The sequence below is a fragment of the Gobio gobio genome (genome assembly GCF_949357685.1).
Source record: "Gobio gobio genome assembly, chromosome: 24".
In the NCBI taxonomy this organism is placed as follows: domain Eukaryota; kingdom Metazoa; phylum Chordata; class Actinopteri; order Cypriniformes; family Gobionidae; genus Gobio; species Gobio gobio.
In genome coordinates this window covers 30425444-30538629 of record NC_137120.1, presented here as the reverse complement: position 1 = coordinate 30538629, position 113186 = coordinate 30425444, and the positions used below count along the sequence as shown (strand labels likewise).

General features: G+C 38.0%; 3 protein-coding genes across 6 annotated transcripts; 1 reads left to right on the top strand and 2 right to left on the bottom strand.

Moving 5' to 3' along the window:
- Positions 1 to 3359: 3359 nt before the first annotated feature.
- tle5 (TLE family member 5, transcriptional modulator) lies at positions 3360 to 50268 on the bottom strand (the record flags this gene model as incomplete). 2 transcript variants are annotated; one of them, XM_079808567.1, is made up of 7 exons in its annotated part: positions 49911 to 50268; positions 19500 to 19588; positions 12610 to 12673; positions 11130 to 11174; positions 5602 to 5664; positions 5375 to 5449; positions 3360 to 3590 (listed from the first exon to the last, which is right to left on the bottom strand). In XM_079808567.1, the coding sequence occupies exons 1-7, from the start codon at positions 49935 to 49937 to the stop codon at positions 3360 to 3362; spliced, it is 594 nt and encodes a 197-aa protein (XP_079664693.1). In that variant the 5' UTR covers positions 49938 to 50268. The 2 variants fall into 2 exon arrangements, with proteins under 2 accessions (XP_079664693.1, XP_079664694.1); XM_079808568.1 differs by having other exon boundaries at positions 3360 to 3587.
- A 1496-nt stretch (positions 50269 to 51764) lies between these two features.
- Positions 51765 to 88687, bottom strand: gna11a (guanine nucleotide binding protein (G protein), alpha 11a (Gq class)). 3 transcript variants are annotated; one of them, XM_079806996.1, is made up of 8 exons: positions 87707 to 88681; positions 72034 to 72218; positions 71515 to 71669; positions 66221 to 66349; positions 65713 to 65841; positions 59209 to 59338; positions 55806 to 55959; positions 51766 to 55658 (listed from the first exon to the last, which is right to left on the bottom strand). In XM_079806996.1, the coding sequence occupies exons 1-8, from the start codon at positions 87840 to 87842 to the stop codon at positions 55468 to 55470; spliced, it is 1209 nt and encodes a 402-aa protein (XP_079663122.1). In that variant the 5' UTR covers positions 87843 to 88681; the 3' UTR covers positions 51766 to 55467. The 3 variants fall into 3 exon arrangements, with proteins under 3 accessions (XP_079663123.1, XP_079663122.1, XP_079663124.1); XM_079806997.1 differs by lacking the exon at positions 66221 to 66349 and having other exon boundaries at positions 51765 to 55658; XM_079806998.1 differs by lacking the exon at positions 65713 to 65841 and having other exon boundaries at positions 51769 to 55658; positions 87707 to 88687.
- Positions 88688 to 92552: 3865 nt separating this feature from the next.
- On the top strand, positions 92553 to 109347 carry LOC307121164 (guanine nucleotide-binding protein G(q) subunit alpha-like). The gene is made up of 8 exons (XM_079808651.1): positions 92553 to 92693; positions 93166 to 93332; positions 98748 to 98932; positions 101338 to 101492; positions 101686 to 101814; positions 107443 to 107569; positions 108051 to 108204; positions 108326 to 109347. The coding sequence occupies exons 2-8, from the start codon at positions 93188 to 93190 to the stop codon at positions 108520 to 108522; spliced, it is 1092 nt and encodes a 363-aa protein (XP_079664777.1). The 5' UTR covers positions 92553 to 92693; positions 93166 to 93187; the 3' UTR covers positions 108523 to 109347.
- The last annotated feature ends 3839 nt before the right edge of the window (positions 109348 to 113186 follow it).

Sequence of the window (113186 nt, the reverse complement as noted above, 5' to 3'; positions counted from 1 at the left end):
GGGTTCAAGAAAGAAAGAAAGAAAGAAAGAAAGAAAGAAAGATAGGAAGGAAGGATGATGGGGCGACAACCTGCTCTCAAGTGCCTCACAGGACTTAAGAGTCCTCTAAAACACAGACGTATCATTCAAGACTGACACAAAAGCATCCGTTTGCACAAAAAGCTTTAGGTCTATGTATAACGTACACATACAGTACAACTGCGGCCCACCTTTATAGCAAAACACTTTGCATTTGGCTAGATCTGATTTTCAACTCTTAACGTTTACGCAGCGACCACTACTTTTCGTCCTTACTTTAAAAAGAAAATTCTCAACAGAATCGATTTGAGCATATGTAGCAAGCCACAAGGATAAATCCTGGCACTTCTATCATAAATACACTGGCAGAATCAAACAGAAAACATTGTACCAATAAACAATGTGAGCAGGTTTGTTTTGAAAGCACTACGATATGATTAGATGGCCTTTCATTGGTTCTCTTATGTTGGCACTGCCATAATTCTGACATTTAATTGAAAAACGGTGCACAAATATAGGAAGCAACTTCACTCCTTAATCCCATATGGTCTAAATTGATTAATCACGATTAATCACACCTAGATGCGATTAATCGACTTGAAATCACTAGTTTAAATGAGTTTATGGTTTTGGACAACCCAAATCTAAAGCAGCCACACAATTACAGTCAAAAACCATAGGTCTTTAAGGAAAAATAAGGCGAGATAAATTTTCAATGAGAAATGAGAAAACCGGAGAAGAAAATGTGATTGTCTTAAAAATGTGACAATCTATTTCTAGAATACTGCTATAGCTGCAAGTTACAGTTTCAATACGACACAAAAAAACTTTTTCTTGATGCAAACTGACTGAATAAATGTTAGACCGTTTATTTATTTTATGGGTGCATCAAAAGAAGCATATTTTATATCATATGTTTGCAGAAACATACTTAGGGCACTTAAAATAGCACAACTGCAAATTAAAGTGACCCTGAGGGTGTTAGTGTGGACTTGCTATGGACTTACTGCCCCCTCTTGGTAGAATCTCATACTACAAAAATCACACTGGGAGACTATGAAAAAATGTTTGCATCCTAGCTTTTACCTTAAGACCACTTAAGGAGGCAATGTGCTATGAATTTCTTATCTCTTTGTTGGGAGGGCGTGTTAAAAACCATACATATGATTTCACATACTTCCTGTTTGCGTAGTGCGATCAAAACAACGAAAAATAAATGTTTAAAGAAGGTGCTTCTCATTTTTCAAATACCTAACTAACCTTAAAAAGAAAACATGACTTTCACCATGTAGACAATCGACATTACTATAAAAGAAGAAAAATATCTTTTAAACAGCATCCCTTTTCACTTGGTGAGCAGGTTAGCTAGCATCTCAGAGGATTCATCTAATATTCTCTGTCTAAGACAGCACAACACAGCTTCCAAACACATTAGAAATCAGGCAAACAGGTAGATAGATATACAGTACGCTGAAGGGCCTTGTAGAAATGTTCTTTCTTCATTTCAACATTATTCATCACGTTTCATCAACCAGTTCGAAAGGACAGTTCACCCAAAAATCATTTACTCACCCTCATGTTGTTCCAAACCTGCATGACATTCCTTCTTATGCGAAACACAAGAGATTGAGCAATATTCAAGCTGCTCTTGTACATACAATCAAAGTGGATGGTGACCAAACTTTCAGTAAATTACTTAAATGATTAATGTTTTTTCAGATAAATTGCTTCAGAACACTTGGAATATAATATAGGAGTCATATGGACTAGTTTTATAATGCTTTTATGGTGCTTTTTGAAGATTGACAGCTTTGGTCCCCATTCACTTTCATTGTATGGAAAGGAGCAGTGTGGACATTCCTCAAAACATCAGTTTTTGTCTTTCACAGAAGAAAAGTCAGTCAAACAGGTTTGAAACAATAGGAAGATTTGATAATCATTTACTCACCCTCATGTCGTTCCAAAAACATTCTTTAGTGGAACACAAAAGGAGATGTTTAGAGCAATGTCCAAGCTGCTCTTTCCCATACAATGAAAGTGAATGGTGACCACAGCTATCAAGCTTAATTTCCAGTGAATGACACCTCAAATTTCTTACGTTTCTCAAACAAATGGCTTGCAAATTAAGGAGTCATGTAGACTACTTTTGCGATGCTTAAATAGTTTTTTTCTTTCATTGTATGGAAAGGAGCAGTATGAACATTCTTCAAAAAGTCTTACATTTGTAGTCACACAGAAGAAAAATCAAACAGATTTTAAACAACATGAAGATTTGATCTTTTTTTTTTACTCACTCTCATGTCAATCTGTATGACTTTCTTTTATGAAGTACAAAAAAATTGTTTTTTGAGGAATGTCACAGTTGCTCTTTTCCATAGGAAAAAAAAGAATGGTGTAACGAAATTCACTTGAATAACAACTTAAATTTCTGTTTCCCACACAAATGGCTTCAGAACACTTAAAATATAGTACACAAGTCTCATGGACAAGGATTTTTTTTTTGTCCTTTGTGAAGCTTGACCGAGTCTGTTCCCATTCATTGTATGGAAAGGAGCAGCATGAACATTCTTCAAAACGTCTCCTTTTGTATTCCACGGAAGAGTGTAGGTCAAATAATTTTGGAACAACACAAAAAAAAAAAAACGAAACCTCATTTTTACTTGAACTATTCCTTTAAGGGAGGATAGACGCAACAGCCGTGCTTTCGAACAATAACACCGATCCTTTAAACTCTAAATGGATTATGCTGTGGCTTTTTTAGTTTTTAGATGCAAAGTTGCTTTTAGTCTCAGAGTTACTGCCTAGGGCCAAAGTGCTTTTGACTCAGTTATTGTAGATTGTAGCTTTAAAAGGTGAAAGATTTTAAGAGGAAGAGAGTGAGCGGGCGGGAAAAAAAAACAAAGAGGAATTATTACTGAAGGGTCGATGGTCCATTAACGGTCGCACCATTTTGTAGACCATTTCCACAACGAGCATAAGAAATATACAATTATATATAAATATATATCTATATATCTATTTCTCTTTCTCTCTCTCTCTCTCTCTCTCTCTATAGATATATAGATATATAGTTATATATATACACACGCAGGCAAGAAATAGTGTAAATAAAAATCAAATCAAGCATCCATAACACAATAAAAAGGTGGGTTGGTATAAATACATATAGAAAGCTGCGGGAATGAACCAGAACGAATGATGTTAGGCATGTGAACACGGTAGCAATTTAGAAGGATGATAGAAAGATGGAAAAAGAAGGAAAAGAAAAAGGGGAACAAGTGCCTCTGCTCTACGTTGAGCTCTGGATGATGACTGGACGAAGGAACGGGTTTGGCGGGCGACTAGTCGGACTTGTCTCCGTCTTCCTCGCGGTGGCTGTCAGAGGTCTCACGTGTGCTCTTGTCCTCTTTGGCCAGCTGGGCCTGAGATGCCAGGATGCTGGAGAGGGAGAAGAGGCCGGAGCTGGAGGTGACAGCGGGGAGGCCGGCCGGTTGGCTGAGACCGAGAGGGAGAGGGGTCATGGGCAGCGCCAGCCCCTGCAACTGAGAGAGCTGGTGAGCCTGGAGCTGCTGCTACAAAACACACACATACAGTGTTGTTACTTCCGTAATATCATACTTTTTATTACACTTACTTAGTTTACCTTGCACTTGCTTATACAACATAACTGTAAAATATAGTTTGATTGGATGAACTAGCAAATTCTAAATTAAATGAATCAAATCTATACACACTTCCATTCAAGTTTGTGGTCAGTAAGCTTAAAAGTTTTATTCAGCAAGGATGCATTAAATTGATCAAAAACAAAAGCACAGATATGTATAATGTCACAAAAGGTTTCCATTTCAAATAAATTCTGTTCTTTTGGACAATCATAGAAATTTTAAAATATATTAAAAAAGGATTCTAAAAACAGTTATTCTAAATTATAATATTCAACTTTATAAAACGGTTACTTCCAGTCCTTGATTCTGATTGGTCAATAGCGGTTTTATTCACGATAAAACACGGCTATGACCGCTTCACCCAACAGTTCTAGTCACAATACCCTTAGCAACCACTCCTAGCAACGTAAACATATGTTCGCAATTGATATTGTTCATTGAAGCAGATATTATAGAGGATTGTGAGAAAGAGAGAGATCGAGAGAGCGTGTGTATTACCTGCATATAGATATAGCATTTTCCTTGAGGTCAGTCCTATGTTCATAAAAAAAAAAAAATCAGTTTGAATGTCTGCTGCAATATCTTGTCCTTTTAACAGCCAAGGGGTTTTCCCGTGCCCGACACTGACAGCGCTAGTCAAAGCATTTGTCAGTTGCGTCTTGCTCCGTGTTCACAAGTTTCAGCCCTTTCAATAAAAAAATCTTCGCTACTGAGTGACTCACTCATAAAGACGGTCTTTGACGCCATCTAATGGTGTAATACCAGTTCCGTTCACGGTCAGGGACAATTTTTTTTAGCGGAAGGAAGGCTTTTAGTGATTTTACTTCATGAAAGCTGCTTTGAAATGTATTTTTTGGTTTCATATTTGTATTGTGTGGTAACCGTTTTATAAAAGCAATAAGGTACTCGAGGCTAGTGCTGTATTGTGAATAAGTCACGACTCCGCTTTTCTTAAATAAATGCAAACTTGGTGAGAATAAGACACTCTTTTAAAAACAAAAAAACATTTTTACCAACCACAAACTTTTGAATAATAGCATCCATTTATCTATTTGACCCATGTTACTATAACCGTTTACTGTGATTAAGTATTAATATTAATAAAAGCAATGAATTATTGAACACTGGTACATTTAGATCATTGCTGTTATATGATAAAATAGGGTCTTTTATGTTTTATTTAATACTCTCTTAATTGTGGCAACAGCATGGGCTTTCACAGCTTTCATGTTATTTATAATATTGTTTACTCCATTTACACTGTGGTTATTTAACTTCATTTTTGCAATAGTTTGGATTATCACTGTACAAATCAAAAGCTGCAAACATTTTTGCAATATGAATGTAATTTGTCATGCACTGTAAAAATATATTTTTTAAAGTTGTAAATAAAACAAAGATGACTGGTGTACTGTATATTTTACAAGAAAATGCGTTTTAAAAAGTGTTTAATTCAATGTTACTTGCCATTTCTTTGTAATTATTTGTGAAAATTGTTTCTACATGTTAACATATTCAGAGAGCCATATAAATGCATAGCAACAATGCACAAAAATAATTAAAAGCCTTTCTTTATACATAATTAGACTGCCATAAACCCATTCAGATCCATTTCCATAAACATAGCCTTCTGTTTAAACATGTATGTCGCCCACATGAGCCCCGCACATGCACACACACACACACTTTACCCGTATGATGGAGTTCATCTCTGGTGGGGTGACCTGTTTGGCTCTCTCTATCGCCCCCAGAACCTGCTGCTGGTGCTGAAAAAAAAACCCAAACAGAATCACAATCACATCTCGTACTATATGCTCCTTAAGATCCCACATTCACATTAAAATCATTAAAATCCAATCAGACTAACTGTAAATGCGAAGTGTAATGCTATAAACTAAACGCTGCTATCTCTCTGTACCTCTTGAGACAGGTAAGGCAAGACTTGAGCACAGATCCCATTTAATCTCTTCACGATCTCTGCCTGCAGGGAGAAACACACACACACACACACACACACACACACACACACACACAGCTCAGCAAATTCTTCCCTTTTAAAGTGGTCACAAATCCCTGTTATTTAGCTCCAAAAATTTAAAAAACAAAAAACACATATAATAAAATATAAAAATGATTATAACATATATAACCTATATATTTATACACTGAGTTTAATAAATTATATATAAGCTTGCCTTACTAACACTTTTGATGGCTCACAAGAAAATATAAACAAAATGTAATAAGAAAAATGACAATTTTATTTGATAAATTCTTATATATTCATATATATTTAGTTAATAAAACTGCCAAAAAAGAAATTGATATACAGATAGAGAAAGCTCATGTCAGGAAACGTGATTTTTCGGAGTACTGAAAAGCCTGCGAGAGCTTGAGAAAAAAAAAAAAAAAAAAAAAAAAGGGAAAAAGAAAAAAACATGCAGTGGGACAAAGAGAGAGGCAACAATAACCCTGTTTCAATAGCCTGCCATGCTGACACTTCATACAGCATGCAGGAGAGAGAGAGAAAAAGTGAAATGACTGCATACCAAACCCTGGCATGCCTTATTCTTTGCATTCATGCCCTGTATTTCTCTCTCGCACACACTCTTCGGTGGCTGGCTGACTTTTTAAAAACATATTTCACCTGTGTCACATAAAGGGGCAGGGACTGATGAATTGTGTTTGTGAGACTGGCTGCGGCAGAGGCAATGGCACGTGCTTAGATTTCGCTGTCTAACTAACCACTAACTCTTTGGCACACAGATGACACTATAGACATTATAAGCTTCTAAAAAGATCAACACTTATTGGAGTATTTCTGGAATTTTTTTTCACTCACTGCATGATTCAAATATACAAATTTATGTATTTTATATATATATATATACTATATTGCCAAAAGTATTGGGACAACCCTCCAAATCATTGAATTCAGGTGTTCCAATCACTTCCATGGCCATGTATAAAATCAAGCACCTAGGCATGCAGATGCTTCTACACACATTTGTGAAAGAATGGGTCGCTCTCAGGACCTCAGTGAATTCAAGTACCGTGATAGGTTGCCACCTGTGCAATAAGTCCATTTGTGAAATTTCCTCACTACTAAATATTCCATGGTCAACGATTAGTGGTATTATAACAAAATGGTGGAAGCAATTGACCGTTCGCAATGACCCGCCCCCTTAGTTACTGTTGTTATGTCCGACAAGCCATGGCACTCTCACACCACACATGTTCTCACGTAGAGCAAATACATCACGGAGCAAAGAGAACACTGACAACTCGCATACAAGACAGGAGAGAGCAAGTTACTTATGATATGAAAAAAATGTACTCAATATTTAAGAAATTTCAACAACAAAAAACATTTTGTGGCTCTTTAATGTGTCGTGATCGCAGTAGCGCCTCAGTTAAAGCTGCTCGTTAACTGATAATCTCTTCTAGTTCATTGATAAGCATCAAATTAACATGAATGAACAATAAAGGAAATGTTTCAACCACGGAAAGATGTCTGTACACACCGTTTTTCAAGTTCAAGTCCACCGATGTTAATCTACTAACTCTCCTAACTGCTTTGTCTGACAAAACAGCAGATTTGCTGATGTGATTGGTCAGATCGCCTGTCAATCAAACTTGCGGCGAAGGGTGGTAAGGCAACGTAAAAATCACAGAGTGGGGTCAGCGCATGCTGAGGCGCACAGTGCACAGAAGTCGGCAACTTTTTGGTTTATGGTGTGGGGTTGTTTTTCAGGGGTTGGGCTTGGCCCCTTAGTTCCAGTGAAAGGAACTCTTAAAGGTCCCATGGCATGGCATTTTTCTATTATTTTATAGTGTTTCCTGAGGTGTACTTATATTGTTAGTATGATTTTTACATCATAAAATGTCATAATTTAGAAATAAAAGGCATTTTGTCTATACTGCTGTTTGCCCTGTGGCTGACTGCCCTGTTTCAAGAGGCATGTCTGCTGTGAGACTTCATTAAAAACGCCCACTGTTGTGATTGGCTGACATCTTTGCATTTGAAATGAGCGGAGGGGCCGAGGTTTAACGAGGTCTACGACGCACGAGCTGCTGCCAGAGAGACGGATGGACCTGAGTTCACTTCTCATCAGTTCTCTCAGCATGTCTCAGTTCAGGGTGAACTGTTGTAGTTACAGCATTTACTTCAGGTTATTAGTTTATTTCTAGTCGGAGGGGCTGTCACTCATGTCAGAAAGTTAGTAACTTTAGTAAATTATGGATCAGCGCTGACTCGAGACGCGAACCGTTTAGAACGATTCAGTCCGATTTGGTGAACTGGTTCGGTTCACTAAAAAGAACCGATTCAAAAGAATGATTCGTTCGCGAACCGGACATCACGGAGAGATTGCTAACAAAGTTATTTATAGTAACTACTGAGTTGTGAGAGCGCTGTCTGTCAGCGCGAGTTTATTGTGTTTGTATCTGAGAGTTCTGAATAAACACGAGTCCCAGTCACGCCGAGTCCGTCTTCATCATTATTCTACCAACTTTGTAACACATGCAATGTACCATTACAGCGAGATGAACGAGTTAGTAAGTTTGATTAAAGCATTATTTCTAGATGTGTTCCAATCATATGAAAAGCGTCAGTGACGCACATTGAGTAACTTACACAGCGCAAACAAAGACACAACAGCAGTAATCGAATGTAATCCAGTTTATTGTGGGGAAAGCTGGCTAGCCTAGCCGGATACCCTCACGCTTACCCCCCTTCTGCTTAATCTCACGCCGCGTTTGGTGCCTCCGCTGTGGGTCAGATGCAGTACTGGGGGTCGGGGATGTTGAAGGCCGAGCTTCGGCGTGCGTGAGGTTTATCTCTAAAGATGTGGTTCTGCCGATGTTAAGCAGAAACTCCTGACTGTATGCACATTTAAGAACAGATAGACGCGACGAGGACGTACAAAAACACTGACTCACAAGATAGAAAACACGAAAACACTGTTCTGTCGGGAGAGAGAGAAGCCGCAGTGTGTGCACGAATAATAAATAATTAGCTACACATAAGAAATCACTGATCACAGATCAGAAGGAACTGAAAAAAGACTTCTGTTTTCATTTGTACATCCAAACACTGAGAAACTGCCAGCATTCACTCGTTCACAATCCATGATCTCTCGAGCGTTTGCATGGGCGTGCCAGATTCTCTGGGCGGAGGAAAGGGAGGTAACCGTTCCTGCTTGGACGTCAAACCAGGAGACTTCAGGATTGGCTCGTCTGGCCTGTCATTTTCTCAAAGGCAGAGAAAGACAGCCAGAACTTGGTTTTACACCGATCAACATTTCTATCCACTTGGGGACAATATTCAGGCTAGGGGAACTCATATTAATGTTGAAATACCTCATAAAATGAAAATTTCATGCCATGGGACCTTTAATGCTTCAGCATACCAAGACATTTTGGACGATTTCAAGCTCCCAACTTTGTGGGAACAGCTTGGAGATGGTCCCTTCCTGTTCCAACATGACTGCGCACCAGTGCACAAAGCAAGGTCCATAAAGACATGAATGAGCGAGTTTGGTGTGGAGGAACTTGACTGGACTGCAACAGAGTCCTGACCTCAACCCGATAGAACAGCTTTGGGATGAATTAGAGCGGAGACTGTGAGCCAGGCCTTCTCGTCCAACATCAGTGCCTGACCTCACAAATGTGCTTCTAGAAGAATGGTCAAATTCATGAACACACTCCTAAACCTTGTGGAAAGCCTTCCCAGAAGAGTTAAAGATGTTATAGCTACAAAGGGTGGGCCAACTCCATATTAAACCCAACGGATTAAGAATGGGATGTCATTAAAGTTGATGTGCATGTAAAGGCAGACGTCCCAAAAATTCTGGCAATATAGTGTATCTGTGATGCAAAGCTGAATTTTCAGCATCATTATTCCTGTCTTCAGAGTCACATGATCCTTCAGAAATAATTTTAATATGCTGATTTGCTGCTCAAGAAACATTTCTTATTATCAATGTTGAAAAGAGTGCTGCTAAATATTGTGGAAAAGGTGGTAAATTTTTTGACAAATAGAAAGTTCAAAATAGAAAGTTTATGTAACAATGCAAAAGTCTTTTTCGATCGATTCAATGCATCCCTCCTGAATTAAAGAATTAATTTCTTCAACAACAAAAAATTTACATTGAACTGCAGTGTGTACAAATAATAATTTACCAAAAATAAAAATAATAGTAATTTATTACTTTTATTGAAATAGAGCAATCAAAAATGTTAGAAAGGCAAGCCAAAAAACTATTTCAGTGTTTTTTTTTCCATGTTCATTCAAAAGCTCCCAGCTATCACAGCATATAAAGTATAGTCAAATATGCCAAGAATAAACCAATTGGCATAAATTGTTAAAGGGTTAGTTCAGCCGAAAAATAATTTAGTGATTTATTTACCCACATGTTGTATTTAACCTGCAAGACTTTCGTTCATCTTCAAAAATATTAAAATATTTTTATGTCAATGGAGGGACAGTAGTAGGGTTGGGTACCGAAACCCGGTGCCAATATGCTGTCAGCGCTATTGCGGCTGCTGTATGTCATGTGAGAAACATGACGCGTCGCCATGGAATCATTAAGGCGATGCGTTCTAAAATATTTAGCCAGAGAATATGATCAGATTTCAAAATAAAGCTGAAGCTCGAAGCTGGTTTGTATTGTAGCATACCAAGAACACAGACTACTGCTGATATTATTGTAACTGTTATTTAGAGTTATATTAGGCTTGTTGTAGTTGGGTTAGGTGGCTTAGGTTTTACTGTGAATTTGTAAATAAGTCAATAATAATTTGTAAATAAGTAAATTGTGTTTTGTATTTATTTATATTCATACATTTAAGTATACATTAAACTTTTAATAAATGGTTCAATTTAAATAAAAAATAAATAAATAAAAAGCCATTTAATGTCATCCACCTCGTTTTGTGGCCTTTTTTTTTTTAAAGTATCGGTTCAGACACCGTTTAGGCACCGGTACCGTTTTAAAAGTATCGGTTTGGCACCGGAATCGAAAAAAACCCAAACGATACCCAACCCTAGACAGTAGTCGCTCAAATTTCAGTCCATTGAATAAAAGCCTAAACTGTTCATCATATAAAGCATTTATGAACTTTTTGAAGCGTTAGAGTGGTAGTTAAGTTGCTGTCTCTCAGATTTCATTTAAAAATGTGTTTTGAAGATGAAAGAAAGTCTTATGGGTTTGGAATGACTGAGTTGTAGTTGATTACTTTTTTTTTCCTCATTTTTGGGTGAACTAACCCTTTAAAGCATAATTTGGCATCCCACTGCCACTTCTGTGTTTAGACGGTCTCAAACTAAAAGCATCAGCATTCAATAACGTGCAAAAGTAATGAAGATGAACATCTGAGCGTGTAAACTGCCTCTGAGGGATGGCCGTAATTTCATCAGATTAGACGCAGAAGCGACAAACTCACCTGCTTGTGCATTTCGATATTCAGCCCATAGGACATCTCATAGTACTGCAAAGAAAAAAAAACTATGTCAGAGATGAACACACCATATTACAGCATTGAACATCTAGGACCTCAACGTAACATGTGCGGGCGTACTAGTGCGTACTACGTGCTAAAGTGTTGGCCTCGCTCATCATCCACACTTCAACGAGCAGCGTAACACAACCTCTGCAGCTAAACAAGACCGGGGAGCATCAGTGATGGAGCCAGAGTTGGATCAGGGTCGGCTTTTCCAAGCAGCAGTAGGTCCCTAAAGCAATTACCACCCACGCAAAGCGGACGCCCACCCTCCCCATCTTCCAGCGGGTGCGGACAGAGCGGGGGAACCCGATAGGCTATTAGAGGGAGGGAGGGCGCTCTGGCTGATGTGTGTGAGAGCAACGCCGCACAGATTAAATGAGATTAAGCCGCTCGACGGATCAATTAGAGGCGGAATATCAGACGGCAACACGAGGCCCAGGCCGGAGACAACGAGGTTAGAGCAGAGGGGAGGGAAGGAGGGAATATCATCGGGGGGGATGGAGGAGAAAAGAGAGAGCAGAGTATGGACAAAAGAAGGAATGGCAGACAAGGTAAATAGGAGAAGATGGGGGGTGGAAGACTAGAGAGGAGAGGAAGACAAAGCATACATGATGGAGCCTGAAGCATCATGGCCAAACTCAACCTGAAAGATTTTTGAGCCAAGTGCAAATTGTATCTTAGAAAATTTAATTATTGAAAGTAAAATATTCATTGAAACATAAATTGAAGAATTATTGAATACTTAAATAATAAATTAACAAATAGAATATAAATAATATAATATAATTGCCACACACTTAAGAACCGCTAAGTACAACAAAATATATATTTTATAGTTTTTAATAAATAAATAATATAATACAATATATAATAACTGCTAAGTTTGTAAATAAATAAACAATTTAAATATACATAATATAATATAATATATAAACAAAAACATAATATATAACAAGTTAATATAATATATAAGAATAAGAAAAGCCATATGTAAGAATCCTGGAATTTGTTTTATAAAATTATATATAAATATAAAATATGACAACCGCTAAGTTGTTGTAAATAACTACATAAAATGAAAAACTAAACATATAACCGTTAGGATATATATATATATATATATATAAATAATAGTTAGTCAAGTTAGTCATCAGTCTAATCTCATCTATGAAACCAAGTAGGTCAGGTATGCCACTGGCGCCCCCTCAAAAGATAGGTGCATGACGCCTCTGGGTGGACAGGAGGTACAGAATGTTAATAGAGCAGCTAGAAAAGACAGTGTTGAGGCAGACAGGGAATACGACACAATGAAATCAGACAGGTGAGGGCTAGGTGAGTTTCTTGCAGATGTGAATATGTTCCGGCACATCTAGCCTAAGGCACGTCCCTCTGGAGGAGAGTGCGTTCTGTGCAGACTTACCATGATATAATGACGTTGCATTTCTGACTTCTCGCTGGCCAGCTTGTCACATTCGAGCTTCAGACTGAAAAGAGGAATAAAAGACTGGTCAATAAAAAAAAAACCAGACACTAGACATATATTATGCAACAGTTCAGTTGAAGAGTTCAGACTGCTTCAGAGACTTTTTTTTAAGACTTGGGCCTTTTCACATTCTTTTGGCAGAGTCAGTAGATGGAGAGAGGAAAAACGCTGTAAGGCAGCAATTTACCACACATGCAATGTCAGATATCCTGAGATATCACATCTATTATGTGTTAACCAATCAGGAAACTAGCCAATCAGAAAAGCTCTGTCAGTCATTTTTGAATGTTCGAGTTTTTGGACAGCAGTAGAGCTGCACGATTTGGGAAAAAATGTCTAATTGCAATTTGTTTGATACAAATTGCAAATGCGATTTAAAATGTGACTAATAAAAAAAAAAAACGTCCCGTTTGCTGTGCTTGTCTATAGGGTTGCAAAATTTGGCCAAAAAAAGGTGATTGTTATTTTACCATAAAGCAGATCATTATTTAATTTTTTTAAATAATCACACAAAAAGTATCACACTTCACTGTAAAACATTGCAGTTAAATTTTCATTAAATTGCAGTATTTGCAATTTGATAATTGCACATGGCCATATCCCAATTTTGTTTTTATTTAAATTGCTCATGCAGGCCTAGAACTCAGTCGATAAATCAAATAATTTTATTTACAGCATGTGCAAATTATTTCCAAAAACATGCAAATAGAAGGTTTTAAAAAAAAAGTAAAATGCTATAATATAATTAATAATATAATATAATACATAATATAATATAGAAAAACATTTGAGAGCAGTGGCACCAGTGCCACTAAGTTCTACAGATGTTCTACAGAAGTTCTTAATTTTTTATTAACAGTAATGTGAAAAGCAACTATGTTTTCAGTGGTGTACATGATGAACCGTTATGTTTTTATTACCGTAGAATGAGCCATTTCTATACACATACACAGCAGGTCCCCTTACAGCTAAAATTTACACAGTGCACCTTTAAATATTCTACTCTTATTAAATGTACCATTGTTCTTCTATAGAATCACACTGAACTGACCGACACCTTCAGTGATATGAAAAACAAATTTGTGACTGAATTACACAAAACACAAGTAAAGAGTGCTCCTTTTACTGAAACTTTGCGACTTGCTACTTTTTTTCCATAGATTAGGAAAGGGGAGTGGAAATGGCTAATAATAAGTCAAATAAGTGCTCCTCTGCTGCCAACCACTGGTTATAGTGGTCTTTTATAAATAAAAGTGCTAGTTTGCTAGCCTGACAAGTAGGGCTGTCAATGAATATTCTAAATTCGAATATATATTCGAATAGTTTTAAAAAAAACGAATTTCGAAGGTGAAAATTAATATTCGAATAAAATAAAAAAATGTGGGGGAAAAAACGCCCGCGGTAGTAGAGGCGTGGCTGTCTGCTTTGCGAGTGGGCGCTAGCGCGCCTGAAGCCTTGTGTACTTTGGCCCGTCTCCAGAGCGCGAGCCCCCGCTGACTGCGCGCGCTCCTCCCCAAACGGACGAGGTGTTTATACTTGACGCGCTCGCCGTTGTGCTTTTCTTTGAAACGACAGATGGCGACTCGGAGTAATTGTTCTATAAACTATCAGGAAAAGCGTTGAGAAGAAGTGGGCTAATGTACACAAGTGACGATATTCATTTTAGCACACTTCACCGAAAACCACACCACAAAAGAATCATGTAAAACAGATCAAAATAAACCCTGATATTACTTGTGACATGAGAACAAAATGTAGAAATATAACGTTAACTTATACAACTCAATTTATGATATCTAAATGTTTCCTAATTTCACTAAACACTTTAGTGAGTTTTCACTTAGTTTCGTGAACTTTTCTTTATTAAACGGGCTTTTTTATGCTTTTGTAGGCTCGTTTTGTAAATATAAGCAACTAATTTGTATGTGCAAACTGGACCACCCTTACTTTGCATCGCCCGCCACAAGCTCTCTGTCTGCAACACGCGAGGCCATAACGGAGAAATTAATTTTGTTCATTTGTAAGGACATGAGCGCGATCCGTGTCGTGGATGGGGCGGCTTCAGGGAGTTCTGTCAAGCAGTGGAACCGAGGTACTGACTGAATAGATATTGCATGAATGAAGGATAAATGCACGGCTTCCACTGGTTTGATTATTTTCCGTTTCATGTCAAGGAAAAGTTCCATGTTTACCACAGCACAGCTCGCTCGGAGCGTTCAATGATATGCTGTAAAACTTAAATTAATATTTGTTTCAATCACTGAATGAAGCCTGCTATATTTGGGACGAGTCGCGACCTTAAATTGCTTGCACAAAACTCTTGATCAGCCTCAAAATGTGTTTGTTCATTTAAACCGTTATACGCAGAGAGCGTGAGGGCGAGAGAGAGTGAGGTCTGCGGTCTTTAGCCATTAGTTGATTTACTTGTTTTTGTGTAGGTAATACGTTGTCAAATATGTTTAAACTTAAATAGACTACCTATATAAGTAGTTATGTCTCTTTGTATTCATTTGTCCTGTTATTGACGTAATGCGCGTCATTGATAAAATGCGCAACCAGATGTTCGAATAGTTCGAATATTCGTGCTTTTTTTAGAGGGAATATTCGAACGTCATTTTTGAGCAATTTTGACAGCCCTACTGACAAGGCAGACCCACATCAAGATGTTGGGTCTGGGAACACACCATTGGCAGGGCTCAATCCGAGGGGCGGGATAAACGGTTGTCTTTCAAATTCCCTTTGCACGCAATAGGATAGCGCTACAACCAACCAGAGCAACGAAGAAGGTGAAGCGGAGCTAGTTGATATATTAAACTTTTGCCGTATCCGGTCGGCAAAACTCAGAACACATCTTACTTTTTTATGAATGACTTCAGTGCCATTCTGTTCTTTTCTCAAAGAAAAGCTTCGTCTTCCAGAGTGGCAGCCAAAGCCGATTCGAAAGATCGTTGTTTGTCAGCTGCTTTGTTTACAAGTAGCATGCGGAACTGCCGAAAATCTGCCGTCATTCTGTAAGCTCGCTCACCGACTATATACATGATGTGATTGGCCTGACTAGAATTAGTTTTTTCCAGCTCGCAAGCCAACGGAGTGTTGCTAGATTTCTAGGCTACTTGTTTGCCAAAGTGTTAGTTTTCCTAAACCTTTAAACTTTTAGTTTTACAAATCACCACATTAAAAATAAATACCATTACAATTGGACATTATTTAGAGCTTTGAAGGGCTGGAAAAAGTGTGAAGCGCTTAAAAGCCCTTGAAAAGTGCTTGAATTTCACTCTCAAAAGGTTGTACGAACCCTGAGATGAATAAATGTAAAAAAAAATAAAACAAAAAAACCTTTGACTGTTTCTTCCACAATACCATGGGGTGTTTCTTCATTAAACCCATGGTGAATGTTGATGATTTGTGGACTGAAACCCACTAGATCTCACAGTAGCGATGTTATTCATTCTGTGGTAAACGCAAACGCTTTCTCACTGGATCTCCCAGCGCTGTGTAGTAACGGTGTTGCGTGATCGAGATTGGCCAGTTTATGAGCGCAGCTCAAACGAGTAGTGCGGGTCTGTTCTGCTTTTGTTTAGTTTGCCGTTTGATGTTTCTCATATGTAACAAATGGCAGCTCTTATCGGTTGGGCAACATGGTTGGGCTATAATATAATATAATATAATATAATATATTTCTTTGGTTATGTCTTGTGCCCAGGGTTGGGGCCTTGAAAATTAACGACTGAACATTTTATTTGTTCCCAAAGAAAAAGTGAATAATCAATTAGTAATTCCATTTGGAAAAAAGCAGGAATGGGAAAGCATCTGGCAAAAGCAAGCCAAGAGAAAGCATCAGATCTATAAACAAACAAAATGACACGACATACTAGAGGTTTTTGTTTCATTGGCGTATGACAAGAATTCTGTCTCTTCATACCTCTCCAGTCTGCTGCTTCCACTTATCCCAAAAAAGGGGGGAAAAAAACTGGGCTGTTATGACTGTGTAACATATATTGGGGGTTGTCATGGTGACCATCCTCCCTGCTGCCAGGCTACCTGTGATTGGCCATGCCAGCCACTGATTGGCCGAGACCTCCTGAAGGTTCCAAAGATGCTCTCGGAGAAAAAAAAAAGACGCCAAAAAACGACACATTGATGGAGTTTTATTGCCGTTTCTTTCCGCCTCCAAATCGCTCCTGCTGTCATCCTTATTTTGATTTATGTATTCCCTGATCTATTTATGCATTTGTAGAAGGGAGCGACAGCTCGGCGAGGCTCTGGGGACCGCCTGCAGTACATTTCCTTTAAAAGGATGAACGCAGCACCAAAAAAGCCCTTGTCTTTTGAATCTCAATTGAAGTCAATGGCGGCGAATCCATGCTCTGAATACACATACAAAAACGTAGGGCCTATTCTTCTGTAGAGCCAGGGTTAAATGAGGGTTTGCTCGTTGTCATGGGAATAGGGAGGGAAAGACATGTTGCCTTAAAGACGGGACAGTAGCAGCGTCTTTGTGTCTTTAAAGAGTCTTCCGTCTCCATTTACAGGAGTCAAGGCATCAGACAGATCAGATCACAGTAGCCGCTCCGTGTTAATCGGCATGGGAATGAGGCACTAGGGGAAGCTTGTTAGAAGTGATAAAAAAAAATGTCTGCTAATAATTTAGTCACACTGCTTGGTAGAGGACCGCCTTACAGAAACGGTTAAAAAAAAATGTTGTTTCGAACCCGTATGGCTCTCTTTCTTCTGTGGAACACAAAATGAGAACTTTTGAGAATGTGCTGGTTTCTTTTCTAGTCTGATTCAAGAACAAATGACTCTTATGAACTGGTTCTTTTAAGGAACTGGTGATTCTTTCACAGAATGACCTCACTGAATCAATCAGAAAAGCAACTGAATTAACACACACATGCACATACACACAAGTCATTACATTTTGACTCGCAAATGTTTTGGTTGCTCTTTTCTGCTATAGTCGGATTCAAGAACAAATGACTCCTATGAACGGTTACAGAAAAGGCCTTTATTAGCCTTCCGCATTTGAAAAGCGGAAGCTTCAAATAGAAGGTATACAGGTGTAAACAGGGTCTGAAAAATTTTGACCACTTCCAGAGGTAGTTGAAAACGCATTTGACCAGATTGCTTTCGTAGTGTAAACACTCACGTGGTCAAATGCGTTCAAACAGTCACAAAAGACCACCTACTAAACATTTTGGGAAGCGCGCCAGCCAGACGGAATTTAAACTTTGTCGGCTGAAGACCAAAGTTTGGTTTGAAGATGAAAAAATCAGAAATCAGGACAGAAGTGGTTGAAAGTGGACAGGAGAGACGGATTAAAAAACCAGGTGTAAACGGGTATTTGTCTCCCTCGTCTACTTGCGATCCGATCAACCAAAAAGCATCCTAATATCAGGTGTGAACAGGGCCTAAATACACCAACCTCAGTTTACAATCATTAATCTGGTATGATGAAAGGTGTCATGTTATTACGACGCATATTTCATGATTTTAAGGGAAGCGTGCAAGCCATATTTTATGTGTATGTACAATACTTCAGTGTCTGAATACCTTATTTTATTACAAAACTGCAAGAACAGAATACAAACAACAAATCACACTAAAGAGCATTAGAATTAGGTATGGTTATACATTACTAGTAAATACTGTACAAATTAAACAATAATAATGTTCACATTGCTTTCATGTACTTACTTTACTTTCTGCCAAATCATCAAGTATTAGATCAAATTGAAGTTATTTAAAATAAAGAATATTTCCAGTCCAGAGTCGATTATTAAAAAATAGCTGGTTTATCATGAATGAGTCATATCCTCTGGGCAGTGCTGGGTAGTAAACTGACAACATGTAATCTAGATTATGTAATCAGATACAAAAAGTACTTGTAATTAGATTATATTACATTTTAAAATACTCATAATCAGACTACAGTCACCGGTACTTTTTATTGATTACATGTTATTCTCACAATGGCAGTAAATTAATCCTTACTCATTGCTCCTCCCAACTATTTTCATTTTACTATGTATTTGGAAGACTTTTGTTATTCAAAACTGGCTGTCGTCCATTGACAGTAATAAAGGTGGAAATCTGATTACGCTACTAATCAGAGCAGGATATGTGATAAAGGTCTATTGACATCTGACTCACTGAATCACAAGTCATTCCTTTTCAACTCTCCATCCATGTGCTGGTTGCTCTTTTCCATTCATAGGAGTTATGGGTCTGAATCAATTTGGCGATTCCCCTCACAGAATGAATGAATCAGAGCAGTTGACTGCATCTGACTACTTTGCTGGTTGTTCTTTTCTACTGTAGTCTGATTCAACAACAACTGACTCCAATACTTTAAATGAATTGCACAAGACGACTTATAAGTTCTAGGTCTGAATCAATCTGCTGATTCCTTCAGAATTAACTCACAGAATCAGTCAGAAGAGTTACTGAATTAACTGAATCACGAGTTATTGTATTTGGATTGAAAGCTTCAAAAAGGATGCAAAAGCAATCATAAAACAGGTCCGTTCAGCTCGAATGTTAAAGTCGTAAATAAATTCAATAGCCTGATAATTTTCTGAATTAAAATGACTAAAAATAAAACTGAAATAAAGCTAAAAAGAAATTGCAAAAGCACATAATAAAATTACCAAAACTTGAAAACATAAAAATATTCAAATTCATATAATTAATATATTAATACTATAATTAATATATAATACTATAATAGTAAATCCAATAACACTGCCACAGAAGAAAGAACATCACACAAGTTTGAAAATGACAGCCATTTACATTTAATTGATGTTGCAAGTGTGTGTGAATACCTGTGGTATTGTGCTTGAAGGAACTGGAACTCGTCCTTGATGCGGTCGCACGAGTCTGACGTGGTGAACTTCAGCTGCTGCGATGAAGCCTGGAACGAAAGCAATTTACGGCGGTCAATTGCATTATTCAGTAAGCGTGAGTCGCAGCATCAGCTGGGCATCCAGGGGACGCAGCCGTTTCAATGCCAAGAACAGAAAATTCCGGCCAAAACAGATGCAGCTTTCTACACAGGAAATTTTGTAATCAAGAGTGAATTCAAGTGTACTGTATAAAAAGCAGCAAATAAAATCTCACAGGGCTTACTGCGACATTCAAAACTCATAATTTAGAAGGCGTCAGTCATGTCTGGAGCTCGACATCACCCGAGGTTTTTGAATTACATGTATTCGGCTTGCAGGTGAGCTTATTTCCCTAGTGTGGGGGCCACACCTGCAGGGAAAATGCAGATGTTATTGGAACTGTTTTGCGCTTTTCAGGGTAGATTTTTTCCTAGACATGGTGATATGTTGGCAGTTTTCCAAATAAGCAACTGCCATACTTGAATTTTGATGAATGCAGGCCTTCCAGCTTTCAGTGTAATTCTAGTAATGCTGAAAAAAACAAAAAAACAAAAAACAAAGATCTCTCGTATTACCAATGTTTCAGATTCTGGCTACTGAAAACAAACTCCAACTCTAAAAAAAACTCTGTTACTTTACAGTAAAATTAATTGGTTACTATTTTTTTTTTTTTACCAGTCCATGTAGACTGGAGTCAAATGAATTTGAGTCTTTGGTGAATTAACATATGACTCGCATACTGAACCGACGCAAAACTTGAATTATAAAAATGTCCTGTGGTCTAGGTGTATTAAGTTTCCTAATAAGATTTAATTTAATTTAGAAGGCCTTTTAATTTACCAATTGCTTTGCAATGCTTCAAAGAATCAAAATTATTTTGATAACTTTTTCCAACACCATCCATAGCTGCTGTGTGCCTATTTGGTAAAGATCTGGCCAACGGCTTAGGAGTTAGAAAAAGTAGGTTTTGCAGAAAATTCAAAATGGCTGCAAACGTCTAGCAACTCTCCGTTGGCTTGCGAGCGTGAAAAAGCAAGCTCTAGTCAGGCCAATCACATTGTGTATAGAGTCGGTGGTTGGGCTTAACATAATGACGTCAGAATTCCCTGCTACTTCCCCACTAACAAAGAATGGCACTGAAGTCATTCTTAAAAAAGGAAGATGTGTTCGAAGTTTAATCTATCAACTAGCTCTGCTGGTGGGAAAACGCATGGGACGCATGAGCCACAACTCGCTTGTGATTGTTGTCTCACCAATGATAGCGCTCTGGTTGGTTGTAGTGCTATCCTATTGCATGCAGAGGGAATTTGAAAGACAACCATTTATCCCGCCCCTCACCAATGGTGTGTTCCCAGACCCAACATCTTGATGTGGGTCTAGCTTGTCAGGCTAGATTCTCCCACGATTCTGAAGGAAAAAAAACCTAAACAAAACAACATGCAAACTAGAGGTTCTGACAAAATGGTCATTGCTTAGTCTGTTTAAAAGATACATTTAATTTGAACAAAATAAAAAATTATTTGAATGGAGTGTGTCTCATTCTTCAAGACATGTTTTGTTATTGGATGAATCAGTGTTTGTGAATAAATCTTTTAAATAAATGATTCAATGACAAACTTTTTAAACCCTCACTTGTCACCACCTCCTGGCGTAACAAGAATCAATACAAAACATTAAACAACAGTGTCAATATATAATATGTGGCTCCAGTATCGCTAGCAAAGCATCAAACTGAGCCACTGATATCCCGAGGTAAACTTTGAATCGCTCGGGATAATCCCTCAGGCAGCTCCTTGATAAGGAGGTGGAACTCCTCACTACGCAATCTCAGGATTGGATGGACCTATTATTTCCTCTTTCTTTTTGTCTTTTATAAGAAGAGAGAGGACAAAAATCCTACTCACTGCTTGAAGACTCATACGAAAATTTCAGACACAAAGACCTATACAACATGTCAAAATACTTTTTTAAAAGATGATTTACTCTTATGCTATACCCAAACTACAATCTTTTATCCCAGCACACTTTTAACCCATTATTTAAATGTTTGTAACGCATAAAGAATGATAATGTGTGGTTGAAAAGACAATTTATCTGTAAAGCTGCTTCATATTGTACATTTACATGGCACCTGCTCTCTCTGGAGCAGCGGCAGCACAAACGCAGATTTCAATGTTGCAGTGTGATGATCGTACTTTCAAAGGTTAACCAAAGTCTGTTTCAAACGGTTTCACATCGCAAGCGTCAGCCGAGCGTGAGCAGCACGTGTTTTGCCACTGCCCATCCCAATGAATGAGAGCGTTCACTTCGGAAGTGTGACGGCCAACCCTCTCAAAGTGCGTGTCCACTGGCGCGGAGCAGAGCGAGCATGAACTTAACTTCCATAGGAATTAATTGAAAACACTTGCTCTGCTTCGTGCCAGTGGACGCCCATCATTCATTAACATGGGCAGTGGCAAAATATGCGCTGTTCACGCTCCAATCGAGATTGCGATCTATTAACGATTAATCATGCAGCTCTATCTTGACTCAAGGGTTCAGGGAGAAAAAAAAGGGGAAAAAATTGCTTCTAGGGTTCCAAAGTTATGACCCGAACACAAATCACCTTATTATAGCGTCAACTAGTGTCGGATGGGTGTGTCTGTGCACCGGAGTAGCGGTGCAATATTAGAACCATTCTGCCAATTTTGGTCCCAACTATGACGCCCATACACATTTAGGGCAGAAAAATGAAGAAAATCAGTACAGAAACAATGGGGTTCCAGACCCGTCGGTGCTTTGACCCCTAATAATAATAATTATTATTATGTTTTCATGTTTGATCTTGTGGTCCTACAAGTAAAAAGATGCAAAGATAACAAAAAAGAACCAAATTTAGACACTAGTCATCCATCAGCATGCTGGACTTGGGTTTTATTCGGCGCTTTGATCTCTTCTGAACAATCCAGCAGCTAATTCATCATGTTATTTTCCAAATTGCCAACCCGTTCTTGACTCTTTTCGAGTGTCTGTGTTTTTCCGTTTCAAAAAATCTCATGCCACTCTGCAGTTGAGAGCTCGGCGGATGAAATTCTTGAAACCCACGGTACAAGCGGACCAACCTTTAACACAAACTGTGTACTTAGCCCGAGCGCTCTGTGCTCCACTGCATATGAAAGAGAGGCTTGTGTCAACAGCGAGCACTTAGTGCCCAAACAGTCAATCTTTTTCAGATGCCGCTAACAGTAGTCCTCACATTTCTGCGTGACCACGGGAGATACGGTTTCCTTAGGGAATGCTGAGGGAATGGGGCTGATTTTGAGTCGATAGCCCCTGGTGGAGTGTCCGGCGACGGGGAGATCACGGGTGTTACGTACGCACAATACTCGCTTTCAACAGAGGCCATGCTGACCTGCTTGCTACACCATAACGTCATCTAGATGGTTTTAGCAGACGCTGAACAGTGCTAGCTGTGTGCTAAGCAGAGAGAGGACTTTAAAACAGTCATTAATACATTGATACAAGTGTGTTGAAACAGATTTACACATGCTGTATGAATGAAAAAGTGCTTTAGAGTCCTAAAGAAATTAATACTGAGCAGAATTATGGTTCTTTTTTATAATGACTCTGAACTTTTAAAGGGATAGTTCACCCAAAATGAAATTTGTGTCATAATTTACTCACCCTCAAGTTGTTCCGAACCTGTATGAGTTTCTTTCTTCTGTTTTCTTTTCCATAGTAGGAAAAAAAAATACCATAGTCAATGGCTCCCATCAACTGTCTAGTTACCAGCATTCTTTAAAATATCTTCTTTCGTGTTCAACAGAAGAACAAAAACGCATACAGGTTTGGAACATGAGGGTGAGTAAATGTCAAAATTGTAATTTTAGGGTGAACTAACCCTTTGAGGTAATGTTTTATTCAAAGCAACTTGAAATAGACTTACAAAGTCAATCCTTTTGTTGAGTATCCTGGGGTTAAATGTCTGGCTTAAGTGTCAAATGGTGATTTACATTTACAGATACTTAGTCACTTAAATTGTAATATTTAAAAACATTCCATTTAATAAAACTCTTAAATGTAAGCTTTAGGAATTAAATCTCAAAATCAATATCAGGTTAATAGTGATGCCTAAATTCAGCATTTAAAACAAAAGATTTGTAGTGCTTTATTTATTTTATTTTACAAAAGTATAAATTCCAGTATCATCTATTCTAATTATTTATCGGCCTATTCATTATCAATATACAATACCATAATACCTTTTTACCTTTAGTGTCTTAACTCTTTCCACACCAGTGGTTTTTTTAAAAGTTGAGCATTTTTGATCATTTCCACAAAATTTTCATGGCCTCCAGAATATTTTTGTTTTATGAATATCTGAACATGCAATATAAATCAAAAGAATCAAGTCCATCAACACCCCTAAAGCCTCACGGTCCTATAGCTCGTTCCTGGGTCAACATTTCATTCAGTAACATTAGGCAGTTTTGATTTAATTGCGTTAATTTTGATGAGGGTGTTATTTTACATATGCCATCAATGGTTTCTGCTTCTTCTTCACCTGTGTTATGATGAGGAGATTTAGTAAACTTTCAGAAGACATGTAATATAGCACCCACTGATATACCCACTATATAATACCCACTGAATGAAGAAGGGTTGGCTCTCCACAGAACATAATATTTATTTTACTTTACATCTTCGCATTAATGTGAAGAAAACAGTGTTATGGGCATGACCGGTCTGAAAGCGACACTAAAAGACACTTTAAAACTGTCACAGAGACCTTGAGTGGGCATTTAAACCATCAAATATTGAAATCTGCCACACAAGCTGGGTAAGATTGCACAATTAACCAAATTTATTATACTAAATCGCTGTATTTCAAATGGTTATGGATTATGACTATTTGGCATGTTGAAAAGCGCGTGCGTTGTGCAAGACTCAATTTGGAGACCATGATTTTCCTTCTAACACAACTGCTTGCTAAAATTCATAAACAAATATTTTAATGTTTATCATATAGGAGTTCACATCGCAGGTTTCTACCACAGTCAGGTGAACCGATTAACACTATTGTCCACAGGTGTGAGACGCACTCGCAATTATGTCAGTTTATGTTTTGTGTCTGAAGGCCATTACTACGGTGGCCCAGTAGTGCACAACACAACGAAATTTAAAAAGCATACATAAGTTCACAACTAGGGGTGCACCGATCCGACTTTTTCAGTCCCGATACCGATACCGATGCCTGGGCTTTGTGTATCTGTCGATACCCGATACCGATCCGATACTATTGTTAAATTAATAATAAACTGTATATCTTCCACCTTATCCCTTCCTTGAAGAGACTAAAGGCACCAGACTTTACTAACTAAACATAACTAAGACAAAATAACAGATGTATGTAAAGTGTTGAATTCTTATTTATTTAAAAAACAATTGTGCATTCAAATCTAAAATAGAATGTAATCAAACTTCTTTAAATAAATAAAATGTAGCAGTGGAAACAAAAAACAGTCAAACATACAATAGTAATCGGACAGTTACCAAACATTTTTTACACTACAGATAATTGTTTTGATATATAATCATATCAATATTAAAAAGTAGCATTACAAATTAACAAATAGTCTAATTTTCTGCCATATGCAATTTAATAAAAAATTATCAGCTAGCTAATAACAACTTTGTTCTGGCTTTACCTCACTCCTGTCTAAATGATTGTAGGCTAGGCCTATTTATTTTACTACACATTGTCAACATAAATAAGCTGAAATACTGTTGATAATTAAAAATAATTCTTACTACCCCCTCTTGCTAAATTGGGTAAGCACACTTGTGTTCTCATTTCAGATGCGTTCAGAGTAAATGATTAAACTGATTCATGAGTTCAGTGTTGGACAGATCAGTTGTTCTGGCCAGTCGTTAAAATGATTCGGTTCAAAGGAGTCATTAGGTCACGAATCGGACATTAGCAGACGCGTTGTGTGTGAATCCTGTCTGTTAGAACATCGAGAAAGATGTCAACACACAGAAAACACTTCATAACTGGATATAATTTGTCTCCCGCTTATTGAAAGTATGCTTTATGTCAGCTGGTCAGAGAAGAGTCAATGTTTTTTGAGCGCAATTCACACCCAGTGATAATTCAAGGACAAAATTGTCCGAATGTGTCACGTGCAACATGGTTTCGGTCTTCCGAGCTTTTGATTTGGATTAATATGTGAAATATGAGAGCGAACACTGATTATTTTGAAGACCCAGAGAGCGCGCGCGGGGGAGGAGCTCTCAGATCGGTCTCTCTGTCACTCAGTCACAAGCGCAGCATCTATTCTACATCACTCGTAAATCACAATAACTCATCAAATTAGGCTTTGGTGGCCGTCAAAAAATGTTCAATGCAGGAAAAACCCTGACTTTGCAGTAATACCACCTCCCCTCGAAACATTTAAGTTACTTTGCAGACATTGCAAACAGCCGACGAACTAGTTGGCATGGCAAGCGTGAAATATCTCCTCCACACAGCCGACTCTCTGGCTCGCTCCATGTTGCTTCTAGCATGCGACTCACGTGAAGCTGACGAATGACGTAGGTTCTGCTGTGACGAAAAAAAAAATCACCTGGATCGGCTTGTGGATCTGTTCATTTTTCCGATCCCCGATCCAGCTATTTTGTCAGTATCGCGGCCGATATCCGATCCTAATATCGGATCGGTGCACCCCTATTCACAACACAACGAAATAAATCCACAACACAACGGAATGAAACCACAACACAGCGAAATCAAGACACAACACAACGAAGTCAAGCCGCAACACAAAGAAAAATCCACAACACAACGAAATCAAGCCACAACACAACGAAAAATCCACAACACAACGAAAAGTCCACAACACGACAAAATAGCCACAACACAACGAAAAATCCACAACACAACGAAAAATCCACAACACAACGAAAAGTCCACAACACAACGAAATGGCCACAACACAACGGAAATGCTCCCAACCACTAGGGGACTCTTGGAGTGCGCTAAAGTTAGTTTTCCTTGCATTGTTCTATATAGATTCGCCAATCTTACAAATATTTAAACACTACGATCAGTTTTAAGTGTGCAGTTGTATATCGACATGAAATATCAATTAAAAATCACTTACGTGCATAATAGCTGCATATTTATACTCGAGAACGCTTTGACCCGCTGCCTCGGCGCTAAGGGAGCGTCTGCCAATTCCACCAAGTTGAAATAATTTGTATGAATTAAATTAACTTTTTTTTTTTTTTCAAATTCCAATGTTGTGTTGTGCATTATTAAGTCAATTTTACCAATACAATCAAGCTGTGGAATTTTAACATGTCTGTTTTTAAATGTTAAAAAGTAATTTTAATTCATACAAATTATACATTTCAACCAATTGGTGGAATTGGCAGACGTTCCCTTAGCGCCGTGGTATCGGGTCAAAGCATTCTCGAGCATAAAAATGCAGCTATAATGCATGTAGGTGATGTGATTTAAAATTAATATTTCATATAGATAAACAATGGTTAGCCTACATACTGTTGAAACTAATTGTGGTATTGATTTCTTTGTAAGATTGCCAACTCTATAGAACAGTGGCAACTTTACAGCGCTCCGAGTGCCCCCGCGTGGTTGGGAGCATTTCCGTTGTGTTGTGGCTATTTCGTTGTGTTGTGGATTTTTCGTTGTGTTGTGGCTTGATTTCGTTGTGTTGTGGATTTTTCTTTGTGTTGTGGCTTGATTTCGTTGTGTTGTGGTTTCATTCCGTTGTGTTGTGGATTTATTTTGTTGTGTTGTGAACTTATGTATGCTTTTTAAATTTCGTTGTGTTGTGCACTACTGGGCCACCGTACATTACATAGTCCGCAAGAACAGAGAAAAAAAAGTTCTTGCTCCCAGGGCTGCGAGAACAAAATTACGTCATTTTGTTCTCGCAGCTTGTTCTCGACACATCATCTGCGCAGAACTTTTTTTCTTGTGGGTGTCTGAGAACTATTGTGTGATTGGTCAGAAATTTAAAGTGGGCGGGGTCAATGCGGAGAAACGGAAATGTCCGGCACCAGCTTTTCTCGTGAAGTATGGAATGTCCTGCCCAGAACGAACTTTGTTCTTGTTCTTGCCACCTCGAGTAAACAAACACATTTCTTTGTTCTTGCGGAGTATGTATCAAGCTTAAATGATAGCACAGTTTTCAGCCAATTTATGCAGTTCAAAGCACAGTCGAGAGTCAAAAATTATCACATTTTATTTTAAAACATTTAAAAATGATTGCAATATCATTGTTATTATTTTGTCAGCTTGAACGCAGGATTATGATGAATACTCATGTTTTAACCAAGAGGTAAAAACTTAATATTCCGAGTGTCCTATGAGACACAATGCTCTTCTACTGTAGTGCTGGGCGGTATGAGCAAAAATGTATATCACGGTATTTTTCAAAATTATATCGGTTTTACGGTATATGACGGTAGAAAGAATAAAGCATTTGTCCTTTGCACACATTTAATTTAAAGACGTGAGGGAAAATGTGCGCATATACGCTGCTGGTTCATGTTTACAGCACTAGAGTATATGAAACCGGGCTCTACGCTAACATTTTTCTTGAGGAGCACTTGTGCTCCTAATTAAAAAAAATTAGGGGCACAGTCAAAAATTTAGGAGCACTTTCTGATCAATAACACGCATTCCAATTATAACTTTCCCATTACAGGATGATCTTTGTCCCTTTAAATTAATGTCCAGGGGCATTTTTTACCATTATAAGAGCAATGTTTTCTAATCTTATTAAATGTATGCATCATCTTTTGTCAATTTCATAAATTAAAATAGAAAAGTTGTTTTTAAAATGTTAATTTAAACAATAAATTCAGTTAGAGCAATAAGACACAATCAGATTGTAACCAATCTAATTAAATCAGCATCAAAAGATCAATCTTTACACTGTAGAAGTGGCACAGCAGCTCTATCTGAAGTGCTGTTTAGACACATTTACATAGATTTAATGCAGCTCATGGGTAAATAATGTTGTATGAATGTTTTAAATATAAGTTTTTGAATTTATAAATAGGCTATGTACAAGTTAAACTTAAACTTAGTTAAAAGATTATATTTTAAATAAAACGTCCATGCAAAGTATAAATATGAAAATAAAACAGCCAGTAGGTGGCGTCAAGTCTATGTGCGAGTCGTTCATTAAATCGTTCAAACGCAGATTCATTCGATCGAAACGCTTGGAGATGCGCAACAGTTCTGATGTAGTTTTGATTTTCACGAAATAAACAGTATTGTGGCTAAAACGTTGTTACTTAATATCAACTTGTCTATTGGACTTTTTTTACAAGATCAGTATCACATTTGCAATCATTTCAATACTCTGTCCGTGACTTTAAGCGCTCTCGCGGAAGAACACTGCAGCCGGAGCTACTTCTCTCGGTTTATGTCTATGGCGAGTCACACAGGGACTGTGCTCCTCCGCAGCGCTGCGAACCAAACTGGAATTGAATAGTCAGAATATAAACACTTATTGTATGTGTACCGTAGTGATTCAGGGTAAGATAAAAACACGGTTTGGAAAATTGATTCATGATGTACTCACTCATATGCATCTAGTCATTTTTAAACACAATAAATGTTATGGACTGCAGCTGATAAAGATTAAATCAAGAACTCATACAGGAGCGTTTTTAAATAATTTTCTCCTAATTAATTTTGGGTGGCATTTTTGCCCCAAACCCCTGTTCATTTCCGACCTTGTTTATGATAATCCAAATGTGGTATTTCTAGTTAATTTTGGCTGCAAAGAAACATCAGCGCGAGCCGCGAGGCGTCTGGTAAGTGCATGGCCGCGTCACACCCGTTTCACCCATAGACCGTGGTTTCAATCGGTGAAGTGTTATTCCTTCGCACACGTTTTTTGCACATGCTCTGCTGACAGAAGGCATGAAAAGCAGTTGATTGCAGCACGAAACATAACAGTTGCTCAATCAGTCAGTGTTTAGTTTTTATTCCGATTGTATTATACATCTATTCATGAGAATCGGGTCACTCGCACCAGTGCGCCTAAATATATTTTCGCAGTCGCACGCATTAATTTTCAGGCGCAAATGCGCCCAAAATGGTCGCTATGTAGAGCCCTGTGAAATAGGTCCATAAAAAACTTAAACACGCTCGCTCAAGTCTATATATGTTATATAATATGATCCATGTGGAGAACGTTGTTAATCTCATCACAGCAGAAACCGCTCTCTCTCGCGTGCCGCATGTAGTTTGAATTCTCCGCTGTAATCAAGGGCTGAATCCGAAATAGCCCCCTATAACCTCAAATAGGTCATTATTTGAGGAGACAACCATTAGTAGTGTTGTCCGAAACCATAGTGGACATTATTGAGTGCACCGCAATAACGAGTGTATCGCCGATGCACACACAACGGCTGTCCGAATTCACTCACTCGTTTTTATTCACTCTTTAAAGTGAGCAATATAAGTGGATAACGTAGGGAATAGTGAATGAGGCTTTTGGGGGGGCGATCTCAGCTGTGCCCCTCACTACAGTGCAACAGTGAAACGGGACCCCTCTCAAACAGTGACGCGCTGCACCGCATTCCAAACGTTGTTTAAGCAACATATACTGGTACTGCGGTATCATCAAAATTCATATCATAAAATTAAATACCGGTATTCGGTATAAACCGGTATACCGCCCAGCATTAGGCTACTGTATCATATAGCCTACCTTCTGATGTTCATATTTCGTTCTGTAACTGGAAAAGAAGGAAAGATCGGTTCATGTGCACGTGATTCGCTCGATCTGCCGGTTACACTAAAGGTGCTACAGTCACGCTAATACAGTCTATGGGAGTCATGGCAAAAATGAACATCTTTCTCTCTTTTGACTGCCGTTATCAATCTCCCTATTTTTTCCCTATTTTCAAAAGTTGTGAAATCACTATTTTTCTTTCGCTATTTGAGAAAATGGGCACAGAAAAAAATATATTTAATGTATACTCTCATTCACCGCTATAAGATTTAACACAACTATGACGACTTCCGCTCGGAGAAACCCGGAATTGTGAAAAGGGTCTATTGCTCGATTATATAATATTAACCGTTAAAATGTTATGGACGTGACAGAGCACTGAAGTGCCGTGACCTCTTATAGCCCTTATACATTTAACAGGAAGTGCTGTTAGGATGAAATGAGTGTATTTAATTCTCAGACATGCCTCCATCTTTCTGCAAAATGCAGAGCTGCCAACTCTCACGCTTTCGCCGTGTGACACACGGTTTTGCCTGTTTTCACATGCACTCACGCCACACATCCAATTTCTCACGCAAAAAAAAAAGTCCGATCTTAGGCCGAGACTCGTTCGTCCTTTTCAAACTCCCTGACGGTATGGCGCTGATGAGCGCCACTGAACCCTATGCGCTGCTGTCCATATATAAGTAGATGCCTAGCGAGTGTTTCTATGGGCCGCTTTCGAACTGTCGAAGCCATTCGTGAACGCGCTTTGTGAACATTCAAATGTTGCCTGCGCGTCTGCAACCGTAGTTATACGCATGCTGCATGTATGAATATCTATATCTGCAATAGACTGAAGCAGAGGATTTTATAGAATTTAGTTTATCATTAATGGTAGATAATTCTGCATATGCTAAAATCGTAACATTATTTTAACATCGTTAATATTATATAATCAGAGAAGTTAATTGGAAATAAATCAAACCATAAACCAATCAGCCATCAAAATAAATTATTTATAAAATTAGTAATAAATTAGCTTATATGTTTAATAAACATCAATATAGACTATTTATTCAAACCAAGTTTTAAGTAGGCCCTATGCCTAATCATTTTAGGTATTATTTGAAAGCTTAAATTCTCAAAAATCATCCTGTTTTGTAAAAAACATCACATAACTGAATTTAAACAATTCTTAAGAACGGGGAAAATTATACACTAGGAGTCAAAATGATAAATTATACATTTATTTAAAATATGATTTTATATAGGCCTAATATTCTAGATACATTATTATTCTACATTATTTGAATGCACGTAGCTTATCAATCCAACAGTTAACAAACATTTACAACACTGTGTGTAGCCTATGTGTAAACTGTGTAAAAATAGGCTTTTTTCTTTTGCATTCGTCTGAATTCGGCAGCAGACTCCCTGAATGAAAAAGCAGAAATATGTCGGTTTCTCTTCTTTAACTACTCTTAAACTTTGTTTAATTTAAGCACTTTCTAAGACCAATGTTTGTTTTCACATAGTTGCCAGTCCTTGAATACTGTGTCTGAAATTCAAGAACCGTGAACCATGTGTTTTTGTGTAGATCCAAACATTATAATTGCTAAACTAGCACAATACATGAAGAACGCGTTAGCTAATACCATTCTAATCAAAATATCAATCAACCTAATCAACCTTAAAGACTGGTCTATTAATAAGTCATTAGGCACAACAATAGTTTTCTGGTTGAATGTTTAGCTCAAGTCTAGAAGGCTCTACAATGATGCCGAACATGAATCAGAATAAGTTCAGGTATTGCACATCTTTAGCAGACCACCCCAAAATCCACTAGAATGCAGGAAATCACATCTACTTAATCCAAAATTTCCTGGGGGTGGACCTCCAGCTATGTCTGCTTCACAGAATGTAACCAATATTGTCCATCTCCTGTAGGCTGCCCATATCAACGGCTTTGGGCCTCCCCACAAACCACCAGAATGCAGGGTATACATGGGTACAACATCAAATTAATTCCAATTCTCTGATATCTGAGCCACCAACTTGTGTGGCTGCGTGTGCGGCATAATTTTGATCTCCCCTGACAAAATCTCACTCCAAGGTTTTTTGAAAAGTTGGCAGGTATGCTAATGCTTACTGTTAAAATAAAGCTTTAAAAGGGGAGTCTTTGATCCCTCTTTTGAAAGCATGAAATATAGTTGGTTGAAATGTTATTTTACCATTGTTGTACCATATGTACCACATATGTGGTGGATGAGGCAATTTCCTTAATTTCTGTTACAGCACATTAATACAGTATATTACAGACCTAAATGGCCATGGTTCTTTGGGTAAAAAACTTATTTTTTTCATGGTAAGGATGACCTTTGCATGGAATTGCTTATAGCTGGAAATAGCTTCTCGAAACCTTGTGACTCACGGCTCTTCACTACTAGTTGAGCTACAGTTTCGGTTCGTGAATCGCACCTTATGGGATTCAAAACTGCAACCTTTTGGTTACCAGGCCGAATCTTTAACCACCAAGCTACACCAGCCTTAATGAAGTGATGGAAACCTTCAATGTTGCGAAGCTTAGTCTAATGATTTTAAGCTTTAGAGCAAATCCCATATTCACTTAAAAAAAGAAAACTACACACAGACGCACTCATGCAGCACAAGAGCCAAAATATGGGACAATCCCTAATTTGACTCTGCCTCTGTGCGCTTCTCCTTTGAGATGCAATTAAACCATTAAAAGGCTTTATACGCTGGTGGGCAAATTGTGAGCCTTCTGTGGCTAAATGGGATTCATCATTCCCGTAATTTACAGTTGTGCCTCCCATCCCAGCGTTTAACAGAAAAAGAAATGTTCTAGAAAAATCGTTCAACTCTAATGTTGGCATTTTTTTTTTTCCAATCCCAAGGGATTACATACAAAGGCCCAGATGTAGTTATCTGAAGAGGAGAAGAGAGTCTTTTTATACTTGAATTACAGTGACTGTGGTTCGGCGAAATGCCAGCAAACCAAGAGGCACTAGGATGACTACAGCCAAATCCTCACCCATAGTCTTCCTGTATCTGATGCTATGTTTGGAATGGCATACTATTAATAGTACTATATCTGCAGTATATTGCATGTATACATAAGAACACCCAGTAGACTATGACATTAGTCAAAATGTGAGATATACAACAATGCATGCTGTGTGGAATACTGTATCCCACAATGCAATGTATTCAACTTCCATTTCTTGATATTACTTATGTGACCAAACAGGGTCAAAGACTCCAGACGAGTCAGTCCAAATCTGATTATTTGTGTATCCGATTAGAATCTGATCTAAAATTATGCCCTTTCGTTTTCCGGAATATCTGCATTGGTTTCTATGACAACCGCAACATGGAGGGGTTTGCAATACAAATGTTGTCTTATTTACAACACGTTAATGTGTAGCCGCGTTGGACTGCTGCATCTTCTGTGGTAAAACATGCCTCCTATATTGTCATTTTCTGCTTGTTCGGCACTTTGTAACAACACTATAACAACGTCTAATGTTTACATTTTACATGATGCGAGAAGTTTTATTTCGTCAGATTTTTTTTCAATTCACACGTTCTAAATCTGATCGGATTTCAATCGGATGTGCACAAAAATTTGATTTGGACTGACAGTCTAAACGTCGCCTAGAAGGTGTACCAGGGTTTTTCCTACATTGAAATTTTATTGGCGGCCGCCAAAACAAATTTTTGTCCCGCCAAAGCCTTATTTGATGAGTTATTGTGATTTATGAATGATGTAGTAGATGACTGCTGCGCTTGTTAACCGAGTGTCAGAGAGAACGATCAGAGAGCTCCTCCCCCGCTCGCACGCTCTCTGTCTTCAAAATAAGCATTCTTAGCTTTCTAATATTTCACATATCACGTTAATCAAAGTCAAAAGGTCGGAAGACCGAATCCATGTTGCACGTGGCGCTATCAGTCGATGTTTTCCTTTTCCGCTGGGTGTGAATTGCGCTCAAAAAATGTTGACTCTTCTCTGACCAGCGGACATAAACCATACTTTCAATAAACGGGAAACAAATCCTATCCGGTTATGAAGTGTTTTCTGTGTGTTGACAAATCTTTTGCGATGTTCTAACAGACGGGATTCGCACACAACGCGTCTGCTAATGTCCGATTCGCGAACCAATGATTCCTTTGAACCGAATCATTTTAACGACTGGTTAGAACAACTGAACTGTCCAACACTGAACTCACGAATCAGTTGAATCATTTACTCAGAACACATCTGAAAGGAGAACACAAGTGTGCTTAACCATTTTAGCAAGAGTGGGTGTAAGAGTTAGTTTTAATTATCCACAGTCTTTCAGCTTATTTATGTTCACAATGTGTAGTAAAATAAATAGCCTATAAATCATTTAGTTTAGACTGGAGTGAGGTGAACCCAGAACAAAGTTGTTATTAGCTAGCTGATAATTTTATGAAATTGTATATGGCAGAAAATTAGGCTATTTGTTCATTTATTTTAATACTACTTTTTAATATTGACATGATTATATACCAAAACAATTATCTGTAAATAGTGTAAAAATTAGGACCAAAAACAAACATCAAGGTATCAAAATAAGATAAGCAAAAATTACAAACTTTCTTTGAATTTATTTAAAATGTATTGTCAGTATTGCGCTTGCAGATCACATGGGTAGGGTACTTTTTACTATGTGTGTGTGTGTGTGTGTGTGTATGGATGGATGACCATGTCTGTCAGCCACCACCGAAGACCATTTCTGACCCAGGAAAAACCCTGTGTACAGATGGAGGAAGGCCTTTAAATGAATGATTATAGTGATAGTGTATTTATTGCACCAAAAAGTCAATTTACCAATAATAAAGCATGATTTGACCCATAAACACATTGCAAATTATTCATAATTTTAAAAACTTAATGGGACCATGGTAACCACCATGAAGGAATGAGTTTGTGCATGTTTAGGCCCTCAAAAATACGATTAATTTCAGAGGAGAAGAATAATAGGCCGAGCAATTACAACAGGATCCTCACACCATCGGTGCTCAGGCCCTAACAAGACACCACACCGCCCTAACAAGACACAGCACCACCAAAACAAAGCACAGCACCACCAAAACAAGACAACAACAACACCAAAACAAGACACCGCACCACCAAAACAAAAGCACAGCACCACCAAAACAAGACACCGCACCACCAAAACAAAGCACCACCAAAACACGACAACACAACACCACCAAAACAAAGCACAGCACCACCAAAACACGACAACACCACCAAAACACGACAACACCACCAAAACACGACAACACAACACCACCAAAACAAAGCACAGCACCACCAAAACAAGACAACACCACCAAAACACGACAACACCACCAAAACACGACAACACAACACCACCAAAACAAAGCACAGCACCACCAAAACAAGACAACACAACACCACCAAAACACGACGACAACACACCACCAAAACACGACAACACCACACCACCAAAACACAACATCACACCACCAAAACACAACATCACACCACCAAAACACGACACGTCAACACAACACCACCAAAACACGACACGTCAACACAACACCACCAAAACACGACACGTCAACACAACACCACCAAAACACGACACAACACCACCAAAACACAACACAAAAACATGACACAACACTAAAACAAAACATTACAACAGTAAAAACAAAACCAAAACAAAACACAAAAACAGTTTAAAATGTTAGGGCTCTTTATATCAAGTTTATATAAAGTTTGACTTCCTTAAGCATTGAGTCATTTGAGGTTCTGACAGGGGTTTGTAATGGAGATTTCTGTGCCACATTTCAGAGAGAAAATGGCAGCACATGACCAAAAAAACAAAACCAAATCGGGCAAAAAAAACATTTTGTGGCACCAACAGGAAACATAGTTGTAAAGCGCAACTGAGCAATCTAAAAACTTGATTATTTAACAAGAACAGACCTCTTATTTGGTAATTAAAACCTGTATCCACATTAGACTTAAGGTACAGTGTTGCGTCAAAGAAGCAAAAGCATCATGGGGGCTGGTGAACCGGAAGCCACACTGCCAAATGATGGCGGTGGATAATCACATTTGGGACAGGAAGTTGAAATTGATGATTATCTCTTCGCCCATCCTCGGTCACTGCAAACCCTCACCCCCTTTCACTTTGGGCGAAATGGTGTTATACCACTTCCCGCTCCAATCCGTCCTCATTGACTCGTTTGAAAGGGAATTATTCAACTTTTAATCACTTCAGGCACAGCACGCTCCCAAACACAAGCTTCCTCATGCTGGAAAGGCTGATGGTGGCAGTCAAATTACAGACAAATAGCTGTCTCACAGCATAAAGGATACACAACACAGCGGGTAGGGGGTAGTGAAAGAGAAGGGGATCAAGAGAGCGAGCGATGGGAACGCCAGTCAAGAAGAGAACGCAAACAGCACAGCGGCTCACGACTGAAAATTAAAAGCAGGCGGGTCAAGGTGATTGCGAGATTATAGACGGAACAGTAGCGATCATGATTGATGGCGTGTTGGTAAAGAGCTCGGCATGGGTCAGAGACTCCAGAAGACAGCAGATTACTCCCGACTATGTAACAAATGGCACAGCCATGAGAGGCGAGCAACTGCCCACAAATAATGACCCTTGGAAAGAACCCTGTGACTTATGGACTTCACGTTTCACAGTTAAACCAAAATAAGGCCAGATTGGTTTATTAACATTCTACTGCAAGTCTATTTATTTTAGCATTATATGTGTACAATTTTATTTTTTATTTAAAATGGTTTTAATTTATCCATTTTATTTTAGCTTTATTTCAAATAATGAAACAGTTGTTATATTGACTCAAATAACTTGTTAGATAAGCTGTTTCCATCCAAAGTTGCGAATATAATTTATGCGCAAAAATGCAATATCGCATGAAACATTTGCGAATAAAGCAACGTTTCCCATCCAGTGAGTCGAAGAGAACATTATCGTCACTTCCTGATAAACTACCGCTAAAAAAAAAAATCACTAAGAAACATAGGAGAAGCCACCATATATAATAATTTTCGTATATAATAAATTATTTGCGTCTCAGAGAAACTTGTGCGTCTCAATAAACTTGTTGTCATGCTTTCAGAGGCAGATGTGCTGTTTGCATTTCAGATGCTGTGCAAACAAGATTTTTCCACTGGTTAGTACAGTTATGCTGTTACATTGCGAAAGTCACATGATTTTCTTCATGCGCATCAAGGAATTTATTCGGTAAATGCGTTAGTTTATGCACATGTATTCGTATTGGATAGAAAAATTATCCTATTCAAACGAGCGCATGTTTTTAATGCGCATTTTTAGAATTTATGCGCATCTTGGCGTTTCCATTCAGTATTTTTTGATGCGATATCCCAAAATGCGCATAAAAATAGGTGGATGGAAACATAGCTATTGAGACATTAAAATTTTAATAAAAGAACCTTGTTGTTCATTGTTGCATGCAACGAAATTATGGTGCGGAAAACACTAAAAAAATTATTACTAGGGCTGGGTAAAAAATATCGATTTCTTGATTTTAATTGATTCTCATTTTTCTGAATCGATATTGATTCTTAAATCCTAAGAATCGATTAGTCATCCTGTTTTCAGTTGATGAATGAACGGAACATTGTAGCGCTCCTCCCATCTGATAAATCGCAATAATCTTTGTGCTTTGTTACAAAACAAACGCTCAGATTTCAAGTTACGTCCATTTTCCATGTCCAAAAAAATCAGCTCAGCTCAAGAGATGCTGCCGCACGGAGCTCACATGAACTAATCATCTCATCACCTCCGCTTTAATACCAATTACAGCGCGAAATAAACATCACGAGCATGTGAAAGTGTGTTAAAATATAGAGTTCAACTAACCGAAATCCGCATCGCCACATGGAATTGCTCAAATAGTGTTTCAACTGCAGAAAGGCGTCAGTAAAACAGCTTGTAAACAATGTCACGTAACGTCACATTTACCTCAGAAAAACCATATTCAGTGGCCATAAACTCATTAGTCAGCAAGAAAAATTAACTCTAGAGGGGAGCATTTTGCTAAATATATGCACCATATTACATATTCACTGTCATTTTTAAATTACATTCAATATTTAATGCATGTATGAATAAAACTGGCATGTTTTTGACAGCCACCATTTAAAGGGGTGGTAAACCACGATTTCACTATTCTAACTTTAGCTAACGTGTAATGTTGCTGCTTGAGCATAAACAACATCTGCAAAGTTACAACGTTCAAAGTTTAAAGCAAAGGGAGATATTTGCTTTTAAAGAAATCAGTTTCTAAGGACTACAGCAAACGGCCGCTAGGGACTACTACACATTCACCCAGGTTTTGCTGACATCACCAGGCCCAATATTTACATAAACCCCTCCTCCGGGGAATATGAAATAAGGGGGGCGAGGCAATTTTGTATCGCCGCGGGGAAGCGTTAGTAGGCTGTGTTTTTGCCGCAATGCCGAAGAAACGCTGTTATTTTCATCCGGATTGCAGGTCTGGGGTACTTGCTCTGTTCAGCCTTCATAGGGACGGGGGTGCGTTGCAGAGCGTTTAACATACAGCATGTTATATGCACGTGTGTTTGAGTCAGCGGGGAATCAGGCGTGCGCAGGGCTCCCTGCATCCACCGTCTTCGCGATTTCAATGCCAGATTTGCACAACGTCAGCTGCGTGAAAAAAACACTGCCGGTGCGTGGATGCATGACGCGCGCGCTGCACATTTCACGGAGGACAACACAATCTTCCACAAACTTCGCGAGTTCAATACAGGATATGCACAACGGCTTGTCCTGAAAGCTGGATTTACAAACAGAAGCTGTTCACGGGCCACAACCTGTAAGTCTGATTTATTTTTCATCGATGTGTTTTCCTGTAATAGGTTGTACATTGTAGCAAGGAAGTAAACAGATGACAACGCTGTTCTGCAAACCAGTCTGTTAAATGCTCATTCATACTTAAAGTTATCCGACGAACACCTATCGTTACAAACACTAACGTTAAAATCTCAACAGCGAACCTGGCATTAGTGTAAATGATTCTTTGATTAGAGCTTTTATGTATTGTTTATCTACAGGCTTGCTAAACATGCTTCTGTGTGTGATTTGGCTAACTTACTAGTTAAAGCCAGTGCTTAGGTGTTTGTTTTGGGTTAGTTCTTGCGACAGATATTTGGCTATAATCGTTCTAAAAATACAAAAGTTAAAGTGCCATTCAGTAGCGATCACTATAGATCCGCAGTCTTTACTCTTGAGGACTGAACAGGTTCTGCTCGATCATCTTCACTCAAATGTTCTGGGTCTGATTCGGGCGGTAAGGGGCGTGACGTTTCCGACGTGCACTGCGGTTAGCGAATCAGAACACACTGGGCCAGCTAACCAATCTGAGCCCACTGCGTATTTTTGAGGGACTGGCTTCATACAACCCGGAAAGCATCAGACCGTTTTACAAGGAGGGACAGAGCAGTGTAGAATAAAAGGTCAAATATATGAAAAATAAGGCAATTTTTTTTAAAACGAAGCATGAACACATGTTACAGTGCACCCCACAAACACAATCAAGCCTTCAAAAGAATGTGTTTTACCACCCCTTTAAATGCTTATATTTCAAAAAACTAATTGGAGTAGAAATATTATGTAGTTGTAAAGTTAATATTATAAATTAATTATTCTAAAAAAACATCACTGAGTGTAATTTAAGTGTTTGTATACATAATTTTCCTTGTGTTTGGGAAGTTTCACGTACAGACATCGATCCCGGTTCACACAGATCTGCGAAAACAACTAAAAACGCTGTACTATTCATGCCAGACCAGTAGGTGGCGATGTTACTTTATAAAGCAACACTACGCACCTATAGGTTGAACACGTAATACGCATACGAATGCTATCACTGTTTTCACAAATTCACATTTTTGTAGTTTACAAGGAGACAATAAAAATATAGTTTAAAAAAAATTTGCACTTTGGAACAACGCCATTGTTGTGTAAATGAATGGCCAAAATGCATACATAGTTTTCCCATTTTTAGTTGAAAACGGCATCGTGTAAACAGCCCCTGAGGGAAGGTTTACATGCCAATGGTGTACTAAAAATTGAAAAGTTTTTACCGTGTTTGTGAAAAGTACAGACGACAAGTCAAAATGATCCCGGTTCACAAACGCTACAGTATTCATGCAAGGCCAGTAGTGATGTCCCTTTGTAAAGAAACACAACGTGCCAACAGACTGCACACGTAATACCCATGTCACTGTTTTCACAAATTCACATTTTCAAAGTGTACACTTTGCGTGCACTTTGAAACCTGTTTTCTGGCCCCCAAAACGCATTGTGTAAATGAACGGCCAAAACGCATCAAATGTTTTCCATTTAAATGTTTTGCGCATAAAATGTTTGCCAAGGAAACATCTCATTTTCAATTCTCGATGTACTAAAATAACTAACTAAAAAGAAAAACAGAAAAGAAACTAATAAAAAAAAATTTAACTTTCAAAGAAAATCTAAAAATAAAAAACCAACTCAATAAAGGACACCGTGAACCTATGATAATGTTGCACAGCAAGAACAACAAGAAGTGTAAGAAGAGAGCTGCTCGTGGTCTTTGGTTGTGGAGGCGGAAGCGCTTCAGGAAAGGTTCTTTAGCCCGGTGTGTCTGTCGACAGGCAGGTCTGAGCGAGGTGCTGCCACATTAAACAGTCCCCCACCAGGCTGCTTTGTTCCAGACCGCTGCTTTACTCTGGGGCGCAGCTTTCCCACAGCGCAAGTCCATCACTGCCAGAGAATACTGATGCAGCCCGTCTGTCTCAGTGCGCACACACCAACACACACACACACACACACACACACACACATCCAGAAACATGTGTGCAACATACAAAGCCTCTAAGCCACGAGCAACTGGCAAAAAACCTGCGCTAGTAAAAATAATCCTGCGATGCAATTATCCCAGCACGCGTCCTTCACACCAAAGGCCAGGAGGAACACAAACAGTCAGACAAGCTAATTAAGCCATCCGTGCCTCGTCCTTTCACCACAGTACAGGCTGAGCCTATTCACAGCGGATGCTGTATTATCAGCGGCTCTTTTGAAACGGCCTGAATTTTTCATTTAATGCTAAAAATCAGGGAAATAAAGGAACCAGTAATACCTATGTGGACTCTTTTTCTTTGTCCTCTCCACATACACCTTTTCAGTCCAGGAAGGTGTTCGAAGACCTATTTGCGATGCTAATGAGCAGATTTGCCATCAACGACCAAGACATCTGCTCAGGAGTGTGTGCATTACAATTTCAACCTGCAGAAATGAACACTGAATTTCTTGCTGCCAATTTACCAGCTATTTGACACTACTTAATTGATCAAAGATTATTAGTCATGCTTGCAAAGGCAAGAATTATAATTGCTACCTGTTTATTCATATTTTCTTGATATATATTACACACATACATTTTTTTATTAACTTTTTTTTATTTTATATTATAATAATTAAATTAATAATTTATATGACTACTTATTTGATCAAAGCTTATGTTGCAATATTATTATTTTCTTTATTAAAGTGTATATATGTGTGTTCGTGTGTGTGTGTGTGTGTGTGTGTGTGTGTGTGTGTGTGTGTGTGTGTGTGTGTGTGTGTGTGTGTGTGTGTGTGTGTGTGTGTGTGTGTGTGTGTGTGTGTGTGTGTGTGTGTGTGTGTGTGTGTGTGTGTGTGTATGTATATACACACATTCCCTCCCCAGATCCCTCAACGCGGCGGATAATCCCTGTTGTCCCACATCTTGCTCATTAAATAAACTCTACATATCTCTCTCACTCTCACACACACATATTTTAAATACACATATATATATATACATATATATATAATTAATATATATATATAATTAATATATGCGCATATATAGACTTTTTTAATTAATCTTTGTATTTTTAAGTATATTTTTTATAAAACACACATACATACACAATGCACACACACACAAATTCATTTTATAATATAAAATATAAAACAAATATACGAAACATGAATATAGTATCGCCAATTACCTCACAATATATATTATACAGATCGCAATACATATGATACATTTATTTACAATATGATTGAATTATTATATTTATATTATTGAATGTTAATTTCAGAGTTTATTCATTTAGATTTTAGACAAACTGCTTTTCCATTAACTGAACTGAGAAATTATTTAAATAAACACAAAATACAAATAATACAAAATTAAAATAATAAAAATGATTCAATATTATGAGAGAAAAGCCACAATGTTTGACATTAATAGACTATTTTTGTCGGAATTCTGCATTTTTTATAATTCATACTTGAATATTATTTTTTGTTTTATGATAGGACAGTAGAAAAAGGGACAGGAAATGAAAAAAAAAACTGACTAAAACAGCAAGCGACGTGAGCAAGATTTAAACTTTCACCACTAGGCAAGCAAATAAAGTCACTTTTAAATCTTAACGTGGCAAAAAAAGTAGTTGCAGTACGCAATAAATTTTTCGTCATGCATGCATAAGCATGCAGGGAATAAATGGCGAGTCTGTGTGTGCGTGTGTAAGAAGTAGAGTTTATTTAATGAGCAAGATGTGGGACAACAGGGATTACCCGCCGCGTTGAGGGATCTGGGGAGGGAAAGACGGAGATCTGTCCTGCTCACTCGAGCAGACTTAATAAATCTGCCCCGAACGCCCCACCCAAAGCACCAGGTCGGGTCAACACACACACACACACACACACACACACACTGGTGCATGTACGTTTCTGTGCCAACTCTTCTCTTTCAAGCCATTACTGCAACAATGGCTTTCAGAAATGACTCCTTGAAAAGCCACAATCAATGGCGCACTCCAATTCACAAATCCCCACCATTATGACATCACTCGTCTGGATCTCGATTCAACAAACAAAATGGAGGACAAAACGCTATTATGTGTCATCAGGCAAACAAAATTTGAGATATATTTGCAGGTACTTACTAGAGTAACGTTCATACAATGTCAACTAAACATTTCCGGTATTTTGAAGCACACACAGCGGGATGCATTTCCAATATGTAGGGTTTAAATCCATAATCCCTGCTTTTAACTTGGTGTATTGGGTCTTAATACTCCAATTAAGGAGCGAAAATTGTGTCACGAGGATACAAACATCATTAGATGACCTCGGAAAAAAAAACGGTCGCAGTGGGCTTGCTCGATTAAAAAGGCTGTGTGTACGACTACACCGGGGTGAATGATTGAAGTCATGAACTGTTCAGGCTGGTCAGAGTAAACACCTTCTGTGTCAAGTCTGGTGAGAAGTCGTTGCTATGGAGTCACAGTGCCGTGGCAACAAAGTAGTGCCGACTACAACTGGGCCCACATTTTCACATGCTCCCCGTCGGCCTTTCATTATCAGGCTGTAAAGGAGCAGTTCAGTTCACCATCTAAGCTCAAATTGTATGACATAGCTAAGTTATACAACGGTTCTTCCTGGTTCTCGAATCTGATTGGCTGAGAGCCTTTTCCAGCGTTGAGATATTCTCCCAGTATCAGCACTGGTAGCGTTTCACCGCTATTCATCCAACAATTAGGAATTAGCCCAATGCAAAGAGGTCCGGATGTTAACGTAACATCAAAATTGACCCCACTTACTATCTCAATGGGTCAAATGACATAAAAGAGTATCCAAGATTAAAAAAAAATTCAATTTAAATCAAGTGCAAAGGTCTTGTAATGTTCATATTCATGTCAGTTCCGTATGATTTTGAAAAACTTTCATTTACGAGTTATTATTATAGGACAAACACATCTTTTACAAATTTAAAATTCATAAAAATCCTTGTTTTTTGGGGAGTTGCGCCACATGGTATTTTATAAACTAAACTAACCTTGCCAATAAAAAGTAAAAATATGCAAGTTGTGATATTGTGTTAGATAAAAGTCTTAAACGACGCAAAAAAATATGTAAAAAAAAAAAGAAGTAATTTTTGAAAAGGAAATCGAGTTAATGAGGCTTTTTCTATTTTATGAAATCATCCTTTTTTGACTTCATGCCAAAATAAATATGAAAAAATTAAACATGCTTATCACAAAAGAGATGTATTCAAGTCACTGTATGTACACTGTAAAAAAAAAATTGCTTCCTTACATTTAAGTTAGAGATGCACCGAATGTTCGGCAACCGGAATTATTCGACCGAAAATACCAAAAAATTGCACTTTCGGTGTTCGGACGAATAAGTGAAAAGACTGAATAAATTTAACCAAACAATGACATTTTTGATGACGCGATCAAATATAGCAACCAGCGCGTGTGAGAGAGAGGCGCGCACGCTTCTAAATGCAGCAAACATGTCGGAAGTGTGGAAGCATTAAAGTGTCCGAGATAGACGCAAAAATTGCCATATGCAGACACTGTCTAAACACCCTCAAATGTAAGCAAGAGCACCCTCAGTTGATACTGTAATAATATATTGGCAAATGCTCCAGTGCATATTTGTGTCTGTGGAACGTTAAATGTATCCATTTACAACGTGTTTCTGCAGCCGTGACAGGCTCGCAAAACCTCTCATGAACAAACAAAGTGTAGACACAAATCGACACAAGTAAGATATCTATTGTGCATCGTTAGCAGCTTCATTGAACTTTGTGAGATCGCGATGAACTGACATAGCGACAGCGTTTAGTGATCGTAAATGGAGCGGTCTCGGCTCGCTTTCGAGTCTGCAGTCTATATAATCCATTAAATTATAAAACTATTGTTTTTCATGTTGCAAAAAGGATTAATGGCCAACTGAATGCTGCAAAGTTTCGGAAGTGACATAGTGAAATAGTAACGTATTAAAGCAATGTAAAGCCAGACTAATAGAAAAATATTTGTTGCAAAATATTTTTGAAATTCCACATAATCTTAAATGTCTCACTGTACTGCGGTAGAGCCGTTGCTTAGCTTACATCTGCACTTTAATAGAGCACCCTCTATGAAATCACCCAAAGTGATTTCATTATGAGACCTGTAGGCATAATAGGCCAAAGATAAGACATAAGCTATATATACAGTGAGGAAAATAAGTATTTGAACACCCTGCTATTTTGCAAGTTCTCCCACTTAGAAATCATGGAGGGGTCTGAAATTGTCATCGTAGGTACATGTCCACTGTGAGAGACATAATCTAAAAAAAAAATATCCAGAAATCACAATGCATGATTTTTTTTACTATTTATTTGTATGATACAGCTGCAAATAAGTATTTGAACACCTGTCTATCAGCTAGAAATCTGACCCTCAAAGACCTGTTAGTCTGACTTTAAAATGTCCACCACTCCATTTATTATCCTAAATTAGATGCACCTGTTTGAGGTTAGCTGCATAAAGACACCTGTCCACCCCATACAATCGGTAAGAACCCAACTACTAACATGGCCAAGACCAAAGAGCTGTCCAAAGACACTAGAGACAAAATTGTACACCTCCACAAGGCTGGAAAGGGCTACGGGGAAATTGTCAAGCAGCTTGGTGAAAAAAGGTCCACCGTTGGAGCAATCATTAGAAAATTGAAGAAGCTAAACATGACTGTCAATCTCCCTCGGACTGGGGCTCCATGCAAGATCTCACCTCGTGGGGTCTCAATGATCCTAAGAAAGGTGAGAAATCAGCCCAGAACTACATGGGAGGAGCTGGTCAATGACCTGAAAAGAGCTGGGACCACCGTTTCCAAGGTTACTGTTGGTAATACACTAAGACGTCATGGTTTGAAATCATGCATGGCATGGATGGTTCCCCTTCTTAAACCAGCACATGTCCAGGCCCGTCGTAAGTTTGCCAATGACCATTTGGATGATCCAGAGGAGTCATAGGAGAAAGTCATGTGGTCAGATGAGACCAAAATAGAACTTTTTGGTCATAATTCCACAAAGTGTTTGGAGGAAGAAGAATGATGAGTACCATCCCAAGAACACCATCCCTACTGTGAAGCATGGGGGTTGTAGCATCATGCTTTGGGGGTGTTTTTCTGCACATGGGACAGGGCGACTGCACTGTATTAAGGAGAGGATGACCGGGGCCATGTATTGTGAGATTTTGGGGAACAACCTCCTTCCCTCAGTTAGAGCATTGAAGATGGGTGGAGGCTGGGTCTTCCAACATGACAATGACCCGAAGCACACAGCCAGGATAACCAAGGAGTGGCTCTGTAAGAAGCATATCAAGGTTCTGGCGTGGCCTAGCCAGTCTCCAGACCTAAACCCAATAGAGAATCTTTGGAGAGAGCTCAAACTCCGTGTTTCTCAGCGACAGGCCGGAAACCTGACTGATCTAGAGAAGATCTGTGTGGAGGAGTGGGCCAAAATCCCTCCTGCAGTGTGTCTAAACCTTTTTTGCAAACAAAGGCTACTGTACCAAATATTAACTGTGATTTTCTCAGGTGTTCAAATACTTATTTGCAGCTGTATCATACAAATAAATAGTTTAAAAAAATCATACATTGTGATTTCTGGATTTTTTTTTTTAGATTATGTCTCTCACAGTGGACATGCACCTACGATGACAATTTCAGACCCCTCCATGATTTCTAAGTGGGAGAACTTGCAATATATATATATTATATATTCAGGGCTCGACATTAACGCTTGTCAGGGACAAATGGATTTTTTGAAGGAGTAAGTGAAAAAAGAATTGTACTTGCCCGACGGACAAGTATCCTGGTTAAAACGTCAAAAAAATAACCAGGGAATCACCAAAGTGCAATAATGATTCTGCATTCAGTTAGTCTAAGTGGAGATCGATAGTGGATAATATAAAACGAACTGACGTTAACAAGGTTGTGCTGTTGAGGCTCGCGCAGCCTCTCGAGGAGAAAATCAAAAACAAATGAGTGCCGCTCATACAAAGAAACTCAGTTAACATACATGGTTAAAATTGTGTAGTTTTTATGTTTATTATAACATATGATACAGTTAAGCAACATCACACAAACAAGAGTGTTGTTTTCCTGAATACCATCACGACTGAAAATGACGCTGATTTCATATGACAGTTCCATAAACAATTAATTTACATGAAGTCCCTTACATTTTAGATGCAATATGGACTGTTTTTGTTCTATTTCAGCTGCGAAAATAGTTCCAAACAAATATCACAGCAGAACCGTAACGCATCTCAAAGCAACAGCGTGTTACTGAATGATTCAGCGTTTTGAATGAATCGGTTTAATCAAAGATTCAATGACCTATTCGTAAACGACCGCCTAATTCTTGAATGAATCAGCCGTTTGAACGAATCGACTCAATGACTCACTCATTAAGAGGGTCACATGCTGCCACCTACTGGTGGTTTAGTTTCATCTTTCCAACATTTCTTATTTGTATATTCAAAAATATTTAAAATAATCTCATAACATTATTTAGTGCAGTTGTAATTTTTCAGTGTAAATAATTTAATTTGATTGGTAACAGCCAATAGTGTCTTATTCTAATTTAATTTATAAATCAAATTTAAAAATATAAAATGAAAGCTGAAGCATAACCTATATTTAATAAGATTATGGAAAAATGCCCCTTATAAAAAGGTAAAAATATCACAAATATGACTATTTAAATATGTCAAAGCTGATTGAACACTGGTGAGAATATTGCTTCAGAATAGATTATATCTACAAAAAAAAAAAAAAAATCCGGACAAGCTAATTTTTTACTCTGACAAGTGAATGACAGATTTACTTGTCCAAAGGACAAGCATGTGAAAAGGCTTAATGTCGAGCCCTGCATATTATTTATCTATCTATCTATCTATCTATCTATCTATCTATCTATCTATCTATCTATCTATCTATCTATCTATCTATTTTTTTTTTTTTTTTTTTTTATTATTATTATTATTATTATATTGTGCTTTGTTTGTAAAATGTCTGCTGGAATGCTAAAAAATGTTCAGTGTTAAATAAATATTAAACTTTTTAGTTTTGTCATTTATTTTTCTTAAAAAAAGCAAGACAAAATAGCAAAAAGCTAAATTTAAACTTAAATTAAACTTAATTTATGCAATGGTGAAAAAAGTGGCAAAATAAATGGAGAATTTTTTTTTTTTTAAACCGTGTTCAGTATTCGGCTACAGCCAAGAATTTTCATTTCGGTGCATCCCTAATTTAAGTACAATCAACTTTGTATGTTTAAGTCATTTCAACTTAAATTAGGCAACATTAAACTGGATTTTTTTGTGTACAAGTTGAATCTTGTAAAACTTTGTATAAATTGCTTTGTAGAAGCTTATTTTTATAGGTTAAAGCAACGTAAAACCATACGTTGTCATAACCTATTATTATAACTTATCGATAATTTACAGTATATAATAAATGAATAGGACAAAATAAAAAATGAGCGTCACATCATTGACCCATATGTAGTGCTTTAATCAAAATGCAACAAACTGCTCCGCCACTGAAACAACTCCTTTGCGCATGACATCACCAAGTCCACTTTACACTAGCCAATCAAGTGTCACACTACATTTTTGCTCAGTTTCACTCGAAAATACAGCATTATGGACGTAAAACAGGTTATTTTAAGCGCTGATCAAATGTGACAAGATAATATTTGTAAAGCAAACCAAATCATGCTGCTCATTGCCATCTAGCACCTTACTATTTCCAGTCGTACGGCTTTAATCAAGAGTGCCTAATCAAAATATCTGTCATATTAGCTCATTAATCAGTAACAGCCTGCAGGAAACTTAGCATGTGATGAGGGATCACAGTCTAAGCATATTGCAAATAGTCTAAAATCCACTTTTAAATCACTTACCTGTGTTAGTCAGGCTGATTAGGAAGCAACTCGTTATGTGTAAGTGTAACTCAATCCATAAATGAGTTCATAAGCAGTGATAGAGACTCTACTTTGGCTAAAAGATCAAGAGGTGCTGCGCAACAGACACCTCTGGTTTGCTGCAGGGAAAAACATCTTGCACAATGCAAATGCATGTCATTACAGATTTACACCTTCGGTTCTTGGCAAAACTCTTGCAAAGAAAAAAAATGTGTTAGTTAACAGATGGATTTTGGCACTACTCCATTTCAGCCACTGGCAAAATGATGAGAGTTCATCAGAAAAGACTAATACAACCTGAAAGATGTCAACATAAACATGTGAAATCTCATAATTTCATGCATTGTTGCAAAGTAAACGGATATAAAGGGTTATGCACCGCGTTTATGAGGTTTGAGACTAAAGTTGAATACATTAATACACAATTCACCAACTGTTAAATGTCACAGGCACTCCAAGCACACAACATCTACATTGTTCCCATTTGCAAACATAGTTATGCACTGCCAAATCACGCATTAGTGGATTTTAAGGCAGAAATGTGTGGGTTGGAAATATAAAAGGTTATAAGACGATATTATAAAACATATGTTAAATATTTAATCTTTGCGATAAGTTTCAGCAAACACACACTTGCACGGATGCCTCTCCTGCCGATGCTAAGCTCAAGCCAGCTAACAACATCAACACAGCGCCAGCAAACAGCTCGATTTACACTCACCGAGTGCCTGGATTGTGGAAACATCATGTCAGTTTTGGTCTTCGGGGTCTTGCCTTCTCCTCCTTAAAGAACAGGGAAGCAGTTTGCTCAGTAGACGTATATATTTGAGTGTGTTTTCTTTGTTTCGTCGCTAGCTCCTGTGCCAGCTACAGGCAGCTCGCGCTGCTGCTATGGCAATAAAGCAGCCTGATGTGTGCCGCACTGAGCGCGCTCTTTAACACGCATTCGGCATGGAAAAATGATCCGTAGATGATTTGCTGGAATCTGCTGGATTGGTATGGTGTCTTTCCTGTCCTTTTCCACGTTTGGAATGAGCTCAGACAAGGGCTGGTGTGTCTCTCTCCTCCCTGGTTGGAGGAAATCGAGTGGCTGTGCAAGAGATGAAGTGGAGTTTGGGAGCTGATGGCTGCTGCTGCTGCTGTTTTTTTGTTGTTGTGTGAAATGTCTAACAATATCAAAACGGAACCACCAAATAGCTCGAATATATCTGATTAAAAAATGTATGAAACAAACGTATTATTTATATAATTTGTATTATATATACAGTATATGTTCACAGTGTATATATACACGGTATATATGTATTATATAATTAATTTATAACAATATCAAAGCAGCAAACAGCTCGTATAAATATATAAAATAATTGTAATATATTTTTACATTTAATTTGATATACTTTTTTTACACAATTAGTAATTTACATAAAACATTTTTAATGTTATATTTGAAATGTATTTTATTTTCTACAGTTTATATGTATATATATATATATATAACACACACTTATTATATAATTAATATGTAACAATATTAAAGCAGCAGCAGCAAACTTATTTACACAAATAGTCATTTATATAAAACATTTTTAAAATGTAGTTTTAAAATGTTCTATTTTAATTTATTATCTACAATTATATATATATATATATATATATATATATATATATATATATATATATATATATATATATATATATATATGTGTGTGTGTGTGTGTGTGTGTGTGTGTTATGTAATAGTTATTATAATATATAACTATCAAAACAGCTCACATAAAAATATAAAATAATTTTATCTTAAAATTGTTTTTTATATACTTTTTATTTACATAAGTTATGTAAATATCCATCTATCTACACACACATATATGTATATATATAATTTTATATACTTTTTTACATAATTCATTCATGTAAATAAAAAGTATATGTTGTAAGTATTTTAAAAAAAGTATAAAATGTGTATGTGTATATATATGTCCAGTATGTATATAATTATATATAACACTATCAACATCTATCCATCCACATTTCATTTTAAATACTTTTTATTTACATAAAATGTATTTATGTAAATAAAACATATACTGAAAGTATATTTTTCAAAAAATTATTTTGTATATATACTGTGTGTATGTATACATATATACATACACGTTATTTTAAAATCAGCATCAATGCAACCATGAAGTTTGAATCATTCTACGGTAATGACAAAAATGTGATTTTTAAAAAATATTTCCTTCAGTTTTCCAATGTTCAAATAAAAACTCAATTCAACAACCACATGTAACAGTCATCCAATAAATAAGCATAATGAGACTTAAAATACATCTCTGCAGCTGAAGTTATATTATGAGATCTCAGTTGAACAGTGTATGAATCATTTTGGCATTCATTTAATTCTTCATGAGAAGGAAGGGTAATCCCAAACTCAAATATAGTGAAATCGAAGATTATCATCATATCTACAAAGAAAGACTCTTAATGCAGTTCATATTTCACCAGGAAGACCATCTACCTTGTTCATCTTTCATGTAATAAATGAAAAACAAAACCTCAACACAGACCCGAATGTATAGGAACAAATTTTATTCCAATTTAAAATGGATATTTTTTTCTTTAAAGGAGAAGGCTATGAAAGTCATTTTCATGTATGAATGAGGTTCAGGCAACAGTGGTTGAAATGAAACATACAAAAAGAGAAATGTCTAAAATACTGTAAATGAACAATAATTAAGCCCCTTGTCAGCAGGGTTTTGCGTTAATACGGTTTCTCCTTTACCCGACCCTCTCCACCAAAAACAAACACATGCAATTAAAACGTCATTTCTTTTTAAAAACAGCAGTTTGTCATCTTTAATCTTTAAATACAGAATAAAATTGTCCTTTTCCTGTTGCGCATTTACCATAATCACATACTTAATGTTTATTTGTTTTTAAAAACCGGACCATAAAATACACAAGTCCTTTTTAAATGATTTCCACAACATTGGCACTTGTAAAGAGTCTGGCTCTACAAATCAAAGGGATTGGCACACTCAATATAGTACATCATTTACATTTGGTATGCTTTAAAAAAAAAAAAAAAAATGAACTGAACTGAAAAGAAAAAAAGAGCAACCAACTGAACAAGAAATACATTACAAAGTAATACAATACTTTGATTTTATACACCACTACACAAGTTTATTTTTACCGGTTTTATCAAAAAGAAATGTATTATATTAAAGTGTCCTACATACAAGTGTTCAGGTAATGCATCGACGTCAGAAAAAAGTAAAATAAAGTAAAGATAGCTTCATATTGTACGCATCCATCACATCAGTGTGGACCTCAAGCGAAAGCGTCATTTCTATTCATTAGTGTCTGCATCTCTCAGAGTACCAGGAACAAGTTTGGAGGAACAGATACATCACATGAGTGGAGTTAGTTTCATTACTGCAGAGTAGGTTCAGTGCATTAACCCAGGGAGGAAAAAAAAACGTATCAAACTTCCTCGAAAATTGTTGAGAACGACCAAAAAAAAAAAACCTTAAACACCAGTTGAGTAGCATATCAAAGCTATTTTTAACCATCTGCACAACATATGATGTTTTGGTACTTTTGTACTTAATGGGTATGAAATGAATGGCTGTAGTGTTTTAGTTGGATAAAGAAAGGTGTTTCTCAGATTAGGCCTAGCCCTTTAAAACGAAAGCTGTATGTACAAGCTTCAAACGTTCACATGTTCAAAAATGCCGTCGTAATTTGCAGGTCCACTATTTGTACAACAACGAAACCGTTTGAAATTGGCATATGACGACTGACAGTACCATCCCACCCAAGTAAACATACCAGGTTAAAATGAACGAAGCCCCGCCCAGAAGGATGACGGTATGCAAATTCTGGATGTTTGGAAAAAAACAAACGAAAACAAAAAACAAAACACAAAACCAAACAAACAAAACAACGAAATTAAACAAAAACAACTTAACTAAACAAGACAACCAAACAAAACAAAAAGCTTAACTGGCCTGGCACGGGAAGATTGTTTAGTTAAACAAAATTGTTTTTCGCAATTTGGCAAACAATTCGTAAAACGCACCAAAAGGTCCAAATGTGTATGTAAAGAAGGCTTGTAGGATTAAACGCAAACAAAACAGCAAATATACAGCTGCGGTTGGGGGGGGGGGGTGCGTATAAATAACACCTTCAAAAGCCTTGTGCACTGACCGACACTTTTCAAAACTATAGAATCCAAATAGAGAAACCTCCTAAAATACATTCAATTACAGATTTAAAACGAAAAAAAAAACTGCGCCAATGTGATTGTTGCGATTCAAATATTTCACTAATCATAACGTGAGATTTCGCCATTTTCGCAAATTCCGACGAATCGAGTTCTCTCAAGCTATTTTGTTTTAATAATACAAAGCCAATAAGACTGTACGAGTGCTAATGTGCGATAAATTCAAGGTGTGCGATAAACGAGTAAACGGGACTCAAAAGCGATACCGTCGTGGCCCCCGAAACCAAACATGGCAAATAGAAATGTGCGACACCACCGCCACCGAGAAAAACGGTTAATACTTCATCCGTCAACTTACAGAATCAAAACAGCCCGTCCAAAGTCGCTTAACTCGCGGCAAGAAATAGCGTACTTTTTCCGAGGATCGCAAGGGCCCCACAAAAGGTGCTCCCCGGATGCACTGCAAGTTGAACCTACGGAAAATGGCGTCACCCGCGCGGTCCCTGATTCAGATACCCACTTCGGCGTACCTATTGCTCTATAGTCTTCATAGAGTCGGTTCATTCTCCGCCCACAATTAGCCCTTGTAATGAAAAGTATGAAAACTCACCTGAATTACATCATAAAGATCCCAAAAAAGCCAGCTAGCTATGGAATCCAAAAAAGCTAATCAAGTGAGAACTAAGATATGATACTACGAAACCAAGAGCGAACTCTCTCAAGAAAGAAACAACGCAAGCAGAGACCAGTTAAGAATTCAACCACTGATAAAATTCCTATTTGCATAAAGCGACGTTGATGAAACGGAAATTCAACTTCCCATTTTCAAGCATTTCAAATATTCGGGAAAAAAACAAAAACAAACAAAAAGAACAGAACAGAACGGTGACAATCAAGTTCACGAAATACCAAAAAGAAAAGCTCACTTGCCAATGGATTTTTTTTTTTTTTACAGCAGTAGAGACTCAATCCCCGCTTTCGTTTGTAGTGCGCTCATGCGGAAAAGTGAGTCCAATTACATATCTGGTCCATAAATTACATAAATAAAAAAACGTATCGATTTCACCCTATATAGCACTTTTGTGTTGTACTGCGTTGAGTGTCTACGAACATTTCAAATCACTGGATATCCATATTTTCAATGTTATACTGAGTAAAAACGTATATGAATCAGCTGGGAAAGGCGTTTATTTGATTCCTTCAGTCAAACCATAGTTTCAAAACTGATTTGTGTCGAAGCATGTAAACAAATCACAATCTTTGAATACTAGCTGGATCCATTTCATTATACTGATTAAACACCCAATACTGCCAACTATTGGACTGGAGGAAACAGTTTGGCGTCTAAATGATCAATTTAGTGGATACAGATGCAAACTGGGTACTTGTTGGAAAATTTCAGGACAATTCGTTCGAAATCACACTTAAAATCTGCGGTGGGTGGCTCTCATTTTATCTTCCTCGTATTTCGGAAAAAGTCTTTCTCCGAGTACTCAAGTAGTGATGGGAAATCTCTAAACATCACTCCTAAAATAGTATTAAATCAAATCATCCAATCACCTTCACCTCTAGTGTTATAGCATGTGATTGCACGACTAACACCTGGTTAAATTCAGTGATGCGAGGTGAAGTCTTTCAAGAATGTCGCCCACTCTTCATTACGGGACGTGCGCCTCCACCGAGTGTTTCCGTTAAGTTCGTACCTCAGTTTCATTCAGGTAGAGCCCACCTACAGCCCATCTACAGAGCAAACGAATGCTCTTTGTCATTAGGCACCGGTTTAGCGGCCCAGCCCTCGTGTTTGAGGAAGAGTGGATGATAAAGCTATCAACTGGAGGGGGTCGACACTCAGGAAGAGAGGAAAAAACAGGCAAAGAAAAGGACTACATGAAGATCCAGTGCCTAATGGGAGTGAAGGTGTGTCCGCACGGTTCCCGTGCGTGTGTGTTTCTGCGTGTGAGGTGTGTAGTGCTTTCGGCCGTATGTGGGCTGCAGGTGTCTCGCTCTCTTTCGGTCTCTCTCTCTCTCGCTCTCTCTCTCTCTCTCACACTAGGTTGTACTCTTTGAGGTTGTGCTGCAGGATGGTGTCCTTGACCGCCGCGAAGACGAAGCGGATGTTTTCGGTGTCTGTGGCGCAGGTGAAGTGCGAGTAGATGATCTTGTCGCTGTCCGGGTTCAGGTCCACAAACATCTTCAGGATGAATTCGCGGCCCGCCTGGGCGTCCCTCTGTGGACCTACGAGTCAGTAGATGAGATAAGTAAACAAATTACTGATTGTGGAGATAAAACAGGCTATGGAAGTTAAAAAATATTTATATCTGGAAGTGGTTGCAGTTCACAAGTCTACCACATGGTGTCAGTGTAGGCTTCATCTGAATTTACCATCAAATTCAGGGAAGTAGTCCACCAGGTGAGAGTACATGATCTTCTCCTCCAGAAGGTCCTTCTTGTTCAAGAACAGAATGACTGAAGAGTTCTGGAACCAGGGGTAGGTGATGATTGTGCGAAACAGAGCTTTGCTTTCCTCCATGCGATTCTGCAGATTTCAGAAACCAAAATACCACAATGAAAGGGCGGCCCAGCTTCCACTGCACTGAGGACTAATGCATTACTGTCAAGCATCGCTAAATGTGGTTAAATGCACTTCTAACTGTTCCATGAACACCAATTAAATTAAATTGATGCATTTCCGAATGTGTTATATTGTACTGTTATATTACTCATTAATTAAAAAAAAATACTAGACTACTTCAAGGATTTAATATTGTTCTCAAGACAATCCAGGGTCAAAAGTGGGCTGAAATTTAACAACAGATTGAAGAAATGTTTATGTTGACGAACAAGGGCCTTCCCATCATGCAGTGCATTTAAAAGGGGATTAAATAACAAAATACTAATAAAATACTAATTTATAAATCTATATTATATTGATGTACATTTAATATATTATACATTATAACATATAATATTTAATAATATATTAATACATACATTAAAAATCTAAACAAACAACAACAAAAATATAAAAAAATATTTACTTACTTTAAACATTTATATTATATTCATTTATTTTCATACATTATAAAACAAAATAACCAATAATAACAAAAAATACTTTTATTAACTTCTATTAATATATAAATTAACATAAAAAAAATAATAATACAATTAATAATAATACATGTATACACATATTAATATTAGTATTAATAGTAGTTGTATACATTAAAAAAACTATAAAAATAATAATAATAAAAAATAATAATATACATGTATATTATACTCCTTTATACAATATACACAATATATATAAAATAACAACAAATAATAGTGGTGTAACGGTACACAAAACTGATGCTTCGGTATGTACCTCGGTTTTGAATTCACGGTTCGGTAAAGCAGTTTTACAAAATTGCTTTTTATTTATTTTTATTAAACAGTGGTTTACTGAAGAAGAAAAAAAGTGTCCGTCCTTAAATGAATTAAATTATAACTAAAAGTTTATTGAAGATATTGCTGTAAACTATATAGGGAGCCCTTACTTGTACATTAATATTAAACAGAGCCCAAACTATATAATTTTATTTATTTATTTATTTATTTATATACACACTATATTGTTATACTCATATATAGCCTAAATTCAGTTGCTATTTATTTTTAGGTATAATAATCAACACTCAAATAACACATTATGTGCAAACATGTAAACTTCACATAAGGCAGTTTTTGCATTAACTTCTAAATCTAATTATAAAAAAGTTTTCTCTAATTCGTTGTTGAAATATAATCCTTTATACACAGTGTCTGTCATTTTCATGACAGGTTTATTTAAACATACATGAAATAATCAAGACATCACTAACAGGTTAAGTAGAATATAGTGAATATATAGGCTAATATAGTGCATATACACTCGCCTAAAGAATTATTAGGAACACCATACCAATACTGTGTTTGACCCTCTTTCGCCTTCAGAACTGCCTTAATTCTACGTGGCATTGATTCAACAAGGTGCTGAAAGCATTCTTTAGAAATGTTGGCCAATATTGATAGGATAGCATCTTGCAGTTGATGGAGATTTGTGGGATGCACATCCAGGGCACGAAGCTCCCGTTCCACCACATCCCAAAGATGCTCTATTGGGTTGAGATCTAGTGACTGTGGGGGCCATTTTAGTACAGTGAACTCATTGTCATGTTCAAGAAACCAATTTGAAATGATTCGAGCTTTGTGACATGGTGCATTATCCTGCTGGAAGTAGCCATCAGAGGACGGGTACATGGTGGTCATAAAGGGATGGACATGGTCAGAAACAATGCTCAAGTAGGCCGTGGCATTTAAACGATGCCCAATTGGCACTAGGGCGCCTAAAGTGTGCCAAGAAAACATCCCCCACACCATTACACCACCACCACCAGCCTGCACAGTGGTAACAAGGCATGATGGATCCATGTTCTCATTCGGTTTACACCAAATTCTGACTCTACCATCTGAATGTCTCAACAGAAATCGAGACTCATCAGACCAGGCAACATTTTTCCAGTCTTCAACTGTCCAATTTTGGTGAGCTTGTGCAAATTGTGGCCTCTTTTTCCTATTTGTAGTGGAGATGAGTGGTACCTGGTGGGGTCTTCTGTCTGCTGTTGTAGCCCATCCGCCTCAAGGTTGTGCGTGTTGTGGCTTCACAAATGCTTTGCTGCATACCTCGGTTGTAACGAGTGGTTATTTCAGTCAAAGTTGCTCTTCTATCAGTTTGAATCAGTCGGCCCATTCTCCTCTGACCTCTAGCATCAACAAGGCATTTTCGCCCACAGGACTGCCGCATACTGGATGTTTTTCCCTTTTCACACCATTCTTTGTAAACCCTAGAAATGGTTGTGCGTGAAAATCCCAGTAACAGAGCAGATTGTGAAATACTCAGACCGGCCCGTCTGGCACCAACAACCATGCCACGCTCAAAATTGCTTAAATCACCTTTCTTTCCCATTCTGACATTCAGTTTGGAGTTCAGGAGATTGTCTTGACCAGGACCACATCCCTAAATGCATTGAAGCAACGGCCATGTGATTGGTTGATTAGATAATTGCATTAATGAGAAATTGAACAGGTGTTCATAATAATCCTTTAGGTGAGTGTATTTAGTGAAAGAGTTGATTTCTCTAGTGAATAAAATTGTGGGAACTGAATGACTGCCTGAGGTAAATGTGATGTGAAATGACATTGTTTAGTTTACAAGCAGTTATATTGAGGTCTTTCCGCCGTTGAAACACTGATTTAGTGATTACACCACATATGATACGTGACAGTAAGTTGTAATGCATCCTCAACACACCTTCATATGTTCGTTCATGTTTATTCTTTAGGAAGAGATGATCGATCACGTTGACAGATGATCGCGTTCACGCATAGCCGCTTGAACGGTGATCAGTGACGCCACATTAAAGAGCATCAAAACTGCAATTTATCGTTTGAATTTCGTGATAAAATGGACTGAATACTTAATATGTTCGTGTGGGAACTTGGATTGAAGTGTGTTCCGCGCTTACAACAAGCCGACTGTTAAAGATTTTATTTACACAGTACACGCGTGCACCGAACCGAAAGCCCTGTACCGAAACGGTTCGGTACGAATACATGTACCGTTACACCCCTAACAAATAATACTAATATTAATAATGATAATAATAATAATAATAATCATACTTTAAAAAACTATAAATATAACAATAAATGTATATTTCACTCATTTATACAGTAAATATAAAAAAATACATATAATCACCTCATTGTCAGATTCAACAAGGACCTGGTCGTATTCGCTCAAGGCAACCAGGAACATGATAGATGTGACATTCTCAAAGCAGTGGATCCACTTCCTGCGCTCTGATCTCTGCCCTCCTACATCCACCATCCTAAAGCAGAGGAAACAAAGTATGAGTAGACATAGAGAATGGTTTGATGAACACGACAATGAAAAAGCTACGAAAAATGAAACCTACATATAATCCTTTTCCACTCGCATATGGCGACCAATCTGGATTTGAATTAAAATTACTAGTCCTTAAAACTAAGTTATGCTGGTTGTCGAGAAAAAAAAAGTGGGCCATTTCTGAGAGGTTTGCACTTCCCCATGCACCACTTTCAGTGGAATGGGCTACTAGATTTCTCAAAGAGTAACAATATTCCCCATTTATTAAATCAAATTACATCTAGAGGCTCTGCAACGGCAGCAAAATAAATGGCCACTTCAGAATGGGAACCACTTGTCATGCAAAATTAGATGCACCTCAAAAATCACATGTCGGTTATCATTATATTAACATTTTGGCAGAAAAATCATGAGGTCAATCGCATTACATCTGGAATTCATTCGCACAAACATGCACAAATTAAGTCGTGACATTGCACTGTTTCCATGTATCAACCGTGTATTAAACGTGAACTGAACAAGACCAGCTCAAAACATGACAGCAGAGGTAAAACCTTCCCAATTTAGTACAAAGAATTACAGAAGTATCGAAATGGGAAAAGCACGCAATTATGATTTCATCATGCGACTGGAGTTTAAGGGCGGGAGAACTAATCTATGGTCAAGTGTGGAGCCGGTCGTCTTCAGTTCTGAAAGAACAGTGACATTGTAAGCTGAGATTTTCACAAAGGAAGCAAAACTTCCACACAAACACTTATAGATACGCCACAAACAAAAAGAGAACTGTGGAGTTTCAGATGCACGCTGGGGTTAGAAACATCCATGCAAAGACAATGAGAAAAAAACGGACATGACGGATGGGGTGAATGAGCGAGAAAAGTGTGTTCACAGACTTTGGCAGTGTATCAGTAAAGCCCCGAGACAGGTGGAAAAACAGATACGCAGTTCTAAGGTGATCCAGGACCGATCACAAAAAGAAAAAGAAAAAATGTTTTAATGACGTGCTAAAAGCTTATTAACAACAAAGGGGAAAATTGAAGATAAACTTAACCAAGTATAATCCTAGGCCTCATCGACCAATAAGATGTGAGCTTTTGGCTGCATCATGGACGTTTCTTCATCCACGGGCTCTTTTGGCCTTGTAGACTTTACAAAATTTACTTTTTAAAATACTTTTCACACTAGTTTAATTAGTACAGTAACATTAATGTAATTTCCACCACATCTCAAATGATGCGTTTAATACTTTCTGTGGTGGAAAATACATCCTTATGGACACTTTTAGTGTTTGGTAAACAAGTACCCCCCCAAAACTAAAAATTGTTTGGCGTGGTGTAAGTAATGCCACAGTGGGACAGTCGTAATTTATTTAGACAATCATATATATAATTTTTTCCTTAATTGTTTAGCTTGCATTATCAACAATATATTACTTTTAGTTTAAATCAAACTAATTTCTCTGCAGATTTATTTTTAAATAAAAAAAGGAATGTTTTAAGGAAAGTCTTAAAGACAATTCAGAAATGTCGAATTTTTTAAAATATATTTTACTTTTAAAGTTAGGGTTTTGTGGTGAGTTATTCATTATAATTTAAATTTGTTTATGTCTATTATAATAAATGTCTATATTATATTTTACTTCAGTTTTAGTTCTTAAAGGTAAATATGACAAATGTTACCTTAGCAAGTAGCTGCAAAAAAATTAAGTTAACGTTCATTCTATTAAATTATATAAATAAAATGTGTGTTTTTATAATAATAATGCCTCTACTGTGCCTACAGTCAGTGTTATTTTAGTATTTTAGCTTTTGTGTGTGAATATAGTTATTACTTTTATTTCAGATTTAGTTATTTTAGTACATCAAGCTAAATGAAAATGAATGTTTGTTTTTTTTCAACATTTTATTTCAAGTAATGAAATTTCAAGTAATTTTTTTAAATAACACTTTAAAATAAGATTTAATTCAGGAACATTTAAGCATTTATTTACCCTAGATAAATGTTAGTTATTTCAACATTTACTACTTATTAAAATCAAACCTTGTATGTGTTATTTAATGAACCTGAGCTAACACAAACTAATGAAGAGTTGTATTTTTTTTAGCTAATGTTAACAAAGATTTATAAATACGGTAACACAAGTACTGCTCCTTGTTAATGTTAGAAGATACATCAACTAACGGATTACATGATTACATTTTCATAATTTATTGATTCTCCCGTTTGGGAAGCCTTGGCATTATGTTGTTGATAAAGAATGGAAAATATTTTCTTTCACTTTGTTTTTATATATCAATAAGGTGCATGGTCCCATTCAAGTGATAAACAAATAGGGTCAAAAGTAATCTAAAAATAGTCAGAATATCATTACATCAACTAACTACAATTTCCATCATTTATTTTGTAATCAGTAATTTGCAAGTAATCTGCCCAGCACTGATTATATCTTGCATTAAAGCAGGCGAATGATCAAACTGCTTTTCTGTGTCACTCTTGGCGTGAACAGACCTTAACACTTCGCCTACAGCGCATTACAAGAATATGGGCCATTCCCCGCTCAGCAGTCAGGTAACGCTCACTGCTCCTAAATTAATGGAAATGTACGGAGACAACTCACTGGAGATTCCAGCTAAAACAGGGGAATAATCAGAGCAATTCTCAGCTGTGCTATCCCCCCCTCCCCATCACACCTGCACACGGGCTCAGTAAGGGAAAACATACGAGAAGGGTTTTATTTTATGTAGGCAACACAGTCTCGCTAGCTCAGTCTCTAGCGGCCAGGCGTAAAGCTTTGATAAATGGACTCCTTCAGGAGCTACAACCTAAAATAAAGCCTCTTCAGCCAGCCTCCGTTCCTGCAGGAGGTACGGCTGACCTACTTACGAGGATAAGCTCTCTTACTCTGGAGGACGAGGAGCCGGAGAGGAAGACAACTCAACCTTGCTACAGAATGTTTTAATGGCTGGGGTTGAGGAGTTTAGTGTGTAACCATGTAGGTTACTTAACTAAAACACTTCACCTGTATTTCGTAACATCGCCTACAGGTTATTTGCATTTTGTAGTATGCATCACCTAAAACCACAAGTGGCCTTGAAGGTACTAGATCTACCTTGACATTTACCTGGAATGTGACCCAGCCACCTTCCTGAGTAGATCGGAAAGTGTTTGTTTTGTTTTTTTAAATACGCAATAAACATTCACGAATATATGTTATTTGTACATGTCAAGCACGGATCAAGAGGGAACCTTGTTGTAAGTGAAGTTATTTCTGGCGCCAGCGTGCGTAGGAGGGGTTTGACACGCTGGCTTCCAATCGATTTGTGGGCTTTTGTGATCACCTCTCTTCAGAGGAATTCTCTCTCTCATCTCGGCTCTAAACAGGGGGGCTTCTCATTGCCGCTTCACCTGCCGAGCTACGGTTCGTAAATGTTCCCCCTTCACAGGCCTGATCGGTAATGTGCTTTTGTGTGCTTTCAGGCCTTCAGTTGCCATGTGGAAAAGGTAAAATTGAGTCCGGTGCTGACTATTGTCAAAGAACTCTGCCTCCTGGCCACCAAGAACTTCAAAAACAACTTCATTCCCACTATTAAAACAATGCTTCCATGCTAGGATTTACGCAGTATCTGTAGCCTAAACTCAATTCGGACAACGATCTTATTTGTCATTATGCAATTAGGGGTGTGTTCACACTTGTAGTTCGGTTCGTTTGTTCCGGCATTTTAACACTCAACCTAAAGGCTTAGGGATATGTTCACAACCTGATTGGTCAGCTTTTATTACGTACATTTCATGACGGAACATACCGAACATCCAAAACAGTGCTGTGTGCTGGGCTAAATGCTCTCGTCGTATGTGCGTAGCCTCCATATGACCATTTTGAACAGCTGAGAACTCGTGAAGAGCTTATAAAATGTGCAAAGGAGTCAAAAAAACAGCAGAAATCCCTCCATCACACACACAAACGAAGATCTGTTGTGAGGAGACGTGGTTCTGACGCCTGTACTGTGATGGCAACATCACGACTATGGTGAGAGAAAACGGGTATGCTTGAGCATTCGGTCTTTGGTAGGGTCGAATGTCCTGTTTTTGATTCGTTTACATGTCTTTGGTCTGTGTATATGTCATCCTCAATAAACCCGTCTCCAGCGTGTTGCCTCCAATCTTTCGAATATTGCACTTTAATAATTATTTAATCAACACATCAGCCTCAATAAACCCGTCTCCAGCGCGTTGCCTCCGTTCCTTCGAATATTCCGATCTATTATGACCTCTGACCTGTAAAGTTTCCAGGATAATAATCATACGCTGTTTGTTAATTGGCCAGAGGAGAACTGGCACCCCGACTGAGCCTGGTTTCTCCCAAGGTTTATTTTTCCCCATAAGGTCACCTGATGGGGTTTTGGTTTCCTTGCCACTGTTGCCTCTGGCTTGGCATGCTCACTTGGGGACACTACATTTTTCTTAACTTTCAACTAAATATCCAAATAAATCTAATTATTAAACTAAATTAACCATATAAACTAAATTACTGATCTAAAGCCCACACGGTCACTGTGTGACAATTGAAATGAACTGATGACAACCATTTTCTCCAGAATGGCTATACGCTGAATAAAATTATGCTGCATTATTTTCCTGTTTAACACTGTAAAGCTGCTTTGAAACAATCTGCATTGTTAAAAGCACTATATAAATAAAGTTGACTTGACTTGACTTGACTTAAAGACATCGTTACAAAGTCCATCTCACTACAGTGGTTCAATATTAATATTATAAAGCGACGAGAATAGTTTTTGTGCGCAAAAAAAACCTAAATAACGACTTATATAGTGATGACCGATTTCAAAACACTGCATTATGAAGCTTCGAAGCGTTATGAATCAGCGAGTCGAATCATGATTTGGATCGTGTGTCAAACCGCCAAACTGCTGAAATCACGTGACTTTGGCGATCTGAACCGCTGAATCGACTCACTGATTCATAACACTTCGAAGCTTCATGATGCAGTTTTTTGAAATCGGTCATCACTATACTAGTCGTTTTTTAGGTTTTTTTTTGCACAACTAATGCACAAACTAATTCTTGTCGCTATATAATATTAAACCACTGTAGTGAGATGGACGTTGTAATGACGTCTTTAGTACCTTTTATGGGTCTTGAGAGTGCATGTTCCAATGGAGGCCTTTCTGAGCCATCGGATTTCAACTAAAATATCTTCATTTGTCTTCCAAAGATGAACGGAGGTCTTACGGGTGCCCAACGACATGAGGGTAAGTAATTAATGACAGAATTGTAATTTTTAGGTGAACTAACCCTTTAAGGTCCTGTTTACACCAGGTATTAAGATTTTTGGTCAAACACAAGTAGATGAGGAAGACACATTCCTGTTTTAATCCGTCTCTCCTGTCCACTTTCAACCCCTTCTGTCCTGATTTCTTTGAGGGGAGGGTCTATGGGTGGGTAAATGTATGGGTTTTTTCAGATCTTTCGATCTAATGGATGAAATGAGCTTGCGCAATTTACATATGAACATGACAGGAGATGACGGAAAAACACAGAGCAGCAGCTTTCATTTCTGCTCTGACAGACGCATGGCCAAACGCTTTGAGTGCATGTTAGAAATCAGGAATGGTGAGAGAACATTGTGCTTGGTGCATTTTTCATTTTCAAACCAAACTTGGGTCTTCAGCCGTCAAAGTTTAAATTCCGCCTGGCTAGCGCGCTTCCCAAAATGTTTACACATTAGGTCAGTAGGTGGTCTTTTGTGAAGGTTTGAATGTATTTGACCACATGAGCGTCTAACACTGTGAAAGCAATCTGGTCAAATGTGTTTTCGACTACCTCTGGAAGTGGTCGAAAGGCTCAATGGTGTAGACCCTGGTTACACCTGTATTTAGCATGATCCGATAGACCAAAATGCATCTTAACACCAGGTGTAAACTTCCGTTTTATGAATCTGATTTTTAAATACTGCTAAATATATTAAATACATACATTTTATCATTAAAACAAAAAAAACAACAACAAAAAAAACTAATTTCACCTATTTTTTACTTGATTGCAAAAAAGAAAGAAAAAGGATGAACCCCAAATCCTTCTACAATCCGCTCAATTCCATACGCAACAACAAAAAAAAAGACACAAAGAAAAAAATAGATGAATGTTAATGAAGTTAATGATGCAAAGAGGTTAATGACTTAGAAGGACATTAACAGCCAATAACGTCACAGAAAGTGGGTGAACTTAGCGACTCTCAACTGGCCGAAATGGACCAGATCAACGCACTGATTTGCAAAATGTTACAAACATGAAGACATTCAAACTGGGGGAGGAGTCCTCGCCGACATTATGATCTACCTGAAAATGATGCTTTGCAAGTCGAAGGGATATTCAATAATCCCTGTGGTAGGGATGCGAACCCTAAGCACGTCTTGCTGGGTCGGCAGATACGAAGGCTCTGCGATACGGTCCAAATCGCTTAGATAGCTAGAGACAAGGAGACACGGAGAGGGAGAGGGGGAGAGAGAGAGAGAGAGAGAGAGAGAGAGGGAAGAAAGAAGAAAACAAAATAAAGCATGGCAGCAGATCCCTTTAAGAGCTTGAGAGCTTTGGAAAAGCAGTGAGAGAATGCCGCTCAGGATCCTGGGATGCGACGGCACAACCTTCTGCTTACTCCGGTGACGATCTCTACAGAGTTACCCAAAAACAAAACTCTTCAAGAGTAGCAAAGAAACAACAACAGCAAAGGCTGAGCCCCGGGTGGGTGTGAGAATGCGATCAGGGAAGGCAGCAGTGCAGTTGCAGCAGCAGGTTAAAGGTCAGGAGACAGCGGCGGCAGTGAGGGTGTGCCGTGGATTAGCGATACCTGAAGATTACATTCTCCAGGTCAAAGGGATACTCTATGATGCCAGTAGTGGGCACTCGGACCCTCAGCACATCCTGCTGGCTGGGCACGTATCCCGAAGTTGATATACGCTCTAAATCGCTAAGGTAACTGTGGGATAAACCGGTAAGAAACACAGGCATGTACACGTGCATATTCAGAACTACATAAGCAGACCCACATGGAATTCACAAACTTTTCATAATTTCTAGGCAGTTTTTGAAAAACTCGCCCCCTAATCATTCCAAAACGGTCTTGATTTATACGCTGCTCTTTTTTCCATTCAAACTTGCCCCGACTCATTTGGTTATGAGCCACGTTAGAGTCAATAGCACTTCAAACATGAGTTTGAGTGAGAATGAGGGTCAAGGGGATTTTCAGATCTGTAGTTAGCTTGCTTTTTAAGATTAAAATGGTTATATTATTGCATTTTCTTCTTGGTTCGGCTTTCTGACAAACCTTTTAATAAAATCACATGTAGGGCCCTATGATTTCCACAATGTGGAAACTGTAACGCGGACGGTATTGCGGCACTTTGTTGGACCAAAAAAATATTTGGGGAAAACAATACAAATTTATAATTTTTTTTTCTTTTTCATATGATTAAAAGATTCATTAAATTAATGTTTTATGCCTTCATTTGATTGCCAGAAAAACAACCCAGAATTTCTGAGGGAAAAAAAAATTCATAGAAATTAAAATATTTTAAATTTTTGTTTCTATTATTTAATTGGACATGCTTTTTGGATTATTAAAATGTAATTAAACCATTAAAATAGAATCCAGAAAACTTAAAACAGAATTAAATAACAGCGCCCTAAACATGTAATTTTTGATGACTAAAATAATATTAGCATTAAAAAAAAAAAAATCCAGAAAAAATTAAACGGACAAAGCGGAATTTGGGGAAAAATAAAACTGATTTCATAGGGCCCTACACATGTGAGTAAACCATCCTCTCATTGGTCAGAAGTGAGGGGTTTATGTCTGACAACATTGCAGCTTTCTTTCTAGTAAATTTATAATTTTGAGCTGGAATCATGCATAAAGATATTGGTCCGTTGGGTCAGACGTGAACCGCTCCAGAGATCGTTTTCATTCGGCCTGAAAATCTTGGACCAATTGTTTTGACGTGGATTTGAGTGCAACTGCCATGTTCATAAGTACATAAACGAACCAAACTAAGTGAGAAAACACTAGTAGTAACTAGTGCTGTCAAAATTAGCATGCAATTTTTTTTTCAGTTAATTATTATTATTATTATTTTTTTAAGATTTATTATGATAGGACAGTAGGTAGACAGGAAGCGAAGTGGGAGAGAGAGAGGGGGACGGGATCGGGAAAGGTCCACGAGCCGGGACTCGAACTCGGGTCGCCCGAAACGCAACAGCGCTATATGTCAGTGCACTGCTCACGAGGCTGTTGGTGCCGACTTCAGTTAATTATTTAACGCATAATCCGTTTTTTCTGTCATCACTTGGCTGGCGTTACATTATATACGATCACGCTTTTATTCATGCAAATGCATGCAAGCACGACAAGACAAAAGAGAGCACGCTGTCTGTGAATGTCCTGATACACACAAACACACAACGCACAGAAAGACGCGTGCCAGAATAGAGTTACGCCCGTTTCACACATACTCCGTATGCGGTGCGTATGCGGTGCGTGTTGCGGTGCAGGAGCAGCACGCGCTGTTGTGCTTTCATATATGCTGCGTTTGCAGTGCACAACTGATCCGCGGTTGTATACCAAACATCCAAAAAATCCAAAAGTTGTTACTGAGCATGGCATGTCAGAATTGCAATTCTCTTTGTTTACAATTTCATAGATGTCACGTTTTAACGTAGTACATTTAAACGTTTTATTCAATTCATTACTTTATATTTATATAGTACTTTTGATTTAGCTCACACAAGTGGCCAAACCTTTAAAAGATAGGTTATAGCCTATAAACATTTTAAATTAGAAACTTACAATAGGATATACAAAAACAGCCGACTCTCGTCTTTTCTTTCGTTTTTAAACCCTTTTAAAAGCAGGTCATAAAGACCTTTGTTTTTCCACCTCCAAGAACGTACGAGTGCTATCCATTATTTCAAATTTTTTACCTAAATGCCAGACAAGGTGTCGTTTCCTTGCTTTACCCGAGAAAAAAAAGCCATGTGTTGACTTTGAAACAGTATATTTTAAATTATATGCATCTGTGGTAAAATTACTAGATTTTCGCGTCAGTACATGTTTATTTTAATGTGAACAATGTGCTGTCTCTTTAATTCAGCAGTGCAGCACAGCAAAAAATAGACTCGGTACTGAAACGATCGCCGCACTGCTGCAGACGCACCGCACCTGGAACGGACAGACGGACAGCATCCGCGTGCAGTGCGAAAGCTGTAATCCGTTAACATGGGTACGGAAAAAATACGCACTGCAAACGGATTATGTGTGAAACGGGCGTTATCTTTTGTGCTTGAACAAACAATATGAGATTCAAGTCCGCACCATGTGCGGCAAATCTTAAAGTGACAGCAGCCTAATAAACCTTTGTTGTTGTGAATGTGATGTCTGTTAATGTCAATCAAAGAACAAAGGTAACTTTTAAATTGTAGCTTTATTAAGGATTAATATTGAATTTATTATTTATGCAGAGCAGACGGTTTGATAACTTTATTCAATTTCTGCATATTTCCAATGGTCGAAACATGACGTGACACTCTTTTTAAAAAAACAATACAATGTATAATATATCCATAAATGTAAAAAACATGCAATCTACTTTACTGCAACACTACAATCCTGTGTATTTTAAGTTTGCATTCTTTCAGTTCAGCTAAAAGGTCACGAAAACTGACGTATCAATCTTCTATTGGTCACACGTTTTCACATGATCCGAATTCTCCAAACTTTGGAACGCAGCTAATAAGGGCTGCACAATATATCGAAATATCGCAAATGTACATATCGCGATATGCATATCCCAACGGCACGCAATATCTGAATGATTTTAAAAGGCTACTTCAACATTGTGAAAAGTGTACGTTTTAGGTCGACGCATATAGCAGAGAATAGACTGGGCACACGACTGTTACTTATGTGACTTGCTTGACGTTAAAAAGAGTTATTAAACACAATAACTTGCGAAAAACAACTCCTTGCAGTCTCGTGCTGTCTGCTGTCTGGCACACACACCGAAACGTGCGTACAAGCCGTTCTTTTTTTCCGTGTCTTGTTACACATTCGAACGGTCAAATACACACACAGTTATGACAAAATAGCTGTCTTGATGAGTATTCATGTAAACACAATCGGTTATGCTTTAAGTGAACGATATCAGTTGGGGAAAGAAATAGATTTTACATACTTAAAGCAATATCGTATATTGGATACAAGGATATCGCATATCGCATTTTTTTCCAATATCGCACAGCCCTACAGCTAATTCGCATGACTGGTTTCCCGTCTCCTGTATTAGCATGCATATAGATCGAAGCCAAGCCTGCAGTGCTCCTGTCAGAAATTGAAGCTTCCGCGCCTCGATCGCCCCCTGGTGGCTGGTCCTAGTATAGCTCCTAAACCCCACCCCTCCATGTATTTGAATGGACGCGAGACACACTAAACAATTCAATTACACTTCAAATAATAGTTTCCTAAAGATGGTTTCTGTCATTTTAGGCAGTTTTTATTACGATAATTTCATTTCAAGTGTTCGTTTTTTAAATAAGTTTAGTTTTAGTGAGTTATTTGATGCTATAAAAACGGGGGGTGTGACGTCATGATTGACAGCTGAGATTGATGGCTTCTCTGAGTGAAGTTGTCAATGAGGCACTAACAGACTTTTTTCGGGATTTTTGGGAGGAGATTGGAGCTTTAGCTTTAATTTCTACATTTCCATAACTGTTTATTTCACACCAACACAATGAATTATTCTGCATCTGCGAGAGTGTGGGCGGGCTTTTGAAAATCGCGCCTCTACTTCCTGTTCTCTACTGCGCAACTCCGGTCCCGAGAACGCTACTGCGCAGACTCGATCCCAAGATGTCAGCGCCGTGAGCGGGCCTATGAAAGCTTCAACTATGGTCAGCGGAAGTCAATGAAGTCGCGTCGTCCATATTTTTTTACGGTCTATGATCGAAGCCAATAGAATGAAAAAGTGAAGTGACCGGACCGTATGATATTACATTTCAGTTGGTTTCTTTCACAGAGATATCGTATGAATTCAGAAGACAATGCTCAGAATGGGCCACTTCTATGGCATATCTTGGAGCTTTCACTGTATAAAAAAAGAGCAGCTTAAACGTTCTTCACAATATCTTCTTTTGTGTTCTACGGGGGGGGGGGGGGGGGGGGGTGTAACATTTTGGGACTTTTTAGCAAGAACGTAGATTCCATGTGGGTGTACCAAACTAATTATGCCAATTATATTACTGTATTGTAAAGGGACGTTCACACCAAAGATGATAATTATAAAGATACAGTTTTAGTGAATAATCATCTTAGTAGGTAAGTCTATAATAACACAAAGGAGCGATATCTTTGAAATCACTTTCAGAATTATTTAAGCTGATGAACCTTCAAATATTGACAGCCAATCAGAATCCAATTGACTTTAAAGACCTCGACCATTTAAAGTGGCAGGCAACATAACTGAAGTGTGCGCTTCTAATAAACAGAACATAACCGCTTGTTGATGTGGATGCTAATATAGCTATTGTTATTGTTATAGTTATCGTTCTTGGTGTGAACGGGTTATTAATTCCTCACCCTCATGTCGTTGCAAACCCGTAAGACCTTTGTTTATCTTCGGAACACAAATGAAGATATTTTAAGAAATCCGAGAGCTCTCTGACCCCACCATTTAATTAACACTTTCAAGGCCCAGAAAGGTAGTAAAGACATTAATAGTATTCTTGTCGCTTCATAAAATTAAGGTTGAACCACTGGAGTCACAAGGACCTTTCTTGACCTTGAAAGTGTTAATTAAATTGCTGTCTACAGAGGGGTCAGAGAGCTCTCGGATTTAATCAAAAATATCTTAATTTGTGTCCTGAAGATGAAGGAAGGTCTTACGGGTTTGGAACGACATGAGGGTGAGAAATTAATGACAGAATTTTCATTTTTGGGTCAACTAACCCTTTAAAACTGCATTTATACATGTATGACATGTCTGAAAAGAAATAAGCTTCTAACTGACCACAAGTAAAGACAAAGCATTCAACAACTCATTTAAAAGGAATGAAGTTAAAGGGAGCTAATGGCTAATAACAGCACACACTTACTATTTAGTGGAGTCGGAGAGCTGGTACTCTCGCCTGCGGTCGTAGGCTTCCTGGATGCCTGGATCCGCCCAGAGCATCTTTATTGCGTTGACATAGGGCTGTTCGAAGGAGCAAACCTTCTCCACATCGACATCTCGCACCAGCAGAGCGTTGGACTGTGGATAAAGACACGGTACACAGTAAACAGCCAAGTTTATGACTTAATGGCTGTGTAATACTAATGACTTCCAGAGGGGTTTAGAACCAAGTAGGTCACAAGTTGTCGAGTTAAAGTTTAAGGATCTTCTTCAGGAAATATTAACTGATTCTTTAAAACCAAAACATGAGAATAATTAACTCGTAATCCTGCGCAGAAGAAAGACAGCTGACCATGGTGTGACGGCCATAAAATTTACAAGTGAGGCTTGTATTGCTTTTTATAACCACGTTTATGGCCTATCTGGGTTTGATTTGCATCTCGACGTGCACTCTGGGCATCAAAGAGATGATTACAGCGCAGTGACAGCCAGGGATTGTCACCTTGTTATCTTCGTATTTGAATGGGATCTTGAGGTGCTCGGTGGCACGGATCATGGCCTGCATGGAGGTGAAGATGTTCTGGTAGACGAGTTTGGTGAAGCCACGCTTGTCCTCGTCGGTGTAGCCTGTCCCGTGAATGATGCGCATCTGTTTGATGAACGTACTCTTGCCGCTCTCTCCCGTGCCTGAAGAGAGAGAAGAAAAAAAACATAGGGTTAGATAATATTTTGGCTTTTTTTCAGCCTCTGTTATCAGAGTAAATCAATACTTTACGGCATAAAATTACTACATTAATAAAACATTATTATTAATAAAAAAGTATAAAATATAGCACCCCAAAAAAACCTAATATATTTTCCATTATTATTACATTCATTTATTATTATTGACAGAACTACGATCACTAGACTCTTATTGGTACCAGAAAGCATTTAATAAATAATATTGGCAAATATTGATTAGTTAATCGTTTTGTATTTTAATAAATAACATTACACATACACATTTAATAACAGCCTTTCAAAAGCATAAAAGACAAACAGATAAAACAAACTACAATACATGTATTATTATTACAACATGTATTACTATTATTGTACATTTGATTTTAATATATAGTAATGGGTTAAAAATAACAAAATCATTAAAAACTTATTGGTATCAGAAAGCCATGTTATTAGAAGCCATGTTGACCAATACTGAAAAACATTGTTTTGTACAAATTCTCTACACAAATCAAATAAAATGTATAATTAATAATAAACATACACACATTTAATAATTTAAACTAGTCTTTCAAAAAGGTATAACCGATTCAAATTTGGTAATTAAACGCATGCAAGATAACTGGTACTAGAAAACAATTAGCCAACATATTTAATAACAATATTTGATGCGTATTTTTATTTATTTATATATGTATATCAAACAAGATATGTTATACTTTTGAAAGACTTATTTAATGTGTGTATGTTTATTTTTTTATTTAATTTAATTTAAAAAGGTGCACTATGTAACTTTTGGGTCCGCTAAGAGGTCACCTATTCAAAACAGAGGCGTGGTTTGATGACCTCACAGCCGGTGGAAAATAATCGGGATAGGACTCGGGCAGAAATCATGTTCATGGATGCAATTTTTAACATTACTGTAGTATACAGTATATATAGTGGCACAATATATACTGTAGTACTGTAGTATATATTGTGCCACAACACAGGCACGAGTGTTGTGTGAAACACCATTTCCGCTTTTCCGGTCCATGAGTATGAGGTAACGCAGCTCTGTTTATCATATTAGATACACCGGAGTGTGTTGAAAATTATGTTATGACGTTACTCTGTGCATTCGCTCGGCGGCTGCTATGACACTTGTTGCACACTGCACAAGAGTAAAGCGTTTCAGCAAAATAAAACCGAGGGTAACGCAGATATGACGCAATCGACAGGCGACTACCTCACACGTAAAATGGCAATTTTCCTCACGATTTACAAATAGTTGGAAAAATTTGGGATATTGTAAGTACTCAACTGAAAAAATATATATAACACTGGTCTAATAGTTGTTGGATATTTTACTGAAATTTTTTTACATATTGCAGCTTTAAGTGTAGAAAATTTGAACATAATATTTTTCAGTATTTGTCAACATGACTTATTAAATGCTCTCTGATACCAATAAGTGTCTAGTGATTTTAGTTCAGTTTAAGGGTGCTTTCACACTAGCACTTTTGGTGTGCACCCGGGTTCGATTAGCGTCAGAGTTCGGTTCGTTTGGATGATGTGAACACTGTCTCCCAAACTCGGGTGCGCACCTGCTTAAAAAGGTGGTCTGGGGTTCGGTTCATGTGAACTCCGGTACGGTTCGCTGCTGATAGAAGTGAACTACTATCAATGACTTATGATTTGATAAAAATGTGTTTTACTCATTTTCCTGGCGAGCGTGACTGACGTACTGCAAGTAAAGAGCTGTACATCTCATTTCTGTTAGTCTTCAGCATTCTTTAGAGCATTTGTAGTACATTTGCGGCAGATAGACACAAGTGAGCTTTGGTAACAAAACCAACAGTTCAAAAACAAAAATATAAAAGTGAGGTGAGCAACGCTATGCAATTTGCCATCTTCTCGCTCGCCGTCGTTACCAAGCAACGGGGTAAACAGCAGCTGCTTTGATGACGCAAACGCACCCCGGTTCGGACCCAACCAATATAATATGAACACAGTCCAGCGGGGGCAGGGGGAGGGTTCTGTCCAGGAAAATCGAACCATGTGTGAAAGCACCCTAACACTACTTTATTATTAATATTAAGATACATTTGATTTTAATATAATAATAATTAGGGCTGCGCAATATATCGAAATATCGCAAATGTACATATCGCAATGGCACGCAATATCTGAATGATTTTAATAGGCTACTTCAACATTGCAAAAAGTGTACGTTTTAGGTTGATGCATATAGCAGAGAATAGACTGGGCATGCGACTGTTACTTATGTGACTTGCTTGACGTTAAAAAGAGTTATTAAACGCAATAACTTGCGAAAAACAACTCCTTGCAGTCTCGCGCTGTCTGACACACACCGAAACGTGGGCACAAGCCGTTCTTTTTTTCGTGTCTTGTTACACACTCGAACTGTCAAATACACACACAGTTATGTCAAAATGGCTGTCTTGATGAGTAATCACAGTCGGTTATGCTTTAAGTGAAGGATATCAGTTGGGGAAAGAAATAGATTTTACACACTTAAAACAATATTGTATCGTATATCGAATATCGCATTATTTTAAAGCTGCAGTCCGTAGTTTTTCCTCTTTGTCGCCATCTGTTCGAAATCTGCAATTGCAGTTATTCGCGGAATTATTAACATTACGTGATTTGGCACAGCGCGGAGGAATCCAATGTTTCTCGCGAGAGAGATGCCGAGTGTGCCCGCGAAAGAGATGCCGAGTGTGCCCGCGAGAGAGATGCCGAGTGTGCCCGCGAGAGGGATGCCGAGTGTGCCCGCGAGAGGGATGCCGAGTGTGCCCGCGAGAGGGATGCCGAGTGTGCCCGCGAGAGGGATGCCGAGTGTGCCCGCGAGAGGGATGCCGAGTGTGCCCGCGAGAGGGATGCCGAGTGTGCCCGCGAGAGGGATGCCGAGTGTGCCCGCGAGAGGGATGCCGAGTGTGCCCGCGAGAGGGATGCCGAGTGTGCCCGCGAGAGGGATGCCGAGTGTGCCCGCGAGAGAGATGCCGAGTGTGCCCGAGAGAGATGCCGACTGTGCCCGCGAGAGGGATGCCGAGTGTGCCCGCGAGAGAGATGCCGAGTGTGCCCGCGAGAGAGATGCCGAGTGTGCCCGCGAGAGGGATGCCGAGTGTGCCCGCGAGAGGGATGCCGAGTGTGCCCGCGAGAGGGATGCCGAGTGTGCCCGCGAGAGGGATGCCGAGTGTGCCCGCGAGAGGGATGCCGAGTGTGCCCGCGAGAGGGATGCCGAGTGTGCCCGCGAGAGGGATGCCGAGTGTGCCCGCGAGAGGGATGCCGAGTGTGCCCGCGAGAGGGATGCCGAGTGTGCCCGCGAGAGGGATGCCGAGTGTGCCCGCGAGAGGGATGCCGAGTGTGCCCGCGAGAGGGATGCCGAGTGTGCCCGCGAGAGGGATGCCGAGTGTGCCCGCGAGAGGGATGCCGAGTGTGCCCGCGAGAGGGATGCCGAGTGTGCCCGCGAGAGAGATGCCGAGTGTGCCCGAGAGAGATGCCGACTGTGCCCGCGAGAGGGATGCCGAGTGTGCCCGCGAGAGAGATGCCGAGTGTGCCCGCGAGAGAGATGCCGAGTGTGCCCGAGAGAGATGCCGACTGTGTCCGCGAGAGATGCCGACTGTGCCCGAGAGAGATGCCGACTGTGCCCGAGAGAGATGCCGACTGTGCCCGCGAGAGATGCCGACTGTGCCCGCGAGAGATGCCGACTGTGCCCGCGAGCAACTAGTGAGCTGATTCAGACGCACCCTGAAAGTCTGAAGTGAAGTCTATTGTATTTTACAACGGGTGAATCTCCGGTTGTCACTGGTGATTGTGGTTGAACCTTTCTGGATCCGCCATCAAATTGAAACGTTTAATTATATCAAGTGCTGTGAGAAAAGGCTATAAATCTCCACCTCCAACATCCTCACAGGCAATATAGCCTACTAGCCGGGACACCTTCTTTATGTGTACAGATATGACGTAATGACGCAAAGACATGCTTGAATTTCCCGTGGAAATCCACCAGTACCACTGGAATTAAAAACATTACTACAAGCTTACCGTTGTGAATCAAGCTAAGGTAAGCAGATAGTATTGAACACCAGCTGGTTATGAACTTGCTCAAATTTATTTTGAATAATTTTTAACCCAAAAAAGTTACGGACTGCAGCTTTAACAAGGATATCGCATATCGCATTTTTCTTCAATATCCCACAGCCCTAATAATAATAATGATAAATATATTTATTTGTTTGTTGTGGCACTGTCTTTTAAAGTTTTGAAAGGCTGTTATTAAGTGTGGATTTGTAATGTTATTTATTCATTTAAGAAGTGTAGACATTTTTTACAAAACAATTAACTAATCAATATTTGCTAATGCCAATTTGGCTTATTAAATGCTTTCTGGTACCAATACGCATCTAGTGATCTTAGTTCTGTCAATAATAATAATAATAGTAATAATAATAATAATAAATTAATTTAGTAATAAATGGTAACTTTATTACTGTTTTTTGGGGGGTGCTATCTTTTATACTTTATTATTATTATTATTATTATTATTATTATTATTAATAATAATGGGTTTTAATATAATTATTAATATGCTTTATTGGTCATCTTTACACTTTTTCTACACTAACATCATACTGCCTGAACTGCATAATCATTATTGTACAGTAATAGTAATATGGGTTATGCAGACCTTTTCAGTTGGTATATGAAAATCATATATTGGAATAAAAAAGAACTTCGCCCACACAATCAACTTCCTCAGAGAAGACATACAATTTTATTCATTCAAGTTTGGGGTCTAGTCTTGCTGTTAACAATATGAACATTATATAAACAAATACAGCAGCATTTTAAAACAGAAATCCTATAAAAATCCCCCGTGAATTTCTTTGGTCCTGATGACTCAAGCCAGTAAAAATGTTTAAGCCATCCCCAAAGTTCAACAATACGACTTCCCTGGAAACTTGGGAGGTCTTGGACCGGCAGGGGGAAAAACACGTCAAGTAACTGCCCAGTTTTCGAAATGTATCACGTTCTTGACAATACAATGTCAACAGTTGGGAAAGTCACGCTTCGATTGGTATGATAACCAGTTCCACAAGTTTCATCTTGGCGTACATACGATTGACATCCTTGACAACTGCCATTTATATAAATAAACAAGACTCCATTCAAAACCATGAGTGGAGGCCCATCAATCTTGAATGGCTACACAAGAACCCACTTATCAGGTAAGGAAACAAGGGATTTTACGTGGAGAACTTGCATGTGATGTCATTTTGCAACTTTAAACGTGCATTTCAGAGGAGTCAGACATTTTTTGGTGAATTTTTTTCTATTCAACCAAAGGTCTTCATGAGTCGCAAACACAACAAGCTATAGTAAATTACATTAGTCTCAAGCAGGATTTAGAAATCTTCTCTAGAAGCAAGACCGAATGGTTCGCTCCACATGCTCAAGATACTCTGAACCGGTAATGGGTGAGGCAGGTTCGATTTCGCATCAATTTTCTGTCCCATCTTTCCCTGAGCCAAGTCATTGGTAGTTTTAACTCCAACAGCTGGACTGCCATGCTCCATCCTCCCTGCTGACTATCTGTGCCCTGTCTTCGTCTCCATCTGTCTCTCTGTACTGCCGGTGGTTTGCTGACAGGGAAAACCCAATAAAAAGCCCGGTTGCATAACCGCTGCACTCCTGGCTCCCTCAGCTTGCCAAATAGCTGCACCTCCCTGAAGCTTTACAACAGTTGCTCCATAGAAATAGCACCACAACTGTTTGAACATTACTGGAGCACCTTAATATCAAGGTTTTCCTCCATATTAGGTCATTTTATGGGAAACAAACGCACACTAAAGTTTGGTTGAATGACAATACAAAGACCATAAAAAGAAACTGCAGACCTGGTAGTGAAACTAATACATGCACAAAACAAATAGTTTAAATCTACAAAGTAAAGAAATAATAGACAGGTTATTTTGTCACGTAAATTTATGTTTGCAGCCAAATTTTAGCCTATTTCCGTAATGTGATGCATTTAAACGAAACATGGGCAACATTTTATCCTTTGGGAATTGATAGTAGGGGTGGGCAATGACCAAAATTTTACGTCACGATATGAGTAATTTTATTTCACAATAACAATATACATCACAATAGTTATTTTTGCTTTAAATAAGGTTATGATATCAACATTTTTGAAACCAATGAAATGTCATAATCCACATTTGCAATATTTAAAGGGGTCATGAACTGGCTCTTTATTTTTTTATACTGTTGCCAACAAGGTCAACTTATGAAGTTTGCATGGTTTTTACATTCAAAAACATCATAATGAATAAGTAATAGGCTATTTTCTGCCCTGGTTTTGAGCCTCTCATGGAGCGCTCGGTTTTTATGGGCGTGCCGCACTGAAGACTTGGAAGTAAACGCCCACTGCTATGATTGGATAAGCTTTGCATATTACAATGAGCTTCGGCTCCCCTGTGAGTCCAGGGCTTACAAAATGTCTTTAATTGGAATCTTATTTTTTTATTACTTGTCCTGCCCGATCGGTGGATATAACCGCGAACCATGCATCACTAACACACACATACACGCACGCGCCTCACATCAGAGTCAGACAAATCAGCATGATCAAAACTTCTGCGATTGTATTTTTCCTTCAAATATCAAGTCAAGAGAGCGAACAACGCACATCAAGAAAGGAATGTTATTTCACTATTCAAGATAGCCCGTTGGGCAGGCCGGTGATACGTTTTGGTAGCCCGTCTGGAAAACACATAGCCCCGGGACGTCGGGCTTTGCGAGCCCTGGCCCACATGTCCAAGTCTGATCACGAATCGCAGGACAATGAACCAACAACACATCAAATAAAGGATTCTCCAGGCTGTGACAGTGTGCAAAGTCATGTTCAGTTAGACACGTACACAATCAATAGATATCAAACGATATGTAACAATGCAATACTGTCACATATTAAAAAAAAGTGTGTTGCTTCATTCATTCATGTAATCTCATCCTGTCTGCAAATCCAGTCTCTTGTTTACAAACGAATCCGTGGTGAAATGAAGGAACAAACGCGCAATGTCTTCCCCACGTGAGCTGGATCTTTATTAAAAATAAAGTTCATCAATGCATTCATAATATTGGAATCCGAATGAAGCTTATGCAGCATGTTTATTGCTTGGAAGTTAAGAGCTCCGGTTTAGCTCCATGAAAGCCTATGTTATTTATGTTACATTTCTTGCACGAGTCGGTGGGCGGGGCTACAGAATCAGGCGTACTTCTTCTGTTGAGGCTGTGTTTCACCACACTCTGACGTCACAGCTTGGCACATTCTGAGATCGATCGCTTGCGGGGCCTGGTGTCAATAAAAGCTTTTCTTTGACCAACAAGGACGTTTTCAGCTCCGAAATTTACAGGATATTCTTATGTGGCGTTCACACCGGAATAATTCGAATAATTCGCGCTAATCGCGCGAAGGTGGACGCGTGTACATTTTGAGTTTAATCGCGCGTGACATTCACTGCACAACAGATGCGAATTCGCGTCATGGGCGGGGCTTCCGCCAGCAGCTCGTCTCGTTGAGAAATGGCTGACATGGGCTGTGTTTACATGTCTTTTTTTTGTTCATATCTACTGTTAATGTGTGACAAAACGTAGTTTTAAGACTTTTTCAGTCGATAATGTAGTTGTTTAAAGCTCAAATCTGTGGTGTATTTACATAAACAGTGCCTATTTGAACATTTTATCTGCCGTTGTCGGAGCTGTGAGCTCCAGCGGACAGCGCGCTCAGCGCACGTGAAAGCCGGCGAGGGCAACCTTTCCTCGGCCAGTCCTTCTGCCGTCTACCGCTGGCTCTGATGTCTCTGTGGTGTGTCTCGAGCTATAATTCGTCTTGTAACGGCCGATCTTTGGTCTCATGGATCTATAATTTGTTCCCTGGCAAATCGTTTAGGCTGAGGGCAAAGATAAGTTTCATTACTTTATATTTTTAGGCTATAACTGTATGTTGCAGTTGTAATGTTAGCCTACTAGCACTGACTTTGAATGTTTGACTGCATTGTTTGTTTTATTTCATGTATAGCTTGTTATACATTACTTATACTTTTGTATTATTGATCATACATAAACTTGCATTTAACAAAAAGAGACTGGGTTGTGTTTCATGTCATTTAATGTTATCACAGTGATAATCATATTGTCTGAACCAGATATTAATATACAGATTTTCTCCTCTAGTTGTCACTACTAGAGCAAGCTCCTGATTGGTTAACGCGGCGCGAAATATCCGCCAAAGTTCAGATTTTTCAACTTGAGCGTTTCGCGCGACCTTCTCGCCGCCTCAATCGCGCGAATCTCGCCGCCTCATTCGCGCGAATCGCGCCGCAGAATGCCATTTCGCGTCTCTGCATTGACTTAACATGTAAATCACTCGCGCGAATCGCGTCCGGTGTGAACGCACCTTTATACCACACAATGCACTTTTATATATCAAAGGCTGATGAATTAGATGCATAAGATGATCAAGAATATGTAACGCAAATGGTGCCAGTTTTGATTTCATGAAAGCAAAATCTCCTAAAAACTACACAACAGGTCAAAACTCAAGGTGACGAGGCCCAATGGTCTATTTATTGAGAAAGGACACAGCGTTCAACACCAGTGAGACTGGATCCATCCTATATTCAAGTCTGAGTTCACAGCGCAGCAAAGCAGGTTGCCATGGCAACATTTTTAGAGCATTTAGCACACAGCAATGATTCAAAGAGGAGCCATACATTTAGCAAGCCATGTTCTTCTTTCACCATCAAATGTGTCAATCCTTAAACGGAAACCAACCAAAATGGCAAGCAGGAACTAGCAAATTTGTAAAAGATCATTTCTACCTTTCAGCCATGCTATGTTGCAGCTTGCTAAGATAATACATAAAGCCAATAAAATGCCTTTGCAAGAATAGCAAGGCACGTTTTGCATTGTGAAACATAGGGATGGGACGATTACCGGTTTCACGATAAAATGTACTGACGGTTAGTATTACCGTTTAAAATTCAATTATCATTTAAACCGTGTTTGATTGTCACGATTTTAAAAACGTGCAGTCAATCTTGCCCAGTCAGCATCAGTCTGGCGCAGTGTTCCAACGTTTTTTGATCGAGAAGAAATGGTGGAAGGCAGTGACAGCACTCGATTTTCAAGCCTTCAAAAAGGACCAAATCTGAGGTGTGGTCATATTTTGGGGAAACTTAATCGAGGATAGTCACCCTGTCTGAAGGTCATGCAAAACGAAAGTCGCTGCAATAGGGGGAAACACTTCAAATCTGCAGAGTCAAAGATTGTTTACACTCATCTTTTTCTTCTACTTCTTCCAGCGTGCGTGCAGTTGAGTTCTGTTGACAACTATGCGTCGCTCCGTTGCTCTGATCGGTTGTAGGTGTATCCAATTGAGTGCAGAGGCATTTTCTTTCCTGGTTCGGTTGAAACACGCCCCATAATCACAGCCCAATGGAGCAGTATCAGACTCATATTCTGACTAGAATTGAGTATGGCGACGTAAGGCTAACGTACACCTATGAGTAGTGCACAATAAGACCAGGAACATGTATTAGAGTACATTTAGATTTTTGTATCGTCAAATTTATTGGCATTTTATTGGCAAAACGTATTAGAATAACAGTCAACATATTCAGCAAATGGTCTGAGGCAGCAGCTGTATGGCAGCAATTTAACTGCATTTTGTAGGAAATCAGACAATTAAAATCATTATTCATTTCAACCTATATTCTAGAACTTACACAGCAATCTGATTATACTACAAAATTGATATCAGTTCAATCAAAAGTTCCAGCTCTACATAACCGGTTTCCCCTGCTAGTAAAATGGCGGATAGTAAAATCAGCTCACATCAGCTAATACACCCATGTCGAGATACAAGTGTGTGTGGGTGCTTGCCAAACACACATACTGGAGAACTGGAAGCGAGGGTAAGACAAAGCTTCCCTATCAACACATGTAACATTTGAATCTAGCAGTGAAACCAGATTCTGCAAAGATTTTGTAGCATATTTAATACTGAAATTCACTACGTTCATATGGAGATGCCATAGACCCGAACTTTCAATAAATAAATTAATTTAAATAAAAACAATACAAAATAAAATGAATAAAAAACATTTAAAAGAAAAAAAATGTTTTAAAGTACAACCAAAAAAAAAAACAAAAAAAAAAAAGCAATGTGGGGTTTTAAAAAGAAAACTAGCGAATTCTACTTTGCCGGTCACTCCCATTTCACAAAAAAAAAAAGAATTAAATATAAATATATATATATATAAATAAAGATTATAAAATTAAATGGTAAAAAATAAATAAAAAAAAGTAAAAATTAGAAAATATTAAATTATATATTAAAAATATAAAATAAAAACCATGCAAAAAAAATAAAAGGCACGTGACGATTTTTAAAGAAAACCTGCTAATTCTACTTTGCAGGTCCCTCCTATTTCACAAGATTGAACCCGATACCGGAGCGTTGTTGAACAAACGCAAACACTTTCTACAGTCTCTGCAACTCTAACTCATTGGTTTGAACATGGAAATCATGAGGTGTGTATTAGCGGGGTATTTGCATGGTTTTAAACTCGCATGCAAAAGCTGAATCCTTATCGTTATGTGGTTGCAAATGCTAACCCGGCGTTTCATAAACCACCACCACAGTGGTCAGATTGCTTCGCTCGAGTGAGAAGCACAGTTTGAAACAAATCAGTTTTTTCCAAGAGCAAATCATCGAGTGGGTTGAGTAATACTTAAAATTCGGATTCCTGGCGGTTTGCATAGAAACACTAAACGACATATAGGAGACACATTTGCCATAAAGTGAAACGAAAACAGGCCATTTGTTGGTTGCATGAGAACAATGTCACCTTTCTGCTAGGTGTGTCCAAAAACAAACATTCTGTACAATCTTTATGAGTCATCGAGCTCCTCCGCAACACTCAGGTGTTATAGACTCTATACTCCGGCGCGCTTTCGACTCGGCTAGGTAAATATTGGCTAGAGCCGACCGTGTGGCGTAACAAGAAACCTGGAAGTCCGGGTTGTCATTCAGATGTGCCCGCGCCAGAAACAAGTTGCTTAGTAGCACATTTTTCGTGAATAAGGTATTCAAGTGAGTGACGGATGAGATCCTTTTCCTTGCTTTCTTTCTCTCTGGATCTCTGCATCCGGATCATGTGACACAGCAACAGCGTGCGTTCATGTGTGCAGCAGAAGTGTGGGCTGAAAATGAAGAGTGGTTGCCCTCGGCTCAAGTCCCTCCAGCAGAGAACGCCAACACACACACAGGCTTCTCTCTACCTCAATCAGCCTGTATCTTCAGTTCCTGCAGCAGAGAACAAAACGCAGCTCATACGCGCCGGGCTGCAACTAACCTGTCGAAATCATACAAATCGATGAATGAAAATAGCTGACGACGAGTGTTAAAATGGATTATTGGCTCTGTGCTTACATTTTGGAGCATTTTTATCCAGGGATGCACGATCATTGGTATCTTATCAGTCACTTATCAGGAAATGTTACAGGTTTTTATGCATTTATCGGTGGATAATCAGCTATTTTTACACTTTTACATCATCTAACACTCAATTAAGATTAATCTTTAGCCAATCTGATAATGAATATCCATTTTTCATACTGAACATAAAAAAATTTAACTTGTAGCTTAAATAAAATGTAATATCTTCAAAACAAAATAATAAGCTAAAATTACAATCTTTTCATCCCTATCTATACCTTATTTATTTGTATCATTTTTGCAAACCATAAATAGTGTACCTTTACTTTATTTTATTAAAAAAAGGTAAAATCGTTTAGTTGGGCCTGTGCATGAACGATATATCGGTACCATATCAGTTAACGCACAATATTACGAAATCTTTATTTATATATATTTTTTTAACTATTTGTACACTTAAATGACCTTTTCCATCATCTATATCATTTTCGCAAACCATGAATAGTATACCTTTATTTTTTTTTAAAAGTGCAAAAAAATTATTTAAAAATTATAATCGTTTAGTTGGGTCTGTGCGTGAATGATATAGATTGGTACCATATCATTTACAATAAACGCACAATATTACGGAATCTTTTTATTATCAGTAGATTTGGATATTTTATATGCACCTTTCAGGCTTTTTTACATTTTGATTAACTGCCATAATATTCACGTTTAATACTGCATATTATAACACTGTGATGCCAAAATTCACTAGTAGAATTTAAAATAAAGAATTAAGGTCCATTCACATGATACAACAAGAACGATAACCATAAAAGATATAGTTCTAAAATGTGTTCTCAAGAATAGTAGAGTTCACACCACAGCTACAACGTTGGAATCACTTTCAGAGTAATTTTGATTAATAAAATCATCAACAGGCCAATCAGAATGCATCCTTCTGTAACAAGGTCGAGCATTTAAAGCGGCAGACAAGCACGCACGTATAATAAACAGGACGATATCGTCCACTAGTGTGGACACTAATATAGTTGTCTTTATAGTTATCGTTGTTGGTGTGAATGGGCCTTTAGAATATCGTCCAAAACAAATGATCAGCCATAATTTCAATATCAGCTCATCCAATGTCAATAACAGCTGTTGATTGGATGAAGGCAGAAAGATTGTAAGAAAGGTGAGGAGTTTGAACGGACAAAATGATTGGATAAATCTTGCATACATCACCAGAAAAAGTCTGTAATTTCACAAGACGACAGAGTTGACATTTTGATTAAAAATTACATCAAACAACAAAAAAAACATATGGATGAATAAATCAATCAATCACAATAAGATCAATACAACGCATTTACAAAATAGATAAGGTCAATTTTCATGCCTGATTTAATTGTCAAAACTACTAAAAGAAAAACTAAATCGCCTAAATATTTGACATATTCCAAGAAATGAGCATGGAGGAGAAAACACTGACAACTTTGAGGGAACATTTATAAAAACTAATTACAAAAGTAATCTTACAAATTGATATCTAGGACGAAATGGCAAGCGTTGTAATCTGAAACTGGTTCAAACAGAAGGCGTTTATCTTATGTATTCCAACTAGTGTTTGAACAAACATCCGACCTCATATGAATGTTGAGCATCACGTGCAGCAAACGCTTCCAACATTTTCCTTTGGAAGGAAACGACGACGTTAGGGAAGGTTGTCACGCTAACAAGTTAATCAAATAGTCCAAGCGAGGACAAAGGCTTCATATCATTCCTATTTAACCACACTTTAAGAATCCAGTTTAACCAGACAATCCAAAACCGAGTTTCTTGGAAAGACCTGGGGGGGTCAAAGTGTTTGAGAACTTCTGAGGAACACCACAAGGAAAACAAATTATATTATAAAAGAAAAGGACTCGACTTACTAGAATAAACACGGAGTATATAAGTAAAACTGAAATCTGTTGATCTTTTGAGAACATGGTTTTTCCAACCCCCCTAAACACCGACAACTTCCTGTCAGCTTTCAGACGGAGCAGTCAAGAGTCTACCGAGACAGAAGCAGAAGGTTAACAGTGTTCGTTGGTCACGCAAGGCCCTCTTCCTCCACCGAGGCGTATCTTATTGCTGTCTTTCCTCTGAGAGTCTCGGCACAAAGGCTGGTTGTGTTGCACGCGGCAGGGCCCAAGCTTTTAAGGACATGCATTCTATGAAGCACTTTTATGGGTCAGCCCACACTACACAGCAAGGCCCCGTGACCGTGTCTGTTCGTCTACGCAATTTGAGGATCCCTTTCTGACCGGACCCTCCGTTTTTTAACAGCAACCTGCCGCGTGGCTGCCAGATTAACAGTTTTTGCCATTTTTGGGAACAGGATCGGCCTGCAAAACCACAGTCTGGTCAGAATAGGTTTCATTCTCCACATTGGCGCTGCGTATTCTGGTTGCGGCTCATCCGAGCGTCAATGATCAGTTAAAGAGACGCAATCAGGACTCTCTTTGACTTTAACAGCAATAAACTGGGATGCAAACACTGTCCTAAATAGATTTTGCAACCCGAGTTTCAAATTAAGCCTCTGATCTAATTATTTTCATAGTTACTGCATCTCTCCGTTCTGAGAATAATGCAAGGACGCGCGTGTTATGAAACGCTCCACAAGTCCTGAAATATTCAGATACGATCTCTTAGGCTTAAATTGCTGACAATTTAGCTTTGCTTACAGCCACAAAATGACCTAATGGCTCTGACACCAAAACGAAAGCAAAGAGCAACTTAATGGTCATATCACGAGATGAATGTAAACTGACACCCGTGCAAAACACTAATGTTCATTTTTAATAAATTAACACTGCAATTTGTTGGCGTACTTGCACACATTACATTTCTATTATAATTCTGTAACAATTTAAAGTGAACAATTGTACTTTTCTGATCCTTTGAGCATTTATGTTTGACCCTTATGGTACTTTAAAATAATGTTTAAAAATGTTAAATTCCTTTTTGTAAACATTTTGGGGAGAAAAAAAAATACATTCCCAATATATTTTTACAATATTTTCCCTAATGTAACCAAGCAAAAATGGGGAGGGGGGTCACTATATACAGTATATTTTAAAATATTTTGCCATGAAACTAAGCAAAAAATTTAAACAATTAAATATAGAATATTCCATTAAGTTCCTTCATATTTATTAACTGTGGAAACACTGGAACCCATTAGCACTGGGTTCTTTTTAGGATTTTAGTTGTGGAAAAATCCCAAAAACACAAGGACTATATAAAGAAAATATATGAATGACAAAAGTAATTTAATTATATTTTAAAATAACTTTCCCCATGTCGCCCATCAAAAATGTAAAAACAAATATATTATATATATATATATATATATATATATATATATATATATATATATATATATATATATATATGTATATATATATATATATAAAATCCCCATGTAGCCTAGCAAAAAAAAAAAATACCCTAATTATTTAAAATATATTTTAAAATATTTTGCCCCCCATTTAATAAAGCAAATGGAAAAACATACACTATATTATTTTAAAATATGTTTCACCGTGTAATCAAGCAAAAAAAAAAAAAAAATTACACCATGAAATTCCCTGATATTTCCATGACCGTGGGAACGCTGGATACTATTAGAACTGGGTCTAAATAGGATGAATATTTCATCAGCATTCTCTACGATTTTAGACAAGGACATTTCGTGAAACAATCCTAAAAGCACAATGCGACACGTGCATGAATTACATAAAGTGACAGCATCTGTACATGAACGACATATAAGCAGTGAAAGTAACACGTTTACCTTCTATTTTGACTCGACACGCATGTCAGCCTCAAGCATTAGATGCAATATGTGATAATGTCAACCCTCATGCATCTCTTCGGCATCAGCAGCTGTCAGCGATGCACTTACCCAGTAAGAGGAGTTTGAGCTCTCGCCTGGCATCTCGTTTGTCTCTCCGGAGCTGCTTGTCGATCTCGGCGTTGATTCTTTTGGACTCCTTCGCCTCTTCACTCATGCAACAGGCCATCATGGACTCCAGAGTCATCACCACAGCGTTTGGAGATCCCAACCCTGGTCTGACACACTTCTACGGCCCGCTTCCCTTTGCAACCGAGTCGAAAGAGGAACAGGGTGGATTTGGGGGAATGTTGTTTAAAAACGCAGCATGCAATCCAGGATGCCTTCTGATGGTACACGCAAATCGATGAAGCAAAATAGAGCACCACAACCTCAGCCTGCTCATACAAACGGGTCTATCAAACAAGGCCAAAGACTGGATGAGATTGGAGGCCAGATGTGAATCTGAAGATCTCCCCACTGTTAGACCAACCCAAGCCGTGTTTTTAATAATCTGTGATGACTACCAACTAGAGTCCCGGAGGGACAAACTAGCCTGCCACGACATCCGTGCTGTCCTTTGCTGTCTCGCTAAGCTAACCGCCCCAGTGCCCAGAATCACCGCAACACTGTCCATCAGCTACCCGGATCTCTGGCTAACACACGGCGACAGGTGGCAGAAGACAGCCATATGCGCTTTTAAAGACGCGGTGTGCACATACGACACTGACTACAGTGCAAACATTTGATTTTGAGCATACAAAACCCGATAAGTTAATTAGCTAAGCGCACTAACTAGCTTAATTGGGTGGGCTAACCTGCTAGCTAGCCGGAATCTTTATTTACACTCCACGCGCTGATTTCGCCGCTCATTTCTTTGCATCCGATAGGGGTTAATGAATATTTAAAGACGAGAAATGGACGAAATAAATGACACAGGTGTGGGCTCCTAAAAAAATCGACGGAGTGAAAAAATTTCCAGATGATCGCACCGTCCAGTCCGGTGTGAGTCGCACACAAACCTGGAGCTGCGACAGCTGGAAAATGGAGCGTGAGTGACAGGGCGCGGAGCCAATCAGAGGTAGAAACGCGCGAGGGGGCGGGGCCCGGGATGAGGCAAGGTTGGTGGAGGAACGACTGTGGCGCTCGCGGGGCGTGTCTCCCCACAAACCCTGCTATTCGACTGAATGGACAACGCCCATTCCTAGTCAAACATGTCTGCTGAAGTCCTAACCTCTGTATATTCTAATAAAACACCTCTAATAGCTTCACATATTAAATGAAAGCATATACAAATGCATATTACTCAACCCACTCAGGGACTATACACGTGGTGCTTCTGTTGCGTTTATAGTTGAAGTGACTTGACTTGATGTTGTTATCGTCAAACTGTAATAACTCGAGATAACGTCCAGGGCCCGTATTCATAAAGAATCTTAATGCAAAGAGTAGCTCCTAGTGACAAAATTCTAAGAAAATTCTTAGAAATGTGGGCGTTTACTCTTAAAATTAACTAAAAAATCCTAGTAAAGAAAAAAGTAATTCAGAAAGCATCTTAACCCTTAAAAGAGGTCTTAAGATCAAATTTGTTAGGAGCACGGACGAGGACTTTTAAGAGGCTTAAGAGTTTCTTTAGCAGTGGAGAAAATGGCAGAAAGACGAAGGGGGAGAAGAAATGTGTTGCAGACAATGGATGACAGTGACTTAATAAGACGCTATAGATTAGATTGTGCAGGGCTCATGTTTGTTGCATTAAACCCAACTTTCAAACAAATTAAATAGACATGCCAGCAATCAGTGTAATTGGAAAGAGTGGAACAATGTTTATAATTCTAAGCCAATCAAATACCTTATAGGAAATTAACAGCATGGTAAATAATAAAAGGATTTATATAGACTAAAACATTTTTTTTTTTTAAATTTACTACATTTTTTTATCGTAAGTGGTCACAATCAAATTATTTGATCTCAATTTAAACAAAAACACATGCAATTCCCATAAAACCAATTCATTTTTTAAAATTAAAATAAAAAAAACTAAATTTAAATTATTTAAACGAGCACAAATTAATTATGCTTAATTTAATCGGGCCATAATAATTTTTTTCAGTGTACATATATATAATGTGTGTGTGTGAGTGAGAGAGAACGGTGATATAGGACAATTTGCGCTTGTAATTTCAAAGTGAAGGCTTAGAATAGACCCTATACTTAAAAGCGCTCCTTTTTTCCCCTTTTTGGACAACCAACCAATCACAGTCTTTTCATACGTAGCAACGGGGTCAGCCCCGCCTCTTCACTAAGATAAAAGTTTTTGCATTTTCCTTGCTCAGAGTTGCTCTCAGATCGGTCCCGAATAGCTCTTAAGCTAAGACTCCTACGTAAAAGTTTTTAAGCTAAATTAGGAGTTTTCTGAGAGGACTCTTAGAATCTTTATGAATACGGGCCCAGATTTGCAGGTGATTCATAGCTCTTTATCGACACCATGTGGAAACTGCTTGGAAGAAAAGAGTTGGAAATTGTATAATTGGGGCATTGTTAAGATTGTGTCCATTCTTTATTTCCATTATTTAAACACTTAAATTGGAACTACTTAAAAGCTGCTACTGCTCGTTGCATGTAGCCTACTATTTCAGCACTTGACTAGTATCCACAGTATAGGCCTATTCTGTTGTTGGTAACGAATGTATTTATCAAATAATTGCTTTTTTAATTTACATATTGTAGTTGTTACTAGTAAAATGAAAAATTTAATAGACTAGGTGTCACACATTTTACTCCATCGCATATTTCTCAGGGAAAGTTTATTGCCTAATGCTTTTGCATGCTAAATAGCGACCACTTGTGATCGGATCACTGAAAACGCAGAAAACAGGGCCAATGGTGACCTGCCACACAACAGAGCTAATAATCGACTTTTCTACTACATGCATACAATAAAAACAAAACATAGCCTATTTAAACCATTGTTTACGTAATTAATTAAACGTAAATTAATTATTTAGACATCTCTATTCTGATTGGCTGACATGTTTTCCATTTTTTCCTTTGTGCCTAGCTTTGTGGCATTTTCTGTAAAAACAAAACAATTTCTCACATTAAGCAATGTATTATCTTTTATTTAATAGGATTTCCCACTTTAGCTAAATGCTAAATGCATTTGATCTTACATGTTAAGGTAAACTGTGACAGTAACAAAAATATTTTAAATATATATTTTTTTAATAGAATGAAGAAACCTACACACATCATTGCATAAAATTGAATTGTCACATGAACAGATGTAATACAAATTTATATTGTAGATAGAAATACTATTTGTATTAGAATTTAAAGGAATACTCCACTTTTTTTGCTCATTTTCCAACTCCCCTAGAGTTAAACAGTTGAGTTTTACCGTTTTCGAATCCATACTTCTTTCAGACGAATACAAAGTTATATTAAAAAATGCCCAGGCTAATCCAAGCATTATAATGGCAGTCCAAAATTTGAAGCCCAAAAAAGTGCACCCATAGCCTGACGTCGTCATACTCAATTCTAGTCAGAATATGAGTCTGATACTGCTCCGTTGGGCTGTGATTATGGGGCGTGTTTCAACCGAACCAGGAAAGACCTCAATTGGATAGACCTACAACCAATCAGAGCAACGGAGCGACCGAGTGATGCAGAACGTTAGTTGTCAAATGTCAACAGAACTCAACTGCACTGTGTTGCCAAGTCCACAGGTTGAAGCGATCCCAATTATGTGATATACAGACCCAGGAATGCAAATTTTAGCAGGCAGTCCTTCCAAAATAACACATATTTTACCCCCCAAATGCCTTTTTTTCCCGGAGAACCCCCCTGGAAAGCTTTTGGGCTTGTTTTTGGCTAGTTTTGAGGAACGTTAACAATTGGGCGGGTTTTGTTGTAAAACTTGGCAACTCTGTCTGCACGCACGCTGGAATAAGTAGCCTAGCGTTAGAAGAAAAAGATGAGTGTAAACGAACTTTGCCGGTGTTGTAAAAAAATAATTTAAGGAGACACAGAGTACTTACCAACACGATCATCATTTCTGAGAGAAATAGTAAAGGTGAATGCATATATGAACAAGTTCTCCGTTTAGGATTAGAACAAATTCAACCCAAGCGCTCTTTGATGACGTGGATGATTACGTTACTGTTTATCATCTGTCCATCATCGTCTAAAGCCCGCCCTGACAATTTCATTGGTCCGAACAGCTTCTGTTCGGGCATAATTACTTCTCTATTGAGCAAGTCCAGACCGAACTGCCCGAGTAAAAATGTTGTGGGCGGGGCTAAGTTCGGCTGGCATCCAGGCTAGTGCACCCATCCATTACAAAAGTAATCCACACGACTCCCGGGGGCCTTCTGAAGCAAAGTGATGCGTTTGTGTAAGAAAAATATCCATGTTTAAAACGTTATAAAGTAAAGTATCAAGCTTCCGCCAGACCGCCTTCCGTATTCAACTTCCGGAAAAAGCGCAACTGCCGCGACAATGACGTCAGATGTAGCGTAAGCGTTTTGAACTGCGAGGGGCGTTACACTTTCTTCGTAAATTGAATACGGAAGGTGGTCTGGCAGCAGCTAAATATTTTACTTTATATGGATATTCTAAACATGGATATTCTCAATTGTCCATCTGACTGTAAAATTAAAATGTACTGTATGAGGACTCTGCAAATCCATTAAAATAATTGTGATTAAAACACGCATAAATCTTGTCAGTGAAAAGTATTATACAGACAATTATTATTATTTTTTTTAAAAATGAAAAAAAAAGATAGATACGTTTAAGTAGATAAGTTGGGAGGAATAATGTCAGGGCACATTCCACTGACTTCCCATTGTTTCTCTTCTGCTCTACAACATACCTGGCATATTATGCATTAAAGGCAGACTTTTCGGGAAGTGCAACTAGTTTATCGGTAGTGAATGAACGTGACGCTACTGACAGAAAACTGTGTTTATGAATATTGCCTCGAGTGCCACAGCCACTGTTTCTTTCAAGGAAGATGAATGTTGTTTTCTATTTTATGCTGCAGGTTTTATGAATGAAGGTGAGAAAATTGTCTTTGTCACCTCTGTTTTCTCAGTTTTAATTGTTGTTTAATATGGTGATGTATGTCTGACTTTATTTGTTGTCTATTTTCACATTTACATTCCAGTATTCTACATTTTATTGGAAACTTTGTATTTTTCATAGCCTACTAGTGATGCTGTTAGGATCTGTTACAATGTTTGGCTTATTTTAAGCAATATCACACAAGCAAGAGTAACCTGAATGTTGTCATACATAAATTAAACGAGTAATTATTATCAAGGCTTTGCGTGTCACATAGCCTATGAGTGGAACGGGTCTACATTTTACCTCCTGCTCTGTAATCAAACTCCACTCAAGGTTTTCCTTTTCCATTGTGAGAAATCCAAACTATCCGAATTTGCATTTAATCAAGGACTTACTTTTTGGCTTCTATAAAGAAATAAAAAACGAATAGTGCTGAATATTATTATTGATGTTTTTTTTTGTAGTTATTGTATTTCTGTAGGAGAAATGGGGGATTACTACTACTGTGGATGCTGCATCTGTTGCTTGTCTGAAAAAAAGAGGTACGCCATTGCCAAAAATAAGGAAATCGACCTCATCCTGGCTGAGCAGAGGAAAAGAGAAAACAGAGAAATTAAATTGCTTTTATTGGGTGAGATGATTCTGTTAGTCTTTTATCAGAAATTTTATTAAAACTTCCACACGATATAGGGTGACCACCTGGTTACTGCTCTGTTGCAGGACAGTAGATGTGATTTTGCGGGATAATGCGGGACGTGTGTGAGAGATCAATTTAGTACTATTATACTATGTAAATATTGATTTACATTAGATTGAAAGCCTATTTGCCATCCCGTTGGATGATAACATTTTAAATCGTCAATAAGCAATTGTGACCAGCTCTATGACTGGCACTCAATTTGCCCAGGTTCAAGTGATACAATACTCTACTGGACCTATTCAGTCTACTAAATATAATGAACTGAATAACAGGCTAGTAGGTTTAAAAAAATCACATTTTATACTAAAATAATTTTTTTTAAAGGGGTCATGAACTGAGAAATCAAATTGAGCTTTTGACATATAAGATGTCATCATACTATAAGAATATCCTGTAAGTGTCAGAACTGAAAACTTCCTTGTTAGTTTAAAAACAGCTTTTATTGTTACCAAGCCCAGATAACGACTCATTGTGGAATGTCCCTATCTATAAGATAGGTGAAAAACCGCCTCTGCAGAAAATCAACGCCTACTTCATCTGAGCCGTAATAGTAAAACCACACTAAAGGTTTCCAAGAGAGTTAAACATGTAATACTAGCTATTTCATAGGCAAAGATGTTAGCCAATCACAGCAGTGGGCGTTTACACTGAAGTCTCACAGCAGACACGCCCCTTCAAATAAAACGTTCAAATCAGAGAGCTAATAATTTATTGCACTATTCCATAATTTATTGCACTATTCCATAATTTATTGCACTACCCTAATCCACTGCTATTCCTCATATTAGCCTAACATATTATTGTATACCTCTATCTGTAAAATTCTGTTTATAGTAATAGCCATCTGTATATTGTATTCATAGTACATATTCACCTGTAAATTCTGTTTATAGTAATAGCCATCTGTATATTTATTCACTGTACATATTCACCTGTAAATTCAGTTCTGTTTATAGTAATAACGTCTCTCTATTTATACATATTTATATATATTCAGTACATATCCATGTCCTGCACTTACGCATCCATTTTATATCCTGCACTTGCTGCTATTACACTTCTGGTTAGACCTAAACTGCATTTCGTTGCCTTGTACTCGTACTTGTGTAATGACAATAAAGTTGAATCTAATCTAATCTAATCTAATAGGATAGGAAAAATGCCCTTTATTTCTCAATGATGACCATTTTTGATATGGTCATACTAATCAGACTAACATTACAAGTGCATCACATGAAACATTATATAACAATACAACAATGCCGTTCATGAAAAATCCCTTTCTATGAATGCATTGGTTGGTTATTTTTCTGCTCTAGCTACACTGTAAATTCTAATGCTCAAAATAATTCAATGGTTTGAGTAGGGTAAACTTAAATGAATTAGTTCAATCAAATTAACTTTTATGAGTATTTCGAATTTTCTTTTTCTTTTGAGTTCACAGAACTGACACATTTTAAGTAATCTGAATTGTTTCATTGTTTTGAGTTTTGTAAACGTGCTTCTTTTAGTTTACACAAACTTAAATTGAACTGAAACATCTGGAATTTCTATTTCCCAGCATGCTTTGCCATGACACACGAGGGAGAGTAAATGTTAAAATGAAGCATATAATAGTAGACGTAATAATTAGTAGACGTAAATAGACGTATACATTTTTACAAACAATGCCACCAGCAGAGATGTACAGAGATGGAGATGAAACAGGGAGGAGAGGCACCTGATTTAATTTTAAAAATATTTTTATAATGTACTTAAAATTACAGGCTATTATTCAAAAAACAAGTATACTAATAATAATAGTAGGCCTACACTCTAAAAATTATTCAGTGGCTTAGTAAATATCACAGTAATAATTAACTTTATTAACTTAAAGGGTTAGTTCACCCAAAAATGAAAATTCTGTCATTAATTACTCACCCTCATGTCGTTCGACACCCATAAGACCATGGGTCAAAATTACAAAATTATCAAAATTACACCTTTATCCAACTTGTTATTGTCTTCCGTGTGTGCCTCCACGACGCATGCGCGAGAATATGACGTAGCGCCAGCGTTCGGGAATCCATGAAATGCACACTTAAGCCCCATTTTGAGAACGACGCCGAGACCTAAAGCACGATAATGTAGAATTCAACAGCTTAGACACGCGCGTCTTCCTCTGCTTGTAAACAAATCGCTTCTGGGTCATGTGTCCGAACGCCGGATCTGCGTCATATTCGCGCGCATGCGTCATGGAGGCACACACGGAAGACAAGAACAAGTTGGATAAAGGTGTTATTTTGATTTTTTTTGCGCACAAAAACTATTGTCGTCGCATCGTAAAATTATTGTAGAGTCACTGTGGTGAGATGGACTTTGTAACAACGTTTTAAGTGCCTTTTATGCGTCTTTGGAGTGTAAATGTACTGAATGCCAATGGAGGCCAATCTGAAGCCTTTCTCAGCCATCAGCTTTCAACTAAAATATCTTCATTTGTGTTCCAAATATGAACGGACGTCTTACGGGTGTCGAACGACATGAGGGTGAGTAATTAATGACAGAATTTTCATTTTTGGGTGAACTAACCCTTTAATAAAATTTCTAAATATCATTTATTTGATGTTTTGAGTTGAACATACCAAAATAATTGACTAAAAATCCAACAGTTAATTTTGTCTCAAATTTACAGTTATATGTAAGTTTTTTTCACTAAAAGAATTTAGTGTTCGAATAACCAATTATTTATTTCAAATATACTTAATAAATTTGTGAAATGTCACTGCACCCCTCCCCCGCCCACTGACGTGACGACAGCTCGACGGTTGATTGAGCTGCTGTTTTCTTCTCAGGAGTTCCTTCTTCTCAGCGTCGCAGAATTGGAACATTTCCTCGGTGAAATTCAGGTTTGTGTGTTTTATTTTATCTATAAAATCATTACTGAGCTTAAAAAAATTTTATTTAATGCAAAACAACATAAGTTACAGGGACGCAATGTGAGTAAACGAGTGCTGCATCTGTCTTTGAAGCCCCTGGTGTAACTGCCTTGCTCAAAACACACGACTTTATTCCTAGATAATGAATATAATTAATTTGGATGATAAAATGTTCTTAAAACTGTGCACTGTTTGTTTATTGGCAGGTTATGGAGTCAGGCGCGTTGCAGCATCTTTGAGCTACGAGTGAAACGCTGGACGGCGGTCTGAAGTTCAAAGTCCACCCGCAGAGCGCGAGTCCATCTCAGGCTCGAGAAACGGCGCTGATACGGTGGAAATGGGATAACAGACAGGTTGATTACACTTGAATTACTTTTAAATGTTTAATTTTTACTTCTAAAATGTTTGTTACATGAGTTTAAATGTTGTAAATATGTTGTAAAATATTGTAAACATGTCAAAACTGTAATATATGCTGTATTGCTTTACTCATCGACAATAAAGGACATTTTCATGTATAAGCGTGGTTGTGTGGAGTATTTTACAAAGGTTTAGAGGAAATTAAAGTTATACTATAAGAGTTAATATTACTCATAAATAAAAACAGTTAATTTTACTCTTAAATATTGGTTTTTAAATGTTTTTCCTCCAATTTTTCTACTCAATTTTATTTGTAAATGTACCAAATGTAGTTACACAGATCTACTTAATTTTTTTACTTGCATTTGCTCAGCTCATATGGTGTATGTAATTGATTTCACTGCTTTTAAATGTACTCAATTTTATTAGTGTAAAAATGTTTCATCAAAAAAATTGAGTAAATCATAGTAAACGTTTTTAGAGTGTAGGTATGGTTCGAATTTATTTTATTATAAATATGTGGCTATATTGCAGTTTCTGTTATGTTGTTTTTTTGTAGAGATACCATCATGGTGACGAGTGAGAAAGAGCTTGGTTTGAGAACAGATATGTGTTAAATGTTCTATATTGCTGTACTCATTCAGCAAGTGCTATGCAATGCTAATTAATCAAAACAGCAAGTTAGCGTTACTGAATTACCTTGTTAAAACTAGCCAAGTTTCCACTACTAAAAATATTAAAGTTAAGATTACATGAAGATTACATGATAATACTGAAACGTTTTTATGTATGAACTTATGTATGAATTAGCTCAACTCAAATATTTCAGTTTAAAAGCAATTAAAATGTATACAAAAAAATACAAAATAAAAAAAGGCAAGTTCCGCTTTGAATTACTGAACTTAAACATTTTGATGGAACAAAACACTAATCACATTTTGAATATTATATATTTCTGATTGTGGTATTGAAATTTTAGGGAAGAAATCAAATAATGCAAACTTGAAAATGCGGGACACTGATTATGTCTTGTGGGGCGACAAAGATCTAATTTATTTGACGTCATCATGTGTGCATTTACTTTCTCACAACAAGATAGAGACAACTCTAAATGTGAAGGTAAAGATTAGATGTTGTGACAGATAAATGCAGATAAATGCCATTTTGTGTTTGTTACATCATCTTTTAAGGGGACGTTCATGATGTGATCATCTAAGAGCTGATTATATCTGTGACTCTCAAAACTAAATTCACTTTTCTCATGGATGCATGACTTTAGTTCCCCTTCACTCGGATGTTTCATGCTCAATAAATGCTCAAAATGTAGTAGTTAACCTGACAAGCCAGTTCAAGATGTTGGGTCTGGGAAACTCACCATTGGCAGGGCTCAATCCGAGGGGCGGGATAAACGTTTGTCTTTCAAATTCCCTCAGCACGCAATAGGATAGCGCTACAACCATCCAGAGCAACGAAGAAGGTGAAGCGGAGCTAGTTGATAGATTCAACTTTTGCCGTATCCAGTCGGCAAAACTCCGAACACATCTTCCTTTCTTAAGAATGACTTCAGGGCCGTTCTTTGTTCTTTTCTCAAAGAAAAGCTAAACTCCAAGTCTTCCAGAGTCGCGGCCAAAGCCGATTCGAAAGGCCGCTGTTCGCCAGCTTCTTTGTTTACAAGTAGCACGCGGAACCGCCGCAACTCTGCCGTCATTACGTTAAGCCGGCCCACCGACTCTATACACGATGTGATTGGCCTGACCAGAGTTTGGTTTTTCCAGCTCGCAAGCCAACGGAGAGTTGCTAGACGACCTGGCTGCAAATTAGATTTGCTGGCGCTAGCGTGCGTCTAGATTTCTAGGCTAGTAGTTACAGGCAGTACTGAATGAAAAATGTTGTTACAGTTAATTCAGTACTGCCTACTGATAATTCAAATTGCCTTTATTAAGAAAGTTCAACTAATACACAATTAAGACATCAACTATTCTTATACAGTACAGATCGCATAATGTATTTTCACGTGTCATGTTAGCAGATTTTCTATACTGACGCATGTGATTGTTTTGATTTCATTTAGGCTCGGAAGGAAGCGGAAAGACAACAATTATGAAGCATATGAGGATTACACACGGAAAGGGCCTTTCAGATGACGAGAGGCGTAACTACGCTAAACTGGTTTTCCAGAATATCCTCCAAGCTATGAGTGCAATAACAGAAGCCATGAACACGCTAAAGATTCCCTACTCCAATCCACAGAACGAGGTGATCAAGAGGCCGAGTGTGTTTTGAGCCCAGACGGCCGTTTTTAGGCATAGGCAAACTAGGCAGTCGCCTAGGGCGCCATCAGTTGGGGGGCACCAATAGCGCATATCTGGCACTAGATTTTTGTGTGTAAAGGGTGTCACGGCCACCCTAAAATGTTATTGCCGCCCCCAGTGGTTCCCCCACACTGGATCAGAGTACTGTCAATCTGACGATTCCTATATGCCATTGGATCAGAGAGAGTAGGCTACTGTCAGTTACTGTAAAAAAAAAAGTTTGGGTTTGGAGCGCTCAACAACACCATTAGATAAAAGAGAGGTGTTGCCATACAACCATACAATAAAGCTAAATTCAAACTAAAGGCCAATTTACAGGTACAGTAAAAATTGCACAAATCTGTATTTTGTTAGGGCAGTATTTGTGGTAGTCGAGAAATCACACTGTGAAATGGGCAGATAGCATTGCTCGATGTGTTAGAGGCAAAATATAACTGCACACTGTTCACTTCAGCATTTCATGAGTGTGCAGTTATATTTTGACTCTTTAAAGCTTTCTTCTCTTACTTGCACCTCCAAAAGTTTTTTGCGCCAATGCATTGTTAAAGGATCAGTGCGTTTTGTAATTGTCCCATACAAAACTTTAAAGGGTTAGTTCACCCAAAAATGAAATTTCTTCCATTAATGACTCACCCCAATGTTGTTCCAAACCCGTAAGACCTCCGTTCATCCTCTAAGATAATTTAGATTTAGTCCGAGGGCTTTCAGTCCTTTGAATGTAAGTGTATGCACACTTTGCTGTCCACGTCCAGAAAGGTAATGAAAACATCATCAAAGTAGTCCATATGTGACATCATTTGGTTAGTTAGAGACTCTTTTGAAGCGTCGACAATACATTTTGGTCCAAAAATAACAAAAACTAAGACTTTATTAAGCATTGCCTTCTCTTCCGGTTTTGTTTGAATCCGCGTTCACGACGCCACAGTGACGCTGCTGACGTAAGACGCTGTGACGTGTTATCTGGTGCGACAGAGCTTCGTTTGTAGTCTGAGGGAGACGCACACTGTAAACAAGCTGTTCTACATTGTTTGTATTGCTATATTTTATTTTTTTTGCGATGGTGGTTTTGTTTACAGCGTGCGTCTCCCTCAGACTACAAACGAAGCTCTGTCGCACCAGATAACACGTCACAGCGTCTTACGTCAGCAGCGTCACTGTGGCGTCGTGAACGCGGATTCAAACAAAACCGGAAGAGAAGACAATGCTTAATAAAGTCTTAGTTTTTGTTATTTTTGGACCAAAATGTATTGTCGACGCTTCAAAAGAGTCTCTAACTAACCAAATGATGTCACATATGGACTACTTTGATGATGTTTTCATTACCTTTCTGGACGTGGACAGCAAAGTGTGCATACACTTACATTCAAAGGACTGAAAGCCGTCGGACTAAAGCTAAAATATCTTAAACTGTGTTCCGAGGATGAACGGAGGTCTTACGGGTTTGGAACAACATTGGGGTGAGTCATTAATGGAAGAAATTTCATTTTTGGGTGAACTAACCCTTTAACGGCCAATTTAAAAATGGCATAATATGTTCTAATTCACATTAATACATCCTTTATTAAATCACTATGTCGAATTTAACAAATCTTTACGGATGGTGTTGAATGCTGAATCGATTTATTCAGTTCTAATAGTGCTTAATGCAAGCAGTGTCGTACACAGAGGGCATAGCGTCGCGTTATTTAAAGGGAAAGTTCAAGCATCAATGAGTAACAAAAAATGCACTGAATCAGTATTTATTCTTATTACTTTCATGAGAAACGTAATAATATCACGTAATAATTATGTAGTTATGTCTGAGAACAATTTCTTAGCAACTATGGATTGCACAAATATATATATATATATATATATATATATATATATATATATATATATATATATATATATATATATATATATATATATATATATATATATATATATATATATATATATATTAATTTTAATCCTTATTAACAAATATAATTTGGAATGCATGTATGCATTTGTTAAATAATACCTGTAATACCAATGTTGCTTTTTTTAAATTTGACTGGGCACCAATAAGGATTTTGCCTAGGGAGTCAGAACGGCTAGAAACGGCCCTGAGCCCAGAGATTCATGAGGGCTGTTTTACATCAACAATCCTGTGGATAGTGGAATTGGCAAAAAAACAAACGTTTTTAAAAAGTTATTATTAATAATCTAATAATATTATAATAATTATTATAAAAATAATTAAATTATTTATACGTATCTACTAACAGTAAAAAAAATGGATCTGTATGTTTGCACTAATTTAATAAAGATTGGATGTTGTACTGTAATGTATTTGCAGTCTCATGAGTTCTGTGATATCTGTAGATTTATGCCCAGTGGTTCCAGGATCAGAACATACATCAGATAACGCAGCTGCAGAGAAGTTACGTAGAGGCTATTCGTTACTTATGGGAAGACCAAGGCTTTAAGATCTGCTACGAACGGCGCAGAGAGTATCAGCTACTAGACTCCACTATGTAGTAAGTGTGTTCAAGACAATTCCTGTCTTCTCCTTTCCTGATGCTACAAAATGAATGTTATGCAAACTAGTTAAGCAAATAATTCCGTCATAAGCAATTCTACAGCACATGGTATTGTTTTCCGTAAAAGTGATATTTGTTATTGCATTATTTTACTTTTTTATTAATAATAATAACAAACATGTTTTTCAAGCTTCATTGATAACTTGGACCGCATCGCAGCCGAAGACTACATCCCTACATTGAACGATATTCTACGTGTCCGATCTCCCTCCAACGGCATCACAGAAGTGTGTGTTAGCATGGAGAACATCACTCTGAGGTATGGCAATGACCAACCAAGCTTATGCTGGCATTTAAAAGGACAGTTCACCAAAATACTCAAGTGTTATTGAGCCGCTATCCCGTGGTTCACCTAAGGGCAGGTGACACAGTGCCCCACCAAAATATTCATCCAAAACAGACCTCTATATAAACTGAATCAATAATGAATTGTAAAAATGTTTAGCATTCTGCAACAAATATTTTTCTTGTTATTTTAACGGTGCAGGGTGTAGTATTTAGGAGGACATAAATGCAATATAATATACATAACTATGTTTTCAGTGTTGTATAAAGACCTTAGAATGAGCCATTTTTATCTATATACACCGCAACCCCCTTACAGTAGTCCCCATTTTGCTCCGCCATGTTTCTACAGTAACCCTAAACAGACAAACAGCACTACAGAGCGCTAGCTACTCTCTGCTGTCTCTGACGACGACATCTTTGTCCTGTGTTGGTCACTGTACCTTCTCTATGTATTCCGAAAGGGAGGGGTGAGCGGTTGCAATTCGCAACCTCACTGCTAGATACCACTAAAATTTACACAGTGCACCTTTAAGTTGTAAAGTGGTTATATTAAAGGGGTCCTATAATGCCCCTTTTTACAAAATGTTAAATAATAAGATATTTTTTTATAGCATGTTAAAATTTTAACTTTTTGAGCAAAAATATGCCGTTTTTGTGTGTATCCCTTTAAATGCAAATGAGCTGGTGCTCCTGGCCCTCCTTCAAGAAGAGGGCGGAGCTTCAAGAGCTCATGTTAGCATCTCCGACACAGACATAGTATAACACGTGACTTTGGGCTTCTTTTTTGGGCTTCTTTTTTTCACGGGTTGCGGTTTTTTGGGCTTATTTTTAAAAATGTGGTTGCTTGCTAGGAAAATATAATAAACAACTTTGTTTCTTTATATTTATGGTCGCTGTTTTGTCCTATAGACATTGACTGACACTGTCTTCTCACAGCTTATAGCCATTCAGGGCAACGATACAAGTGCTGTAGTAATTCATCCTCATACATCCCGCCTCCTTCTCCCCCTCAATGAAGAAAAATCGCGTTCAATGTGCAGGCATGTGACGTTATAAATGCACATAATGATAATTAGTAGACGTAAATAGACGTATACATTTTTACAAACAATGCCACCAGCAGAGATGTACAGAGATGGAGATGAAACAGGGAGGAAAGGCACCTGATTTAATTTTAAAAATATTTGTATAATGTATTTAAAATTACAGGCTATTATTTAAAAAAAAAACAAGTATACTAATAAAAACAGTAGGTATGGTTCGAATTTATTTTATTATAAATATGTGGCTATATTGCAGCGCTCCTTGCCTGTGTCCCAATGTGCATACTATCCATCCTAAATAGTATGTAACATTAGTCCTTTTCAATACTAATTAGGGCAGATGCACATTGAGATGCAGGGCTTGTCTTTTTCACGCTTTCGTAGTGTGTGTGTGTTCACTCGCTGCTCCTAATATGTGTGCACTAACTGTGACTATGGGTTACCATAATTGGCCTACACGTCACTTTTTCTCTTTTTCCATCTCCAAACCTCTTCTGTTCACAGCTGATCGGAGGATATTGTGTGCCCTTTATTGCAATTTGATGATTTTTTTTGTAAAATCACATCTGTTTTTGCTTTTCAAAGAGGTTTCAGTTTAATGTGTTGCAGGCTCATTTATTGATAAAAAATAATTGATCATGAATGATATTGATGATAATAAATAATGTAATAATATTTGGCTTATTTTTGAAGCTGCGGTTGCTTATTTGTCTTGCGAGAGTTTCTCGACTTTTAAAAAAAGTATCTGAAACTGTTCAGCCTTTTATGTTCAAACCAGTCAGACAATGATACAGTGACAGACAGTGACAACATGTAGACTGCAACAGGACGTTTATAAATTTAATTTGATGAATTTATGTAGCTGATGTGGAATTAACTATCTTCAAGTCATTGATTAGCATTTAGCATGTTCTATCATGATCATTTATAAACACACGGCTTCGGCAGGCATGTATCATGATAATAAGCAGGGTAGCCAGTCTCTGAAGAACCCTCCCCAGCTCTACAGCGCCCCACAATTTTCCAATGTAAATCTGTGGTGAAAAAGGGAACTGCAGCGCGCTCTAATTTTGAGCCATTGGGGCAGATTTCAGACCGCCCCACTTATTTTCACATTACCTCACGTAAACTTTAAACTTATAAGTCCGCTTCAGCTATGTGTATATTACTCTGCATCAGATCAGTAACTAGTTGTATTGGCATGTTTGTTCTTCCAATGTGGAGTAGCTTATCAAAGTAATAAATAAGTATATATCCTTTAGTTTAAATATTCTAATGTGAATAGCCTTTATATAGTTATGTTGTGTTTGTTTTAGGATTGTTCTGAGAATAGAAATTACTTTCTTTCCTCCACAACTTGTAACATTCCAAAACAACATTCAGAGACAATTAATAGTATATCAAAGTCCCAATGAACCGGAAGATGCAACTGAATTACAACCCCAAATCAGAAAAAGTTGGGACAGTATGGAAAACGCAAATAAATAAAAAAAGAAGTGATTTCTAAATTTACTTTGAGTTGTATTTCATTGCAGACAATATGAACACAAAATATTTCATGTTTTGTCTGGTCAACTTCATGTAATTTGTAAATATGCATCCTTTCCTGTCATTCAAAAAAGTTGGGACAGGAGCAATTTAGGGCTAGTAATGAGGTAAAATGGTTAAATAATTATGTGATTTGAAACAGGTGATGTCAACAGGTGATTGTAATTATGATTTGGTACAAAAGCAGCATCCAAGAAAGGTCTAATACTTTAGGAGCAAAGATGGGCAGAGGATCGCCAGTTTGCCAACAAATACGTGAGAAAATTATTGAAATGTTTAAAAACAATGTTCCTCAAAGAAAGATAGGAAGAGATTTGGATATTTCACATTCAACAGTGCATAACATAATTAAAAGATTCAAGGAATCTGGAGAAATTTCAGTGCGTAAAGGACAAGGGCGCAAGCCTAAGCTGAACAACCGTGATCTCCGATCCCTCAGGCGGCACTGCATCAAGAATCGTCATTCATCTAGAAGCGATATCACCACATGGGCTCAGGACTACTTTGGCAAACCTTTGTCAAGTACCACAATACGTAGTTACATCCACAAATGCCAGTTAAAACTGTACTGTGCCAAAAGGAAGCCCTATGTTAGCAGTGTCCAGAAGCGCCGTCGACTTCTCTGGGCTCGGAGGCATCTGGGATGGACCATCACACAGTGGAAACGTGTACTGTGGTCAGATGAATCAGTATTTCAGGTATTTTTTGGGAGGAATGGACGCCGTCTGCTCCGGACCAAAGAAGAAAAGGATCATCCAGACTGTTACCAGCAACAAGTCCAAAAGCCAGGGTCTGTCATGGTATGGGGTTGTGTCAGTGCCCTTGGCAAAGGTAACTTGCACTTCTGTGAAGGCACCATTAATGCTGAAAAGTACATAGAGTTTTTGGAGCATAATATGCTGCCTTCAAGAAGACATCTTTTCCAGGGACGTCCATGCATATTTCAACAAGACAATGCAAAACCACATTCTGCACACATTACAAAGTCCTGGCTGCGGAGAAAGAGGGTATGGCTACTTGACTGGCCTGCCTGCAGTCCCGACCTGTCTCCAATAGAGAATGTGTGGCGCATTTTGAAGCGCAAAATGCAACAACGAAGACCCCGTACTGTTGCCCACCTTAAGACTTGTTTGCAGGAAGAATGGGACAAAATTACACCTGAAACACTTCATCACTTGGTGTCCTCAGTCCCTCAGTCTTTTAAGTGTTGTGAAAAGGAATGGCAACATTACAAAGTGGTAAATGCTTTACTGTCCCAACTGTTTTTGAAATGTGTTGCAGGTCTGAATGACAGGAAAGGATGCATATTTACAAATGACATGAAGTTGACCAGAAAAAACATGAAATATTTTGTGTTCATATTGTCTGCAATGAAATACAAGTCAAAGTAAATTTAGAAATCACTTCTTTTTTTTTCGTTTTCCATACTGTCCCAACTTTTTCTGATTTGGGGTTGTAATTTCAGTGCTGTGATATATTTCCAATTGTAACAGAATATTGAATAGAGGGCAGGGCAGGGCAGGGCAATAGAGGGCAGGGTTTTACTTCAGCGCTCCTCTTCTCTATCTCTCGCTTATAGCAGACTAACGGTTGGAGGGAAGTGGTTAAGGATATTCAAACTCAAGCCGTCAAACTGCCATCATTCAAAGGGAACGCTATTCCAGACCGGAAGTTACTTTTCAGATTTTGATTAAAGATTACCACGGCAAATAATTTTTTTCTGTGTATTAATTTGCACAGATTAATTGTTCACCCTAAAACCTGCTAACAAAGTAAATAAGATCAAGATTTTGATTTCATGAGCACTTTAAGGCAAGATAGCATTCTTTATGCGTGCCTAAATCATTAATAGGGCGCCTCCCTCAGGCTGAATGACGCAAGGATGTTAGACCTCTGACAAAAGTGAGTTTGCATGTGTTCAGCGATTAGAATGTAAATCTTACAAAATGTGTATCATAAACTAGCGCTAAGACCCAGAATCTGCCCTACCTGAATTTACAGTCAGGAGCCGCAGCTGGAAGACAGAAAGGTGAAGTTATGAAATGTGACAGAAAGGAAGGAACAGCTTTTAGGGACAAATCTGGGCCTGGTGTGAATGAACCACAGCAGAGGGCCCTATTTAAATGCATGGTCTAAAGCGCACGGCGCAGGTGCACTTTGCTAGTTTCACAACGGAAAAGACGGTTGTGCACCAGCCATATGGTCCAAAAGGGTTGTACCTAGTCTCTTAAAGGGATAGATCACCCTGAAATGAAAATAAAGCCATCTTTTACTCACCCTGCTGTTGTTCCAATGCCCTATGTCCTTCTATCTTTTTCAGACATCAAAAGCAGAAATAAAAAAAATTGTCCTGTAGTAAAATAATGGCAGTTACAAAAACGATACAAAAGTATCACGCAATGATATAGTGAGACACGCGCCATATATGGAAAGTGTTCAGGAGGCAAATAAGGTTTTGCAAGAAAGAAAGCGTATTATTCAGCCAAAACACTGAGCTCGACCGTTATTCTGTGTGCGTTCCTGTGAGTGCGAGCCGTCCCTAGGACATAGAAACAACAGCAGGGTGAGTAAAAAATGGCTTTATTTTCATTTCAGGGTGAACTATCCCTTTAACGAGTCATGTGTGTGTTTTGGGGCGTAACGTGTAATAAACCAATCAGAGTCTCATCTCCCATTCCCTTTAAAAGCCAGTTGCACTTACACCTTGGCAGATTCGCTATTTACACGGCAGAATTTACCAGCGGAAAGAGTGAATGCTTCTCCAGAAAGGAATCCTTTTATTTGCAATATTTAATAATGTTTATGTGCTGCTGCTGCTCATCCGTGTGTGTAACAATGAACACACCTCGTTTTCAGACCAGCACACCAATGGGCACACAAATGGGTGCAAATTTCACTGGATGTGAAAATGATAACTGCATCGGGCTGAAACAAGCAAAAAACACTTGCGTTGCGCCTGGTGTATTATAGGGCCCTAAAAGTGATTTTTGGTCTGTATGTCTTTTCAGGTTTGTAGATGTTGGTGGTCAGAGGGGACAGAGAAAGAAGTGGATCCATTACTTTGAGAATGTGACGTCACTCATATTTCTAGCCTCCCTCATCGAGTATGACCAACTTCTAGAGAATAACAAGGATGTATGTTTCTGCCTCTCCTTCCACAAGGACAGTTAGTTCACCCGGAGGCCATATTTCCAATGCTCTGGGCATCTCTCACATTTAAGTAACATTTAAAAATCTAATATTAACTGTCCCAAAAATGTTGCTTATGCTCAAAAAGCAGAAGGATGCATCCTAGTGAGATTGTGTCCTTATAGTCCAGTCCTTTGGAGGCTTGTAGGCTAGAGCACTCCTCCGCATTAAACGCTAGAATGTGTCGGCCTAGTAGGCTAAGTGTGCATGGCAATGTCGGACTCGTACATGTTTCTGCCCCCACGGTCATGACATGAAAATACTATTTAAATTATAATTTGAAAAATGCTTTAAATTAAAAACCTTTATATACATTTTTCTATAAATGCAGAGCAGGTAATGACAACCATCTGTGGTCTCCCAGTGGTTTACATTATGCACAGTTTAGCATTATGATACCTTATACTCTTCCTCTCTTTGGCTACAGAACCGTATGGAAGAGAGCTTGTCACTGTTCTACACGACCATCCACTCAACGTGGTTTGCTAATTCCTCCATCATCCTGTTGCTGAACAAAATGGACATCCTGGCCGAGAAGATTCAGTTCTCGGATTTAAAAACATCCTTTCCTGGATTTGAAGGTAGTTTGATGCACATTAAATGAAAGGAAAGACAGCATTATCTGACTGTTTGATCTACTTTCTTTGTCGTACCTAATTCACTCTTCCTTTCCCTTCCTTTGTGGGTTGGCGCCACCTTCAGGCAAACGTCAGGACGTTCAAGATGCCAAACTGTTCATCGGAGAGTTATATAAACAGAAAGCAGTTTGCATTGAGAACAACAAAAGCTTTTTCTCTCACTTCACCTGCGCCATGGACACCAGTTACACCCGGATAATCTTCAACAATGTGAAAGACACTATCTTGTTATGGGCTCTTAAGAAGTATAAAGTGGTATAATGAGCCCAGAAAGCACTTTCAGTTGCAGTCAGTCAGCATTAGACTGCACATTAGACTGACCAATCATCAATCTGCATTCAAAAACACTACTATTTTATTTTAAGCAACTTTTGCACAATCAACATGTTTAACATTATTGATATTTAGGGGTCCATGCAAGCAGATATATTGTTTATCTATAACCTCATATATGGAGTGAGTCTTATTCAACTATTTAACATGAGTGCTTTCTGTCCCTCCAGTAGGATTTGGACTAAACCACTTAATTTATATGGATTAGTATGATCTCTTTATTAACTTTTTGAAGTGTCAGTTGCATAGTCATCACACTGTAAACCCTATGAGTTGAGACTACTCAAATTATTTGAGGAAAGTGATTCCTTCAATTCATTTGAGTAATGGGGAAACTGACAACTCAATTTAATTGAGTTGACCTAATGTGGTCTCTTCATTGAATTAACTTAAATTTCTGAGTACCGATAACTTAAAAGGGCAAACAGACTAAACTCAAATGATTTGAGGAAAGTGATTCCCTCAGGTCATTTGAGTAAAGCACCATAAAACAATTTGTTCAGTTTACTTAATTCAATTGTGCAATCAAGTTGTTCTTACTTAAACCATTTAAGTTTTGTCAACTTAATTCTATCGGTGATCTGAGGAAGTGTACTCCCAGAGTGCATTGCGGCATGAATAAATGAATTGCTTCGTTTTACTATTTTTGTTTTTATTTTACTATTTGTCTTTTGTCAGTATAACCCCAATAACGACAGCAAATACAATTGTTATTAATAATTAATAATAAAAATAAAAATCCTTGTTACCATTATTGTGTTTTGCATGCTGAATGTGGAAGTCTGTGTGTGACTCACTCAAGCCTGGTCAATTGCTAGTCACAAATATAGAGGGAGAATATCAACCTAGTCAGATTATGCCATAAATATTAGCAATAATATGTTAAAATATCATTATTTGACATGAAATATAGTTATATATTATTAATGCACAAATATATATATATATATATATATATATATATATATATATATATATATATATATATATATATATATATATATATGTGTATGTATATATATATATATATATATATATATATATATATATATATATAATATTTATTACTTCCCTTCTTTTGAAATCAAATAACTATGATTTCTTGCATCGCTGCATCAATAGAAACAGAATTACAATAATATGAATGAAGTTCCAAGTGCCCAACCAAAGGGAACACTAATCACAATTATGGTGAGAGGAAATAAGTGAAAAGTCTATTAAAAATTGCCCCGCCTCAAAAACATGTTTGCCCGCCCACCCGCTTGTTTTTTGTTTTGTTTTTTTGCTTTGGAAAAGTGGTTCTCAAACCAGTCAAGTAATGTTTACTTGGGTTTTCTAAATAACGAAGGCATAGCATGCAAATAGTTCCGATTACTTAATTGTTTTAAATAAGTGCAACAAATCATTGGACATTACGTTTACTAAAAAGTAGTAAGAACAACTGTTGGATTTTACAGTGCAATGGAGTTACAGAAATATCTCAGATTTCATCAAAAAGATCTTCAATTGTTTTCTAACGAAAGTCTTGAAAGGTGAACTAACCATTTAAACTGTCCAAAAACAAAACGTTTACAAACGGTCTAAATATGTTCACTATGATCCATTTCTGTATATAATAGAGTATAAAATATAGCATCTTAGTAAGATATGTCAACATTTAAACCACTTTAAAGGTCTTTTTTAAATTGTACATTTGTATCTTTAGATATATTAGTAAGTTAAAACCCAATACTTGCATTTCAAATTGTATTTCGGCAATTTCTCTCAAAAAAGTACTGTTATCACCGGCGCACAAAGAATTCTGGGGTTGCAAGGCCGCAAAGGATCCATCTGTTGTCACAGGAAATGAAGGCCGCATTTGAAGGAGCCGTCAAATAGAGTGGTCCAGGTATGGTACATTTTTGTAGGCCGAAACCTGGAAAAGAGTTAGCATTTTAGCACTTCCGGTTCCATTGTCCCAAAGTCAATGGGTTTTCAATGGGTTTAAATGGTACTACAAAGACTGTCAGGAAGATTAAACATCATCACGCCAAACAGGTAAGCGCAGTCTGCTATTACAATCTTGTTGTGCCTATAATCGTGCTCTTATAAATTATTCTAATTCCAACTTTCAGTCATGGGACTGAGGTGTAGTTCATGTATAGCTTACCTTTAGCTTTTGACTTCGGGCGACTGCATTTAGACATCAAGTTGTGTTCATCTGTGAACATTATCTTGATGGACAAAACATGTAAGTACTGTATCTAAAGCTTTTGTTGATCTCAGAGCTTGTTTTATTTTTTTAATTTGCGATAATACAAAAGCCTATGGGATAATTCTATTGGGTTTTTGTCGAGGAAAATAGTGTGATGATAACTGCCGGTTGGCCTACAAATTTAAATCATATCAGCCCGACTCTAATGGGACAGCCTTCATCATCCCGCTGTGACGCAATCGGCCTTCGAATACACCCTTCGAGGATGCAGCCTCTGATTTGGGACACAGCTGTCTCAGAGAATGATTTGTACATTTTTTGTGTTGACCGCATGTGCAACATCCCATAGGTTCTGTACAGGAAACAGAAATGATTAGTTCACCTCCTGAGTCTTCGTGCCCGAGTCATGCCCTGACAGCCCCACAGGTTAAGGAGTTTGTACTGGAAACGGGTCCGAGACGTTCGTTCTTTTATCACGTAAATGTCACGTTTAAACTAAGAGAAACTGGTTGAGGACTCAAGTGCAGGGAATGGATTATTTATTAAACAAATAAACATAATACAAAAACAAAACAAACCCACGAGGGGGAAATAATCAAACATGAAATAACAAAAGACCAACTTGGAACAGAACACCAGGAACACGGGAACATGAAAGACAACGCAACATTGACAACGTACCAGCACCGGACAGAAAACAGAAGGAGATTAAATAGGAGACAAACAAGGCAGGTAACGAGGACCACAGGTGGGGCAAATTAATCACTAATTAGATGACAAGGAGGGTGGGGTCAAGACTGCAGACAGGAGCACATGGACCAAAATAACAAAACACCACCAGTGCTCAATGAGACAGGACAGACATGTGACAGTAAAATGACAGCCGTATTGGATACAGAAATTAGTTAAAGGAACACAGCGACTTTTTGGGACTTTAGCTTATTCACCGTATCCCCCAGAGTTAGATAAGTCCATACATACCATTCTCATCTCTGTGCATGCCATAACTCTGTCTGACGCAGCCGCCGCTAGCCTAGCTTAGCACAAAGACTGGAGATAAACGGCTCCAGCTAGCCTACTGCTCAATAAGTGACAAAATAACGCCAACATTTTCCTATTTACATGTTGTGATGTGTATAGTTACATTGTGTACTAAGACCGACGAAAATGAAAAGTTGCGATTTTCCAGAAACGTATGTCATGATGGTTCTTTTCCATAGCTCGTGATGAACGAACGAGTCAGACCTGAAGACTCAAGTCGTGAATTAATCATTTCTGTTTCCGTTACAGACTCTATAGCTTTAGCCTATGGGATGTGACAAAAAAACTTGAATCGGATCGGGAGGTGAGGCAATGAAGCTAAGCAATTAATTCATCATTTCTCTTTCTCATAATTTGGCCTTGGCTGTATTATAGTTTTTTTCTTGTCCTAAATGTGATCAACGTTTGCATATTAAGCCTCAAAGATCTGAGTCAGTAAAATGATCCAAACTAGTCGCTAATAACTATTTCAGCAGTTGACTAGTTGGATATATTCTTTTGTTGGTAACAAAATCAGTTATCAATGATTTGCTTTTAAATTCTATATTACAATTGTTACTACTAGGCCTAACTATTTCTAAAGGCCTGTGCACACCGGGATGAATATCGCGTGCGCTTATCGCCAGCGTTTTTCGTGACGTTTTTCGGCGCGTCTTGAGTGTTCACACCCAATCGATTTTCATTGGCGATGCGCCGAGTGAACGTGCACATTCAGTTGCTTGCGCTCCCGGGACACAAGGTGGTGCTGCGGCACTTTATGCCTCTGACACTCGCTTGTCACACAGAAGAAGAGAGACAGTATTTACGTGCTTGCCAAAACCACAGATATATTATGTCTATGGCCAAAACCATTCACACACTTTCTGCTAACTGGCAAGCAGCATTAGCATTTCATCTTCTTCTTTGTCTACTTACTACTTCTTCATCGTATCAATGTGTGCTCGGCAAGACCGTTTTGTGCTTGAGCGCCACCAAGTCGTGTTTTACTGTCACTTCAGCAGCTCCAGGCACGTGAACAAAAGCGCTGATCTCATTGGTCGGCCAGTTTTTAACGCGTCGTGTCAAAATAAAAAAACGAACCCGCGGCGGTTTTTTAAAAATGACGTTTTTACGCCTACCGTTTTACGCGTCGGTGTGCACACTCACATTGGCGCCCTTTGTTTAGTCACGAGGCGTTAAACGTCGGCAATAAAATCGTCCTGGTGTGAACAGGCCTTAAAGGGAAAGTTTATTTTTGAAAATCAGATTTGAAAATCTATATAGCCACATGCCTTGGAGTCTTGACTACAAAGATCCTTTAACCCTCTGGTGCTCTTCGTTTAGGGGTTGCATTGGTTGTGTTCCCGGTCATAAGTGA

What these genes read in the sequence shown, in the direction of transcription:
- LOC307121164 (XM_079808651.1), top strand. Translation starts at nt 93,188, where the DNA reads ATGGGGGATTACTACTACTGTGGATGCTGCATCTGTTGCTTGTCTGAA. An exon ending in CTACTAGACTCCACTATGTA is followed by an intron (nt 101,493 to 101,685) that starts GTAAGTGTGTTC and finishes ATGTTTTTCAAG; the next exon opens with CTTCATTGATAACTTGGACC. An exon ending in TTCTAGAGAATAACAAGGAT is followed by an intron (nt 107,570 to 108,050) that starts GTATGTTTCTGC and finishes CTTTGGCTACAG; the next exon opens with AACCGTATGGAAGAGAGCTT.
- gna11a (XM_079806996.1), bottom strand. Translation starts at nt 87,842, where the DNA reads ATGACTCTGGAGTCCATGATGGCCTGTTGCATGAGTGAAGAGGCGAAG. An exon ending in CTGGAGAATGTAATCTTCAG is followed by an intron (nt 65,842 to 66,220) that starts GTATCGCTAATC and finishes CCTTGTCTCTAG; the next exon opens with CTATCTAAGCGATTTGGACC. An exon ending in TTGTTGAATCTGACAATGAG is followed by an intron (nt 55,960 to 59,208) that starts GTGATTATATGT and finishes TGAAATCTGCAG; the next exon opens with AATCGCATGGAGGAAAGCAA.